The sequence below is a fragment of the Rhinopithecus roxellana genome, chromosome 15 (assembly GCF_007565055.1).
Source record: "Rhinopithecus roxellana isolate Shanxi Qingling chromosome 15, ASM756505v1, whole genome shotgun sequence".
Taxonomy (NCBI): domain Eukaryota; kingdom Metazoa; phylum Chordata; class Mammalia; order Primates; family Cercopithecidae; genus Rhinopithecus; species Rhinopithecus roxellana.
The window spans coordinates 43,660,484-43,804,662 of NC_044563.1; the positions used below are offsets into that span (position 1 = coordinate 43,660,484).

At 37.6% G+C, this 144,179-nt stretch overlaps 1 protein-coding gene across 1 annotated transcript; it reads left to right on the forward strand.

The window, feature by feature from the left end:
* The first annotated feature begins 19,261 nt into the window (after positions 1-19,261).
* RAB38 (RAB38, member RAS oncogene family) lies at positions 19,262-80,927 on the forward strand. Its single transcript, XM_010357221.2, has 3 exons — positions 19,262-19,540; positions 46,208-46,488; positions 80,049-80,927. Exons 1-3 carry the CDS (start codon positions 19,339-19,341, stop codon positions 80,199-80,201), a joined length of 636 nt encoding a protein of 211 aa, XP_010355523.1. The 5' UTR covers positions 19,262-19,338; the 3' UTR covers positions 80,202-80,927.
* Positions 80,928-144,179: the final 63,252 nt, after the last annotated feature.

Below are 144,179 nucleotides of genomic sequence, written 5' to 3' on the forward strand. Positions count from 1 at the left end.
TTCATAGCCAAATTCTACCAGAGGTACAAAGAGGAGTTGGTACCATTCCTTCTGAAACTATTCCAATCAATAAAAAAGAGGGAATCCTCCCTAATTCATTTTATGAGGCCAACATCATCCTGATACCAAAGCCTGGCAGAGACACAACAAAAAAAGAGAATTTTAGAACAATATCCCTGGTGAACATTGATACAAAAATCCTCAATAAAACACTGGTAAACTGAATCCAGCAGCACATCAAAAAGCTTATCTACCACGATCAAGTTGGCTTCATCCCTGGTATGCAAAGCTGGTTCAACATATGCAAATCAATCAACATAATCCATCATATAAACAGAATCAAAGACAAAAACCACATGATTATCTCAATAGATGTAGAAAAGACCTTTGACAAAATTCAACAGTCCTTCCTGCTAAAAACTCTCAATAAACTCGGTATTGATGGGACGTATTTCAAAATAATAAGAACTATTTATAACAAACCCACAGCCAATATCATAGTGAATGGGCAAAAATTGGAAGCATTCCCTTTGAAAACTGGCACAAGACAGGGATGCCCTCACTCACCACTCCTGTTCAACGTAGTGTTGGAAGTTCTTGCCAGGGCAATCAGGCAAGAGAAAGAAATAAAGGGTATTGAATTAGGAAAAGAGGAAGTCAAATTGTCCTGTTTTGCAGATGGTAAGAATGTATATTTAGAAAACCCCATTATCTCAGCCCAAAATCTCCTTAAGGTGATGAGCAACTTCAGTAAAGTCTCTGGATACAAAATCAATGTGCAAAAATAACAAGCATGCCTGTCCACCAATAACAGACAAATAGAGAGCCAAATCATGAGTGAACTCCCATTCACAATTGCCTCAAAAAGAATAAAATACCTAGGAATCCAACTTACAAGGGATGTGAAGGACTTCTTCAAGGAAAACTACAAACCACTGCTCAACGAAATAAAAGAGGACACAAACAACTGGAAGAACATTCCATGCTCATGGATAGGAAGATTCAATATTGTGAAAATGGCCATACTGCCCAAGGTAATTTATAGATTCAATGCCAACCCCATCAAGCTACCAATGACTTTCTTCATAGAATTAGAAAAAACTACTTTAAAGTTCATATGAAACCAAAAAAGAGCCCACGTTGCCAAGACAATCCTAAGCCAAAAGAACAAAGCTGGAGGCATCACGCTACTGACTTCAAACTATACTACAAGGCTACAGTATCCAAAACAGCTTGGTACTGGTACCAACACAGAGATATAGACCAATGGAACAGAATAGAGCTCTCAGAAATAATACCACACATCTACAGCCATCTGATCTTTGACAAACCTGAGAGAAACAAGAAATGGGGAAAGGATTCCCTATTTAATAAACGGTGCTAGGAAAACTGGCTAGTCATAAGTAGAAAGCTGAAAATGGATCCCTTCCTTATACCTTATACAAAAATTAATTCAAGATGGATTAAAGACTTAAATGTTAGACCTAAAACCATAAAAACCCTAGAAGAAAATCTAGGCAATACCATTCAGGCCATAGGCATGAGCAAGGACTTCATGACTAAAACACCAAAAGCAATGGCAACAAAAGCCAAAATTGACAAAAGGGATCTAATTAAACTAAAGAGCTTCTGCACAGCAAAAGAAACTACCATCAGAGTGAACAGGCAACCTACAGAATGGGAGAAAATTTTTACAATCTACCCATCCGACAAAGGGCTAATATACAGAATCTACAAAGAACTTAAACAAATTTACAAGACAAAATCAAAGAACCCCATCAAAAAGTGGGCAAAGGATATGAACAGACACTTCTCAAAAGAAGACATTTATGCAGCCAACAGTCACATGAAAAAATGCTCATCACTGGCCATTGGAAAAATGCAAATCAAAACCACAATGAGATACCATCTCCCATCAGTTAGAATGGCGATCATTAAAACGTCAGGAAACAACAGGTACTGGAGAGGATGTAGAGAAATGGGAACGTTTTTACACTGTTGTTGGGACTGTAAACTAGTTCAACCATTGTGGAAGACAGTGTGGCTATTCCTCAAGGAGCTAGAACTAGAAATACCATTCGACCTAGCCATCCCATTACTGGGCGTATACCCAAAAGATTATAAATCATGCTGCTATAAAGACACATGCACATGCATGTTTATTGTGGCACTATTCCCAATAGCGAAAACTTAGAACCAACCCAAATGTCCATCAATGACAGACTGGATTAAGAAAATGTGGCACATATACACCATGGAATACTATGCAGCCATAGAGAAGGATGAGTTCATGTCCTTTGCAGGGACACAGATGAAGTTGGAAACCATCATTCTGAGCAAACTATCACTAAGGACAGAAAACTAAACACTGCATGTTCTCACTTACAGGTGGGAATTGAACAACGAGAACACTTGGACACAGGTTGGGGAACATCACACACTGAGGCCTGTCGTGGGGTTGAGGGAGAGGGCAGGGATAGCATTAGAAGATATACCTAATGTAAATGACAGCACACCAACATGGCACATGTATATGTATGTAACAAACCTGTACATTGTGCACATGTACCCTAGAACTTAAAGTATAATAATAATTAAAAAAAGTTAAATAAATAAATAAATGTCAATGGAACACACACAGAGAATTGAAATAAAAATTGAGTCTATAATTATATATTATCATATGTATTAAGTTGGTGCAACAGTAATTACAGTTTTTTGCCATTACTTTCAATGGCAAAAACAGCAACTACTGTTGCACCAACCTAATAGTATCTTATAAAGAATTTGGCCAGGCACAGTGGCTCATGCCTGTAATCCCAGCACTTTGGGAAGTCGAGGCTGGAGAATTCCTTGAGCTCAGGATTTGGAGGGCAACATAGTGAGACCCTGTACCTACAAAAAGTTAAAAAAATTAGCCGAGTTTTGGCATCCCTATAGTTCCAAGCATGAGATTTTGTTCTTATTTTTTAACACATTACATATGAAATGCATGAGTAGCTGAGGTGGGAGGATTACTTGATCCCGGATCAAGGTTGAGGCTGCAATGAGCAGTGATTGCACCACTGCACTCTAGCCTGGGTAACAGAATGAGATCCTGTCTCAAAAAAAAAAAAAAAAAAAAAAAAAAAAAAGATTTGTGGGGGTAGAATTTTTTTTTTTTTTTTTTTTTTTTTTAGACAGAGTCTCACTTTCTCCCAGGTTGGAGTGCAGTGGCATGATCTTGGCTCACTGCGAGCTCTGCCTCCCTGGTTCACGCCATTCTCCTGCCTTAACCTCCCGAGTAGCTGGGACTACAGGCACCCGCCACCACGCCCAGCTAATTTTTGCATTTTTAGTAGAGACGGGGTTTCACCATGTTAGCCAGGATGGTCTCCATCTCCTGACCTCGTGATCCACCCGCCTTGGCCTCCCAAAGTGCTGGGATTACAAGCGTCAGCCATGTGCATGGCCCCTTGTGGGGGTAGAATTTTTTGTTGTTGCTGAATATCACCTCAAATTAAATGTTTAATTTAAAAAACCTAAGTTTTTATTAAGTTATGTGAATTGCTTTGACACACTCCAGATGAAAAGTGCTAAGTATAATTAGATGCAGATAATTTGCATATGCTAAAAATTATGTTCAAAGACCATGATGGTTTTTTTCTAAAATTTGCACTTTGGAGAAACTCCCAAGATATATAAAACATAATGTATACAGCTTAAGAAGATTATTTTTATTACTTTCTATTTCATTTTGGAAAACAGTGGATGTTTTAATATCATTTGAGAAAGGAAATGATATTTTCTTAAAATGCTGTTTCCTGTGATATATCACTTCATATGTAATGTGTTAAAAATAAGAACAAACTCTCATTAAGAAACTAGTGCTGTTATATTTAAAGAGCTCTATTTGGGATCAAAAACAATAATTTGCTGAATTTTATCTTAAACATACTTTTAAGGGACAATGGACCATGACTGAATTAACTGCATTTCATAATGTTTGAAGCCAAAGAAATCCTCGTTATATAAACAAGTAGAACTAAGAAATCTACCTACATATGTAATATTGTTTTAGCTGTACTTACATATCTACATTTACATTACAAGAGAAATAAATAATAGAATGAAATGCAAAAAATATTGGCTGCGATTGTGCTGGATGATGAAACTATGAGATCTTTTTTTTCTACTTTTCATATTTGCGAAACTTCTTGAAAATGCATCTGCATGAATGTATACTAAAAATAATAAAATGAAAAATATCCCCTATTTTGTCTGAGTGGTAAATGAAAACTCAGAATTTTATATATGCATTGGCAAAAGCACTTATGATTTACTAATAACTCTAAAAATAAGTTATTTTCTTTTTTGTGACTATATCTTACTTCTTCATAAAGTGGACAGTAACATACTTACAGATTGGTGAAGAGAAGTTCAGAAAATTGTTGCTGTTTAGCAATAATAATTCATGTTAAGCACTTACACTAGTAGTCTATATACAATAACTCAATACTCAGAACAACCCTATAAGGTAGTACTACTTTTATGTCCATGTTATAGGGGCAGAAGCTGAGGCACAGAGAGGTTAAGAATCATACTAATGGTCACACAACTAACAAATGGCAAAACAAGAATGAATCCAGGCACTTAGACTACAGGACCAACTGGCTTATTATGCCTGTGCTTACCAAATGTCTACTATGTGCTTTGCACTTTCGATTATGCATCATTGCTTAATGGAAAGGATGATGACCTCAGATCTAGATGGTTCTGGGTTTAAACCCCAATTCAAATAAGTTCAAGAGATCTATTGTACAATATGGTAACTATGGTGAATAACAATGTATTATATTCTTGATAATTGCTAAAAGAGCGGGTTTTTAAGTGTTCTTATCATAGAAAATGATAAACATGTGAAGTAATGCATATGTTAATTAGCTCAATTTAGCCATTCCACAGTGTAGACATATTTCAAAACAATGTGTTGTACATGATAAATATAATTTTTGTCAATTAAAAATAATACATGCACCATAAAAATCAAATTTCAACTTAAGTATTCACATGTTATATGTCTTTAGAAAAGAAACCTAGCCTCTCAACATGTTTCTTCATAAATAAACGGCAATAATGGTACTATTTGATAATAAAAAAGAATAGATTTGAATTACATATTAGGTATGTACACACACAAGAAAACTCTGAGGAACATTAAGTAACTTCCCCAAAGATCATACCGGTAGTGAGTAGCAGAGCCACAGTTCAAACTCAGGTCTGCTTAATGCAAGGCAGCATGTGCTACAGAGTTTCAGAGAGGCTGGGGAATCACTTCTAGTTGATAATGTTCACTGATACTTTCATAGAGAAGATTGAGTTATTTTAATCTTTTAATTTGATAGCATGGGTAATAGAGTTCTTTTAGTCTTACAGTGTAAATCTTATGTTTAGGCTTAGAATATTAGCGTCGAGTCTTACTGAAGAGTTTTTAAAATCTTATAGCATGGGAAAAGAGGCATTATGAGAAATTGTAACTTAACTTTTCTATAGTGATCTTTTCAATGTCCTAACAATTGCTCAGTTACTTATCTGCTGTAATTTTCACCACTATGGAGGGTGGATAATATTCATCAAATTTTACGGCTAAAGAGCCTGGAGCTCAGAGAGAACCAATGACTGGTCAAGATCACGCTCCAAATAAGTTGTAGAACTAGTACTAGACCCAATAATTTGTATTTTTCAGTAAGATTTGAAAAGCCGTGAATGCAAAGTTTGCCTCCTAGCATACAGTGTCCCAGGGATCTGCTACAAGTGTTTCCTACTTTCTGCAAATATGACCATCATTTTCTTTGCTGAGACCTATAATTATAGCTTTTTTAGTCATGCTTGTCAGCCCAGTGTTCTAAATCTTGTTTTCTCCTAGTTCTGCTAACTTTTCTGTATAATAAATGCCAGGCAGCACTAGCTAATTAACAAACAGCAGACAATGCATGTTGATAAATAACTCTTACTCTTCCAAGTCCATATTTACTTCCAGTGACTTGTGACCTCACTGTGAACCCACGTGGTAATAAAGCTACCACTGTGATTAGGGTTAGAATAAATGTAATCTGCTTAGCCTTAGTTGAAACTGTGAAAATTTCTTTCATCTTCAATTATTATTTATTTGGTCCATTTCTCTGGGGGGCAAGGGGCTGTCTAAACTCTCAGGGTGAGCCTCAGGAGTCTGTAACGACAGGAAAGAATGCCAGACCTGCATACCAAGAACTGGGAGTCTGGGCCATAAATATAAGAAGCCATGACCCCAATGTGGGTGGAAATAAGCAAGTTTCAGGAGCATGTTTATTTGACAGTTATTCTCCAAAGGAGCTGCTTTCAAAATGGATCAAGAAAAGTTCCTAGCATTGTACAATTTTTCTAAGTAGAGGAGAATAAATAAACTGTAGTACCTTTAGAAACAATACATAATGTAGAGTAAACCGAGACACTGCAGAGTGACTCAGGAGTGACCCAGCTAATTGATCTATTGCACTCCCAAGGGTTCTCATGTCAGCAAGGCAAAGATGTGCTTCTTGGAGACTCACATGAATTATTCCAGAACTGCCAAGAGTGTTGAAAATGTGTTTAAGAAGACCATATACCCAGATTAGATTACCTTGGAGGAACTCAGCTTTAAACAGTAAGCAGTAAAGTTTTGGCCAAAGTATCCTTTCCTCAAATGGCGAAAGCATCTGGGCATGGAGACTCATGCTTATAATCCCAGCTATTTGGGAGGGCAAGGCAGAATGATCAGTTGAGGCCAGGAGTTCAAGACCAGCCTGGGCAATACAGCAGGACCCTGTCTCTACAAAAAAGAAAAAAAAATTGCTGGGCAAGATGGAGCACAACTATAGTCCCACCTATTCAAGAGGCTGGGGTGGGAGGACCAGTTGAACCCAGGAGTGAGCTATGATTACACCACTGCATTCCAGTCTGGCTGATAGAGTGAAACACTGTTTTCAAAAAATAAAAGGAAAAATCAGCAGCAAACACTAGTTCCATGGGTCTTGGAGTTTGTGACGCCTACAACCCTGATATTCCTGAGGCTTCTAGTACCAAGCAAGTTGGAAGAATTGGTGCCTCTTTTTGGATTTGTCATGGGATTATCAAGCTCAAGCAGCCCAATAGCCATGTCTCAGGGTCCTCAGGTTTTTCTTGTCTCTATTCCCTCTAACATAGACCAATTTGTGCAACAATACACCTTACTTGGGAAAGATGATTGATTCTAGCAGTCTTTATAAGTATCTCTTTTCCAAGGTGAACTGGCAGAATGAGGAGGCACCAATCATCTGTATGGTTTTGCAAAGATCTGGGAAACAAACTCTGATCAACATCAAAACATTGCCAAACACCTTTAACCAGTAGACATGAGTCTAGTAGATCAGAACTAAGAGATTTTTCTTTCATAAGAACAAAAACAATCAAATAACAGCAACAACTAAACCTCACATCTTTTCTCTTTGCCCTCATTTTCTATCTTTGTTTTGAGTTCTTCCTAAAGTTCTAAATATAGGGTGGTTATTAGGTGACTTGGGGGAAAATGGTAGAAACCAGCCAGTTTTCCTTTCCTCCAAGGTTGCCCCTAGTTGAGCTTAGCTCACTGAAAGGATCTTCCAATATTAACACAATTTAAGAATTCCTGCTCCCCACAGGTTATCTATTATTTATTTCACTAAATACCTGGTTATTGTTGAGGTTAAGATATGTCAGAGCTTGGAAATCTACAGACAACATAAAATTTCAGTGCTATTTAAATACTTCTCATATGGGTGGGTGAAGGCCTGTATTCGTGTTTTTACACTACTAACACAGACAAATCTGAGACTGGGCCATTTATAAAAGAAAGAGGTTTATGGAACTCACAGTTCCACGTGGCTGGGGAGGCCTCACAATCATGGCAGAAAGTGAAAGGCACGTCACACCCTGGTGGCAGATAAGAGAAGGCCTCTGGGGCTGTGATAGAGGGGGCTGCCATGAAGACCTCTGACATGCCCTGGAGACATTTTCCCCACTGTCTTGGGGATTGACATTCATCTCCTCATTACTTATGCAAATTTCTGCAGTCAGCTTGAATTTCTCCTCAGAAAATGGGTTTTTCTTTTCTATCACGTTGTTAGGCTGCAAATTTTCCAAACTTTTATGCTCTGCTTCTCTTATAAAATCTAATGCCTTTAACAGCATCTAAGTCACCCCTTCAATGCTTTGCTGCTTAGAAATTTCTTTTGCCAGATATCCTAAATCATCTCTCTCAAGTTCAAAGTTCCACAAATCTCTAGGGAAGGGGCAAGATGCTACTAGTCTCTTTGCTAAAACATAAGAGTCACCTTTACTTCAGTTCCCAGCAAGTTCCTCATCTCCATTTGAGACCACCTGAGCCTGAACCTTATTGTCCATATCACTATCAGGCTTTTGGTTAAAGCCATTCAACTGTCTCTAGGATGCTCTAAACTTTCCCACATTTTCCTGTCTTCTTCTGAGCCCTCCAAACTGTTCCAACCTTTGCCCCTTACTCAGTTCCAAAGTCATTTCCAAATTTTCAGGTATCTTTTCAGCAGCACCCCACTCTACTAGTACCAATTTACTATGTTAGTCTGTTTTCACACTGCTAATAAAGATATACCTTAGACTGGGCCATTTACAAAAGAAAGAAGTTTACTGGAGTCACAGTTGCATATGGCGGGGGAGGTCTCACAATCACGTTGGAAGGTGAAAAGCACATCTCACATGGCAGCAGACAAGACAAGAGAGCTTGTGTAAGGAAACTTTCCTTTTAATACCATCAGATCTCGTGAGACTAATTCGCTATCACAAGAATGGTACAAGAAAGATCTGCCCCCATGATTCAATTACCTCTGACTAGCTCCCTCCAACAACATGGGGGAATTTAAGATGAGATTTGTTTGGGGACACAGCTAAATACATCAGGGCCCTGGGGGCATACATTTTCCAATAGCTTTTTTAAGAAGTTGCTATGGCATTATTATCAAAAACTGATAAAGAAGGTTTAATTGATTAAGCTGTATATTTATATTTTGGGAACCTAGCACTTTTAAAAAACTAGATAAATAGATCTAAGTATCTCTTCAAAATCAAGTTGCTAATTAAAAGTTTTCAATGAAAGACTTTGTAAACCAAGTTGAGCAAGTCTTCCAGAAAGTAGAATATAGAGACAAAAAGAATGAAACATTGTTTAAAAAGTCTTAATGGTGTTCTAGAGTTAGATTTTAAAATTTTTGAGAGATTGAGAACAAATAAAAAGAGAGATAAAATTATCAAAGAAATAATGCAAGAATGCTGTTGATAAACGAAAGCCATCTGTGTCCAGATGAAAGAGACCACTTGGTAACTTAAACCAAGATGTGTTAACTGTAAAATTTCAAAATATCAAGAATAAATAAAAATAAATAATAAATCCTTAAATATTTTCAAGATAATTACATATTAATTTCATTAATTTTAAAACCAATCCATATATATCCTAGATAACTTAGAAAAGTATAAAGAAGAAAAATGTTTGTTCTAGTTATATGTATAATCATGTACATATATTTATAAAATCTGGATAATTTATGTATGTATGCACATATTTATATGTAATTTTATATTTTCTTTTCCAAGTAATAGCTTGAATATTCATTCTATTAATATTCTTCATAAACATGATGTTTAATGGCTATAAAATATTAAATTTTATGGATACGACATTGTCTAACCAGTTTCTATTGATAAATATTTAGGTTGCTACTAAAAATAATGCTACATTAAATATCTTGTGCATAAATCTTGGAAAGACTGCCTGATTATTTATTTGGGACAGATTCTTAAAAGAGGAACAACTGTTTAAAGGGTACTTACTAGTTGTTGGATAATTATGCCTGTCTTGAAGATCCTTCATGCATATGACCTGGTTGTTTTTGAGAAGGTGCTATCAATTTACAGAAGATACTCAAAGGAGGTTAAAAGGGTGTGTGAAATGAAGGGATCAGGCTGACTCTGAAATTAGTGGCAGAGTCAGTAAGGGAATGCAGCCCGGTAACTTCCACGTTAGCAGTCTTTATGCACTCATCTTCCCATTGCTTTCTATGGATGCCAGTAGCAATGTTCATGCCTCTAAAAATAAAAGAAATAAAACAAAATGCCAGGTATCTTACTGCATTTCAGGCTCAAAATTGTTGGCAATAACATAAGACATGGTCTTGCATGATTCATACTTTTCATTGTCATTAAAAGACTTAAGGAGTGCCTGTACAAGTCAAGACATGAATACAGCCTGGCATAAACAAGTATGGACAATTTCTTGAGCATGCCAGTATCATGGAGCAGGCTGCACCTTGTGCTGGTAGGGTATATTCTTCTGATTTTATGGGGGAGAGTCAAAGAGGAGGGCAACAAAATCTACAAAAAGAATGCTGGGGAGAGGTAGTGAAATGGTGAAATGGCATACATATAAACTGCTATTATACAGGCATGATAAACAGAGACATGCCTTCTTTTAGACTCAGGGAGATTTATCATTTAAGATTTGGTTTGGCTGCATAAACAGAAAACCCAACTCATCAAAAGGTTAAACAAAACAAGGTATTCTGCTCACACATAAGTTCAGAGGTTATAGTAAGAGGAGTAAGTGTCCTATTGCAGTAGTATCTTTATTTTATTTTACTTTTTAAAGGCAGGGTCTTATTATATTGCCCAGTCTGGACTTGAACTCCTAAGCTAAAGCGAACCTCCCACTTCAGCCTCCCAGTAGTTGGGACTACAGGCAGATGCCAACATGGCCAGCTTGTAGTAATTTATTTTTGAAGATTGATCTAGGGGTGGTGAGGGATAGGACAAAGCAGAGGGAACTGAATCAGGAAGATGTCCTTAGGGAACAACTACTTGATGAGATATTAAGAGGGACTGAAATGATAGCATGAATGAAAGAGACACTGGAGAGAAGAATTTGCAAGTCGGTGTCAAAGTGGAAAAGTAGGGCACAAGCAGGAAAGAAGTGAAGATGATATCAAGGTTTGGATATTGGTGACCCTGGTGGGAATTTCAATCCAAACTGGGGAGAGACAGTCAATTCCCTTTCAGGCACATGGAGCTTGTCTGCATGAGCTAAGCCAGGGCTACCGTGGCAGAGTCACTCCAGGGCAGCATGAGTACCTTGTCTAACTGGTTTTGGAGTGTCAGCCTGATTGTGCCACCCATGAAATAGTGCGTTGGTTCCCTTAGGAGGGCACACCTCTCAGCACTGATAAGATTAGGGTGATCAGAATGAGAAAGGTTGACTAGAAAAATACTAAAACCTAAAACACTGATACCCAGCACTTGGTGGTCAGACAGGAAACTTCATTGTCTCTACACACTGAATGCTGAAACCTGAAACAGGAGTGACTGGAAATCCTCATCCAAGACCTATTAGGTACACATTTGATTTTAACTTTGTTTTCTTCTTTTGATATCAATTATGTTTCTATAAAAATGAAATACAGAAAAGCAGGAAAATATATAAAAAAGAAGCAATAATTTCACCATTCAGAGACAAACTCTAATATGTGGGTACATAAATTTCTGTACCTTTTTTTCCATCAACAATGTGTGTGTTTGTGTAAAAAGGAAATTATGTATTTAATGCTAAATTGGAGACGATAACTTTTTGTGATTTGTTGACCTCCCATTTAAAAATGTTACGAAAAATACTGTGAACATTTTTCAGACTGTAATATTTTCTTTAACATTGTTTATAAAGGTGGTATAATGTGCCTGCACATATGTATACCATTACAATATTTAACCTCATGTGTATTTAGGGAGTTCTGGTTTTTTGTTTTTATAAGCAACACTGCAATTGGAATTCTTAAAACAAAATTGTCACATACACCTTTAATGACTTCCTTACCATAAATTCCTAAAAATGGAATTGTTAACAAAGGGCACATGCATTTTAAGGTTTTTGATATATATAACCACATTTCCTTTTAACAACATTTTATTGTTAGTTCCACCACAGGATCATATGATAATATCCATTTTTTTACATTCTCATCAAAATTGGATATTTTTAGTATTAAAATATATTTGTCCATTTAAAAAGTAAAAAATGGTATTACATTATTGCTTAATTTTCATACTTTTATTACTATCCTAGTGAAAAATGTACTTTTCACATTATTGGCTTTTTGCTTGTCTTATGTGGTCAATTGCTTATTTATATCTTTATCTAATTTAGTGTCTAAAAAAGTTATTAGAACAATTTAATATAAGGTATATTTCCTTTTGCCTGTCTTAAATGTTGTAAAATTTTTCTCATTCTGCAAGTATCATTTGTCTTGCTTCTGGTGATTGTTAATATCTACACATTTAGGTTTTCTTTCTTTTATTATTTCTGCCTTTCATGTAATATTTAAAGGTCCTTTCTCCACAATAATAATGCATAGATATTCACCTTTTTGTTATAATAGTCATTTTGTGGAGTAGTGGAAATGCCATCAGGAATTCGTTTGAGATGGGTAACAAAGAGAGAGGAATCAAGAGTGACCGAGTTTTTGAGCTTGGTAGACTTTGGTGAGGGAGGAACCACTGACCAAAAACCAGGAATACAGGAAAGGGAACAAGTCTGTTAGGGTAGATAATGAGTTCAGTTTTGCACATGTTGCATTTAAACTGTCTGCCAGAAAGCCTGGTAGAAATGCCCAACAGGCAGTTGGAACAAGGGTATGGAATGCAGGAGTAAGGTTGTGTTTTAAATACATATATAGAAATCATCAGCAGACATCTGATAGTTTAACAACATGTTCTTTTCAGTGCATATCCTGGGCCAAGCACTATGCTAAGCACTTCACATAATTTTATTTGGTCTTCTCAAAAAAATATGAGGTTAAAATTATTACCCTCATTTTATACCTGAAGGGATGGGTTTGCAGAAGTTAAACTACTTTACAAAGTTCTTATGACTGGGTAGTGGTAGAACTTGAATGTGAAATCAGGTAAGTTCACCTGATTCCAGAGTTCCTAACCCCATTTGTTCTATTGTCACAGGAGTGGATGAGCTCAAGCAGGGAAAGTCAGAGTCCCAAGGATGAAGAATAGCAAACTTTAGTGGATGGGCAGAAAAGAAGGGAAGTTGTGAAGGAGTCTGAGAAGGTTAGAGTGGAAGGCAGAAGGCCATGTGTATACATGCTGCTGCTTTAACCAGAATGGAAGCATTTTGATGGTAGGGGCTTATATCTTATACACTCTTTGAGATAAACGTGAGACCTTTCTTCTAACCCTGATCCTCAAAAAAGTCTGTTACAATGCTTTGTACATAAATATTTCTTTGTTTATGCTGTGATGGTCTGTCAGTAATTTTCTAGCTTTAACTTTCTGAGCTAGACCTTACCAGTCCCTTTGTCCTCACGCATTATGGACTAGGGGTTCATTCACGGGAGAGCCTCAGTGCTATCCTATCACCTTCTCTGAAAGCAACAGGAGTAGGCTCCTTGGTATATGCTCTCTATGTGCCCTGGGTCAGGCCTCTTCCCACAAATGCACAGCATGCCACTTTTACTTGTGTTGACTTTTTGCCTGAGTTGGTGAGAGATTATGGAATATATCCTTTTATCTTTGAATCATAGATTTTTCTTTTCTTCCTTTATTGGCTGTTTCCCTGCATAGTTAGGACTTTATCAAATGGAAAAAGAATCAACCTCTTTTCTTCATAGCCTGAATATTTAGTAGCATAGCAGAAACAAAGCTATAGTAGAAGCCTGGACCTGAAATTTATCACATACTAAAGGAGTGTGGTATAGCAGAAAAAGCACAGATTTAGGAATTAGGTGTTACGATTCTCATGTTGTCACTCCATATCTGTGACTTTGGAAAAATTATTTAAATGATTTGAGCCCTATTTCCCTCATTATAAAGTGAAGATACTTGCTACCGAGTGATCGTGAAGATCAAATAAACTTACCAAGTCAAAGGGCTTAGCTCGTTGTAGGTTCCCAGGATGAGGAAGTTGAAATTCTAGCACAAACAGAATCATTTTGCTCCATGTTCTCAGATGCTTGCCTTTTGGCCATTCCATAGCTTATTTCCACTTGTCCATGTTAGGTGTGTTAGTAGAAAAATAAGCCCCAATTCAGCCATGCCTGTCTGGCACAGCTAAGGCACATAATTTTAGTTGATGATAAATACACTGCTGAAAATGGTTTAGGTCATATCTGGTTTTCTTGATTCATACTATTGGTGGGTTAGAAAATGCACTTGCAATCAGTTTCTCATGATAACCCATAAATATCCTATTGCAGTCTTTCTTTCTGGAAAAAAATCTAGACACAAATTTCTCATAGACTGGAGAGAATTTATTTTAAGCACATCCCATACAGAATCCATCTTGGCCTCTCTCCAAATAACCCAAAAGTTGCTTCCTACTTCTAGACACCTGCTGTAATCCTGGATCAATACTAGATGACTCCAACTGCAAGTTAGCACAGGTTTCAGACAAGCCTAGTGGGTAAAGAGAACTTTTTGAAGACAAGAAAGAAATAAGCTGCAACTTTAACTTGGCAGACCTATTTATTAAAATTGTGGTTTAGGAGAATTTTCCAAAGCCTATAGATCTCATTTGAAAGCCCCGACTTTTCCCTCTTCTTCAGGAATGAATATTCTTTTTTTAATTATTTATTTATTTATTTATTTATTTATTTATTTATTTATTTATTTTTTGAGACAGAGTCTCACTCTGTCGCCCAGGTTGGAGTGCAGTGGCGCGATCTCGGCTCACTGCAAGTTCCGCCTCCCGGGTTCACACCAGGGAATGAATATTCTTTAGGAAAGCCCTGGCTTGTTCCTGTTGTTTGGTGTAATTATTCATAGTGCCCCCTTTCACTCTCAAGAATCATAGTTGGAATGATAAAATATATGGTCATTTCTTCCAGGCCTTTTGCAGAGTAAAGTTCATCTGTTTTAAGACATATTTCTTGTATTAATCTAAGAAAAATTAGATTACCTTTTCTATAACAGAGCCCTTGGGACCCCATCTTGCAGTCATTTACATATTTCTTCAGGGCAATAATTAAAAGCTCACATAAGCTAATGAATAACTCCCCATGGCTCTCTTAATGGCAAAAGCAAATAATGTAACTTCACAGGGGCTCACCAAATACAGTATCTCTAGGAGGAAAACATGAGGGTTTGCCCCTTCAAGTTTACATTTGCAAAGCAATTTGCAATCATTGTAATTAGTTTTTCCATTTCATAAGAATAGGTACCCGCGTTGGACAGAAAGGGAATGGAGATTCAGAGAAATCTAATGCTGTGCCTTCTGGGATATCATTCTTGGCTTGAATTCTGAGCACTTTGTGGTCTCACACACCTTTTACAAACATGAGTCATCGGCCTTCCCAACCTTGGTGAGAAGATGTGCTATGGTTTAGCAATTTGAGGGTAGTAAGCTTGTCAAAACATCACCAGAGATGTTTTGAGAATTACTGTGGAGAACAGGTTTCCATGGTGCAGTGTGGCAGCTAGGAGGGGGGCCAATGGCACAGCTGTTCTCTCCAGAGGGAGGAAGCACTGGCTCTTTTGTGTCAGAAAAAGCTGAGATCCTCCTGATAATCCTAAACCATCTTGACAGGTATATGTTCAGGTTGGGGAAGGTAGGTTCTCGAGAAGCATTATAATTGCAGGGGACAGGTTGATTGAAAGAAGAGGTAAGAATAGTCTAGCTGCTTGATAATATCCTTTCCATCTATTCACTGTCTGGCTTGATCCAGTTTATAGTTTGTCCCTGACTACCTGACTCCCTGTCTGCAGCCTAGTTCCGAGAGTAGAAAATAAATTCAAAGCAAAGAAGGGGAGTACAGGAAGGTTTGCCCTCCACAAAAAATGTTCTTGGATTGCCTTTGTCTTGTGGGAAAATGTACTTCAGCAGAGGAAAGAATAGCACCATGAAACCAGAAGAGAACTATGGTATCATGTTTGCTTTGAGATGGCCTTTCTTCCAAACCTAAAAAGAGGAGAGAAAACATCACCTCTTGGGCAGTGGTGCTCTTGTGGGGTGACTAGAATCAGCTAGGGTGTAAGTCTTACCAGACGATGTCTAGAATATCCAGAATTCTGATATTTTAGAGTCCCAAAGACTTTCCAGAGATCTTGCAACCTAACTCCCTCATTTTACCCAGGGGACTTTCAGGTTCAGAGACCTAGGCAATTTTTACAAAGATTTTACTGAACTGCTAGGCCGGGGTGCTTACCAAGCTACTTTAATCTAAAAGTCTTAAAAATATAAACCGAGAGTAATTTCTTCCCACTGTGAAGAATGATCATGAGACCTAAATGAGTACTGCTGGAAACAAACTGCACATACTTCCTGCCTGGCAAAGGAGCTTGCTCACCATGGTTGGCTGCTGTCCCTGAGAGAGGAATCTCCTACCGCCAGAGAGGCAATAAAACTGAAGCTTCAGGATCCCTTTCAAGGCCCTAGACCTAATTATATATTTTTGATTTTGCATTCTTTTGCTTAAAAAGCTCCTTCCTCCAATGTTATCAGCTTCAGGACCCAGAAATCCTGAACTTTGCCCTGTCTGTCCTACCTCATAAATCAAAATGTCTGATGTTCCAATATGCTCTTGCTCAGAAGAGGAGAACAGACAACGGTGAGGATGACTCTGCCTGGACCAGGCTTGGGAAAACAGTCTGGGGCTGGTGAGAAAGTTGGGTTGGGTATAATTCTGAGGTCTGGCCCACAAGATGTCTCAAACTCCTACCTCGTTTCTACCCTAGGAGCTCGTTGGGCAGACAAAGTCTGTCTCTCAGATTTACAGACCCAGGATTTTAGAGCTGGCAAAGGTCTCATTTTGTCATCCTTCCTAATTTTGCAGGCATTTAGAATGGCTTCAGCATCTTGTGCTCCTGAATTCCCCTCCCTGGGAAGTGAGGTGACATGGTTGGCTAATTCTTTAAGCAGGTAGAATATCTATCTCATTTATTAGATATAATCTTCTTGGTGTGTCCCTGCGTGGGTGGAAACCAGTGAATGAGGCCTACCCAGCTAAGCACTTCAATAAAACACAGATGAGTGCAATTCTACACACTGTCACTTAGTGTCCATTCCGAGCAAAGCTTCTGAGTTACTCTTTGAGGAAATATAAAACTGCACAGGACAGTGCCTGCGGACAGTATTTAAAGCTTGTCCCTCATTTTATATTAATAGTTACCATTTATTTACCACCTACTGTGGACCCAGCATTTTCTCAACAACTTTATTTCTATTTATTTATTTATTTATTTATTTATTTATTTATGTATTTATTTTATTTATTTTGAGACCGAGTCTTGCTCAGGTCGCCCAGGCTGGAGAGCAAAGGTGCGATCTTGGCTCACTGTATCCTCTGCATCCCGGGTTCAAGTTATTCTCCTGTCTCAGTCTCCCAAGTAGCTGGGATTACAGGCACCCGCCATCATGCCCGGCTAATTTTTGTATTTTTAGTAGAGACAGGTTTCACCATGTTGGCCAGGCTGGTCTTGAACTCCTGACCTCAAATGATTCACCTGCCTCGGCCTCCCAAAGTGCTTGGATTACAGGCATGAACCACTATGCCCGGCCACAGGTATTATCATTCTCCTTTTGTTGATGTAGAAACTAAGGCTGAGAGAGGTTATGTGACTTGTCCCAGTTACACATCTAGGGCATCCCTCTGCTTGTTTGGGGCAAGTGGAGGCTAAAGTTTAGGGTGTGTCAGGCCAGAGGAGGAAGGGAGAAAGACAATGGCCTTGCCAACCCTCCTTTCTCCCTTTCACACAGGACTCTGTTTAAGTCCCAGTTCTAACACATACTAGTTATGTGTGCCCTTGAGAAAGTTGCTCTTAATCTTGGTTTCTTTATTTATAAATCGAAGAAAATAACCCACTTCATAAAGCAATTGAGAAGATGAAACGACAGAATGTGAGCAGCGCTCCATTCACAGCACATTCAGGTACAAAATAGCTCATTTTGGTATAAACTGCTCACCCCTTAGACCTGAATGCCCAATTTCTCATTTTCTTTATGTCTTTACTAAATTGTCTGCTTCTTACTGAAAACTTCCCTGGCCACCCTATCTAAAAGGCAAACCCCATATAATCTCCTCACATCCCCTTTCCTGCCTTATTTTATTACCAATTAATATATGACAAATTGTACTTATTTTGTCTTGTTTGTCTCCACCCACAAGAAGGTAAATTTTTTTGAGGCCAGTAGTCACTGTCTGCGTTAGGATTTCTGTATCATCCCAAGTACACAGAACTGTGCATGGTGAATGGTAGTACTCAATGTACATTGGTCAAATGAATGAAAACAAACAACAACAACAACAAAAACGTTAGGAACCTCAAGACCTGTGTTTGAATTTGGCTTTTTTCCTTACTATTTGACTCTGGGTCCATTACTTAAAATGTCTAGTCCTTAGCTTCCTCATTTGTAAAATAGGAAGAAAAATAGTATCTACTATTAAGACAGCTGGGAAGATTAAAAGACATGATTTATAAACCCTCTGGCATATAGCGAGTGCTCAATAAATGTTTGCCGTTACTATTATTTGTAATAATCTGACCAATTGTTAAAACTGTCTTTCTGTGCAGCTCAAACTTTTCAGAATATGAGAAGAGGCTAAAAGTCACGAGTGCCCTTGGCATTTTCGGCCCAGTTGTCCTCCTTAACTGATTACCAGTTGAATGGGTGTGAAAGTGCTCAGTGTTCACACTTTCAAGCTGCTGAAAGGTCAGCATTGCCATTCATTGCGAAAAAACAGGCTGGGGGAGCTCAAATGACTTACTTATGGTCCCTCAAAAACCAGGACACGCAGGAACCAAGTCTGGCCAGTCTCCGGCTTCCTAATACTGTACTTTCTCTCTACAGTGTGGGGTGGTTCGTAGCCCTGTGACTTCAGACCTGTGTTCAGCGGAGCCTTTCACGGGCCATCTCCCGCAGAGTACTTGTTCACAATCAGTTTTCTCGCAAGCAAAACGTGGAAAATAAGATCCACACCTCATAAGTTTGTGGCCAGGGTCACAGGCGAAAACAGATCTTCGGAAACTCTAAAGCGCCGGATAAATAAGCACTGTAACATGCAACCACACGCGAAATCCTTTCAGCTGCCAGTCCCGGGACTAACTCCTGTCTCCTCCCCTCTCCAAGACCGCGGAGTACGAAGGAGGATTAACCCCTAGGGGAGGAGTTCCGCCCCCCGGCCCCCGCCCTGCCGCCCACGCCTCTCCTTTGCACCTACACTTGCGCTCCCCAAGTCTCTCTCCTGCGCAGAGCCCTGGCTGCGCTTCCCTGGTCTGGCACTGCACGGCGGGCCGGCCGCCAGGATGCAGGCGCCGCACAAGGAGCACCTGTACAAATTGCTGGTGATTGGCGACCTGGGCGTGGGGAAGACCAGCATCATCAAGCGCTACGTGCACCAGAACTTCTCCTCGCACTACCGGGCCACAATCGGCGTGGACTTCGCGCTCAAGGTGCTCCACTGGGACCCGGAGACTGTGGTGCGCCTGCAGCTCTGGGATATCGCCGGTGAGCGCCAGGGGAGGGGCTCAGGGGGCTAGAGTGCCTCGCGGCCAGTTTCCAGTCTTGAGGCAGCGGCTTGCGGCCAAGCGTGAGATTAAAATCACTAGGTCGCGAGACAGTTTTTCCTGGTGGGCTGGAAACTTAGTTTCAAAGAAGAGAAAAACGTTTGAAACTTCAAGTGCATTCCCTGGAGCTTTTTGGGCTATTAGCTCCTTCCCGCACAGTCCCCTGGGATCTCTCTGCCCAGAGCAGGCCTCCCCAGGGAACCAGAGGAAGATTGGCTGCAATTTCATTCTGTTCTCCACTCCAGCTAGTTTTCTGGGCGTGGGTAGTTCTGCACATGACGCAGCCCAGTGTCAGGCACGTCCTTCCGTGCAGGGGCCGACCGAGGGGAAGCCCCTAGGCTGGTTCACAGCGGAAACCGGGATAGTTCCAGGCTAGCTGGAGTTTGCCCATTCCTGTCTTCAGTCGCTCACTTTATGTCAAATTTTGTCACCTTTCTCTCTGCCCTTAAGACAAAGGAGTTTGAGATTTTTTTTTTTTTTTTCTTTGAGGAAGCCAAGTACTTTTGTGTGTGTATGTCAGGGGCAAAGTATTGTTTCTCCCTCTCTTTCTATATTTCTATCTCTCTGGCTCTCAGTCTTCTATGAAAAGGAGATTGTGTATATATTTTAAGACCATTTTTATGTAAGGGCCTGTGATAGCCTTATGATTTCTTGATTTGGCCCTAAAGTTTTCATTGAGAGATCTGGAAAATGAGAGTTTTTTGTTTGTTTTTGTTTTTTACAATATTGAAAATCAGATTTTGACTCCACAGGTTTGTACCAGAAGTTAGGCCTAGTCAAAGGTAAGGGTGCAAAGTATCTACTCCAAGTATGAATCCTTGGACAAGGCTGTTTGCAACCTGGGCATGACCAACTCCTCATTACAGATTTTAGCCCTGCCACTAACTAACCTGCTCAGTGGCTTTGGACAAGTCTTTTCGGCTTAGTTGCATCATTGTTAAGTGGAAAGGAGTTGGGCAAGTGTCAGGGATCTTCCTGCTCAGAAGTTTTAAGGTCTTCTGGGATTCTCCATGGAAACAACTTCAAACAGTCTTATTTCATGGTCTGTGACACCAGGAACCTTTCTTTATAAGTGCTGGACCCAAATTAGCCACTGCTGTTTCAGAAAATGGGTTCATTTTAGCTGATGCATTTGATTGGAAACACTTTATCATGGCTTGAAGCCAGAACAAAGGCGGAAAATTTTTGAAAGGGCATTTGTGATCTGGGGACTTTCATGCCTCTTTAATCATAAACTGCCAGGACTTACGCTTTTAGCATGTGAACAGATGAACAGATTCATGCATTTGGAGTCATCTTCAGCTGCTCTAGTAGCAAGGGGGTTATCAGAGAACAGAAGATGTTATCAGCCACTGTTGGATGGGGCTTTTCATCTAAAAAAATTCTGTGTACTTTATTGCTGAGTGTCGTAATGTCTGAAAACCTTTCTGGCTTCATGAAAGTCCTCAGGATTCAGATTTAGAAATGGCTTACTGTTTAAACGGGGATGTAGCTGTAATTTGGACTTTTATGTACCATCCAGGTAACCGCATGACAGCAGACAAGTTCTATGTCTGTAGATTTCAGTCTCTTCACATAAACAGAGGAGATGGAAGGGTATAGTGATAAATAGCTCAAATTTCAAAGTGGAACTGCCTCCATCTAGATCCTTACTTTACTCTGCATGTAGTAGGCAATCTTAGGTAACTTCTCTAACCTCCTTGTTTTAGTTTCCTTACTTGTAAACAGGGAGAATGCTTTCTCCCAATAAATGACAGGTGAGCCACCAACAGTGCTAGTTGAAGGTGATCATGCCTGTTCTCTAGGAGATCTGCAAGGATTATTATCACACTAGCTAGCATGTTTTGAGCCTGTATAAATGCTAGGGAAGAAGGATATGATATACAAGTGCTTATTAATTCCTAACAAATTGTGATCCCAATATTACATATATATTTTGTCCCCAGGTTATCACCATTTTCAGCTTTGCTATTTTACAACATACTGTCAGGAGCAATGTAACTCCTAAGCTCGAAAGCACTTCGTTAGCCATGTTTGTAGACTGAAGTTGCAGTGGAGGCTATAGTCACAGAAGGCTGTATAAATAAGAAATCTGGAGTCTTGGAAATTTCTTTCTACAGATACTGTGGTGTTGTTATGTTCAACATCTCAGTAGAGGAGCTCGTTTTTCCCAGAGCTCTAATGCTCAGTGGTAATCTGTCTTCAGCAGCCTCAAGCCCAAAGGCCCTGTTAGCTGAATTAGAGATTGGACAGCAGGCACAGTGAATTGGGTGGAAGCTAGGCCAGTGTGGGAAATGGTTGGAGCATGCATGTGCTCCACGTTTCATGGATTAAGCTGTATAGGGAGCCATGTGGGTAATGAGTTCATGTGAAATCCAGCCTCAACCGCCCACCCAGACTCCAGTCAGCCAGGTGTACCTTGTAGTACTTTCAAATCACAGCCTGTCTATCCAGGATAAGAATGCATCTCTCCCTCCCTAGTGTTCAACTCTGGTGTGTGCCTGGAGAGAACAGGTAGTGGAGGTTAGTGGGCCTAGCTTTGAGAAGGTTGTGGGTGGTGAATGAGATAGAGAAGACCTGCACTGTTCTGACAGGATATCATATACACTTGTTATTAAGGGAATCTTGGCTCAGCTAGACTCTTGATATTCACTTGGTTCAATGCCAAATAGGGCCCTTTTTATCTACTAAATTCCCATGATGTATCTCTTGTAGCTGTGTAGATTGGCCAGTTTGATCTTGAAAGACTCCAAAAAGTATCTCTAGGGTCTTGTGAGTAGGCCTTGAAACAAGGGTATAAATCCCACCAAACCCCATAGGGGACAGCAGTTGGCCTGGATTCCAGTGATTCCATGCTAGAGGGTCAGCTGGGTCAGCTGTGTGTTGAGAGGCTCTTGATAGAGTCAGAGAAATGAAGTAACTTTGCCTGAGGCCACCCAGCTAGTAGAGGAAGAGCCAGATTTGACCTGGTTGCATTTGACTCGGAGTGAAGCCATGCTGTGTGCACTTGCTGGCCTGTGAGTGCCTGGCACACAGCTGGCCCACAGGGATTATGCCTCCTTCCTTTTTAAAAGTGTTGTTTCATTAGTAGGTGGGTTAACCTTACCTTCTCCTTTCTAACTGGATTTTTGATATTATTAAGTACCCCTGTGCATTCAGTGAAAAGAAATGAATTAAAATCTATTTCTAAAAGTTTTATCTTGATTAGGGTGTGAATTTATAAGGTTTTTTTTTGTTTTTTTTTTTTTTAATAGATCAGTTAGGGAAAAGGAAAACAAAAAGTTCACACTTGAGACTCCACTTTTTTATTACTCTCCAAATCCAGAGACTATAATTGCTTATACACACTTTCAGAAAGAACTATACTATTTTGTCTAGAACTCTTGATGTGCTTTGGGACTCTGATGTAGGCACTGGGACATTTATAGGGATAGTAGCTAATATTTCTTAAGCCCTTATTGTTATACATGTCCAGGCATATTTAATCTATAATTTCCCAGTATAATAGCTGGTTAGGCCACTAGAATTTAAAATTGCGTTGAATCTGTTTTCAGAAGATTTGCTCTACTTCCCTTAATTTAAAAACAGAGCACTTCAGACTAGTTTAAATATATTCTAAATTATATATACTCTGAAAATATAATTAGGCAAACTGTGAAACCTTGCTGAACCTCAATTGTCTCATCTATAAAGTGATGATTATTTAATTTTCCTGTGATACTTATTTTATCTTTTGCAGTCTCTGAAGGTAAAATGTTATATTATCACTGTACTCAGGGTATAGGTAGCACATGGTCATTTATTCCAGCTTCTTTACTTAGTAGCTTTGTGACTTGTGCAAGTTACTTAACCTTTGTGCCTTGGTTTTCTGTCTGTAAAATGGGAATAATAACAATACCTGCATCTTAGAATTTTTATAAGGATTAAATGAGTTACTTCATGCAAAGCTGTGCCTGACACATAATAAGTGCTGAATGAGTGTTAGCTATTATTCCTGTTGTCATAATTGTTATTATTACAGACTATTTTCACATACATGTTCCCACTTGATCCCCCAGCATTGCTGAGGGTATAGACAAGCACATGGTCCTAAACCCACTTTTTATTAAAAAAGATAAAAAATGAGAGAGGTAAGAGACTTGCCTGAGATCATAAGTGGCAGAGGAGAACAGGAACAGTCAGTCTGTTTAGCTTCAGCTTACTTGTATGAGTGAGATAACCAAGTCTGTTGGTAATCAGAAAACCGAACTCTAGTTTTATATTGCTATAGTAGAAAATAAATTAAGTGGGCAGACAATTTAGAGAGTGTTTCGAGTGTTTCTTTACCACGTAAAAGTTTGACTGCAGAGCTCTGCTAAATAACAAATGCCTCTAAATACTTAAAATAAGATCTACCCTATAAGAAAAATATTTCCACTCAAGGCGCATCTGTACCAACTTCCTCCACCTAAGCCATATGACATGACAGCAGAAGAATACATTAACCGTCACGTAGACAAAGTAACAGGATGAAAGCAGCCCGATCCCAGTGTCAGGAGTCCTTGGACTAACTAACTCTTCACACCAGCAACTCTGACACTTATTTGGGTCACAGTGGTATGTTGTTTTAGGGTTTGTAAAGTGCGTTCAGGTTGTGAAATTCAACTAAAGATAGGGTTCAGACTTAACTATCTCTTTAGTATCTATTTCTAAAAGACTATTTCTTCAAGCAGTTTTACAAGATGGGTCTTAAATGTCAAGGTAATAGGTCTAGGAATGTAGAAAGAGCTAAATTTGGCGATGAGTGTGTCAAATAACCCCCCCCCCCAAATTTATACTGAGGCTGAGCCATGCTCCACTGGACAGTTTATTGCCTTGTTTCTAGCCTAGCTAATTACAGATTTTCTAAATACCACGTAAAATAACATGCTCTGTGCTTATGGGTAAATAATGTGTACAGTGAGCAAAAATGGTGAACTTTCAAAGTAGGAATGAGGGATATATGGAGAAAGTGCCTCAAGGCAGGACAAGGTGTGTCATCTGGGTTTTAGAAGACTGAGTCTGATAGAAAAGCAAGTAGCAGCATGATCAAGGAAAGCTACGGCATTTGAAAGTGGGAGAGGATTGGAAAAAGTAGTTCTATATGTGTGATTGGTTTCTGCAGCAAATATATATACATATATATAAAGTGGCTGGTACGTGAAAGTGCTTAGGTGAGGGGAAAACAAAGAAGGATAATAATTGAGTAAGATTTAATTCTTCATCCCAGCTTCATCAGCATGACACAAAAACAAATCACTGTAACAATAAGTAAAAAGCATTGATAGATGTAACTTCAAAACACTCTCATGGTGCAGAGAGGTTGTCCACACCACATCCTCCTACTCTCTGAGACTAAATCTGAGGAAGTTGCACAAAACCTCGGGGCTAGTATGATGTTTCCTGTGCTCTTACCTAGCACCAATCATTCCCTGTCAGTGTGTCAGGGCTGCACAACTTGAGACAGAATTTCATTGTCTGGCCCTCTAATTTGGTCTCCTTCGCTTGAGGATCTCATGCATTCCCAGGGTTTTAACTCTATGCAGATGACTTTAAAACTATGCCTATATCCTTGACTACTCATGAGCTCAGGCTTACAATTCCATCTTCCTGCTGAACATCTCTACAGTATCTCACCTACACTGCCGGTGAACATGTGCATAACAAGGTTTGCATAAAAACAGGTTTGTTTTTTCTATTAATAAAGTGATATGTGCTCAGTGTAGCAAAACTGGAAAACAGAAAAGTAAAACGAAAGAAATCCAAACAATGTATCCACATTTGCCCCACTTAATGATAAGTAGTAAATGATGCTATTTGTAAGTCTAAACTAGTTATTTGTCCACATTCACTGGACTTTCTAGTTTGTGTTAACCAAAATACCTTACCCCCAGTCACTTAGACTTGAAACTTCTTCCATCTTTTCTCTTTTGACCCTCATATGTTACCTGTCTCCAAGTCAGATAGTAAATATGCCTCTCTTTTCCCACTTGCATAGACCAGAGACAGCACTTTTTTACATACCTGTTCTGGTATCATAGCCTCTTAGCTAGCTCTAATCTCTGCCTCCTCCAGTTCTCAGGTGTATCAAAGCCAAGTTTATCTTCCCAGAACATCTCTCTTTTGTATTGGCTATAGGTTACACACGCTGTGATGACAACAATGGAGGGGATGAGAATAAAGTATTAAGGGGGCTGATAATTAGAAAATTAGAAATATGATAGATCCAAGTCATAGAGAAATTGAGGAATGGGTTTGTGAAGTCCTTGAATGTAAGAAGTGACTGGAATGCTTGAGGTCTGGTGAAGTCAAAAGGAAACCCAGGAAGTCTCTCCTATTGTGATCTTGTGAGGAACACGGAAACTATCATTAAGGGCTCAAGTGCTACTTATTTTTTTATTTGTTTTAAAATGCAGTGTTAAAACTTGAAGATTTGAGGAATATAAGATCTTGCCTGAGAAAATTTATTAATTCACTTGATAAGCAGAGAGATTTAGGGGTGATTGAAATAGGTTGATCTTTGCTCTTACAGACTTTTAGAGTCTGGTGTGGCATAAAGATATTTATTTCAAAATAATTATTTAGTCACTGATAAGTGATCTGATGGGAAAGTGTCAGGCGCTAAAAGAAAGTCAACCAGGGGACTTATCCTAGCCATAACATGGAGATGAGATGACATCATGCAGGCTTCAGTAATCTGACCTAGCTGAAGATTACAATATGTGAGGAAGGTGGTGTTAAGAGGGATGTGGCAGACAAATTAGGAAAGTTCATATATGTCAAATTAAATGTTGAGTAGTGAAAGTGAAAATTCCTTATATTTATCAATTTATCAAAGCAATATTTGCAATTTAAATACCGCAGTAATTCTAACAAGTCCTCTTACTTCCAGTTTCATAGATGAGGAAGCTGGGCCAAGCATAAGTAGAACACGACACTTGGTACATAATTGTTGCTCAGTAAAAGTGGTTTGGTGTTAAGCAGTCACTGAAGTTCATACTAATGTCATCACTCATCTGGTAAATTTTTGAGAATAGATGTTTTGAGTTACACTTAGAATCCTTTCTCTTCCTCTTCTGATGATTCACTTTGGAGAGTCCTTGAAAGCTTTCAAACCATTGAGGGGCTTTATTTATGTTACTTTCTTAGATTCTGAGATGCATATTTCCAGAAGGATACAGTGGACATATTGCTCCTGGAGTGGGAATGAGGTTTATTCCAGCAAGGGAAGATCCTTATCTTCTAGGATGGTGAACTAGACTGATGTCCTTCAACTTGGCAAGGTCAAGTCTGAGACTTTAGCCCGGGGTTCTGAATAATTGAGTTTTACTCATTTTTTCAGCTGTTCAGGAATTTAACTAAGAAGTTATGTGATCTTAAATTACTCTTTGAAAATAATTTGGGTTTTAACTTCTACCATTCTCTCCTTCCTTTCATTGCCCACTCTTAAGTATGAAATTCTGTCTTTTCTACCTTATAAAATAAATATCTCTTCTGTTTTTTAATAGCCACATCTTCTTCACAACTCCCCGGAACTGTTGCAGCAGTTGCCTCCTGCCCATGCCCTCCTCCAGCTTCCCTGCCCATCAGTTTGTAATCGACAGTGGTGATACCCCTCATCATGGTGTTGTTCTCCAGTTGATACTCTCATTTGGGACCCATCAGTGGAGCCATAGCATTTTTAGAATTAAAGGCTAAACTTTTTAGCATGACAGTCAGGACCATCATAACTGTCAATCATTTGCCATTCATTCCAGTCTTCTCTCTCACATCTATGATTTTTACATTCCAGGTCTTACAGTGGCCTCATTATACCTACCTTCCCCTTTATGCTGTGGCTCACATGGTTGTCTCTGGCTGAAAAAAGCACATTCCTCTTGTTAACATAGATAACTCCTGTGGATCCTTTTCACTCTATCAATATCACCTCCTCCAGAATGTCTGTTGAAACCATGAGACTCAGGGAAATACTTTCTCTGCTCCCATAAAGTTCCATGATTATTCCAGATAGGAATATTTTACTTTTGCATTGGAATGTCTTTTTCCTCCAAAGTGTATCCCTGGGTCCTAACATAGTATTTGGATATGTGGTAGGGACTCAAGGAGTATTTGTTCAATAAAAAGTTTTTCAGTCAACTATTGCATCAGTGCCTTAATTCTAGACATATCATTGATCTAAACATTTCTTCAATAAAAAATAGACTTCTGTTCATGATTGAAAAACTTCATAACTTTATAAACATTAATATATAAAAGTATAATTTAGAATTGGGAAATATGGCAACCACTTTTTTTTCAGGTTCTATTTTATTTTATTTTATTGTTTTATTTTTTTTTTTTTGTTATTATACTTTAAGTTCTAGGGTACATGTGCACAGCGTGCAGTTTTGTTACATATGTATACTTGTGCCATGTTGGTGTGCTGCACCCATCAACTCGTCAGCACCCATCAACTCGTCATTTACATCAGGTATAACTCCCAATGCCATTCTTCCCCCCTGCCCCCTCCCCATAATAGGCCCCGGTGTGTGATGTTCCCCTTCCCAAGTCCAAGTGATCTCATTGTTCAATTCCCACCTATGAGTGAGAACATGCGGTGTTTGGTTTTCTCTTCTTGCGATAGTTTGCTGAAAATGATGGTTTCCAGCTGCATCCATATCCCTACAAAGGACACAAACTCATCCCTTTTTATGGCTGCATAGTATTCCATGGTGTATATGTGCCACATTTTCTTAATCCAGTCTGTCACTGATGGACATGTGGGTTGATTCCAAGTCTTTGCTATTGTGAATAGCGCCGCAATAAACATACGTGTGCATTTGTCTTTATAGCAGCATGATTTATAATCCTTTGGGTATATATCCAGTAATAGGATGGCTGAGTCATATGGTATTTCTAGTTCTAGATCCTTGAGGAATCTCCATACTGTTTTCCACAATGGTTGAACTAGTTTACAATCCCACCAACAGTGTAAAAGTGTTCCTATTTCTCCACATCCTCTCCAACACCTGTTGTTTCCTGACTTTTTAACGATTGCCATTCCAACTGGTGTGAGATGGTATCTCATTGTGGTTTTGCATTTCTCTGATGGCCAGTGATGATGAGCATTTTTTCATGTGTCTGTTGGCTGTATGAATGTCTTCTTTTGAGAAATGTCTGTTCATATCCTTTGCCCACTTTTTGATGGAGTTGTTTGTTTTTTTCTTGTAAATTTGTTTGAGTTCTTTGTAGGTTCTAGGTATTAGCCCTTTGTCAGATGAGTAGATTGCAAAAATTTTCTCCCATTCTGTAGGTTGCCTGTTCACTCTGATGGTAGTTTCTTTTGCTGTGCAGAAGCTCTTTAGTTTAATTAGATCCCATTTGTCAATTTTGGCTTTTGTTGCCGTTGCTTTTGGTGTTTTAGACATGAAGTCCTTGCCCATGCCTATGTCCTGAATGGTATTACCTAGGTTTTCTTCTAGGGTTTTTATGGTATTAGGTCTAACATTTAAGTCTCTAACCCATCTTGAATCAATTTTCGTATAGGGAGTAAGGAAGGGATCCAGTTTCAGCTTTCTACTTATGGCTAGCCAATTTTCCCAGCACAATTTATTAAATAGGGAATCTTTTCCCCATTTCTTGTTTTTCTCAGGTCTGTCAAAGATTAGATGGCTGTAGATGTGTGGTATTATTTCTGAGGACTCTGTTCTGTTCCATTGTTTTATATCTCTGTGTTGGTACCAGTACCATGCTGTTTTGGTTACTGTAACCTTGTAGTATAGTTTGAAGTCAGGTAGCATGATGCCTCCAGCTTTGTTCTTTTGACTTAGGATTGTCTTGGCAATGCGTGCTCTTTTTTGGTTCCATGCAACCACTTTTGTTAAGGAGACATTCTGTTTGTTTGTTTTTTTTTGTTTTCCAACTGTAAAAACTGGGAATTGTCCTTAAATACCATTCTTAAAAGCTGTGGTTTTTCATTTTACAGTCTCCATAAATTAAAGTGAAATGTCATTCATTTGGATGTCAAATGGCAAAACTATATCTTTTTTATGATTTTAGGGTATATTATATAAAGTAATAACTTTTTGAGAGGTAATTTTACAGAGTTAAAACCCTGAGTACTCATGAAAACCATATCAGTCATTTTATGGATGAGCAAGCTTGATCTGGAAGGGAGGCAACATTAGTTTCTCAGGCCCGCAGAGCTTGTTAATGGTAGAATTAGAACCAGAACACAAGATTACCTGGCTGATTACCAAGGAAACTTGAGTAATTAAAAATGTATTTTTTTTTAACACTAAGTGTTTGGGTGCTGTCCTCAGCATTGAGGTATAATGATAATCAAATTGGGAAGGCACCCAGCCCTGTGGAAGTTCATGCAGTGGAGGAGAGGAGATAATGGCATAGCACTGGGGACACCCAAAGTCATCCACAGTTTGTCTTTAAATAGCATTTCTAATACCATTTTCTCCCTCCCTCCATGATGAGGTCTAAATTTCAACCATTTGAACTCCTTGCCACTCCTGGTTCATTTTCATGCTTCTTGTCTCTGAGCCTTTGCTCCTGCTTGCCCTGCTGGTTCATGTGTCCTTCCCTTTGGAAGCACATCCAAATCCCACCTGATGTCTAAGACCCATCTGAAAGGGCAACTCCTCTACAGAGACTTTCCTAGTTCTCTCTGTCAGTAGTAACTTCTTCCTCCCTCGAGTCCCATGCGACTTTTATTTCCTTTGTTTGTAGCACTTCTCCAGTTAAGCTTTGTGTTACAGTTATTTTCTACCTATCCAGATTTGCTTCATGATTTTTAGTAAATCCTGCCATGAGTTATTTGCTGAATAATTTAGTGAAATTTACTGTAGAGTCAGCAAAGAAGTAGAGAAGAAGAAAGCACCAAGAATGAGGAGAACCTAGCAAGGGCAGGTGTTTGGAAGCAAGAGGTAGATAATTTAAGAAAAGGATAATTAATAGTTTCAAATGTTTTATTACTTTTTGCACTGAGTCTCTACTTTTTGTAGTTTGTGTTATTCTGATGTATTATTTAACCTTTGTTCCTTATCACTTTTATTTAAATATAAATTTCAATTAGTTTTTCAGCCTTGCATAAAACTGCTCTTTTAAGAAGAATGATGAAAACTTACTGATTTAAATTATTCTTGATTAGACTGTTTTCCCATAACATGCTATAAATAGCCACTAATTATTAAGTGTCAGGCATAGTTCTGTGCAATCATATGCATTATTTTATTTACAGCTCATAATGAGATTATCTGATGGACACTGTTGTTAACCCTACTATAGAGATGAGAGAACTATAAACAGGCCAGAAAACAGATAAACAAGCTAACAAGCACAGAAAACTTTTCAGAGGTCTTACCAACAGTAAGAGATCATGCTGGGATATGCACCGAGATTTTGTCTAACTACAAATCCTATTTTCTAGCCACGCTATTCTGCTGTTTCCTAATGCATGATAAACAGCATAATAGTTTTCACATCTCATGGTTTGTTATACATTGCATTTAGAAGGTGCTCATTATATATATTAAAATAGTAATTTATTAATTTTAAGCTGTATACTTCTGGATAGATCTAATAATTGAATGAGTTGAATTTTTTGCATGCATTATTGCTGACACCATATGGTTGGTTTGACTTATTAACAGTCATCTTCATATACTACTTTTAGGCAGGAAAACCACTGTGCCTGAGGGACACAAGTCTCTAGTTTAAAAATTAAAGCTAAGAATAGCTGCGGTGCTTGTTGGTATCAGAATAAAAAGATTTATAGGGTCGTACAAGGACCTGTATGCATGTATTTTGTGGTGTGTGTGTCTTAAAAAAAATATACACTAGACTCTGGAGGCTACAGCACAAGTTCTCAAACTTTCTCAGTTAACCGCATCCAAATCCTTAGTGTTAATTTTTTCATTGTGCCTCTAGGCCAAAAGCACTACCTAACAATCCTGTTCATTAAATAGCACCAAACAACTTAATAAGTGTTATGGTCTAACAACTTAATAGCCATAAGAAAAAAAAGAGTGCATATAATTTAAAAGAAAATTATTTTTGTTTCATTTTTAATCACTGCAGTTTACTATAGGCAAGTGTATGACTTTGGCCGTGAAACACCCTCTCAAACATTTGAGCCGGAGTGGATGCCACTACCATACCACCCTAATTTCCTGTTTCACATTGATTTTCACATGATTTTTGCTTTTCATCACAGAAACTTCCAAACCCCAGGTTCAAACAGATATAATGACATCAAAAGGAATGTATGTAGTGTTAACACTGTGAACTACCTCAAGCTAGTAGTTCCTGGGGTGTCTAATGAATCTTGAGTACTGCTGTATTTGCATTGAAATTTTAAAATATCCTGTTTCACCCGTGTGAGTTCACCATGGCACCCCCTAGAGCACCTTGGCATATATTTTGGGAGTTATAACTCTAAAGGAATCTGGAAATTCCTTAAGAATGAAACCTGTAGAGTTCAGGATCTCTTGGAGGTTATTTATAAAAATGTATTTAATGGCTACTGACTGGTATTGTCTCAAATGACAAGTAATTTGAAAATAGGTTTTTAGTGTGATACATTTGAGCTTACAGTTCAGAGGTATTTTAGGTTGTTTATTTATTTAATTATAAACATGAGATGCCAGTCCTTCTGTCTTGATTCATTCTAACCTCTCATCCATAACTTGGTTTCATTCCTTCCCCTGTTTATCCACTGTTGGACCTTACATTGGTAAATGATATTTTTATCTCCATCCACATGAGTTATTTGCTTAAGCTGGCAGCACTGGACTCCAGTCTAAAATTATTCTGACAAAAAATCTGTTGAGCTACTGTATTAGTACTCATTTTCACATACACACATATATATCACATGCACTGCCTTAAATTTAAATATACATTCAAAATGTAATGAGAATACTTTTGAAAATGTATTTTAAAAGTAGATCACTATAATCCATCTACCTTTTGTTCTGTAAGGTTATTATGAACAACAATAAAGCCAATATTTACTTCTTCTGCCATCTTATTCTCTTGTTAACTTTAGTTTACTTAATTCAATATCCTTCATCTAGCTTTTATCTTCTTGTTGAGTAGAGACAAATTTTGCCTGTAAGAGATGGTAACTAACAGTAGGGTGAAATGAGAGTCATTGATTATGGGGGAACCAAGGAAATTGCTAAAAGAGTTTGGGTGGTTCTGAATTGTGAACAGATCTTTTTCAGATGGGATCTTAAAAATGACAGAAATTCAGTAGGCATAAAAGTAAATGAGTTAGATCAAAGATCTTCTTTTATTCAGCCTACTCCTTTTCCTGCTGGGATTCCCTCGTTCAAATAAGAAATAAATATTGTTATTTCATTATGTAAAGAGTACTTGTATTACTAGTTCTATTCTATTCTGGAAGTGCATTGTGAGCATAAACTAACAGCCTCTCAGGGTACCTGTGTTATGGAGACACAGAGTATAGTAATTGAGTAATTCTACAGTGGACTCAAGGAGTCTACAGTGTTACTGGGGACAGAGGCTGCACAGGTTTGCAGCACATAAAAAGAAGTACAAGGCAGGGCCTGATGAAATGGTTGAGCGAGTGAGCTAGTTAGTCAGTACTGTGGGAATATGGAAGAGTTAAGAGAATGAGTGTGAGTCCAGGCAGTCATAAAAGTCTCCAAGAAGGTGGGGCTTGGGTACAACCTTAAAGAATGGGTAGAATCTGGTTAGGTGAATGATGAGGGAGAGAGGGTACCTTTCAGTGGTAGTGGATTTGCCATGGTATGGGATTAAGTGGAAGCAAGAAGCAGGAATTAGCAGAGGCTAGCAAGGCATAAGTTGGGACAAAACCTTGACCTCAGTCTGAAAATTAGCCTTTAACTTGTAGATCTAAGAGGGCAACTTTAAAAATGCAACAGGAGGTCAGAGGGTAGAATGGAATCATCATGAAGGCAAGGATTTTTTTTCTAGTTATTAGAACATAACTAGCTAACCAGCTGTATGTTCTAGTTATATGTTCCTAGTTATAATTCTGGAAAATTATACGGATTAAATTTTTTTGTTAAATGAATGAATGAGATTAGATGAGATGAAATTAGACAATCATAACTAAAGTGATTTCAGTGGGAGTGGAAAGAAAGTGATGAATGCAACAGACCAGACATGACAGAAAACTCTTAAATACCTAATAAACCTGCAAGTATCCACTGGGAGAGGAGTAAGGAATAAAGAATTATTCCTTCACTCAGCATGGGGACCATATTGAATGCTTACTATATAGAGTGCTGTGCTTGTCACAGGGGCTGCAGAAATTTGGTTCTGTCTATGGGGTGGCTTGTTATTTTGTAGGGGAAGATTGTACCAGGTGAGTTCTAGGATATACACCTAGGTGACTTGGAAAAATGGTGATTAATTTATGTGTTTCTGTCATTCGTTTGATGGGGCAAAGTCACGAAAACAGATGAAAGAGTTTCTGAACCACCACCAGACTGTCAAATAGGCTTTTATCAAAGACTGGAAATAACCACCATCACTAGGATGTCAGCCTGACTCTGATTTCAGTATGTGGGTTTCCCCTGAGCTTTCAAAAACACCATAAGCCATTGTGATGTCAGTGTCCTTTAGATCATTGCAGCAATTATAGTTTGATTATTTTACTTCTAGATTATTGTGCAAGGTCCATATTTCCTGTTGATTATATATTTACTTTATGTTTTCCACGCTGTTACTCCCTAGAAATATAGAGAACATCTTGGTGTCACTCTTAGGTCTACTGATTGTTCTATGACCTCAACACATGTATCATTTGGAATAGAGTAAATTGATTCCAAGGTAGTATTTCTTAAGAAAATGAGAATGATTATGAAATCATAATAATCCAGGCTGAAACTTGTTACAACAGATATGCACATAACTCTGTTGGAATAATGTTAATTTTCTCCTCCAATAACCATCTATTGATTATTTACTGGAATTTGGAGTTGAGTATAGAGTAACTTCATCAGTATGCAGCACTAATTCACAAATACACGATAAGGCATTTTAGAGGAAGGAGGAACCTTAATTTGAATTTATTTCCACCATACAATTTTGAGCTCTTATTGTATCCTAAAGGTGGAGAAATAAGCCTTGGGTTTTGCAATATCAAAACATGGTCAATCTGCTCTCCAAGATTTTCAGTGCCATGGTTAGAGATCCAAGCATGAATGCACAGCATAATAAGTGTCAGCGGTGTAGAATTTTTAAAATTCTGTGGGTTCATAAAGAAGAGATTCAGTGATTCCAGCTGTCAGGACAGGGAAGTATGCACAAATGTGGTGAGATTTAAGGGCACATTTGAAGCATGCATAGGATTTTATTGAACAGAGTGGGAGTAGAGATGATGAGGGAATTCAGGCTTTGGGCACAAAGATGTAAAAAGGCAAGAGAATCTGGAAAGAAATTTAGGATATGTTTTAAAAAGAACAAGTAGTGCAATGGGACTTGGCCATGGATCACTTTGAAGGAAATGACAAGGGTTTGAAAAAGTGGTCGGAACCAAAAATGTACTACATTAAATGACATATCAATGAAGGTGTATTTTTCTTAGGCATTAAAGAGTCACTGAATAGCTACAACAGCAGAGAGTAATGGTAAGACTTACCTTTTGATAGTGGATTCTAATGGAGATAGAGGTTTTCTTGTCTTTTTTCTAAACTTTTATTATAGATTCAGGGGGATACATATGCAGGTTTGTAACACAGACATGGGTATATTGCATGATGTTGAGCTTTGGGGTACAAATGACCCCCTTACTCAGGTAGTGAACATAGTATCCAATAGTTTTTCAACCCTTGTTCCTTCTTCACTTCTCACTCTACTAGTGCCTAGTTTCTGTTGTCATTATCTTTGTGTCCATGATTACCTGATGTATAGCTCCCACTTACAAGTGAGGACATGCAGTATTTAGTTTTCTGTTCCTGCATTAATTCACTTAGGATAATGGCCTCCAGCTACATCTATGTTGCTGCAAAGGATATGATTTTACTCTTTGTTTTTTTGGCTGCATTGTATTCCATGATGAATATGTACCATGTTGTCTTTAACAAGTCCACCATTGATGGGCACCTAGGTTGATTCCATGTCTTTGCTATTGTCAGTAGTACTGCAATGAATATGTGAGTGCACATGTCTTTTTAGTAGAATGATTTGCTTTCTTTTGGATATATAGAAAAGAATGGGATTGCTGGGTTGACTAGTAAGTAGTTCCGTTTCTGAACTAATTTTCCTTCCCACCAAAAGTGTATAATGCATTCCCTTTTCTCTGCAGCCTTGCCAATATTTGTTGTTTTTTGACTATTTAGTCAATGGTAAACCATTCTGATTGGTGTGAGATGGTATCTAATAGTAGTTTTGATTTGCATTTCTCTGGTGTTTAGTGATGTGGGATATTTTTTCACATTTTTTGGCTGCTCATATATCTTCTTTTGAGAACTGTCTGTTCATGTTTTTGCCCATTTTTTAATGGGGTTGTTTTCTGCTTGTTCAGTTATTTAAATTGCTTATACAGTCTGGAAAATAGACACTTGTTGGATGTGTATTTGGTGAATATTTTCTCCCATTCTATAGATTGTCTGTTTGCTCTGTTGATAGTTCCTTTTGCTGTGCAGAAGCTGTCTAGTTTAATTGGTTCCACTTGTCAATTTTGTTTTTGTTGCAATTGCTTTTGAGGAATTAGTCATAAATTATTTCCCAAGACTGATATCCAGAATGGTGTTTCCTAGGTTTTCTTCTAGGTTTCTTTTAGCTTCAGATCTTACATTTAAATCTTTATTCCATCTTGAGTTAATGTTTCTATATGGTGAAAGGTAGGAGTCCAGTATCATTCTTCTGCATATGGCTAGACAGCTATCCTGGCACCATTTATTGAATAGGGTGTCCTTTCCCTACTGTTCAGTTTTGTCATCTTTGTTAAAGATGAGATGGCTGTACTTGTGAAGCTTTATTTCTGGTTTCTCTATTCTGTTTCATTGGTCTATGTGTCTGTTTTTGTAATAGTACCATGCTGTTTTGGTTACGGTAGCCTTATAGTTTGAAGTTGAGTAATGTGATGCCTCTGGTTTTCTTCTTTTTGCTTAGTATTACTTTGGCTATTGGGCTTTTTCTCATTCCATATGAATTTTAGGATAGTTTTTTTCTAATTCTGTGAAAAATGATGTTGGTAGATTGATAGGAATGGCATTGAATGTGTAGATTTTTGGGGGGCACTGTGACCATTTTAACAATATTGACTCTTCCAACCTATGAGCTTGGAATGTTTTTTTCTTTGTTTGTATCACCTATGGTTGTTTTTAGTAGTGTTTCATAGTTCCCTTGTAGAGATCTTTTACCTTCTTCCTTGGTTAGATGTATTCCTAGGTATTTTATATATATATATATATATTTTTTTTTTTTTGCTGCTATTGTAAATGGGATTGTTTTCTTGATTTGGCTCTTAGCTTTAATATTATTGGTAGATAGAAATGCTATTGATTTTTATGCATTGATTTTTGTATCCCGAAATTTTACTGAAGTCATTTATCAGTTCTAGAAGCCTGAAATTTTACTGAAGTCATTTATAGTTCTCGTAGTCATTAGGGCTTTCTAGGTATAGAGTCGTATTGGCCATAAAGACAGATAGGTTGACTTTTTGTTTTCCTATTTGGATTTTTTTTCTTTCTCTTGCCGGATTGCTCTGGCTAGCACTTCCAGTATTTTGTTGAGTAGGCACAATGAGAATGGGCATCCTTGTCTTGTTCCAGTTCTCAAGGAGATTGCTTCTACTTTTTGCCTGTTCGGTATCATGTTGACTGTGGGTTTGTCATAGATCACTCTTACTATGTTGAGGCATGTTCCTTTGATACCTATTTTCTTGAGAGTTTTTATTATGAAGTGATGTTGGATTTTATCAAAAGCTTTGTCTGAATCTATTGAGGTGATCATATGGCTTTTGTTTTTAATTCTGTTTATGTAGTGAATCACATTTATTGATTTATATATGTTGAACCAACCTTGCATCCAGGAATGAAGCCTATTTGATCATAGTGAATTGACTTTTTCATGTGCTGTTGGATTTGGTTTGCTAGTGTTTTGGTGAGGAATTTTGTGTCTATGTTCATCACGGATATTGGCCTGTAGTTTTCTTTTTTCATTGTGTCATTGTCAGATTTTGGTATCAGGGTGATGCTGGCTTTCTAGAATGAGTTAGGGAGGAGACACTTCTTGATTTTTTGAAAATAGTTTTAGTAGGATTGATACCAAGTCTTTTTTATATGTCTGGTAGAATTTAGCTGTGAATCAGTCTGACCTGCGACATTTTTTGGTTGGTAGGCTTTTTATTACTCATTCAATTTTGGAAGTCATTATTGGTCTATTCAGGGTTTTAATTCCTTCCTGATTCAATGTTGGCAGATTGTGTGTTTCCAGGAATTTATTCATTTCCTCTAAATTCTCTAGTTTGTTTGCAAAGAAGAGTTAATAATAGTCTCTGATAATCTTTTGTATTTCCATGGGATCAGTTGTAATGTCACCTTTGTCATTTCTGATTGGGCTTATTTGGATCTTCTCCCTTTTTTTCTTTGTTAATTTAGCTTGTTGTCTATTGATATTGTTCATCCTTTCAAATAACCAACATTTGCTTTCATTGATACTTTGTATGTATTTTTGGATCTCAATTTCATTCTGTTATGCTCTGATTTTAGTGTTTTTTTTTTTTTCTGATGTTACATTGTCAATTTAAGATCTTTCTAACTTTTTTAAATTAGCCATTTAACACCATAAACTTTCCTGTTAACACTACCTTTGCTGCATCCCAGAGATTTTAGTATGCTGTGTCCCTTTTTATAAATTTATTTAAAAGATTTTTTTAGAAAATCTCCTTTATTTTATTGTTTATCCAAAAGTCATTCAAGAGCAAGTTGTTTTCATTTCTATGTAATTGTGTGGTTTTGAGAGATTTTGATATTGATTTCTATTTTTATTCCACTGTGGTTCAAGAGTATGATTGTATGTTTTCAATTTTTTCAAATGTACTGAGACTTGCTTCATGTCTGGGCATGTGTTCAATCTTCATATGTTCTGTGCAAGTGAGAAGCATGTTTATTCTGTGGTTGGCGGGTAGAGTATTCCATAGATGTCTGTTAGGTCCAATCAGTAAATGTCAAATTCAAGTTAAGAATTTCTTTGTTAGTTTTCTGCCTTGATCATTTGTCTGATACTGACAGTGGGTTGTCGAAGTCCCCCACTATTATTATGTGGTTGTCTCTGTCTTTTCAGAGGTCTAGAAGTACTTGTTTTATGAATCTGACTACTCCAATGTTGTATGCGTAATATATTTAGGACGTTAAGTCTTATTGTCGAATTGAGCCCATTATTATTATTATATATTGCCCTTTTTGGTCCTATTTGACTGTTGCCAGTTTAAAGTGTGATTTATCTGACATAAGAATGACAACCTGAGCTCTTTTCTGTTTTCTGTTTATGTGCTGGATCTTTCTCTAATCCTTTACTTTGAGCCTATGGGTGTCATTACATGTGAGATGGATCTCTTGAAGATAGCATATGAATGGGTTTCGTTTGTTTCTGACTTGCCATTCTGTGTCTTTTAAGTGAGGAGCTTAGACCATTTACATTCAAGGTTAATATTTATGTGTGAGGTCTTGAGCTTATCATGAAGTTATTAGCTGGTTTGCTTTGAAATATAAGTTTCTGTTGTGTGGTTGCTTTATAGGGCCTGTGGGCTATGTACTTAAGTGTAGTTTTGTGGTAGCCAGTATAGTTTTTTCATTCCCATATTTAGAACTCCCATAAAGATTTCTTGTAAGGCTGGTCTAGTGATAACAGATGCCCTTAGGACTTACTTGTTTTGAAAGGTTTTTAAAATCTCCTTCACTTACGAGCTTAGTTTGGTGGGATATAAATTTTTTTTTTCCCCTTGAGACAAAGTCTTGCTCAGTCGCCCAGGCTGGAGTGCAGTGGCACGATCTCGGCTCACTGCAACCTCCACCTCCCAGGTTCAAGTGTTTCTCCTACTTCAACCTCCCAAGTAGCTGGGACTACAGGTGTGTGTCACCACACTCAGCTAATTTTTGTATTTTTATTAGAGACGGGATTTCATTATGTTGGCCAGACTAGTCTTGAACTCTTGACCTCATGATCTGCCTGCCTCGGCCTGCCAAAGTGCTGGGGTTATAGGCATGAGCCACTGTGCCCAGGTGGGATACGACATTTTTGATTGGAATTTATTTTCTTTGAGAATGCTGAAAATAGTCCCTCAATCTCTCTGGCCTGTAAGGTTTCTGCTGAGGGGTACACTCTTAGCCAAATGGGGTTCCCTTTTTATGCAATTTGACATTTTTGTTTAGCTGGCTTTAAGATTTTTTTCTTTAGCATTGATCTTGGACAATGTGGTGACTATATGCCTTGGTGATGTTCATTTTGTATAGTATCTGGCAGGTGTTTTCTGGATTTTTTGTATCTAAATGTCTACCTCTCTAGCAAGGTTAGGGAAATTTTCTTGAATTATCCCCCCAAATACATATTCCAGGTTTTTAAATTTTTCTTCTCTCTCAGGAATGCCAATAATTTGTAGGTTTGATCTTTTTACATAATAGCACATTTCTCAAAAAGACTTTCTTCATTTAAAAAATATTCTCTTTTTTTTATGTATGTGTGTCTGGGTTAGTTCAAAAGACCAGTTCTCAAGCTCTGAAATGGTTTCTTCTGCTTGGTTTAGTCTAGTGATAACGCTTGCAATTGTATTTTGAAGTTCCTTAAGTGAGTTGTCCAATTCTAGAAGCTGTGATTAATTACGTTTTAAGATTCATCTCCTCTTTCATTTTCTGGACTGCTTTAGAAGTTTCTTTTCAATCTTGTGTTAGATCTCATTGAGCTTCCTTGCAATCCATGATTTGAATTCTTTATCTGTCACTTCTGAGTTTCTGTTTTCATTAGGGACCTTTGCTGGAAAGCTAGTGCAATCCTTTGATGGTGTCACTGCATTCATATTTTTCATAGTGTCAGGATTTTTGTGCTTGTTCCTTTTCATTTGGAAATTTTGGCACTTCTAATTTTTATAATTATTTTCATGTTTGTAGGATTTTTTTCTTTTTCTTTATCTCCCTATCATACCATTGCTATTTTTTTCTTTCTCTTTTCCTTTTCCTTTCTCCCGCTCCATTGGGTCTTTTGGTTTTGCTTCTGTAGCCTTATGTACTTCTTTCTGTAGGTTTTATATTGGGCTGTGCAGTTTGACCTATACGCCAGTAGACAGTGCTTATGCGTGATAGCAGGCTGTGGCCAATGTAACTAGGTATATACTTGATCCTTGTTTACTGGCAGAAGCTCTCTGTTGCCTCAGGCAACATTCTTGGAACGCACAGTTGTCTGAGCTCCCTGCTCAGCCCAGGGGACTGGGGGCCGCAATGGGTGGGGCCAGACGAGGTAGGTTCATCTACAGGTCCCCTAATGACAGGGGCAAGCAACTGTGCTGAGGGAGAATCTGGGGAGCAGCCACCAAGTGCCCAGTTGTGTACCTCAGCATCAAGCTGGGAAATCTCCTTAGCCCCAAGTGCACTGCATGGGAAGGGTAGCAGCCTATAAACCCCTAATCCAAGAGAATAAGTGCTTCAAATGCCTAGAGATCTGCCTGGATGTAGAGCAGAGAGGCTATCCTTGCACCACAATCTCTGCACAGGAGGGGTGGGATGGCTCAGGCTGCCAATTCCGGTGAGCTGGTGCTCCTAATGGCTGGAGATTTGCCTGGGCATGGAGCACAGAGTGCCTCATTGCCTCATGGTCTATGTTCAGAATAGGTGTGGTGGCTCAGGCTGCTGAGCCAGATGAGCAGGTGCTTTGAATGCCCAGAGATCTGCCCTGGTGTGAAACAGAGTTTGCTTCCCTGCACCAGGATCACTGCACAGGATGAGTGGTGCAGGTCAGACTATTGCTCCAGGTGAACAGGTCGTCTGAATGCCTGGAGATCTGCCTAGCTATGGAGTGGAGAGGGACTTGCTGTACCATGATCTGTGTCTGTCATGGGTGGGGCAACTCAGGCTACTGGTCTAGACAAGTGGGTGCTCTAAATGCCAGGATTTCTGCCTAGGAGTAGAGCAGAGAGGGCCCTGCTGCACCACAACCTCAGGCGAGCAGGCTGGATACCTGCAGATTGGTTCCAGATTGCCAAGCTGGCCCTACATACAAGTATTACTGCCCAGAAGAAACTGCAGCTTTATCAGCTGTCCTCCTGTCCCAAGGTTGTGACAGAGGAGAACACAATTCCAGCACTTACTACTGAGGGACTTTCCACAGTTCTGGCTGTGGAGACTCCTACGCTGCTCTAGAGTGAGTGCCGCAGTCTCTGGCTAGAGATTAAAATGAATGGCTGCCTTTCTATGCACTTGGATTAAAAATGGCATCCTGATCTTGGTCCTGGGTATGGGAAAATGTCTGCAGCTTTTCCTCACGTCTTTCCCTCACAATGTCTCCAAGAAACTCTGCAAGTTAGCTCCAGGGCTTGGGAGGTACAAAGTGCTTTACCTTATCATGCTTTGCTGGGATCCTCAGTGGAAAGGCAGGTCACAGAAGGAGGCTCTTTGCCTCTCTCATGTACCTGAGCTTCTCTCACTTTTATTAGCTGGATGCCATCAAAGGGGCTGTTTGCCCACGTTCTCCTCCCTGGGATTTGGGGTGTCCTTCAATTTGGGTTGTCCTGGTGGATTCCCATTTTCCTTCTTGAAATAAAGCTCACACAGTTGGCCTTTATGCACTATCTTGCTATTTCCACGTGGCTGAGGCATGCTAAAAGGCTCTAATCTACTATCTTGGAAGAAAGAAAAGAAATAGCAGTTTTAGGACTAGGTCATACACTAACATCACCTAGAGATAGCTTAAAAATACAGATTCCTGATCTCTACACAAAAACAACACAATAAAGAATCTCTGAGAAGTGCAACCCAACTAGGGATGGGTATTTCTTAGGCGCCAGAGTGATTTCTTATGCTGCCAGAATGGCAACTGCCTGAAGACTTGTGCTTACATTTATGTTTATATTTGGGGAGAGAGACATTGTTGACAGCCTAGATACTGAGATCCCCATTTAGGGAGCTGCCAGGGGTCCAGGTGAGGAGCAATGAGGGGCTGAGCTGGAGCAGGAGCAGTGCTGGGGGAGAGGATGGGCAGGTACACATTACAGCTGTGATGCTTGTGTGTATTTTTAGCTAAGTCTGTGACACCAAATGGACCATTTCAGGCTGTTGGGACAGAGGGCCAAAGTTTGATTGAATCTAAGGCATGAGGAAGGGGCCATTGAGATCAGCCACACCAAGTTCATTTTATAGATAAGAAAACTGAGTCTCAGTGAGAGAAATACATGTGTGTGAGCCTGTTCTGGTAACCAGTGAGTAAAATTAAGACCACATCTTCTGACTTTTCAAGTTGGTATCTTCTGCTGTGAGATTATGTAAATAGTTCCTGTAGCAATTATATTAACTTTTGTGATTTGGTTGAATGCTCTCCCATTTAACACCCTTCATAGCTGAAAGCTGAATCATGAGCCACATCTACACTGCTATGAAGTGTGTATTTAAGAGCATTGGGGACTTACGTGGTGAAGTGGATTATTTTCAGTGCAGTAATCCAGTGTGACAAAACTTAGTTTAGAAATTCCTCCTGGGCAAAAACTGTATATTTCCAGCACAAAGTATAGAGCTTTAGCCACATTAGCTATTCCATAAGTGTGTGTTGAATAAATGATCTAAAATCAAGGGAAGTTTTTGAATTATAGTCATTTTTTAAACAGTAAATTGAACTATGGTGAATTCATCAGGTCTCTACTTTGCCCAAAAGTAGGCACTCACTCTGAGTCACATGGTTCTCATTTTTTGAATAAGAAACAGCAAAGAGGACTATCAGTTGAAAAAGGAAGGAAACAGTGAGTGCTGGGAATGCTCTGATCTAAATGTGACCTCTTGCTAGAATGCCAAAAATATAAACTCTCCAAGTGGGCTGGCTCAGTGACCTCAACATATAAACATCTTTTCTTTCTAGAAACAAGCTGTCTTCTTCTTTCTGATCTAATATACATACATTCACACATACACATGCACACACACACACACATTTTCCTTTATGATTCTCTATGAAGGTATATATAGCCTATGTATTGCTTTTTGTATGGTCTTAGAATAACTCTATCATATAATTAAAATGCAAAATCTTTATTCTTGAGGACCGCCTTATTCTACTATGAAAACCTCTGGACAAGCAGATTATTGGCTAACCCCTGACTTTGCTCTTCATCTGATTAGATCCTTGAAAGAGATCATAAGACATCCTTTAAAAGCCTAAAGGCCTTGGAAGTTCTGAGTAATCACAGAAGGCTTTTTTACCCTATTTTTCTAAAATGTCATGGCCACCCTGGGCAGTATCAAAGGAGATCACTGTTTGCACCAGGAATTTAAAAAGAAAAAAAGAAGTTTAAAACTTATTTGGGAAAACTAAAAGTTCATCTGTGAGTTATGTGTCATGTGGAGAATATTTTGCCCCTTTCTTTCGTTGACTAGACAACTGTGGGATAAAAAACGCATCTCTGGTATAACTCATGTAAGAAATACTGTAAGATTGTCATGTGCTGGCTATGACAAAATACTCTTTTTTCCAGCGATACTTGCTTGTGCACACAGGCTCGCACACTGGGACCAGAGCCCTCAACCTTCATTCATTTTCACTAAGTGCTTAGGGAGCCTTCTCTTACAACTTCAGTGCTACTACCAATGTAAATATAACCATCTACAAAACAGCTTGCTAACTTGAATTAAAACTTACCATCATAAAGTTTTGAGCTCAAAATTAAGGGTAAAGTGTTCTTCTTAGAGATATGTTAACCTGTATTTTCTTAGATACATCCCAGTTTTAGCATTTTACTTTTCCAATAAAAGTTGACTTGTTAAATACACGCTAACTTTGTTTTAATTTATATAACTTTATAAGACTGTTAACATTAATAAATTCCCAAATCAGAATAAAAAGGCTTCGTCTGGTCACATACTTCTAGGGTTTTGAGTTCAGAAAATACAAGTCTTCATTAGCTCCTGTCTTCAGCAACCATTAGTACACAGAGGTAGAAGTAATAGAATTTTGTTCATCTTTGTTATTCAGCTGAAATACTTATAATTTTTTTGTCATAAACTCTGATCTGAAACTCTGATTTCAGAACTTGTGCCATATTGTCTTTCATATTTTTTAACATACTGCCAAAAGAGAAGGAAAACTCCAGTATTGACTAGTTTTAAGGTACTATGCTGGGTGCTTTGCATATATTAATTCACTTCATCCACATGGCAACACTGTGCAGTAAATATTATTATTGCCAATTTGCAGATAAGGAAAAATAAACTTAGAATGCTTAAGAAACTTGACAGTATTCAATCAGAAGATTAAGCATCAGAGCAAAATTGATTCCAACTAATTCTAAAACGAATCTTTATCCTAAAAAACAAAACAAAACAAAACAAAAACAAAACTTATTTAGTGTTTTGCTCTAGGAGGGCTTTTCTTATCCAATAGGTTGTAGAGTATTTAAGGGTAGAGACCATCTAGTTCACTGCTGCATTCTGAGTGAGTAGTCCAGAAACTGGCATCAATACAATAGATGTCCAATAAATATCTGTTCAGTCAAATTCAGTGGGATGGTCCTGTGTGTGGTCCTGGTATATAAGCCTGCAGAAGAGAGAGTACAAGCCTATACTTTAGTAGTTGAGAGTATTTAATGTTGGTAAAAGACTGTGAGCTCTAGATTCAAACAGCTCAGGTTTGAATTACGATTTCTTAAGCTTACTATCTGTATGATTTGAGAATGTTACTTAGACTAAGTCTCAATTTTCTCACTTTAAAATGGGGGTAATAATTGCACCTTAATGATCACTTATGTAAATCACATTTTTCATGGTTAGTAAACATGAATCAATGGTAGCTAATATATAACCTTTAACTGGACTAGATTGTGGATCCCTTTTAAGCATACTCCATAATTTTGTTATTTATTATGTTTATTGTTTAGAATCTGTCTTCCCATTAAAATGTAATCTCCATGGTGGCAGGAATTTTTATGTTTTAATCAGAGTATCCCAAATATTTTGAACAGTGTTGCCCAATCAAGTGTTCTATACTTATGGAAATGTTTTATTATTGGCATAGTCAATAGGCACTAGCAACATGCAGTTACTGGTCATTTGAAATGTAGCTAGCTAGGGTGACAGAGTACTTGTATTAAAAATTTTGTTTTTTTTTTTGTTCATTTAATTTAAATCACCACATGTGGCTACTGGAATACTATATTTGCATAGGTCTAGAATATTACATGGTACACAGAAATTTCTCAGTACGTATTTGTTAAATGAATGAATTCCCCTCTGAAATCAAAAATCAAGAATAAAGCTGCATGATTGCACATTTAGTTCACTCTTTAAAGATAATCAATAAAGATGAAGCATTTTACTGATTGACTTGCTCATCTTGGAGGCTTCATGAAGTTCTAATATGATTCAGTTTGCAATTGTAATACGTTTTTATTTTTATTTCTTTTTGGTGTCAGGTCAAGAAAGATTTGGAAATATGACAAGGGTCTATTACCGAGAAGCTATGGGTGCATTTATTGTCTTCGATGTCACCAGGCCAGCCACATTCGAAGCAGTGGCAAAGTGGAAAAATGATTTGGACTCCAAGTTAACTCTCCCTAATGGCAAACCGGTTTCAGTGGTTTTGTTGGCCAACAAATGTGACCAGGGTAAGGATGTGCTCATGAACAATGGCCTCAAGATGGACCAGTTCTGCAAGGAGCATGGTTTCGTAGGATGGTTTGAAACATCAGCAAAGGTAATATGACTTTAAATAATAAGCTTAATATAAGCAAGGTTCACAAAGAAAATGGCATATAATCATCACTATCTCATAATGATAATAATATGTTTGTTTAGTGATTTGTGATTTCCAGATTGCTCTAAGCTCTTTCTCATGTCAATGCAATGAGTAGGCAAAGCAGGAATTATTGTCTACAATTTATCATTGTGGCAAGAGGAGCAAAGCAACTTATACAAGGTTACAATAGTAATAGTGGATAACTGTGTTTGCTTTTTGAGGTCTTACTATGAGCCAGGCATATTTGGCATGCATTTTCCTATTTAGTCCTCATAACAACTTTATTATGTAAGTATGGTTTTATAGTAAAAGCCTTATTCATGTGTTAGTTAATTTACACAATCGATATTTAATATATTCACCTGTACATCAGGAAATGTGCTTGCTCCTAGGAAAGAAAAGATGGCAAACACTACATTGGGCATACCGGAATGGTGGGGTAACAGAGAATAGACAGCAAGCACAAATGTGAAGAACACAGCATAGCTTGGCCATGCTGATTCCCCTGGGTAGCAGAAAAGTGGCAGGAGGTGAAGCTGAGGCAGGGCTGGAAGATGAAGGATCCTGTATGGTGTGATGAGGATAATATACATCCCATTGTTCCCTAATGTTGCCATCTGATATGTCAGGTGTCTGGCTTTTGTTCTACTTTCTTTTTGTTTGTGCCTGTATTTCAAAAAATCTCAGTATCACAGGAGAAAAAAAAAAAAAAAAACTTTCATAGCAAAATTTGAAAATCAATAAAAAACCATAACTAAAATTTAGAAAGAGTAACTATTTTTGCTGTATTTTCTGACTTTTGTGTGTCTGCATATAATTACATTATTAGGATTGCATTTTACATGGTTTTATATCATGATTTTTCCACTTTTATTCAAATATTAAATGTTTGTGGAGCATAGGCACTTCGCTAGTTTTTGGGATTCATCTGTGAATAAGATAGCCATGGGCTCTGTACTTATGGAGTTCACACGTGGGCCTTATAGTGAACATTTGTGCACCTCTTTAGCAAATGGTTTGAAAATATTACTGGAATGGTCATCATTCCAAAAGGCTGAGGAGGAATCTCTAATGGGTTTCCTACTGGAGAGTAGAATGGTCCAATTTGCCTTGGAGAAACTATTGGAAGATGGATTGGAGGGCAGTGAACCAGGAGATAGAGTGGCATGGTAGTTACCATGTTCTGTGGGAACATAATGAGATCTTAAACTGGAGTAGTGGCTATAGATAGGAAAGAAAACCTGGATTTGAGAACACCACCACATTACAAAGACCAGCACAATTAAGCAAGCACTTGTACTGGAGATGATGGAGAGGAAGAAAAGGGCAGTGGTGCCACTTTTTCTGTCACAGCGGGATTTTTTTTGTTTGAACCATTCCTGGAGAGCCTTGAAGCCTGTCTCCTTGCTCTTCTGTCACTAGCTTTTATGTTTCGAAAGTTGTTATTTCTCAGTTGTAAGAGTTGTTGTCTTCCTTTTGAGGCCTGAGTGTGCCAGTGTGCTTTTCCCTTTCATTCTATTTAAAATTTTGATTTCCTCTGTTTCTTGGGATTCTTCCTTTGGTTCAGGATACATTCCCCATCATTTTATATTTCTTGACTCTCATTGAACCTTTTTAGTTTATGTGGTTGAAGGATTTCTTGCTGTAAGGGGAGACAGAGCACAACTGAAAGGTATGATTAAGTTACAGAAATTTAACAAGCATGGTTTCTTTTTGTAGTCTATTTTCTTTTTTGAATGTTAGCCTGTTTTTTTTTTTTTTTTTTTTTAATTCCAAAATGTGGGTGAATTCACTTATTTTCATTTCCTTTTAGCACCACACTCAATTTCACTCCAAAGTTCCTGCATATTCCTTCAAATTGCTTTCTTTCAAAAAATGTCACTCTCAGCTCAGAAGCCTCCAGGCACAGGGGAGAAATAGTAGGACTTTGGAGAACTCCTTTTCTCAGTTGATTACATTACATTGTAAGTGCTAACTAGATTGAATGACCCATACTTACATGGGGAGAGGAGTCTTCTGTTATTCATTCATTCATTCATTCATTCATTCAATTAATAAATATTATCAAATACCTGCTATATGCCAGACAAATGTTCTGGGCACTAAGAATGTAGAAACTTATGAAACAGATAAAACCTTGTCTTCATGGATAAAAACAACAACAAAACATAAATAAAATATACAGTGTGTGATAGTTATTAAGTGCTAATAAGAAAAAAGGGAAAAAAGAAAGGAAGAAGCCTATGAAGCTGTAGGGAGGCTTGAAATTACATGTGGGTCAGAAGACCTTCTGAAGACATTTTTCACCTCACTCTGACATTCCTTGCTCAACCACTATAATGTTAAACAGCCTGCTTAAGGACACAATGTTTAGTACCTTTAGGACTGGCTGACCCACCTTACTTAGGTACTGGATTTCTAATCCTCCAAATCCCTGTAAGTGTGAACTTTGAAGAGAAGCTTTGTACAGTGTTGGGGAGGGGGGACATGAGATTTCACAAGCTAATATAATCAAGAAAGTACAAGGCCTTATTGTAAAATATAGAAGGCATGTTCAGCGTCTCTTTTCCTTCCATGCGTAATGCTGTTGAGGTTGTCCTTCTGAATGTCTTAGCGAGAATGTCTTGCCTGTGCCAGATTAGTATTCAGAGTCAACACTTAGAAGCTCAGGAACAATCCTGCAGCATTGACAAACTGGAGTGTCAAACATTTTTTAAATTCTTTTTAAAGATCTCTGATAAAGCTCTGCTAACTTTCTGACTATAGTATTACAACATTTACAAAACTGAGGCCTGGATTTAACTGTCTGCCTGAAGCAGAGATGGTAGATTTTGGGGATAGCTATGAATTCCTTCCTTCATTTTGAGATCAGAGAACATTTCCCGTAGGTATCCTTCTCTTAGACAGTCAACCTACTAAAAGTTAAAGTCCTTTTGAGTGACGACATAATGTCTGGTGATAAATACCTGATTTCCTTTCTTCGCATCGCTGAAACTTCTGAGTCAAACTTCTGGCTTTGTCCCCATGGGCACATCCAGCAGAAATCCTTCAGGTATCATCAACTTGGACATCTCTGCAGTTGAAACTTTCAGGGTTTTAGATGAGTTAGTCATTGAAACCAGCCTCCATCTTACCACGGACCCCACTACTGAGGGAAATTTACCCTCTTGCTCTTCAGTCCTATGGAGTAAGTTTCCATGAGAGTTTTCATGACTAATGCTGTTGCTGGAGCAATCATGGTAGCCCCTGGCTGGCAAGTGAATTAAGAGAGAAAAAATAAAAATTAAATACATGTTGGTGTCTCTGGTTTTTCACATTATCTCTCCCAATATTAAAACCAAAGGAAAGAAAATAGTCTTTTCTGAGTCATATTCTTTGATTTTTAACATTTGCATTATTTTGCTTTCTTGGCTGTATTTCATTGAATTCCCCCTGTGGATTCTCTAGGTGATGTATAATTGGGGTACTTGTGTGTCCCATTTTGCCCCCCAAATTCCTGGTTTATACCTGCTGTTCCAGCATAATTATTAATAATACTTTCATTTTTAATTTGTAATTTAAATTTCCATGGTCACCCCGTAGATCATGAGCTCAACTTATTTTACCCTCTACATCATACTTTAGCTCTAATAATGGATATTTTAACATTCCTGTGCCCATATCCCATTTTTATAATCTGCTTTGGCAGATCTGTTTCTTTAGGATAAGGACCCTGCCCTTCTCTTGTTAGTACATCTTCAGGGCCTATTTCAGAGGCTGACTGGGTTCTGCTACCTGCTGACCAAATTACCTGGTACATTCTTGGTGCCCACTGCCTGAATCTCCATCAGTTGCTGTTTTTGAATTCACTCTCTAATCACACCCACTCACCTAGAGCTACTGTGAGCATTAAGACATAATAGCATAAGAGATAATGTGGCTGGGCACAGTGGCTCACACCTGTAATCCCAGCACTTTGGGAGGCCGAGGCAAGCGGATCACGAAGTCAGGAGTTCAAGACCAGCCTGGCCAACATAGTGAAACCCCATCTCTACTAAAAATACAAAAATTAGCCAGGCGTGGCGTTGGGCACCTGTTAATCCCAGCTACTCAGGAGGCTGAGGCAGGAGAATCCCTTGACCTGGGAGGCGGAGGTTGCAGTGACCCAATATCGCGCCATTGCTCTCCAGCCTGGGCGACAAGAGCAAAACTCCATCCCCCCCCCCCAAAAAAAAGAGAGAGAAATAATGTATGTGGGGCCCAGATGCATAATATCTGATCCCACCACACACAGACACACACTTTACATACTCTACACCATTCCTACTGTCTCTACCCACAGCCTATAAGCTGATCTACCTGTGATGCACACAACAGCCATACTCTGGTGGAAAAGTCTGTTTCTGTATCTTAGCCCTTTCCAGCCTGCTCCATTCTGCTCACATAACGGAGTGGATCAGGTGTGGCTATGCTCACAAATACACCACCACAAACACTAGTGTAGGTGGGAAAGAATGGAACAAGTTGTACCTATGCAATATCGGGGACAAAAGTCAAATTCACAGAAAGAACCTCCAGTGCCTCCAGTTCTTGCTTTCCCTACACCAGTCCTACTCCTAACAGATATCTTTGGTTCTTTCTATGCTATTTATAGTGAATTTTTGGACCCACCCTCTCTCCCAAAATGTTCTAAGAGCAACAGGTGCACTGGGAAGAAGCTTATGTTAAATTATACTCAATTTTTGCCTCTTATTTGAAGCTAAAAATAAAAATGTTAATGTGTATTCTTCTGCTGAGAAAAAGAATATATCTAATACTGTTCTCTATAAGATGGTATTAGTTTCTCTTAGGGAGAGGAATGGATGTTTCACAGTGTAGTGGATATTTCTCATGTTGTTTGGCTTTCTAACAACTGTTAAATACATTGGATATCTTTGGGGAATTTCCAGCTGTAGGAAGCTCACCTCGCCAAGAAGAACTCATAAAACTTTCTTCTTTTGCTTCCTTTGCAGCTAGGCACAGGCAGATGACCTAGATTTCACCAATTGTAGGTTGTAGGCATCCATCTCCAAATAATTTAGATGAAGTTATAAGATACACCTCCACTGACTTAATTTATCACAGCACATTTAACCCTGTATTTTTAGCTGAACTGATTTGAGCTGGTTATACTTAGGGACATAAAAGGAAGGGCCTGATTTGAAATCTAAAACCGGAGCAAACTTAGAATCACTTAGAATCATAATATACAGGAAATGATGGCTGTGTTTAATAGTGATTTCACATAATGTCCACCAGTCTGTAGTACAACTATTTGAGTCATCACTTCTGACAGATTATTAATGCGCTACATGAAGAATGAAAATTGTTTTCTGAAGTTGGGAATAGTTGAAGTGTATATGAGTCTCAAATTCAAGCTAGTTAGCTATTTAAGGATCAACGTCAATTAATAATAATATTTTATCTTTAGCTAATCAATCCTCTAGAGGTTCCCTACATCAATGCTTGTAATTTACTAGACAGTCTGAGGTCCAACTGTGACTGAGATACTGTATAGTAGGAGAAGAGAAATGAACAATCAGAGGCTATAACCATAGTTTGGTTTGTATAAGGCAAGGTGTTGCATATGTCATTCTATCCTACATGGTTCATATTTTCATTACTTAGAGCTCAGATCTTTCCTGTTTCATGTTTGGACAATCATAATAACTTGACTCCAGACTTTGCTCACTGTAGTGTTTTGCATGCTATTAAAAACTTAACCTGCTCAAGGGATGACTTTGATTTTGTCACTGCCTAGTTAAAGAATCTTCTGTAGGTTCTACTTCTTAATGATTTAAATTTAGACACCTTAGAACATGCATTAGCAAGCTATGGCCTGTGGGCCAAATATGGCCTGCCCTGTATTGTAAATAAAGTTTTGTTGGAACTCAGCTGTGCTCATTGGTTTACATGTTATTAATGGCTGCGTTTATGTTACAACTACAAAGTTAAACTGTTGTAACAGAGACCTTATAGCCTGCAAAGCTTCAATTATTTGCCATCTGACCCTTTATGCTTCAAAGTTTACCACCGATGCCTGAAAATAAGAATAGCTTCTCTTTAGCCAAGCACTGTGCTAGTGACTTTACATGCGTTTTAGCTTATCCTTGAAATAATCTTGTATGGTAAGTACTGTTACTTTTTCTGTTCACAGAGGAAGCAATTAAAGTTTAAATTAGAGAGTGACTAGCGAAAGATCTCATAGTGGTGTGTGGAAGAGTCAGGATTTCAAGCTAGACATGCTGACAGAACAGCTTAGCCACCCAACCTCCACACTGCACTGTACTACCTTACAACTTTTTCTAGTCTGATCTTATATAATAACTATTTATTGAGCAATTGATACATGGTAGACCAGGGACTGGGATAGATAAATGAGTAAAATGTGGTCCTAATCTCTAGGAGTTTAAAGTCTAATGACAGATATACAGATGTGTAAGTACATCTTCCAAGAAATGACACAATGGAGCAATTCACATGGAATTGTTGGGTGAGTTGGATAAGGAAGGGTGTTTTCTCACATGTACTTTTATTCTAGTTGTTGTCAGAAACCTATCTTTTTCTCATCTTTCTGCTTTTGTTCATGATGGTCACACTGTATGGGATTATAATGCAGTGGACATTCTTTTTCTGTATTTCATTTTGCCCAACAAAGTCCAGCTCTGGATGTGAGAGAAGAAACATAGAAAAATACCCTGACTTTAGTAGTAAGGAGTCTTCAGAACTCCAACTAGAATCCCTGATTCTGATACCCTGCCCCAACAAATAATTCTTGCTCTGGCTAACTATTAACTCTTTCTTCAGGAATTGCCTGACTCCAACATATTTTTTCTACAGATACCTATGGAAAGGGACTTAAGCAATTCATGACACCATGGGCTGACTGTAAAAGAGGATCCATGCTTCAGTGCACAGGATGCTCCAAGAATCTCTTGAAATTATGTATGCAACTTTTTCGTGCCCATGTATTATTTGTAGAGAGGGCAATCATTTATTGCATACTAAGAACCTTCCAGGCATTTCACAGCTATTATCACTAATTCTTACAATAATGAGGCATTATCCCTATTTTCCATGGAGAGAAGGAGTCGTGGCATGATTAAGGGACTTGCTCAAAGCCATGCATGCAGCCTTGTGTCGTGATTCTGACCCCTAGCTATCTGGTCAAAGCCCACATTTTCCATGATCTGCGAAAGTGCTTCAATGCTTCTCAGCAGTCTTTCTCAGATTCAGAATTCCTTGTGATCCTAGAGCTGAGTCTAGTTGAGGAAAGGCCTGTTTATCTGAGGTCAGAAGGATGCAGCCACTCCAAGAGCTATCTCCACTGTGGTTTCATCTCTCTAGGCAAGGACATACATCAGAAGAGAGGGCTGAACTGCACTATATGAGCTGGCCTAGCATATATCTATCTCCTAGGTAGTACCAGCCATATCGGTTGGAGAGAGGACACCTCTTGAGGAAACCTGTAGAGGCCATATGATGTATGAGGGTAGGAAGGTAGGAAGGGAACACAGACTTGTAAAATCTTCAGAATTTTCAAAGGCAGAGATGGAAGGAGAAAGGTATTCTAGGCAGAGGAAACAGCATGTGAAAGGCATGGAGTTGAGAAATAACAGAAAGTGCTGACAATGCTGAAGTTCAATGAGGCTGAAGTATAACGTGGAGGGGAAACAGAGAGCAAAGCTTCGCAGTGTGTCAGACCATGTCCATTAACATAAACACTTCTGGCTGAGAATTCTAATGGACTGTAGAAGTCTGAACTCAAAGATTCAACAGTTTCTTAGTAATGTCCAAAAATCAAAGGACGACCATACTTGGTTTTTATTAAAAGACAAATGCCAACTAAATAACAATTCTTACTCAATTAGTGCCTTTTCCTTAGAAAATTTGTCAAATCCTAATATAAGGTATAGTGCTTTTCAGCCTCAGCACTATTGCATTTTGGGCCAAATAATTCATAGCTGGGACTGGGAGGGAAGTGTGTGTGTGCTGTGCAAGGTAGGATATTTAGAAACATTCCTTGTCTCTACCCACTTAAGATCAGTAGCACCCAACACCCCAATCAGTTGTGATCATCAAATATATCTCCAGACATTGCCAAATGTCCTCTGGTTGGAGGGGCAAAATCACTCCCCACTGAAATCACAATTAAACAGTCATCAAAAAATATGTCTTGTGCCCAGTTGGTTCTGCTGTTTTCTAGGGGGTGGGGACAGAGTCAGGTCTGCCTTGATTCTGTCTGAAAAAAAAGAATCCTTGTAGGCCTGTTCCCATGAGTCTGTGGGAGGAAGAAAACATCTAGAAAGTAAGGTGTGTTACCTTTGAGCTTGGATCTTTCCTCCTGGATCTCTATCTCTAGCCATGGACTTGTTTCTAAAACTTCAGATTTCCATATTCTTCTGGATCTCTACTTGGATATCTCTCAGAGAACTCCTCAAACCCAACATATCTGAAACGGAATTCATCAGCTTTTCTGCAAACATAATTATCCAGTTTGGAGACCCCACATCCACACAGGCACTCAAGCTGGACACGATATAACCAGGTCCCACATTCTTTAGAAACCCCTCATTCTTGAGCATAGAAGACCCCAATAGTGAGATTTTTTTCCTGCTTCTCCAAGCCTATCTCTACTCTTTCCATTTATTCCATGGTTATGCTAAACTGCATCAAGTCCCCCATCACGGCTTGGTATTTCCCCAGGCTTCCTAGCTGTATGCACCTGTCTCTCACTCTTCCTTCAGCACTTGGCTCTAGTGTCAGCTGTTACAGTGTCTCCTATACCTTAACATGCTATGTTAAGATGATTTCCTTATGGGGCTGGCCCCTGCATTGCGTTGTGAATCCTCCTGGTCATTACCCAGCACAATGGCATGCACGCAGAGTGATCACTTGGTCAGCATTTATTGGATGGAAAAGAATATTTTGATGCACTGCCTTTTAAGGAATCTTTCAAAAAGATTGTTTTACTCTATTATTCTTGGCCCTGCCCATGTGGGGTACTTATGTCCTTAGATAACTGTGTAGAAACAGAAAAATTAATTTACTGCTGTAATTCCCAGGAGGACTCCTTATGTAACTCCTTTCATCCAGAAAGCTCTTCAGAAACTGCACAGCAAGGATATTGTAGTGCCCTGCAGTGTGGATGGGGACATAAACAAAAAAAATGAAGGTGAGGGAAGCTGTACCCTCCCCGGCTCCGCCCCTCCTCCCCCAATGCCTTGCCTTGGGCCCTCAACTGAGATCTGCAAATTCTTTGCTTGGCAATGCCACATAACATTCCATAAGAATCTAACATGAGCTTGTGCACCGAATTATACAGGTCATTCCTACTTCACACTCCAGGACCAGAATATAGCAATTTTCTTCACTGAAATTCTTACAATCCTGTTTTACATGTATCTCTCATTTGTGTTTTAGCTACTGTCAGTTGAGCCGCCTGCAATGGCTGTCAAATTTGTCTTTTTTAAAGAAAGAAACACAATTATGGGGAGGATTTTCAATGATTTTCATTGATGAGACCAGGTCTAGACTTCAGATCCAGTCAAGCACTCTATCTATTCCATGACAGTGATTCTTGTAAAAGTGGTGCATCAGGGTCACGTAAGGAGCTTGCTAAGATTGCAGATGCCTTGGACCTATTCTCAGAGAAGTCTGGAGGGGCTTAGAATGTATGTTTTGGAAAACACTGCTTTGGTGATTTCGACTTGCACCCTGGTTAAGATGCATTGTGTTGGAATTTAACTCATTTATTCATTCATTTATTCATTCTCGAAGTATTCTTTGAATACCTACTATACACTCAAGTAGGTACTTTGCTAAGCACTGGGACACTGATAATAAAGGGCACAGTTTCTTATTAGGTTCAACTCCTGGAAGACACCCAAATAAAAAAAATAATTACAATATAGTATGAAGTTCCAGATAATTTGATGGCTTTTACAAGAGCAGTAAGAGCAGCTGAAGAAAAAACTGTTACTTGCACCTGTGAGTGATGCCGCTTCTTTGATGTTTAATCTAGGTTGCCAAGAGTAAGAGAGGCCTCAAAGGAAGACTGAAGAGAAGCACTGAGAACTCCTTTTTAATGGATACTGTGTAGTGTGGCATTAGGAACCCACCTTTAGGAACTCCTGGATATTTCATTTTTAGAAAGCAAAAATAAGCTTCTCATCATTTTTCTAAGATATCTAATCAAGAACGTGTTGCTCATTTGTAGAAAGCAAAAATAAGCTTCTCATCATTTTTCTAAGATATCTAATCAAGAACGTGTTGTTATTGCAGAGTTAACCTATCATTATCAGTCATCAGAAAATTGTCAAAACAAGACCACAAAGAATCTTATTAAGAATAATAATAAAAATTGTATTTATAAAATACATGTTTAACAGGTCTTGTGATAAGTGCTTTATTTCATTTAGTTCTCACAAACCTTTATGAAATAGGTGATATTACTATGCCCGTATTATATATTAAGGAACTGAGACTTTAAAAAGTTAAGCAATTTACCCAATATCCCATGGTTAGCAGGTGGCAGAGTCAAAATTAGAACCCAACTGTCTCTATTCAAATCCTTCCTTCCCTATTTTTTTTTTTTTTTACTTCTCTGTGTCTAAGTGATAGTCTTATATTGCTATTTCTTGATTTACTAGATTTCTACGTACTCATTAATAATTTGCTTTTCCAGATGACAATTTAATTTTCTTAACTACTTCCCCCACTCTCCCATCTTTTCAGGAAAATTCTATCACTGCTTTTGGTTGAATCATGACAAAAATCGTGGTTTATATCATTAAAAATGAAAATATTATTCACTCACATAATTGGCTGTCTGTGCTTATTTTCAATGAATCTTAATTCCTTAATGTTTAAAAAAATGTCCATTATATTATTTATTCTGTTGAGACTGGTTTTGTTTTGGAGATCTCCATCTCAGAATCCTCTCCTTTCCTCATGCAATTTATTTTGAATGCCCTATAGAGCCAGCACACGGCTGTAATCCTGAGACTTTGCTTTGACATTCTTGTGTGTGGGAGTGCCTGCTCCCTGGATTCCAATTATTTGTCCTGTTTTGCTGGAACATAGCCTCCTGCTACTGCTTAGGAAAAGCTGCATGACATTTCTGGGTAGTTGATGTCTTCAAATATGTGTTTTCTAACCCTCACACAATTTTAACTCTCTAGATGGGTGTAGATTCCTCGGTTTAAAATGATTTCCCCTTAAACTTGAAGGCACTGCTTCATTGTAATATAACATTTAGCATAACTCTTCAGAAGTCTCATACCATTCTCATTCTTAAAGCTTTGTGCATAAGCTATTTTCTTTTGTCTGATAGTTATTAGAATCGTGTCTTTACCCCTGGTAATCTGAAAGTCCACAATCCTGTGCTCTATATAAACCTTTGTTCATTTATTGTTCTGGGCCCTTTGTAAGCTGTTTCAACTTACAAACTCATGTTCTGAAAACTGTTATTTCTTTGATAATATTTTTCCCTTTTTTTTCTGTGTTCTTTACTTATGAAACCCCTAGTTTGGTGTAACCTGAACTAATACGTCTATGAGCCTATGATTTTTTCACATATTTTCAGCACTTTAGCTATTTTTGTTTTATTCTGTTTACTAGTTTGCTGCAATTTTCCAGTCTTTTATTATACTTTTTAATTTCAGCAATCATAATTTTAATTTTGAATAACTCAATCTTATCCTGATTATTCTTTTTCAAAAATTCTATCTTAAGAATGTAATAGTTTATTATATTTGTGAAGATACTGATTTTTCTGAAGTTTTTTTCTGATTTTTGCATTATCTATTTCATTAGAATTATTTTTTCAGTTCCACTTTTGTTTTTCTATTTTACGTTGATGGTCCCCTTTAAAAATTTTGAGAGCAAGACCATCAGAAGCAGATACTGAGCTCTGTGTGTCTAGGAGGCTTGTTGAATAGTGGCTATGGTGATTGTTGATTTGTGGGTTTTGCTTTAGGTTGGTTTTCACTGGGGACTGCATGTCAGTTGTTGAAGGTCTTTTCTCTACAGAAAAACTCTTCTTTCGCACTAAGGGTGAAGATGTCAGAGTTCTTAATAGAGGGAAGAAGTAGCCCAGCTGCCATATTTGCATACTTTTAGTTGATTATTTTTTCCATCTCCATACCACCTACAGGGGCATGCTAGTTGGTATCTCTTGAGTCTCAAGTCTCCTTTCTTTAGTTTATTCAGAAGATAAACAAGAATTTGACTTGCGGTGTAAATGTCTGACTGCTGGTATCCTATATGGAAAAATGGAGAAGGGACAGGGTGGATGTCCCCATTTGGACTTTCAACCAGTCTCCCTGATTTCAACTACAATTACTATGTAAGTGTTGAGGTTCTTGGATTTTGAGGTAATTAATTAGTCCTACTATTTTCAATATCTGCCTCTACACACCCTTTAGACCATGCTATCTACACCCTGTTAAACCTATTATTACTTCTCTATTACTTTTAGATTTCTAAAAATGTGCAAATCTTTTGAATGCTGATGCTCATGTTCTCATTCTTTCCAGCTTTCTACTTCTAAAAGAAAACCAGTAGACAAAGGCATTGTCTCTTCTGTCAGAACCAATATTAACTTTCTTGATCTTCAACCCTGGGCAGAGTGGCTTCCTTGTTTTAGAAAGGGTTATGTTACTAAGACATGTTTGCCCTCTCCTTCTCTGTTACTTTACTTTTTAGTATTGATTTTGTCTGACCTTTGTTTTGTGGTCCTTTGCCGCCTTTGTTGTGTCTTGTTTGCCACATTTGAAGCACCTTTAGATTTGTGGATGACAGTCCTACCCTCCCAAGGCCTTCTGTTTCATCTCCATCTACTTCACTGCTACCGAGGTATTGATTTCTTGAGAAAGCCTGGTGAGATTGGGGGAAAATCAATATCCCATTAAACAAAAGTGAGGAGCAGCAGCAACTCCTCTGTAGCCTGTCTGTGGACCTAACATGCTAGGGGAGTGCCCAAAGGCTGGGTTAGCCTGTGGTGTCCAGAGATATCCTACAGTGATGGAATAGCCCTAGGGATAATGTAGAAAAGCCAATGACAAATGCTTAAGATTTGTAAATCCATTTCCTTGAACTAAATGAAGTGGTGTCGCTTTTTGAGAATAATTTTGCTTGTCAAAGCTTGCTCCAGAGGAAAGAAGTTCTCTCTTGAGAACTTTCATAATTCCCGGTCACTTTGAATTTTCTAGTGTAAGAAAAATTGTTGATTAGCTATAAGGCAAATTATTTAACTTTCATTTCTCCTGGGGTTTTCAAAATGAAAGAGGAATGACAGCATTGAGATGCCAGGATACTATATGTTTCTGAAATATTATGTTGTAAATTCCATTTTTAAATACCACCCCAAAAGGCTCGTTCTGGTTGTTCTTCCTGCATGAGTCTCTTTAAAAAGGAAGAGTTTCTTTGGAAGACTGTTATCACCTTCTATGTCATCTGGTTATAAGTTTAGTTTCTGTGTTTCAGATTTTTGTAAAGAAGCACAGTTATGAGCAGTAAATGCAAACTATCAGAGTCAAAAGAGATCTAGCATTACCACAGTAGTTGAAACCCATATTTAACCCCCAAAGTAGCATTATATATCTTCTTCTACCATTTGCATGGAAACACAAGAATATTAGATTTGGCGAACACTTTAAATTAACCTGTGGTCTAAGTACTTATTTTATGGTTTTATTTATTCATTTATTTTTCAAATAATCATTGAGCACCTCTATGTTACAGGTACTATTTTAGGCATTAGGGCTATACCAGTGGACAAAATAGATAAAATCTCTCTCACCTTGGAACTTGCACTATAGTGAGTAAAGACAGGTTATAAAATGGAAATAAGCATTAAATATAGTTTGTCAAGTGGAGATAAGTGCTAAGCAGAACATGAATGCAGGGGAGCTTGTGTGGCATATGTAAAATGTAGGATATAGGGAGGAGTACAAAGAGAAGAAAGCAGTTTTAGACAGGCGACCAGGGAAAGATGAAACCTTCCCTGGTCACAAGAGGGAAAAATAAAAACACACAAGAGGGTGTTGTTGTTGTTGTTGTTGCTGTTGTTTTTTAAGTTAAATATTTGAAAGATGAGCACTATTGAGCCATATAAATTCACGGAAAGAAAATGATCGAGGAAGTGGATATAGCATGAGCAGAAGCACTCTGGCAGGAACTGACAGCTGTATTTTTGGAACAGCTAGGCAGCCAGTGAAGATGGAGCAGAGTGAGCAATAGCAGAGTGATAGAGATGAGGTCAGAGAGGTGATGTCGTTCTGTTGAGTTTTTAGATAATTGTAAGAACTTTGGATTTTTCTGTGAGAGAGAATTTTCTGTGCAAGAAGCCATTGGGTTTGATCGGAGATGTGATATGATTTGATCTAAAGGATCATTGCAGTGGTTTTGTTGAACCTGAATTATAGTGAGAAAGGCTGGAAGCAGGAGATCAGCTGGGATGCTATTGCAATATCTAAGAAAGAATAGTGAGAAATACTCAAATTCTACGTTGTATTTATGAATGTTTATCAGACACAGGATTTCCTTGCAATTTAAGTAAAGGTAATGACAGAAAGGGAGGATTTAAGGATATCTAAACAGTTTTTGGCCTAAGCAACTGTAAAAATAGAATTGGCGGCCAGGTGAGGTGGCTCACACTTGTAATCCCAGCACTTTGGGAAGCCGAGGTGAGGGGATCACTTAAGGTCAGGAGTTTGCAACCAGCCTGGCCAACATGGAGAAACCCCATATCTACTAAAAGTAGAAAAAATTAACCAGGCATGGTGGCAGACACCTGTAATCCCTGCTACTCAGGAGGCTGAGTCACAAGAATCGCTTGAACCCAGGAGGGGGAGGTTGCGGTGAGCCTAGATTGTGCCACTGTACTTCAGCCTAGGTGACAGAGCAAGACTCTATCTCAAAAATAAATAATAATAATAGAGTTGGCAGTTTTTGAATGGGGTCATGAGATACAGAGGGATCAATGGGGAAGAGATATCAAGATTCATTTTTTTGTATGTTAAAGTCTAAGAGATTACTATACATGTAAGAGCAGATGTAAAGTAAGTAGTTATGTATGATTCTGCAGTTCAGGATAAAAGTCCAGGCTGCAGATATGTTTGGTTGTTATGAATATATAGGTAATATATAAAGATCCCTTGGGAATGAGATTACCTTGGGAATGAGTATAGATAGAAAAGAGAAAAGGACTAAGGACTAATATCTTGGCATTCCTACATTTAGATGAAGAAATAAGGCCCCAGAGAGGGGAAGTAATAGAGGTAGCATAGGCGTTTTTCAGAATAGCCAAGACTAGAACTCAGTGGACTCTCCTCAGTAGACAGCCCTAATACGATTACTTTTGAGTAGCCGGACTTTTCACTTTTTTTCTCTATGCTATTCTTCTGGGTAGTAAACTGGGAAGATTTTGGACAAGAAAAAAGTCAGATTATACATCATTGGTTCTCTCTTTAAATAATCAAAACTTACATTCACTTACAGTGTTTCTGCTATAGTTGGTGGGTCTAAAAATTAAAGTAGGAAAATAAAGTTATTAAATGATTATCCCCCTCTATTCTGTCAACAAGTGTATTTTCTTTTAAGTCACTGGGAGGTCTAGCATGGGTCAGAGGTGTCTAGGGTGTAATAGGAGCAAACTTTGACCAGATTTTATAGTAGTTAGAGATTTTTAAATCTGACTTAAAGAGCATAGTAGCAAGCCTAAATTTTAGATCTACAAAAGGGCCAAAATATTCAGAAACTTTGTAAATGAGTTCATCATCTAGATTGAAAGTCAGCTTTTGTTACTTGCCAAGAATGTTCAAAATGTTAATATATAACATTCATATAAAACTTTCAAATTTTCAAAGTTTCCAACATTTATTTTCTTATTTGGCTTTCACAAATTCCCGGCACAGAATGACTTTTCACTCTTTGGTAAGACTTGTTTATTAAGAAGTCCTGCTGTTGTTCAAGTGGATTGGCTTTGGGAACCCTTACCATTCTGGTTGTCTTACTTGGACACTGTGATCTGTCCGTATGCCAGTTTAAGTGGAGTGGCCAGATCTGTTGACTATATACTAGATATAGACTGAACAGAGCACGGGATAATGGGACTCTAACCTACCTTTCCTGGGCCACAATATTTCTATTGTATGCTGTAGTTCACTACATTAATTTATTTTCAACAGCTGTATCAAACTGTTAGAGACATGTTGTACGTATGGTCAACTAAAAATCCCTTATTTTTCTAAATAATATGCTGTCAATGAAATCTTGTGCATTTAAACTATTAACTTGAACTCACATGTAGAATTTAATTATTAATATCTATTAAATATTATTCTGTGGTTTCAATCTACAATTCCAATTTCATTTTTAATCTATTATTTTTACCCTTAAAAGTAAAACATCTAGCCTGGGTGTGGTGGTGCATGGCTGCAATCCCAGCACTTTGGGAGGCAAGGCAGGCGGATCACCTGAGGTTGGGAGTTCAAGACCAGTCTGACCAATATGGAGAAACCCTATCTCTACTAAAAATACAAAAAATTAGCCAGGCATGGTGGTGCATGCCTGTAATCCCAGCTACTTGTAAGGCTGAGGCAGGAGAATCGCTTGAACCTGGGATGCAGAGGTTGTGGTGAGCCGAGATCGTGCCATTGCACTCTAGCCTGACCAACGAGAGTGAAACTCTGTCTCAAAAAAAAAAAAAAAAAAAAGTATAACATCTATTTCAGTTAGAGTTGTGTTCATCTACATTTGAAAGAGACCCTAAAAAGAGTGACTTAACCAAAGAAGAGCTCATTTACAACATGAAACAAGTCTTGAGGTATGTACCCAGGGCTGCAGCTGCAGTTCAAGGACATCATAAAGGGCTCAACTTCCTGGATCACCAGCCTCAGCACATGACTTTCTCCCTCATGGTTATAAGATGAGGGTATTTGTTCCTGTTTTCTTTTCCTGTTTAATACATTTCCATAAACTTGGCAGCTTAAAATAACACACATTTATGATTTCACAGTTTCCATGGGTCAGTAGTCCTAGCACAGGTTGGTTGGGTCCTCTACTCAGATTCTCATCATGCTAAAATCAAGATGCTGGCCATAGCTGTGTTCTCATCTAAACCTTGGGATCCTCTTCCATGCTCATTCAGGTTGGTGGCAGAACTCAGTTCCTTGTGGTTGTAGGACTGAGGTTTCTGTTTTCTTGCTGGCTGTTGCCTGGGGGTTGCTCTCAGCTCCTAGAGGCTGATCTGAGTTCTTAACCATGTGGCCTTTTTACAGCATGGCAGCTTACCTCTTCAAGGTTAGAAAGAGAATCTGTCTCTAGTTTGCTACAATGAAATCTTATGGAAGGTAGCCTAATCAAGGGACTGACTATGCCGTCCTATTCATAGGTTCCACCTGCACTCAATGGGCATGACCCTAGGAGGTGGGCATCTTGGGAACATTAGAATTAGAATTCTGCCTGTCGTATTAGTTTCTAGGCAGGATTAAGTAACCTGGAAAGGTTGAGAGTAAAAGGCATGTAACAACTAACTCTGCTTGCCCCTCTTTTTAAGTTTAGAAATCAGATGAGATCAAGCACATTCAAAGTGGCATGGCCATAGATTAAAGTTCAGAAATTGATAGTTTTATCAGAAACCCCACTTAGTAGACTTTGTTTACATTTCATTAGTCATAACTGCAATTAGCACAAGGAAGCCAGGGAAATAAAATTTTAGCTACCTATGCAAAAATCAGCATTCTGTTAAAAAGGAAAAGGAGATATTGCATGTTGATAGCCAGGGTAAAAATTGAAATGCCAAAGTAGAGAAAATAAATTTGTTTTGTTTAGGAAAAATGGAAATTAATAATGGAAAAAAAATCACACAGAAATTCCTACACAGGATTAATCACTGCTAACATTGTCATACTTGACAATGAATATCATATTGCACACAACATGATATAATTAAGTACATTAAAAATGTACTATAAGGATTTCTATGGAACTATTTGTAAATATGATTTTTAATAACTGAACAATACCATATTATAAGGATATTCATAATATCCCCTATCATTAACCCTCCTTTTCTTATAATACATTTTTAGTTTTTACTATTTTAAATAATGTAATGATCGGTATTTTTGTATGCAAATTTTTTTATGTATTTAAGATTATTTTATTAAGGCTTATTCTTAGATTTACTAGATCAAAGGGAATGGACATTTTTATGTTCCTGTCACATATTTTCATAGATTTTCAAAAATGATGAACTAATTTATACTTACCAACAATGAAGTGAAGTAGTCATCACTCTGAGAACATTCTAAAATTCTAATTTCATCCCTCATGTCAGTTTTACTTCTTGCCTTTGGGTCTAACAAAAATTTGATAAGTATGCCTTTTATGACTTCATCCAATCTTCTGATAAAAATGAGGATACTTCTGGACAGGGGTTTGAGCCCTATACTACCACCTGAGAAGCTATTCTTGTTTAATGTAATTAATAGTCTTCAGGCACAGTTTGAGCCCATACATATCTAGCCATTTTACTTTGGAACCAACCCATAGTCACCTTGTCAGCAAGGACATTAAGAGGGGCGTTATACTAAAGATCAGATGTGCAAAGCAGTTTCCTGATTGCTCAGTCTGAAATCCTTACTATGGAAGAAAATGAAGTTAGTTTATTGTGTTTAGGTCTCCATTCTCTGTGTCGTCTTCCAGACTTGTAGTGCTAGTCCATCTCTTCAGTGATAATACTTTTGCTCTGAATAAACTCCAAAACGGTCTTTTTCTGCGTTTAGTATTTTCTTCAAGTTTGTCCTTAAACTTCATTTTAGCTTCCTGAGCCCATGTGGATAGTTCAGGCACTGCTCGAATCTGTTCTGCATTCACTTCCCTTCTCCTTCTGTCTTTTGTACATGTTATTTTTAAACTTGATTTTACCTGAGATGTTCCTGTAGTCAAACTAGCTTCTTTTAGATGTATTTCCTTTTTCTTCTTCCTTGGATTACTCATGATTGTATAGTTAGAATTTCCGTTTCTGAGCTTCCTGTCCTTATTTATTTTCCACACTCAATTTTATGGACTGTTTCCCATCTGTGAGAATAACCTACATAGTTTTCCATTCATTGTTAGATATTTCTATTTCCAGTTTTTGGAATATTTCCAAATGTGCTGCTCCTTTCCTATTTCCTGGGCTTCAAAGGCAAAATAAAGATATTAGAACTTCCTATGCTATCCTTGGTTCAAAATTTATTGCTGTTATTTTTTTGTTCCACACCTTTGAATATGAATATTAGAATTGCATATGCACTTTATAGAGAACTTAGAAAAAGATCACAATTATAAAATATAAGATTAAAATTATTTGTAATCAAACCACTAATTCATTTAGCTGTTAACATTTTTGTTCTGTTTCATTCTATAAGAAATATGTATGTATGTGTTTATGAAAAATAACTCCATCTTATTCATTTTAAGCCATATTTGTCCTTAAAATGTCAGCCTATAGAATTGGCTCATTAGTTATAGACCTATAATTACATATACATAATAACAACTAGAGGCAAAAGAGAAAAAAATAAAAGGTACCCAGGATGTGTAAGAAGAGCTATATTGTCTTCTGAATAATGTTTTATAATGCAAGAAAGCATGTAATATATCATAAGTGGTTCTCAGCAACAAAATTAACATTTTTAAAGTTCACAGTTGAAGCAAAAACATCTTTACTCTGGCAAAGGTATTGTCCTTTTGAATCTATTTGCATCAGTGGATTCTATAAAAACAACTACAAAATCAGAACTGGGGTTAGTTCTTTTTTGTTTTTGTTTTTGTTTTTTTGAGATTGAGTCTCACTCTGTCACCCAGACTGGAGTTTAGTGGTGTGATCTCGGCTCACTGCAATTCCTCCACCTCCTGGGTTCAAGTAATTCTCATGCCTCGGCCTCCTGAATAGCTGGGATTGCACGTGCATGCCACCATGCCCAGCTAATTTTTGTATTTTTAGTAGAGACAGAGTTTCACCATGTTGGCCAGGCTGATCTCAAACTCCTGACCTCAAGTGGTCCATCCACCTCAGTCTCCCAAAGTGTTGGGATTATAGGTGTGAGCCACCACGCCCAGCCAGTTCTTAAACTATAAGAAATTTCCTTTATTTCTTTTTCCTTTTCTTTTCTCTCAAATTTATTGAGCAACTACTTTATACCTTTCTGATGAGAGGTGCCTTTCTTCAGGTCATTTATGTTTCAACTCTACTTTCCTTATCTTGCTTTTTTGCATGTCCAATATAATAGCCTCAATTGTCTACTTATTCTGTATATGTTAAGGCACTCAGGTGCCACTAGATTTGATCTGTTTGATAATGTGTAAGTTTATGGAAAAATATTTTCTATTCCTTTTTAAAATTATGCATTGCTTATGTTTATCTAAAATATAAATGCATACATCTACATTGGTATAGATATACAACTGTCCATATAGTGATATAGTAAATACAACTGAGGGTTTCCAGATTCAAAATCATTGAGCCATGCCAGGTTTGAGCTCCTCCTCCCAACCATTCCTCTTCTCTCCTGCTACAAGTTGTCCCAGTAGAAGTTGCCACTTCTGCATACTGTGTCTCTCAAGTCACTGTAACTGACCAATAGTGTCCACATGATCCAAGTGAGTCCACTTGTGGTACCACTGTCTCTGGGACTTGGAATTGTTCTAGTCTTGAGTATGAACATGTGCCTGAAGCTAAAGTCATCAGAATCCTTCCTCAAGATTTCTCTAACTGATGTTGAGGGTAGGAAGACTTTTCTCTTTAGTGGCAAAACTATGAGCATGTGAACCCAGAAGCTCTGAACTTCTTTATTTGTAAAAACCTGAGGGCGGATAGGAAGAATTAAGGTAATCTGATGGTATTTGAGAGATTAATTTTATTTTCTAAAGTTACTGGAGTAGCCAGAGTCTTTCAGCAATTCTGTTATTCCTGGGAACTACCCTCCAGATGGCCTAGGTGATTCAATCGGTTTCTGATTTTTGCGACCAATAACTTATGGCTAATCAAGTTGATAGAGTGCACTTGCTCTAGATAATGATTGCTTAACAAATACCTTATATTTAAACTCTCAATTTGAGAAATCTTTCCCATTAAGGGAGCATTATTCTCAGCTCTCCCACAAGTTTAACCACATTAGTCAAGAGCTTGAGATAGTCTCAGGAGTCACCTTCAATTCTGTTTGGAAAAAGGGAGAATATAAATTATCTCCCTTCACAGCTGGTGAAACGGATGCCAGAGAGAGGACTTGACCTGCCCATAGTGACCAAGATAGTTTGTAGCAACATCAGGCCTAAGACTCACGTCTCCTAATTCCCTGTCCTAAGCTGTCCTGAGTATAAAGAGATTCAATGTAATGGATATCAGCATAGAGAAATCGCAGTTTCTTTTGTGCTTTTTAAATTTGAATCAGCTCATTTTTCTTTCCCTTTTACAGAACAATTCATTCATAAATTACATTGTCAGCACTACATGCCAACAGGCTCTATGATAGCTGCTGTCAAGAGAGACACTCCAAGTGTGTGTCACTTCTGCTCTCAAGAAGTTTATTATCTAGAGAGAAGGTAAATTTTAAAAAGTAATTGTACATGTATGTGACCATAGATACTATAGGGGACTATTAGGAGCCACCTAGGAAATGCAACTAACACTACCTTGCTGGGGTTCTGGATTGGGGAGCATTGGTCTGTCAGAGAGGATAATACCTTATCATAAGCAATCAGATCCATTGTTTCCAACTGTGCGTTATATCATCTACTCTGTTAAAATCATATTTTAAAAAACACATGTATTTCATTTTGGGCTAGTCTCAGGAAAAATAGAGAAAGGTAAAAATGGGGGTAGCACTACTTAGGTGAGGGTATAAAAAATACACAGGGTAATACAAAATCGGTTAATGAATGTCTCTATCCACAAACCCCTCTACCCTCAACCACTCCCACATATACCAGCACTATTTCCAGATCAGTAGTTGTCAAACTGTGTGAAGAGGAAGGCTAGCCCTCTGAGATATACTATTAGATAAGAGTTCTGTAGTAAGGTAACTTTATAACTACTGCACAATCGTTCCCTTCTTTGAGATGGGAGAGAGAAACAGAAAGTCTATTCTCCCATCCCAACTTGAATCTGCCTTATTTCCATTCACACATAATTCATACACACCTTTCCCCTCTGCTCCCAGTTCATTATGGTGCTTTAGTTCCCCTCATGCCTTCCAACTCAGAATGAGAAACTGCTTTTCTTTTTAATATAAAATAATTGAACACATGGTACATTCCATGATCTTCTAAAAGACTGAGAAATCCTATGATTAAGAAACACTTTTGTATTATTTTTAACTTAACATCTGAAATCATTTAACCATAAGATGACTTTTTCCCTAAAGCATCCTATGAAACATCAGAACCCACTCTGAAATACTTTACTCTAATGAAGAAGTTTGTTTGCCCCTCCAGTCTCATATATGACTTAACAATAATACTTGGGCAGTGTTGTATTGTTTTCCAGGTGTTTCATTTTCAGTGCCTGTTGCATGCCAGCACTATTGCTAAGATCTTTCATATATCTCCTGTCACTTTATACACATCCTCAATAACCTCATGAAGTTGGCATAATTTTCATCATAGATTATAGATAAAGAAACAGGCTGAGAGAGAGGTTATGGTGACATCCTGGAGGTTACAGGAGTGGCAATTGGCAGAGCTGAGATAGTTCTGAGTCTTTCTATGGCACCTTTTTCCTTCACATTAAATAAATAGAGACAAATAATAAAAATTCAAGATACCAGACAATTCTGAAGCTAGAGGATGTAATGAACTTCATCCAGAAATTCAAAGCAGAATGTCAGTTAGATGTTGGCAGCTAAATACTTCCAAAAAAGTTATGTTTGTTCTGGAGGGGCAGGAGATCTACAGATAGAGATGGGAATAAGACTAACTCAAGCAAAGAACATATTGAGGGAAGGGTTTATGGTCTAGTTCAGTTGCAATCTAGTGGAGATGAAACAGGGGAGTTCAGTTGTAGCCATGTTGGTTGGGCATCAGTTTTGTGGTCTGAACTTATTCTGAGTAGGTAATGTGAGCCCACAAGGTATTTTTTGGATGAAGTATGAATGTAATTACACTTACACTTTAATAGGAGTAGTTAAGAGACAATCTGGAAGGAATATGGAGGATGATTGCAATGAGAGAGAAGAAACTAAAGGCATGTGATCAGAGAGAAGACTACACAGGACATGAACTGGGGTAAAATGTTACAGTGACTGTGTGAAGAGAGCATGTCATGTCCATCATCATCTCTAAGCAGAAGTTGAAGAGCCCTGGACTAACAAGACAATCACATAACTGACTGCATAGCAAATTAAAGCATGGAGTGTAAAGCCTTTGATGAATAGTGCCTGGTCCATGAAAAATGCTCAATGATCATTCGCTGAATAATAAATTATTTCATCTAGTTACATGATATTTCAACTATTACATAAGAGCTTCAAATTGATGTATCTCCTCTTTTTAATTTTCAATTGCAAGTTTGTGGAATGAAGAAAAATAACGTTTTATTCCATATCTGAAAGTAGAAAATTATATAACATATTCTAAGTGCTGCCTCAGGGAGGTTACCCAGGCTAAGAGTGAGTTGTTATCTGACTATGGAATTTAGGAGTTAGACGTCAGGAATTTGTGAGGGTTGGGTCAACAGGTTCTATGGTTGAGGCCAGCATTTCGGTAGTTAGCTGGTATCATTGACACTCCAAATACAAAAAGTGATTAAAATATTAATTTCTTTAGCTTTACCAACACATCCATTTTTACACATAGTTATTCTTCCTGTTTGTTTTCACCCAAGGTAACATTATTCTAACAGTGCTGGCAGAAATAGTTTCATTTATGCTATCTGGAGAAGCAAGAGCTTCAAACTCTCTACTAAAGAGTTAAGGACTAGGGCATAAGAATCATATATAAGAAAAAAATTAACTCTCTAGTTTGAGAGAGAAATGAATTTTTTAAGCTAGAATTGGCTCTTATCCATAAAAGTTCTTAAGAGAGGAAGATGATGTTAAAATAATTATATGTACTATGTAGTCACAAAAATACATAATATTACTCAACTTCTACCTTTGCCCCTAGTAAAATATTCCTAATTCTCATAATTCTTCCATATGGGTATTATCCCCACCTTATAGGTAAGGCCAAAGAAAATTAAATATTTTGCCTAAGTACATTTAGTTATTAAATAGCACTGAAATCACTTGTGGAGCAACAGAATATAAAGAACATTTTTCAAAGAACAAAATTAAGACTCCAACCTATGTCTGCTTTCCTGCAAAGCCTATAGTAGTTCAGCTCAACTTTTATAAACTGGTTTATTCAGTCTTCCTTCCATTTCACCTAAAAGAATGGTATCAAATAATAAGTAGAAAGCAAAATAAGGACAGGCAGCTGGACCTGTAAAGTAAATTTTCCTGTGAACATGTTTTCTTTTTTACTTTCTGCAGAAATCACCCACATCTAAAATTATTTTCAGTGAAAGTTGAACTTGTCACTCTTCCAAAGTCCTTGTTCATTCATTTATTCATCAGTCATTCGCTTAGTCTGTATGTCTTCTGAGTGCCTACTGTTTGCAGGCACTGTGCTAGACACCAGGATGGGGCAATGAAACTCCTGGAAGCTCCCAGTCCAGTAGAGGATACACAAACAAAGCATTACATACTGACCAGTGATAAGTGCCAGAATGGAGAGATTCCTGCTCAGCCTGGGGGAGTCAGGGGAGATTTCCCATGGGAAGTGATCACTGAAGAATGACCTGAAGGAAGAAGAGGAGACAGGAAAATGTATTCATTGGAGGACCAACTATGTAATGTTTAGGTATTTCATCTGTGTATATCATATAACTCTAACAAGAATCTCATGAAATATAGTGATGATTGGCCTCATTTTTAAATTAAAGAGTAGAGGCTCAGGCTTTTCACTTGTCCTTTGTTTAACAGTAAGTGGTAAAACCAAGTTTTAAAGCTTGACTCCAACATGCTTTCTCTTTCCATTTTATTCTACTGTTTCTTAGGACAACGATGTTTCAGTCTCATTCCTCAGTCTTGGCACACAGAGGTACCAGAATAAAAGCATTTAATTGTCATAAAAGTAAATTGTGAAACACATAATTTCTGTCATTTCTACCATAGATAGTACTCAATAAATAACACTTTGAATTGAATAAGTCTAGGAAGTACCGTGGCTAAGTAGTTTATCCTATATGTGTCTCAGTCTCCTCATCTGTAAAACAGAGTTAATAGTTTATCCACCTCTCAGGGTGTAGTAAGGGTTAAATGAGATTATGTATGTAACATACATGGCATGGTGCCTAAGTGTTCAATAATAAAGTGTTTGATAATTTTTAGCAATTATTACAATTAATATTTTGTATCTGGTTGACCATTTATCGTTTCAAGCTGATTAATGAGAAAGTATTTGAACTGAAGGCTGCTGTTTTTCATGAATAGGATTTGTTAAGTCTGGCTAAACAATAATCTTCATACTTATCTTTATTCTTTCTTTTCAAGACTGATTATTGGGTACCCCAGCACTGTTTCAGTAAAAGACTCACAGTGAGAACAATTAAAAACTCACTGAATTAAAAACAAAATGTTAATAGAGGCAATATCTATGAATATCCTGGTTCTTAATGGCAATTAGTGGTAAGTCGTACATTATATATTGGATTTGGAAAATGTATCTCAGGAATAATAAACTGTCAAAAAGACCCAAGAACTGTATCTGCCTAGTATTAAGGTTTTGGGGTCTAGTGCAGAAAAGGCAAGGATGTTGAACTCAGATTATTTTCAGGGGCCGGGAACTTAAGAGAAATGCACATTTACAGACATTTATGCATAAAAATAAATAAATAAATGGATCAATTAATAACTGTGGGCCACATGCAACACATTGTGGATGGTTTGTTCATAACTTTTGCGATTTAGAAAGAAGCAGTAGTCAAAAACTTAGAAAACTTGGGTCCTCATTCCTTCAACAAACATTTGTAGGGAACAGTGGGTTAAGAGCAGGGGCTCTGTTCTTGAGTCTGGCTTTGTTATTTGACAGTTGTGGAACTTTCAGGGTTTGAATTATGAGTGTCTGAACATGGGCTGCAAAACCCAGTGCCAAAAGTTTGACTTTCTGGCTGTGTGACCCTGGGAAAGTTATTTAATTTCTCCATACCTCTGTTTCCTCACCTGGTTTTGTGGTACAAAACTTAGTAATAAGTTATCCATAGGCATCAGTTATTTTTGGTAATATTATTGTTTAGATACCTCACATGCATTAGGCACTGTGCTTGGATCTAGGAATACAAATATAATAAAATATAATCCTTGTTTTCAAGGACACAGGCAACAGGCAGTTAGGATATAGTGGTGTCAATGGAGGTGGGTACGAAATACCAGGGAATACTAAAGATAACGTTTCGCAGTGCTAAGAAAAGGCTATTCAGTAGAGATATTTCCAGAAACAAGGAGGTATGCAGGCAGCCAGAGCTAAGAGGTGAGGTGCATTCTATAATAGCATGTTCCCTGTGAGGTTCAGCAGCCTGTGTGATGCTAGGCAGATCACTTTCCCTCTCTTTGCCTTAATTTCCTGATGTGTCAGAGAAAGCAGGACGAATTAGTGATACCTAAGTTCCTCTCCTCTTTAACATTTGGTGATTCTCTGTGAGCTTGGGGATGTTTCACGGCTGAAACAGAGCAACAGAGGTGGCTAGGATGATGGGAAGGAGGTCTCTTGGTATGTAAGCGGGGAAACCTAGAAGGTATAAGGCCCTAGAGCTACAGAAAGAAGGCATGAAAAATTTGAAATACACTTTGGTACCTAAAGAATAAAGGACAGAGGCTGAAGTAAGGCCATGGTGGGGATGAGGGACACATTGTCAGAGGGACACAATCTTTGGAGCTGCCTTTGTAAACTTTTCTCTATACCCCATTTCTCCATGCTGACAATATGACTCTGTCCTGTGTTAAAATAAGTGATAATATGGCTCAGTCTGTCCTTCCCAATGCCTGTTAGACCAAGCTCTGGTAACTTTCGTACAACAGGGCATCATTGAGACCTGGCTTCTCTGTGTCACACTGACCATGTATGCCTTCTCTTCATGGAGATACCATGGCAAAGTGCAAAACTGTGGGTTTTGGATTCAAATAAACATTGGCTTGGGCACTAAGAAAATGTAGGCCATAGACTCTAAGAAGATAGCAAGGAGAAGATAAAGAGAAAATACAGGCAGAAGCACGGTTCTGACCTTTCCTATCCCTGAGACCTTGCACACATCATTTAGCTTCTCTGGACTTCACTTTTGTCATCTGTTAAAGGAGAGCGGAGCTCCCACCTCAGAGTTATTGTGGTGATTAAGTGAAATGCTGTATTCTGAAAATAGTGTCTGAAACATAAGGTCAGTTTAGGGGAGCCCCAGTAGAAGCTCATGATTGCAGTGGGGGAAAGCAGGTACCTAAAGGAAATGGGAGGTTGATATGAGGGACGAGGGAGGACAGAAGTGCTTAACAGACAAAAATACAGGTGTCCACTATACTAGCACCCATGTTAGGTATTAATGATGATTAATAGAAAGCTAGCAAAATCTTTGCCACTTATGTGCTCAATAAACAAGTGCTATATCTTCTCAGAGAAAGGATTTTTAAACCCCTGTTTTGTGTAATACTTTTTACAGTGGTGTTATTATCCAGCAGGCCATCTGCTCTAATTAAAATTTCACAGGGCTGAGGAATTTAGTGCGCTAACCTTGGAGTCTTGGGTGCAGTTGGTGTTTTGTTTGAGGTTGATGTATTTGGAAAGATTATGGGAGGATGAATTCTTTGCCAGCTTCTAAATAGGCAGATGTGAAAATTTTCTGCTAGGGTTTTCTTTTTGTTTTTGGCTCTCTGGTGTTGGGGGCAAAATATTAAATACTTTGCCACAAGACAGATGTTCTGAAGAGCTAATTAAAAAACTGACAAGTACCCAGGACCTCTGATGGTTAGTTTATGTGCCTTCCTCCACTGAAAGATCAAAATCACTGTGGCTTAGAGTGATTATATTAAATTATATTTCCAGAAAGTTTACAATTGGAATACAAAGGACAGTGTCTTTAAAGATATTCTTAATTATATGATTGTGTCTCAAAATTGGCTGCACATTTTTAAGTGGAGAATCTTTTTAAAAAATTATGAACAACTGTATTTTTTAAATTAAATGTGTTTAAATTTCAACTTTTAGATACAGGGTTACATGTGCAGATTTGTTATATGAGAATATTGTGTGAGGCAGAGGTTAGGAGTATGGATCCCATCACAGTGCCTAACTGGGAATTTTTTTTTTTTTTTTTTTTTTTTAATGCTCATGCTGGGGCTCCATGTCAGACTAATTAGATCAATGTCTGGAACGAGGGCCCTAGTAACGTATTTGTTTTAACTCTACAAGGGATATGAATATACAGCCAAGATTGAGAAGTTATAATTTATACATAATATTCTAGGATCTATTTCATTCCTAGGCTACACTGTAATGTATGTATAGAGAGTAGGATGGGAACTGGAATTGGGATAGTCTTGATTGAAATGACAGATTGGCTAAGATAATGTTCTGCTCTGGGTAAGTTACTTAAGCTTTTTTCTAGATCCCTTACCTTTAAAATATGACCATTAACTCTCCAATAGATGTTTGTGAATATTGGATGTGAGCATTATTTAATAAACAAGGCACCTGCTTAATTAACTCCATTTGTTTTTAGTAAAATTCTTTGTTAGGAATTTTAGCCTGTTTCTGAGACTTGCTTATCAGTATAAATGAAAGATTCTGAGCAGTGGCACAAAGAAGAACACGCATTACCTTAAAACAGCACAGCAGACCATCTTGTCATACTGCAGATATAGAAATAAATCACAGTGAGATCCATTCCAATTTTACATGTCCTGGAAGTCAGAGTATATACATTTCCTTTCTAGCAAAAGATGCCCCTGGAAATGTTGTGACTATTCCCTATAATAAATGCAAATAAAAAATTCCATGTAGTGTTTTTCACTAATGCCGGCAACTCTGTTTCCATACAATTACCCAGAAAATGTGGACTTGACTGTGTCTGTTTGGATGCCAAGTAGCTCAATCAATTATATTGCAATCTAATTGCCCAAAGGGTCTGAACCTGCAATTCTATCAGGCAGGGCCTGATTATCCATGCTGACCTTGGGTTAAAGAGGAGAGGGAGGTTTGTTCTATATTGTTATTTCTTCTCCTAGCCTAGGCCCTTTGGCTGTGACCTCACTGGTATATAGAAAGTCAGAAAGACCAGAAATGGTTCGAAGTGTGCCAGTAATACAAATCAATCTTGCCTGATTCCTGGTTGCATGCTCCTACCTTGCATGCCGGAACCAGGTGCCCTGCCCATTCTGTTCCTTTATTTTGGGAAATATTTGGGGGGAGCTGAGATAAGGATTTGGCTTCAAGCTAGTGCTTTAAACAGTATACATCTTGCCTTTTGTAGTAAACATGTGGTAAATATTAGTATTTATTCTTCTCCCTGAGCTCACAGCTGGCCATCCCAATTACTAGTGTGTGACTTGGGGCCAATCACTTTCCCTTTCTGAAGCTCAGTATCCTCACCTGCAAAATGAAGGAATGGAAAACACACACACATTGTGTTCTTCTGTTGGTTAACTTGTATGAGGAGAATATATAGATAACATTTATGGAATGTGTACTGTATGCCTTTCACTGTTCTAAGTATTTCATGTTTCAAGTATTAATATATATTAACTTGCAAACATTTGTGAGGTAAATTTTTAATTCCCTCTTTTACAGATGAGGAAACTGAGGCATCAAGTGGTTAAAGTAACTTTCCTGAGGTCGTGCAACCAGGAAGTAGGGGAACTAAGATAAGAGTTTGTCCCCAGGCCTGTACTCTAAACACTATACCCCCTGCCTTTTTGTAGTGTGCCTGTGGTAAATAAAGTTGAAAGCGTTTGTGGTTCTTCCTGGCTTTCTCTTAAAATTTCTAATCTGAAATAGGTATGCCATGACAGCCAGCACCTAGGTACATGTGTATTAGGTATTCACTAAATAGTTACTGATAGGTTAGCTGTTAAAGTGCTAAGGATCGGTACAGGCTTGTCTAGTAATGGTCTTTTATAGTATTGTGGTTACTGACGTTTCACCTGCAAAAAACCTCAGTGGCTCTACTTTGCAAATTTAGTATTCAAGGCTCTCCAGTGATCTGGCACCCTGATGCCCTTTCCAGCCTTTTTATACTTTTGCTATTTACACAAACCCTGCTAGTGGGTAAGCTCCATCCGGAATGAGATGTATAATCTGTATATTTATATGCCTAGTACTTAGTGGAAATCTAAATACTATTAATTGGATGAATGAACTTGACTCAGTCACCATGAACTGCTGCTCTTTGTACATGCAGTCTATAAGCAGACACAACTTGGCTCTGCCTGTTTCCTTTCTCTAGAGCCCATCCTTCATGGTCCACTCTCCTGGGCCTAATACCATCTAGACTTTACTCAGTGTATTAAAACTCACACACAATTTAAACAGCGTTATCTTATATTTTCACTAAAATGACCCTGCTAAGTTGCCACTAATTTGAGCTTAGATTTTAGTTCTTTTTCTCATAATGATAATGGATTTTCATTGATTTTCCCACACTAGCATTGACTTATCCTCATTAGATTTTGTCAATTTGCACATTAATGAAAGAAAACCTATTTAACTGGCATGTTAATATATGAGTGGAGGTTTAAAAAATACTACTGGCAAATCTAACTTTCATCATATATGAAGAAGGGCCCTTTCTGATGTTTAAAATTGTTTTCCTATCATATAAACATGTTTTTATTATAACATATGGAAGAGAAGCATTATTTAACACTTACTGGGTGTAACACTAAAGAACTAACTTTTATTTGTGATTGTTCCTGGTTTCCTGAACAATCTGGAAAAGGAATGCAGCTTAGCAAAAGCTGGGCTTTGATGTCAGAAAGACCCAGTGTAAGCTCTGGCCTCCCAGCCCACTTGCTGTGTGATCCTGGGGAAGCCTCTTAACCCCTTACAGATAAGCTTTCTTGTTTGTAAATGTTTACATGAGATATGGTAATATCTCATGTTTGGTATTTGGGGTATAACTTTGTTGCCTCATTCTCCAACACACAAGCAATAGCCAAATGGGAATCAAAGTATTGGCTTATGAGTGGCCAGGCAAGTATGTTAAAGCCATCCAAATAGGGCTTCTTTAATGAGATGTGGTGGCCCTTAAACCCAAGGCCTGGAAGACTGGGTGAGGAGACCTTTTTACCTTCCTGAATGGGAGACAGAAAGGACCATTGGACAGGCTTCCACTCAGTCACATAGCAAGTGGCAGGGCTCCAGAGCAAAGTGTTGAGCTGGATCCATTCCAAAGAGCAAGGCCCTGCCTAGGTCAGTTGGTTGCCTGGGAACAGGGAGTTCAGGTGTGACCCTTGGACATGACACTAGGAAGAGGAAGAGTGGCAGAAGACATGCTAAGCACAGGCTATGACTTTAAGGCACAGGAAGTTGTCCAACAGGGGATGGGGCAGAAGCATTGCCATTCTCTAAGGACTGGATTTCATAGAGTGAGGAAGATACTTGAGCTGAAGGAAGAAATGCCATCCCCACCACTACCCCAACAATAGTAACAAAATCCATGCGGACAAAAAACCTAATCTTTATTGATCTTTATCGTAAAGGATTTTAAATGGGATTAAATAAGATTACTTATTTACTATTGGAGTCCCTAGCAAGTTCACATTGTGAAAGCAATAATGTCTGCTACACTCTGTCAAGGGAAGCAAATTTTTATTAGGTAAGTGATATCATCAAGACCATTTTATAGTTGGGAAAAGGGAGGCTTAGAGAAAGGAAGACTGTCTGGTAAAAAGCAACAACAATAATATAATAAGCAAAAAAGCAACCATGCCTTTACCTTGTGTTTTGGATTTAGAAACCCTGGGAAACATTTTTTTTAAGGCTCTCTAGAGGTGAGATAAATAATCAGGCTATTTGTCTGGAACTCCAAAGTTACCTTAAGCTTTCATAGCTGGTGAACTCAGTTTTGGGCTTGAAGGATGGGGAACCTGCTAATGAACATTTACAGCTAAGGTCATTAGTCGTGGATGTCATATGAAAAGCCAACACATCTTCTTATATTTTCCAAGTAATGTGACTTCATTCAATGATCTCAAAATATATCAACAACTTTGACATACATGCAAAAATCAGGGATAAGTACTTCCACTTCAGACTGGACAACAAGGTTCTGTAGTAAAACATTTTAACAATGAGAAAGCCTTGTCTCTTTACATTAAATATGAAGAAATACATCAGAGAAGTTCTACAAATTATGATTAAAAACAATCAAATTTAACTTTACTGGAGATCTTTAACTACTTTATACCTAAGCAGAGATATTTATTTTAGTACACTGGTAGTATATATTCTGTATTTCTCAGGTTTCTGACCAGGAGGGAAAAAAAGCAGTTTAACTTATACTACTGACATATTTTAGATTCAAATGTTTGCTCCATATTTTTTCCAAATTCAGGTTTATTCCATTTTTGAACCTAAACTTGTATTTCCAATTTTACTTTTTTCTTTGAAGAGTTATATCCATCTGGAATGTCTAGATAATGCCATGGTTTATTTGGGGTAATAACCCCAAATCTCAGTAGGTTAAAATAGCAAGATCATCATTCTCATGCATACTACACAGCATGGACTGATTGGGATACTTGCCTCTACTTGATCTCACTCACAGACCTTATCCAAAAGAGTTTCCATTGCTGTGCTTCCACAGGAAGAAAGAGAGAGAAAAACATAGGAAATTGAGGACTGGCTCTTATTGCTCCTATATGAAAGTGACACACGTTACTTCTCACATTTTGATGCCCAACAAGTCACATGTCCATGGCTAAGTTCAAAGAGGTCAGAACAGTGTACTTTCCCCATTTAACTAGAGGACAGAGACCCAGAAATATCTGTCGAACCATTAATGAATACTATAAAATATGTCTTATCATTCTTATTTTATATCAAGGTCACAAAAATAGTATGTGGCAGAGGGCAATTGTAAATCTAATTCAGATTAAAGGTTTATGTTTCTTCCACAATATTATTATAGTTTGAGTGTGTGAAAATGTGAAAATATGAAAATTGCCCTCTAACTGAAATTTAACCTAAGTAAATTCACCAAACACCATTCCTCCTATATGACACAGCAAAATAAATACTTCTTTTGTGAGGAACTGAACAGTAAAGTTCTTTGAAGGAACGAATAAGAGTGAGGGGAACAGGAGGGGGATGCATATGTAGCATATAGGAAAGAATATTTAAATGAATTGTCACATATAAGTCTCTGTTCTAGCATTATTTCAGAGTATTGAATAAGAAAAGCTGTTTTATTTTTTCCCTCATAGGAAAATATAAACATTGATGAAGCCTCCAGATGCCTGGTGAAACACATACTTGCAAATGAGTGTGACCTAATGGAGTCTATTGAGCCGGACGTCGTGAAGCCCCATCTCACATCAACCAAGGTTGCCAGCTGCTCTGGCTGTGCTAAATCCTAGTAGGCACCTTTGCTGGTGTCTGATAGGAATGACCTCATCATTCCACGAATCGTGCCTCTATTTTTACCATTTTGGGTAAATGTCAGGATAGAGATACCACATGTGGCAAGCCAAAGATCTATGCCTCTATTTTTTCAATGAGAGAGAAATAGCAAATGTTCTATGCTTTCCTCACCATCATCACAGTGTTTATAAGCTTTTGAAAATATTTAGTCTGTTACAAACTTCTGTTGTGTAGCTGACCAAAATTCTGCAGGGCCACGGTCAGCCCTGTTATTTGCTTCTTTTAATCAGCAAAAGCCTCAGGTCTTAAAATAAAAGGGGAGAAGAATAAACTAGCTGTCAAGTTAAGCATTGGCTTAACTTGCCCTGGTGTCTCTGTCCAGATTTCAATATATTCTCTGATGGTCTGACAGGCCTATTAAGTAGATGTGATATTTTCTCCCAAGATGACTTCCATTCTCGGCAGACCTGAGAGTTGCCTCTGAATTAGCTCTTTGGAGTCATGAACACAGGCGTGCTATATTTTCCTTGTCCTAATTGTCTCTTGCTATGGCCTGAATGTTGGCTTAACTGAATATTGTATGAAAAGACTTGCTTTCATATGTGCCTTTCTGTTAGCTTTCTCTGACTCAAGCTGTGGGGCTCCTCTATACATGTAATATATATTATATATATTTTCACAGGTGAACAACAAAATGTTAAAAGATGCTGTTTCCCTATTTATGAAAGTGCTTTAAGTTTCTTAGTATTGTGAAGGGATTTTTTTGACAAAGTAAACAGGGTTCTCAAGATCCATTTCTAAAATTTTATTTCAAGAAGGAGATGAGAAATGTATGCTTAAAGAAACTGCTGGGCACTATTAAAACTGGGATGAGTCTATGCCATCTATGCCATCTGCATTTACTGTTCATATTGACATTTAGGCCAGAGAGTATACAGTGCATATACATATTTTTAGTTAATCAGAGGAATATGTCCTCATAGATTCTGATTAAGAAAGGTACCAGATCAATAAACATAAAAAGAAACAATAAAACATGGATTATGACACCTTGCTTTACACAGTGGCTGTGGTGCTGATATGTGCAGGTAGCTATTATTTTTTAATGTCTTATTTTATATCAATATTTGTAATACACTCACAGGAATCATTTCTTTTTGTTTTTGAGATGGAGTCTTGCTGTGTCACCAGGTTGGAGTGCAGTGGCGCGATCTCAGCTCACTGCAACTTCCACCTCCTGGGTTCAAGCGCTTCTCCTGCCTTAGCCTCCTGAGTAGCTGGGACTACAGGCGTGTGCCACCACACCCAGCTAATTTTTGTAGTTTTAGTAAAGACGAGGTTTCTCAGGATCCTGCTATTTTCCTATAAGGGTCTTGACTTTAGTGGAGGAAATGTGGTAGCCCTGTCAGCTTGGCCTCTTTTACAACTCTGCAGGATTCTGAGATAGAGGATGAGATATGTGGGTACATATCCTTAAGAGTCTTGAACCCCAAATTCTTTGGAAACTCTGGCCTAGAAAAAGAGGCCTTTTACTCTTTCCAGTGGGAGAAGAATTAATTGCTACATAAAAGCCCTGCCTCAGTAGGAAGTTTTAAGGTGAGGCTTGCCCATATTAAATTCTGCCCCCATTTCCCCTCACTACTTCTAGACAGATAACTAGGGCCAAGTCTCAACATGATCTGAGTGGAAAAGGATGATCTGTGTTGCAGGATGAAATGGATTATTCATCAAATGAACTACAGAATCTGGCTAGTAAATATTAGTAGTAATCTAGAGAACATTCCAAAGAACTGGTCTTGAGATACTGAAATATTGGATCATAGAGATAAATTCAGATAATAGATACTCTACTTACACGAGGGCACACTTTCATGAGTTAATTTTTAACATTCTGGCAAGTCTACCTGGTGGTGATTCTAATACGCTATTGGAATGGCTTGGCTCCTTGAAGCTTATAAATGATGCTGGCCTGAAATGAATTTTGTGGACATGCCAGAACTACATTGGCAAAATACTGGAGAAGAGATCCAGGGTCTTATAGAAGTGGGAATGTTAGAATGTACTTATTTTGAAAGGCCGGAGAACCTGCCAGCTCATTTTGTTCTCCAGGAGAGCCTAGAAGATAATCACTTTACTAAAGCAAGAAGTGTTCCCAAAAGAGGGATGCCAGCATCAATGAGAAACTCAGTAGTGACTGTTCTCTATTGACCAGGCTTGAGATTATAGAGATGTTGCTGTGTTTTTATGGGAATGGCTTCCTTCATATTTAAGGGTCATTATGTGGTAGACTGTTAAATGGTGCTAGTATATCTGGTTCTGTGTCTTAGACAGCTAGGACCAAAATATCAAAATAACAGTATAGTCTCTCACTGTTACTTTTAATAATCTACTTAAGAAAATGAATTTCTCCTTGCCACAACTTCAGGTTGTTCATAATTGGAGGTCTTAATACTTCCACCAGAAGACACAGTAAGGGTTCCAGTAAATCTTCAGCTTCAGGTGCTGTCTGATTATTTTTGGCTCCTCAGGCCTATAGACCGACAGTTAGAGAAGGTAGTTACTATACAGACAAGGGTCCCTCACCATAATGATCAAAAGGAAATGGGGTTGCTACTAGATACTGGAGCAGAAAGTAGTGTGTCTGGAACTCATGGGATTCACTGGGGTGCCTCTTGATGCCTCCATCACTGGTGATATCTGAAAGGGTAGTTGCAGCAGCAACATCTTGATAAGGACATGAAGTCAGGGACTCATACTCTAAGGGATAAATGTCTGAGTTATTGCACTATGCAATGAACCTTGATTAGAAGCAGTTAGAAGCAGTTTGGTCAAGGGAATGAAAATGTTAGGGGAGGGAAATGATGAATATTAATTACGGCATCACTTATGGTCTCAGGATTAACTATAACACTGGAGAACACTTATCTCACCAACCTTCCTGTTAATATTCTTACTCTCTCTGTCTTTCGGTCTCAGTGGAATTATGGCCAGTGACTTCCTTGGAAAACCAGTGAAAGGACAGAGTGGACTCAACATGTGGCAGGGATGAACCTGAGTGGGCAAAGTGTGGACAGTAGCAGAGAAAATGTCCATATCCCCTCAGCATATGGCCTCCTATTACAATCCTCTGCAACTTTGCCTAGAAGTTTTCTCTGAATATGTGCAGCACATTTGTCTTCCATACTGGACAGGCTAGAGTGCTACAGAGTTACCACCTCTTGGAGCAGCCTCCTCCAGGCTGGCATAAATTGGTAGATGAATACTCCAGGGTCCTCACCCATCAGGTGGGATAAACCTGAGGCTTACTTACTCTGTACTCTCCCTAAGAGGTCACCAATGTGACTGAGGCAAAGTTTCATACAGTGGTAACCTCATAATCACAATCTTTTTGGTCTCCCTCTCTTCTCTATCTCACATTTATTCCCCTACCAGTGCGCCCAAGGATGACCTCCCACTTAAGGTATTTTTGTTTTTTATTGAGCTTCAACTACTCAATAAAAAAGAAAATACCTTAAGTGGGAGGTCATCCTTGGGCGCACTGGTAGGTGACTCTTAACATATCACAGTACCCAGGCAGTAACTTTTATTACCATGGAATCTCTAATCTACTGCTTTTATCTCTAAAAATCCACTGAAATGAGGTATGTGAGAAATATATAGTGAGATCAGAAATGAGTATCTTCTAACCCTTTTCCACCATAGAAAAGTATTGCATATATAGTCTTCAAAATGAATATATATTGATTCATTAGTCCCCTCACCCTCACAACAAAAATTTATTGAACAATTACTATATTCCCAATACTTGGGATGGGCAGTGTTGTGGAGATACAAATGACTAAGTCACGGTCCCAGATTTTAAGTTGTTATGATAAGGTAGGAGACTCAAACATGTAAACAGTTCACCATGTTTTAAGAGAGAAGTCAGATGTCCAAACCATGCTATCTCTTCTGAACATGTAATTTACTTTTAAATGGAGGGACTTCAGCTTCAATCATGCTTAAGGAAATAGAATATATGTTCCTACCATTCTCTTCCTTGAACACTGGGAAAAAGACACACTAGACTATTTTGTTCAGCTAACTCTTTCTGCAATTTGGAATATTCTTTTTCTTTATTGCCTGGAAATTTTACCCATCATAAAGGATCAACACAATGTCACAGCCTTATAGCTTTGCCCAGCTCTGTAGGCAATTTCCATTTTTTCCAGGTTCACATAGCTCTTGATTGATTCGATCATCAAGCTCTCACATGCTTCATTAAAGTAGTGCATCAACTTCAATTTATCAAACACATCCTATGGGACAGGCACTGATACATAACTTTACCTTTATTATGTATTTAACACCTACAACATATATATAAATTCACTAATCTCCTATTTTATATATTAAAAAAAGGTAGAGGGACATTAAGCAAATTGCCAAACCTCACACAGCTACTAACTGGCAAAGCAAGGATTCAAACCAAGGCAGCCTAATTCCAATGCCCAAGTTCCTAACCATTATTATAAGCTATCTCCTCTTAGATTTCTGGAGGTGACGATATTCTGAATGCAGAGCACAACACTCAGCCCAGGAAATATTAGAGCTTACTCTATGCTAGACACTGCTCAACACTTTCTTTTTTTTGGAGAGTCTCACTCTGTTGCCCAGGCTGGAGTACAGTGGCGTTATCTTGGCTCACTGCAATCTCCACCTCGCAGATTCAAATGATTCATGTGCCTCAGACTCCCCAGTAGCTGGGATTACAGATGTGTGCCACCAGGCCAGGATTTTTTTTTTTTTTTTTTTTTTTCATTTTTAGTAGAGACAGAGTTTTACACATTAACCATCCTGGTCTCAAACGTCTAGCCTCAAGTGATCCACCTGCCTTGGACTCCCAAAGTGCTGGGTTTACAGGCATGAGCAACCGTACCCGGCCTAAACATTTTTCTTTTCTTTCTTTTCTTTCTTTCTTTCTTTCTTTCTTTCTTTCTTTCTTTCTTTCTTTCTTTCTTTCTTTCTTTCTTTCTTTCTTTCTTTCTTTCTTTCTTCTCTTCTCTTCTTCTCTCTCTCTCTTCTTCTCTCTTCTCTCTCTCTTCTTTCTTTCTTTCTTTCTTTCTTTCTTTCTTTCTTTTTTTGAGATAGAGTCTTACTCTGTTGCTCAGGCTGGAGTGCAGTGGCGCAATCTCAGCTCACTGCAACCTCCACCTCCCAGGTTCAAGTGATTCTTCTGTCTCAGCCTCCCAGGTAGCTGGGACTACAGGCATGTGCCATCACACCTGGCTAATTTTTGTATTTTTAGTAGAGATGGGGTTTCACCAAATTGGCCAGGCTGGTCTCGAACTCCTGACCTCATAATCTGCCCACCTTGGCCTCCCAGCATGCTGAGATTACAGACGTGAGCCACCATGCCTGGTCTTTTATTATTATTATTATTATTATTATTATTATTATTAGGTTCTGGGACACATGTGCAGAATGTGCAGGTTTGTTATATAGGTATACACATGCCATGGTGGTTTGCTGCACCCATCAACCCATCATCTACATTAGGTATTTCTCCTAATGCTATCCCTTCCCTAACCCCCCACCCCGCAACAGGCCCTGGTGTGTGATGTTCCCCTCCCTGTGTCCATGTGTTCTCATTGTTCAACTCCCACTTATGAGTGAGAACATGCAGTGTTTGGTTTTCTGTTCCTGTGTTAGTTTGCTGAGAATGATGGTTTCCAGCTTCATCCATATCCCTGCAAAGGACATGAACTCATTCTTTTTTTATGGCTTCATAGTATTCCATGGTGTGTATGTGCCACATTTTCTTTAGTCTATTATTGATGGGTGTTTGGGTTGGTTCCAAGTTTTTGCTATTGTGCTGCAATAAACATACGTGTGGATATGTCTTTATAGTAGATTGATTTATAATCCTTTGGGTATATACCCAGTAATGGGATTGCTGGGTCAAATGGTATTTCCGGTTCTAGATCTCTGAGGAATCACCACACTGTTGTCCACAATGGTTGAACTAATTTACATTCCCATCAGCAGTGTAAAAGTGTTCCTATTTCTCCACATCCTCTCTAGCATCTGTTGTTTCCTGAATTTTTAATGATCACCATTCTAACTGGCATGAGATGGTATCTCATTGTGGTTTTGATTTGCATTTTTCTAATGACCAGTGATGATGAGCTTTTTTTCATATGTTTGTTGGTCTCATAAATGTCTTATTTTGAGAAGTGTCTGTTCATATCCTTGGCACACTTTTTGATGGCGTTGTTTTTTTTTCTTGTAAATTTGTTCACGTTGTTTGTAGATTCTGAATATTAACCCTTTGTCAGATGGTTAAATTGCAAACATTTTCTTCCATTCTGTAGGTTGCCTGTTCACTCTGATGGTAGTTTCTTTTGCTGTGCAGAATCTCTTTAGTTTAATTACATCCCATTTGTCAATTTTGGCTTTTGCTGCCATTGCTTTTGGTGATTTGGCTTTTGTTGCCAGTTGCTTTTGGTGTTTTAGACATGAAGTCTTTGCCCATGCCTATGTCCTGAATGGTATTGCCTAGGTTTTCTTCTAAGGTTTTTATGGTTTTAGGTCTTACATTTAAGTCATTAATCCATGTTGGGTTAATTTTTGTATAAGATGTAAGGAAGGGGTCCAATTTCAGTTTTCTGCATATGGCTAGCCTGTTTTCCCAACACCATTTATTAAATAGGGAATCCTTTCTGCATGACTTATTTTTGTCAGGTTTGTTAAAGAGCTGATGGTTGTAGATGTGTGATGTTTTTCCTAAGGCCTCTGTTCTATATATCTGTTTTGGTACCAGTACCATGCTGTTTTGGTTACTGTAGCCTTGTAGTATCATTTGAAGAGCAACCCTAGGACACATAATAATCAGATTGACCAAGGTTGAAATTAATGAAAAAATGTTAAGAGCAGCCAGAGAGAAAGTTCTGGTTACCCACAAAGGGAAGCCCATCAGACTAACAGTGCATCTCCCTGCAGAAACCCTACAAGCTAGAAGAGAGTGGGGGCCAATACTCAACATTCTTAAAGAAACAAATTTTCAACACAGAATTTCGTTTCCAGCCAACTTAAACTTCATAAGCAAAGGAGAAATAAAACCCTTTACAGACAAGCAAATGCTAAGAGATTTTTGTCACCACCAGGCCTTCCTTACAAGAGCTGCTGAAGAAAGCACTAAATATGGAAAGGAAAAACCGGTACCAGCAAAAACATACCAAATTGTAAGGAACATCAACACTATGAAGAAACTGCATCAACTAACAGGCAAAATAACCAGCTAGCATCATAATGACAGGATCAAATTCACACATAACAATATTTACCTTAAATGTAAATGGACTAAATGCCCCAATTAAAAATCACAGACTGACAAATTGGATAAAGAGTCAAGACCCATCAGTGTGCTGTATTCAGGAGACCCATCTCATGTGCAAAGACACACACAGGCTTAAAATAAAGGGATGGAGGAGGAATATTTACCAAGCAAATGGAAAGCAAAAACAAAACAAAAAAGCAAACACAAAAACAAAAAAACAGGGGTTGCAATCCTAGTATCTGATAAAAAAGATTTTAAACCAACAAATATCAAAAAAGACAAAGAAGGGTATTACATAATGGTAAAGGGATCAATGCAACAAGAAGAGCTAACTATCCTAAATATATATGTACCCAATACAGGAGCACCCAGATTTATAAAGTAAGTTCTTAGAGACCTACAAAGAGACTTAGGGTCCCACATAATAATAGGAGACTTTAACACCCACTGTCAATATTAGATCAATGAGACAGAAAATTAACAAGGATATTCAGGACTTGAACTCAGCTTTGGACCAAGTGCACCTAATAGACATCTACAGAACTCTCCATCCCAAATCAGTAGAATATACATTCCTAGCACCACATCACACTTATTCTAAAACTGATCACATAATTGGAAGGAAAACACCACTCAGCAAATTCAAAAGACTGGGAATCGTAACAAACAAGTCTCTCAGACCACAGTGCAATCAAATTAGAACTCAGGATTAAGAAACTCACTCAAAATCACACAACTACATGAAAACTGAACAACCTGTTCCTGAATGACTACTGGGTAAAAAACGAAATTAAGGTAGAAATAAATAAGTTATTTGAAACTAATGAGAACAAAGACACAATGGACCAGAATCTCTGGGACATGGCTAAAGCAGTCTTTAGAGGGGAATTTATAGTACTAAATGCCCACAGGAGAAGGTGGGAAAGATCTAAAATTGACACCCAGACATCACAATTAAAATAACTAGAGAAGCAAGAGCAAACAAATTCAAAAGCTAGCAAAAGACAAAAAATAACTAAGATCAGAGCAGAACTGAAGGAGATGGAGACACAAAACCCCTTCACAAAAATTAATGAATCCAGAAGGTTTTTTATTTTTTTTTTGGAAAAGATTAACATTTTTCTTAACAACAGTAAGAGGTAGTGTTGTCATGAAAGAATACATGTAAATCACTTAGTATCGTGCCTAAAACATAGCAAGTAATCAATGCATGTGGCTATTATGATACTACTCTGCTTATTTTTAAAATTGAAGAAGTAGTATAAGCAAAGCTATTAGGTAAAAATGATAGATATTTTAGGATGTGTCAAATATGGGACCCTAGTGTAAATCAATAGAAACACAAAGTTGATTGGTGGTCACCTAGGCTTCAGAAGTTTTCATGGATGACAGATAAAACGTATGGGTTTTATTTGGGGGATGAGGAAAATATTCTCAAATTCATTGTGGTGATAGTTACACAACATATGCTAAAATCCACTGAATTCTATACTTTAAATGGGTAAAATCTATGGTATGCAAATAAAAAATAAAGCTGTGATAAGAAAAAAAGTGGAACCACAGGAAAAAGCAGTATAAAACTATTGTTTCCCCTGATGCATCACTTTAACTTAACCTTGGTGTGTAGTCCTGGTGTTTGTTATTCCAAGGGAGGGAATTTTAGAGTGTGCCTCTTTATCACTGCTTTTCTCTGCCTAGTACTTCATCACTTCTGAATTCATGACTTGCTCTCAGATGTTCAAACTAACATTTTGTATGAATTTAAATTTGGCTGCATCTGAGCTGTTTCTGTCTTAAAACATCATTGGCTTCCTGGAATTCCCAAGCACCAGAAAATTTCCCAATATTGGAAAAGAAAAGATCATGAAAAATCCTAATAAAAACGGTCAGAAATGCTGATAAACTAAACAAAGTAAGTCTTGAAGACAAGGATAAAATGCCTCTGGGAATGTGTCCAAAACTGTTTCACTGCATTGATGACTCTGAAATTTTCCATATCATCAAGCTAACTTATTTTCTTCAATTTGATTGACTTTTAGAGTATCAGCCTCCAGGCACAGGCAGTATATACCTAAATGCAATGTACTCACTGAAATTGTAATGGTAGACATAAGACTCTGGAATTTAAAATTCCAGATGACCCAGGTCATGCTTTCTGTTAGAACAAAATTGTCTTTCAAAGAGCTCAAAGAAACTTTATGAAAGTGGTTTTTTTGTAAATATCAAATATGAGAAAGTTGCTATTACTTGTAATAAAATACAACATTTTCTGTTTTGTCTTGAACTGAACTTTGAAGAAGTTACCTTATGCCAGACGTGTAACATCAATGTGTATTCATTGGACTCCTTAATCAAATAGCTATCAGTTGTCTGCTCTGAGCAAGTTGCTGTGTTTGGTGCATTAAATAAGTCACTTGTCAAGATCTCTAACAAAATGCATACTGCTTAATATATGTTAGTTTCTTTTTTTCTCTCTGTGATAGCTGTTGTCATGGAAACCAGAAATAAAAAAGTCATGATTCTCTGCTCTTTAAGTCTACAGTTTCATTGGGGGAAGGGAGAGTGGGTTAATAGGAGGTAAAAGATACAGTTGAGGATCAAGAAAAGAAGACTGTTTCTGTTTCCACTACATGATATTCTGCTTTTTTTTATCATTATAATAAATGTTAGAAGCTATAATTCATTGTTCAGATCAGATATTGTATCTTTTCCAAACATAATATCATTTAATCATCATTACTACCTCCATTGGGAGGTGTGATTACACATTTTATAGATAAGAAAACAGATTGTTAGAAAAAAGAAAAAGATCTACATGTATCATGTGATTCTGGCAGGATTTCTCGTCAGTGCATCTGCTCTTCTGGCCACAATGGGCTAATCAGAGTACTTCATTCTTCCTGGTTCAAGTGACAGGTCTAGAGGTGTGCTTGTGACCCAAGCTGAACTATGCAGGGTCTTCGACTGTGCCTTTTCTCCAGTTCTTTAGAAAAGGGGCCTGTAGGAAATGGCCATGATTTTCTCGCCCCATGTGACAGCTGGGTGAACACATAACCAACACACAGAACATGAAGAATCAAGCAGTTAAGAAAAAGAAAGGCAGGGAGAAATGAAGATCCCATCTGAGTCTCTTAGTTTAACTTGTATGAGTCCTGATTTAACCTTTAACTTCCCAGTTACAAGAGGCAATAAACTCCTCTTTGGTTTTGTTGTTGTTCATTTGTTCAGAACAGATTGCATTGATTTTTCTATAACTCAAACATTCCTGACTAATATAGCCATAGATTTGTACAGGTATTAGCAGCTTTACTTCAAATATTCTGGTAGTAGAAAGTATATAAAGACATGGCCGATGGAGGAAAAGATGCTAATCCAAGTGAAACAGTCAGCAGCCCAGAAATAAAAAGTTAAATAGTGACAAGTGGCTTATAGAATAAAACTAAAGCACATGAATACTTTTTTGGAATAAATAATGTTGTTAAATTACTACAGAGGAAGGTGTAATAGATACAACATTGCATGTATATAAATTAATATTTAAAATTAATATGAAAATGCTTTAATCAGAATGTGTTTGCATACAAGAATCAGGAGGTAGATATTATTAAAAATCTATAAAGTAAGGTCTGGAAATTTCTAGAGAAGAGAGAATATTGAGAGTAATCAAAGAAGGATGGAAAATAAAAATTTTGTGAACGTGCAAGAAGCAGCATGAGAAGGGATTTGATAAATGCCTTAAATACTGATTAATTTTGAGAAGAGTGATATTCAGCTATTCTCTTTGGCAAAGGAAACAAAAATTGAGAGGACAAAGGATAAGCAAGGTTCACAAATGCTTTGTTTGGCCCTAACCACAAAAAGAATTAGAGTGAGTTTATAGAGAGACATAATCATTTGAATATGACAAGTAAATGAAATAGTGCTCAATCACAGGCACTGAAAAATCATCATAGTGAATTGGTATTTAAATACTGTTTATTTAGTGCCCACTTTGTGCCAACTACTGTACACATGCTGCTTAGTTTTCACAGCAACACCACAAGATAATCATTAACCTGATTTGAGAGATGAAGAAATTATAAAGCTCAGAGCTCTTTAGCAACTATTTCAAGGTTCACATACCTAGAAAGTGACTGAGCCAGTACTCAAACCCAAGACTGGCTGGCTCAAAAGATTTTGTTTTACCATGACTTAAACGACACATTTTCAATCTGCTTCTATATGACTATACTTTCATATGACCATAATTTAGATGGCACCACTTTTCAAGATTACTTACTTATTTTGTGTAAGCATCAGTTAAGTTTCAGTAAGGTACAGACATTATACAGTAAATTGAATAGGGGACATTTAACATAAGAAAATAACTAGTAAAGGAGATCAATTGAGAAGGATTGGTTAAAGAGAACTCTAAAGAATCCAGGAATAGCAAATGCCGGGAAAAGCTGCCACTTCTATGGCTGAGGGAGCGCATCCAAAGAGGGAAAAAACTTGGCAGATCCTGCCCCACTTCCCACCCCTTGCTTCGAGTTGAGATTCAGACTTTGTCGGAGAAAGTGTTGCCAAAGCCCACCAGATAGGGGAAAAGTTCAGTTAGATTCCTCATGCCAGGGCAGATGATCAGGAAACCACTCTCTGGGAAGTCACTGAAACTCACTGGGGGTTGTGGATCGCTAGGTCTCCCACCCTCACTGCCAACGCCTTCCGGCAAACAAGCTGGCTGCTGGTAAGGAAGGTGTATTCTGGCAGCACACCATAGAAGCCAGGAAAGGAGCGCTGAATCTGGGAAGACAATCACCTCCTTCCTGCAGGATCTCACTAGCACCCTCTACTGACAAGTCCTTACATTGTGCCTGCTGGCAAAGGAGAAATGTTTGCAGGGTTCCCCTTTGGAATTTAAAACTAGGGAAAGAGGGTGTATTTGGAGCAGAGAAGCAATGACTTGAAAACTGGCACAGTGTATTAATTAGAGTAAGCCATGATAACTGCAAGAACACCTCCAAAGTTTCAATGGCTTCACATAATAAAGGATTCCTTCTCGCTTAAAACGTGATCTGGTTCTAGTCAGGTGACGCTATAAAGCTGCTGTTGTATGAATAGAAACTCAACTATTTAGACGCTTTGTCTTGTGTGGCTCCACTGCCTTAGAGCGCTTTGTTTCTGCATACAAACGAGAGAGAGAGAGAGAATATATAATATTAGAGGAATGGTTTAAAGCCAATCCTATAAGGTGTATATATATTTTGCCCACATTGTGCTAACCAGAACATAGTCAGAAGACTCTACTTTTATGAGAAGCTGGGACATGTACTAGAGAAAAATGAAATAGACAGTAACATGTAGCCTTATCTCTGGCACACTAGGTGTCAAATGCTCGTCTGTTAGTAAGTTTAAGTTATATGTGTCTCAGATTCTTAATTCATCTATAATATAAAAACAAGATGTCTACTTCAAAATAACACTGTGGTATTTAGAACAATATTATGTAAAGAATTAAACCACAGGGTCATTACATACTTAGACATTCAGTAAATATTAAATTTCCTAAATCAGTAATTATCAAGGGTGAAAAAAGAAATGGGCTATATATCAAAATCTCAAAGAAATGGTGATAATAGGGAGAATATTCAGTCTTACTTTTAGTTTTATATTTGGAAAACCAGGATATCTAATATTTTGGTAACAGACATCTTAGAAGATTTAAAAATCTTCTGTATTGAGGTATTTAGAGGTTAAATTTACAGCATGCATTTAAAAAGGGAAAGACATGGCAGATGGGATTATATATAGGAGGAAGTGGAAAGGGCATATGTCTCTGTGGAATGACATATCAGAATCTAGTGTTTGTGAAACCAATGAGGGAAGGGAGGAGACGGGAGTAACAATGTAATATTTATTAGAAGAGAGTGGGTTAAGAAAGGTTGAGAAACTGCTGTAAATGTTTGTTAGGTACTTGCTTGAAATGTGTGCAAGCCTGTATAATCATGCCTATTTGACTTAACTCATATGCTGGAGAGGAAGTTTCAGAGCAAGGGAGTTTGTCTGAAATGATACTGTCTACATTCAAATCCTAGGATTATTACTTAATATTCATGTGTTCTTGAGCAATCTACTTAACATCTCTGTGGCAGAGACTGCTGGTTGCCACCTAATATCTTTTTCTCCTTCTTACATGAATATATACTTTTTAGCTGGGTATTTGAACTCTTAGCTAAATAGTACACTTCAGTCTCCCTTGCAGATGAGTATAGCCATGTGATTAAATTGTGATCAATGTGAAATCAACAGAAATTGTGTGCAATTCCTGAGCTTTTTCCTTCAATGAAAAGGAAGTATTGCCCACATTCCTTTGGAATGTGGACATGAAGTTGAGAGCTAGAGCAGTCATCCGTAACTACAAAGTGGAAGCCTCACTGAGAATGAAAGAGTAAAAAAGACAGAAGGGTTCAGGTCCCAGATAATGGTGAGTGGCCCTGCCAACAGTGGACTACCTGCTTGAATATTTTAGGATAGAGGAAAAAACATTATAACCTATTGAAGCTATGGTATTGGAGGTGTCTGATATAGCCTAGCACGTATCCTGGGTAAAACACACTAATGCTCTAGTTTTATAATCTGCAAAATTGGTATGTTAATAATAGTGTCATATGTCCTGGTTCTTGTGAAGATTGACAACAAGGATAACAATAGCAATATCAGATGCTTATGTAGCCCTCACTCTGTGCCTGGCACAGTTCTAAGAGCTTTACTTGTACGTACTATACAGATGTTTTCTATCGTCGTTTTTCTACTTTCTCCATGATCCCCAAGGTGAACATTCCAATTCATCTTTCACTCTTTCTTCACTAAATGCCATTAAAATTACAATTAATATTCAGAGTGTCTGTTTCTATACGGAAAGCAGTATACATTTGTTAATAGTATGTAAATATAATAATGTAATTATAAATAGAGATTATATCATTTGAATAACATAATTATGCATATTATTACTTTTATGTGTTGGTTACTTAAAAAACAGCTGTTGATAATATTATCAACCTTGTGGTCATGAAAATCAAAGACATTTTTTATAGTGTGAAACAGAAACCATGTCTTTATAACATATTTCCTCTTACAACAAATATAAAATATGCATATTAAATAAAATACGTAAAATGAATACAAAATTCATGAGTGATACACTATTCAAATTAACCTGCCTTTTTGTCTGCCTAAATGAAATTGTATTTAACATGATGTTTTGGGACCTAATTTTTTTCTCTTTATAATGAACATCTTTCTAATTCTTCAAATATTTTTATATGTGTAAATTATGAAGGTGAATATAAATAATATTATATTAATATGTACTGTGGTTTATTTAACCAAACTATTAATGCTGCATATCATTATTGTTAAAAATAAATAATTTGCCTTTAAGTGATGTTTCACAGATAAATGTTTGTTTACTCAATTAATTCCTTGTAACAGATTCTTAGAAGTTAAATTGCTGAATCAAAGATTATGAAAAAATGTTAAACCATCTGAAAATTATTTTCAGAAAGCTTGTATCAATTTCCACTTCCATCAGTGATGTTTAAAAATACCCAAAGAGCACATCAATTTATGACCATCTCTCCTACACATGCTTGTAACCATTGCAGATACCCAGCAGAAGGCCTTTCCATGTGTGTATTGGGGAGGGAGTGATAAATACATGAGGAGAATGAAAACATTTGCAGACACCAAAAACCTGATGTCAGATTACAGCAATGTCACTTTCAATAGGAGAACAGATTAAATTTATATTTTAGTCTCCTCTTTCCTCCTTTTGTCCAGTACCCTTGAGAAAGATCATCTTATTCTCTAGCAGCTGGGGAGAAGTACTATGACAGTAAAGATAAAAGGTAAAGTAAAAAGTAAGTAAATGATAGGGCTTCCTAAGAACTGTTTTGTCTACTTGAAATTATAACCTACAGGCTCCTACAAAACCTGCTTGCCCATAATATTTCTAAAATTAATGTCAAGTCTTTGTGTCTTACGCTTTTAAAAAGACATTTATTCTACCAAAGTATTATTACAAGTTTCAACAACTCATAGGATCACCTTAGTTTGTTTTAAATCCATGGCAGTAAAGTGTACTTTCCAAAATGCTATTGAGGTTTACACCTTAACTTTGCATAAACTATAATTCTAATAAGAGAATAAATATAACCTTGAAAATTTCCCCCAGAAATGTTTATTAATCTGTTTTAATCACAGCAGGGAGCCAGATTACTTGATATATTGGATTAGTGGAATATAAAATATGAAATATCAAGGACAATTGGACTATGAATTATAATTTTAACATGCCATCATAAAGACTTTCTTACATGATTTTCTTCCAGTTTTACAGCTCCACACAATCTCACCACTGCCTTGTCTTTTCTGGCACTCTTCAGGAATGCTAGCTAGGCTCCCATAAAAGGGCCATTCCACAGATGGTTTTGATTTATGTTGGCTGACCTTGAATCAGAATTTAGAGCATTTGTCAGTATTGTACGATTCTTTTTCGTTGGATTTGAGTTAACAGGCAGGGTGACTTTTTACCTTTACATGTTTTTAAAAATGTTTGTTTATTGTTTGTTTTTGTGTGTGTGTTTCATTGCTATCATGGAAAATAATCAAAAATCACTCATTTTTAAACACTTTTTTAAAGATGAGTCAAGTGCAGTAGTGAGAAGGGAGGAGAGTAAAAGAAGAGGTTTGATCTGTAACTGACTGTGAACAATCAGTTAAGATAACTAATTACCTTCAGACCAGCCTAAACACTTTCTGATAAAACTGGAAGAATGAAGTTCCTAATCATGGAATTGCTAAATGGGTTAAATGAGACAACCTATTGGAAGTATTTAGAAGAATCCTTGACATCTTGAACCTTTTGAACTATTAATACAATAAATTATTTTATTATTAAAATATTATTTTAATATAAATTGAAATTTATCACCAAGCAAAAGGCATGCCTTGACCCTATGTACTAAGAGTGTGCCCTGTGACAATCATATATTTAGATTTAGAAAGATTTGACCCAATACTCTTGTCCTAGGAGTATATCAAACATTACTGGTGTTGGAGGTGGCTTAGCTGGGACACCTTAACACATTCTCCTACACGCTAGACTCCCATGAGCAGGGCTTTGTGTTTGGGTGAGGAAGTGTGCACGTGACCACAAGTGCCCCCGTGTTGTGCTTTAATTCAACTATGCTTATATTTTGGATTGATTTACTCCCCTTAGGAGATTCTAATTGATAACAATGGAATGTTAATGTGACTTAAAAATAATTTCCACTTGTATCTATTTGAAGTTCTCTTTCTCTCCTCTCCGTTTGATTTTTGGAGTATCACACCAAGAAAACCTGTGAGACTTAAGAGGAAGTGATGAATTCTGTGAAAATCAAAAAAACAAAATAACATAACAAGGAAAGAGATTTCCTTGAGCTCTAGGGCATAAAAGTCATTAAATATTTAATAATAAGCCAGGCTTGATTTAAATCCCAAGAGTTCATTTTCACCATTTTATTGCATTTTTTACATATTATACATAATCAGTAAGATGAAACTGCATAAATAAATTCTCATTATATTTCAATTATGTTTGATTTTGAAGGATCAAATATAGTTCTATTGGTTTTTAATAATTTTTAAAACAAACAAATGATTAAAGAGCTTTGTTTGAAACAAAGCAAACATGTAAGAACACATTTTTATTTCCTTTGGTCCACTCTATGTCCAATTAAAAATATACAAGATTTAGGATTTAATTAGCTTTCATAAAAAGAATCTACTTTTCTTACCAAAAAACAATAGCAACAAAAAGAAAACAAAAAAAAATTATTTTTCAGTGTCATGCCTGGTATGAAGACCCAAAAAGAAGATGGACTATTTTTAAACAATGTAGGGTTTGTTTGGTTTTTCTGTACCTGGAGATGTCACAAGCATAAGCAACATATAGGATGCCCTTAGCCATTATCTAATAAATCAAGATTCTAATAAGAATAGCAAGTTGAAGTAAGCTGTAAAGCACACTTACAGTGTGGCCTTGGGTTTATTTCACTTGCTGAGTCTCAGAGGTGCTTCTGTAAGGCTTTAGTAAAATAGAAAATCCAACCTATTTTACACATTCTTTCAAAAGTTAAGTTGCATTAAAAACAGAGAATGGAAAGATCTTCAGGTATTATCCCAGCCACTCATTATACGAATGAAACTGAAGTCCAAGAATTTTCAGTGGTGTTTATGAGGTCATGCAACTAGCTAAGATACAGAATATTGGCTAAAAGCCGTATCTCCACTATTCCACTAATATGTCCTGCTACAGAGAGAATGTTGGATACTGGGCATTCTACTTACATTGCTTTATTTAGTTGGCATAGCAAACCTGCAATGTAGACTTAAGTTTTTACTTAACAAATAAACAGAGACTTAGAGAGGTTGAGTTACTTTTACAAGGTCACACAGAGTAAGGATGAATTCAAATCCTGTTCGGACCTTAGCATTTGTCTTTCTGGTACCCTGCCCCACCTCATTCATAGCAGGCTGTCTATTTCATTGTCCTCTCTAGTGTTGAAATATGTGTCCCTCTCCTGTTTGCTGTGTACCAAATTCCTGACAAGAACCAAGAAGCCAACACCAAATAAGACTCTATTTATTTATTTATGTATTACTGCATCTCTACCCCAGCTGTGCTACAGTGGCTCAGAAGAGGTTCTGAAGCAATTCCGATGTTTAACCATTCCCCCGATAAGTCAAATCACAAGGACAGGTAATGGCTTCCTAGAGGGGCTGACTTTGGAAAGAAAAGAAGCATGAACAGTGAAGTACTGATAAAGTGATACTCTTGTAAATTGGTAAGTATGTATTTGTATTCAATTCTGAAATCCATCCATTTTACTGATAAGAAAACTGTGCTTCTGCAATAGTAATGAATTAAGACCACTGTTTTCCAGAGATACAATCAGAAGATATTGTCCTTTTTCAGAAGCCCTATCCTGTCCTTTTCTAGATTTTTAGGACTTCTACTTGTGTAGGAATTTCATTATACGTAGAGAAAGTACAGGTTGAGTATGAAAATGTAAAGCTAACAGAGGAAATTAAGGGATGAAGGAACTCAAATTCTTTCTGCAGTAGTGAATGGATTTGGTCCTGGTGTCCTCAACATGTCTCTACTATAGCTTCTTTGTGAGGGCACCACATGGTACACAAAGCTGAGGGCACCACATGGTACACAATACTGTAAGGAGATCAAAGCATTTTTGAAGCATCCTGGCTGTGTTTTGGGAGGGTTCCACTCTTTCTTCTTGGTTACTCTTTCCTCTGTGTTTCTGCGGAAGTAGGTACAGGTATTACTCACAATCAAAGATTGTTTCAGGCTCCAAATGCAGACTCAGGAATTTCTTCCCGACAGTTTATAAACTCTTTGGTGCACAGATGGAGTGCTTTGTTTCCTCTGTACTTAGCTCACAATCAGGTAGATGCTAAATGCTTGTTGGTTATCTGATTTAATTTGCCCAAGCTGTGTATCTGGAGTTGGATTTGAAACATTCCATTCTCTATAAAGTAATAGGCATTTCATGGGGTACTTTGGAATATCCTAGAAAGCCCTGGTAAATAGGAATGGAAAGGAAAGTCTCTTGTCTATGTATAAAACAAGGCCTGTTTTAATTTAGACAGTCCAGTATTTGAGCTTTCTGTGTAGAAAACAAAAACATATGGGGATATAGATCCTTTTTTTTCTTGTATAATTTCTCTTACAATATTTTTTCTATTTAAAAATGTTCACAGGTAGAAGTCTCCATCAACAGATGAATGGATAAAGAAATGTGTTTTTTTATTTTACAAAATAAAACAGATATGAAAAAAAGAGTCCCCCCTCGCCCCTGCCATGACCACACCACTGAAATATTTACTCTGTTGACATTTTGACATGTTTCTAGAATATTTTCTGTTTTTTCTTTTATTTTTAAAATTTAAAAATATGGTGTGAAATTATATATGCATTCTTACCCCAAATAGAATATTTTCTACATACAGAACATTTTAATTAAAACACACACCAGCCCCTTTCTTGCTTGCTTTATTTCCTTCCATCATTCTTGCTTCCTTTCTTTTTTTCCTTTATTTTTGTTGTTAAAGAATTATTTCTTCATATACAACTCATTTATCAACAACTTCTTAGCACTGTTGAGATTGCTGCAGATAAAGCAGTGTATAAACAAAGGCCCTGCTGTCATGTAGGTTTCACTGGAGATACACACACACACACACACACACACACACACACACACACACACACATATATATATATAAAATGTTAGGTGTTAGTTTTCCAGAGAAAGATAAAGTCACGTAAGAGGGAGAGACAGTGATTGTTGGGGTGCTATTTTATGCAGATAGCCAAAGGAGTCTTCTATGTGGAGATGACAATTGAGCAGAGAACAGGGGGAATTGAGTAACCAAGCCATGAAAATATCTGAGAGAAAAAAATTTATAGACAGAACAGGAAATGTTAAGATCCTGAGGGAAGAACCTGCTTGAAGTTTCCAAGGAACTGTAAAGAGGCCAATGTGACCTGAAGACACTGAGCCAGGGAGAATAAAGTAAATGAAATAAGAAAGGTATTGGGGAGGGTAAAGACGATGTAGAACTTCTTATTTTGATCTTTAATTGGAATAAAATGGAGAAGCATTAGAAGATACTGAGAAGAGGAATGGAATCATATAACTGAAATTTTAAGAGGGCCACTGTGGATGTTGTGTGAAGAAGAGTTTACAGGGGTCAGAGGTAGAAGCAGAAATGCCATATAGGAGACTATTGCAATAATCCAAGCAAACGATGATGCTGCCTTGAACCAGGGTGGCAGTGGATGAGGTGCTGAAAGTCAATGAGTGTTGACTTGAAAGTAGAACCAAAGGGATTTCCTGGTAGATTGGATGTGAGGTGTGAGAGGAATTAAGGGCGATCCAAAGTTTTTGTCTTGAGTAACTGCAAAAGCTGTGAATAGAGTAGGAGGTGTAGTTGTGATGGTAGGGAGATCAGGAGTCAAATTTGGGGCTTGTTAAATTTGAGATACCAGTTGGAGATAGGTAGTTGGACATAGGATATGCAATACTAGAGTTGAGAAGAGACATCAGGTTTAGTTAAAACTTTGGAACTCATCAGCTTATAGATAGTATTTAAAGTTATGGATAATGCAGAAAGTAAATATAAAGAGAAGAAAGAATTCAAGGATTGACTTCTGGGGTACTCAACCTTTAAAGTTTGAAAAATAAGAAGGAATAGCATAGAAGAGTGAAAGGAGCAGCCAGTCAGTAGGAGGAAAACAGAATGACTTCCTAGAAGTCAAATGAGAATGTTTCAAGAATACAGGAGCAACTACATCAAAGGCTGCTGATAGGCTGGGAGAATGAGGACTGAGAAGATATCAGTGGGTCTATCAGTAGGTAATTACTGTAATGATGACAGAGGAGTTTCAGTAGAGAATAAGAGAGTGAAGAGAGGAGGTACAAATGTGTAAATATAAACAATTCCCTTGGTTTGAAATGAAGCAGAGAAATGGTATTACATCAGGAATGGTACTGAGATGAATACAGAGCTTTAATTTTGTTTTGTATTTTTGCTTATATCTTGTGTGTTTTAGGATGGGAAATGTGTAGCATGTTTGCACAGCGAAAGAAATAGTCCAGTAGACTGGGGAGGTGAGGTGAAAATTAATGGTGCAAGGAAAAGAAAGGTGATTATTGGAGTGATGTCTTTGAGTGAGAAGAGATAGGATCTAGGGCATGAGTGGAAGAATTGGCCATAGGTGAAATAATGTTTCTCCATAGTAACTGATGGGAAGGCAGTGTGTTGCTTTTGCTTTCTCAGTGAAATAAGATGAGAGTGAGAGGAGAAAAGCAGATATTGAAAGTTCTAGAATAAATTCAGTCAGTATAGGCTGTCCAAAAGTCTTTGAAGTTGCCTAGTGTGAAAACTCTGGCCATATGAATGCATGAGGACTCACCAATCTGTATGCTTTCTCAATAAGCCAACCAGATTTTCTCTGAAGGAGTTTAATAATCTTGAGAAATATAGAGAGAAAGATGGTTAATTAGTTGTGCTTGGAACAAGGCAAACAAAATTATGTGGTCAACCATCATGACAATGAAGCCCTAGAGCAGGCATCACCAGATGCCTTATACCTTGTATGATCATCTTGTTACAGAATTTTTCCACTCTTTATGAGAGGAGGAGTTTCAGTAGAGAATAAGAGAGTGAAGAGAGGAGGTACAAATGTGTAAATATAAACAATTCCCTTGGTTTGAAATGAAGCAGAGAAATGGTATTACATCAGGAATGGTACTGAGATGAATACAGAGCTTTAATTTTGTTTTGTATTTTTGCTTATATCTTGTGTGTTTTAGGATGGGAAATGTGTAGCATGTTTGCACAGCGAAAGAAATAGTCCAGTAGACTGGGGAGGTGAGGTGAAAATTAATGGTGCAAGGAAAAGAAAGGTGATTATTGGAGTGATGACCTCATAAAGAGTGGAAAATTACTTTCTGGCTGTAAGAAAGAAAGCCTTGTCTTCTTGTGTGATCTTATGTATCTTAGAATGAGCTCTCATGACTCTAGGCATCTTTTCCCAAACTTTAATCCTTTTTATACTACCTCTGAAGTAGGCTTCTGAATAGAGTATTTGAAATGTTAACTATTTTCTTTTGAAGGGTGTATCATGATTAGGGTACTTATACTAATTTACCATATCTAAGGTGAATATATATATATAAAAAACAGAAAATATATGTAATATAATATATATAAACATATACATATATATATACTAGTTAAATCCATATACATAACATACTCTTTGACATGGTTTAGATGTTTTGTACCCTTTAAATCTCATATTGAAATGTGACCTCAAATGCTGGAGATGGGTCTAGTGGAAGATGTTTGGGTCATTGAAATGGATCTTTCATGAATGACTTGGTGCTTTCATGATGTTTGGGTCATTGAAATGGATCTTTCATGAATGTCATCGCCTCATGTGGGACTCATAGTGGGAATGAGTGAGTTCTTACTCTGTGAATTCATATGAGATCCAGTTGTTTAAAAGAGCCTGACATCTATATCCTCTTTCTCTCTCTCAGCCTCCCTCTTGCCATGTGATACACTGGCTCCCCCTTCCCCTTCATCCATGATTGTAAGCTCCCTGAGGCCTACCACAAGTTGAGCAGATTCTGGTGCTGAGGTAAGAGACTAGCAGGACTTATTTTTTAGTCACAACTCCGCTACCTAAAACAGGATATAGTCCAGACAAAATAAAGAAACTCAGTAGGAACCAGAAGATGGCAACAAAAGTAATCTCTACCTCCCCTCATTGCTCACTGGCATATGATGTTCCCAATAGCACCATGACAGCTTACAAATGTCATTACAATGACTTGGAATCTACCACTGCTTTCCATGGCAATGACCCAAAAAATATTGCCTTTTTCTTGAAAATTCTAAATAACTTACCCCTCAATTTGCATTGACCTGCCTCTTAATTTGCATGTAATTGAAAGTGAGTTTACCAACAGCCTATACAGTTGCCAAGAGCTCATAAATTGGCTCTGGGCACACTACCTGTGAGTTAGCTGACCATAAAGAGCAGTGCTGTTCAAAAAAGATTCCCGTCTAACACTACCAGTTCTCACTTGAAATTGTTCCCAGCTAAAACCAAGAACCCTCCCAGGCTAGCCCCAGTGCTGGGGCTTGCCTGTCCTGCAACATTTGGTGGCCACAAAGGAATGAAGATAGCAAATGAAAGGCCGTAACTGATGTGGTGGTGAGACAGCAAAATGGCGGTGATCCGCAAAGAGGCAAGACAATGAGAGACAGTGAGAAACAGTCAGATGGCAATCAGAGAGGAGGCAAGAGGTGGCAATCAGCAGTCTGTGGGATGGCAAGACAGCAAGAGGTGATGATTGGCGAGCTGGAGAGGTGGCAAGAGGTGGCAATTGGTGAGAGATGGCGAGAAGGTGATTAGTGCTACCAAGCTGTAACATTAACCAAAGTCTCTTTCAAGAGCCATCATCTATTCTGGCAGAGCTGAGGGAATGGGCATGTGGCCATAGTGTCATCGCCTCATGTGGGACCTGTCAATCCAGCCAGTTGGCTATCAGGTCACTGGTCCCTGCATTGCAGTGAAGCCCACCTGGGCTGAGGGAAACTAGAGAGACCTTCAACCAGGTCCCACATGGAAGATGGATTGGCACCATTTTGACTCCTGTGGATGGGTGAATATGCCTCCATACCTTGCTCCCAATATTGGGTGAACTAGGGAATAAAGCTTCTGGCTAGGTGGTCAGTTTAAATTCTTACATCATTTGGATAACCCGAATCCTGTCCTTGTCACCCCTTCCCCTGGTCCCTTTCCTTGGACTTCATTTTATTGCTCTAGCAGCCATTTTATTTTCAGTTCTAAAATGTATGTTTTGTTCGCAGTTTTGTTTCTCCTATTTGACTTTCTGTTAACTGTACTTGGGCAACTGTTTAAGGCAGGGCACGTGTTTGTGAAAGGCCCTTGTTATGTTGACTCTGAGATGCCAGAGTCATGTTGTTATATGGAGCTAACAAGGCCTTTGGAGTTCACTGTTGGCTGCCCCTCAGATGCTCCAGCATTTTGGCATTTGGTGTGGGGATCCTCCTTGGCTTATAGCTGAGCACTGTGGGTGTTTTGGCATTTGGTATTTTTGGCTGCCACCTGGGTGCTACCAGGTTTTTGGCACTGACATTTCCTCCAGAACTCGGTTCTGGAGAACTGTGGGCCCACCCTAGGGTAATCTTAGTCTTGCCCTTTTCTTGTTTTCTGCCCTAAAGTTATTTTCCGTAACATATTTTTTTCTTGTTGTTACTTTATTTGCACTTTTCCTTCTATGTTTTGTTTAATTTTTTATTCAAATTATACAAATTTTGTCATATTTCATTCACTGGCAAACACTTATGATCCACTTTTTTAATGACTTGCTGCCTATACTTACACCTTCTCTGTAGGAAATAAGAATCTAAAAGGGAAAAATAGCAAAGGCCCATTTGCTGTCCCTCTTGCTATACTTAGAAAAACTTTTGTGTCCAGTAAAAATCCTTGTCAGACATAGGGACAATGACTGGCGTCCCACAGGACTCACCACTAGGATATCTATCAGGCTACTGGAGCACATTTGAATTTGACTAAAGAAAAAGAAACTTGGGGGCGGAGCAAGATGGCCGAATAGGAACAGCTCCAGTCTCCAACTCCCAGCGCGAGAGACACAGAAGACGGGTGATTTCTGCATTTTCAACTGAGGTACTGGGGTCATCTCACTAGGGAGTGCCGGACAATTGGTGCTGGTCAGCTGCTGCAGCCTGACCAGCGAGAGCTGAAGCAGGGTGAGGCATCACCTCACCTGCAAAGCGCAAGGGAGAAGGGAATCCATTTTCCTAGCCAGGGAAACTGAGACACACAACACCTGGAAAATCCGGTGACTCCCACCCCAATACTGTGCTTTGAGCAAACGGGCACACCAGGAGATTATATCCCTCACCTGGCTGGGAGGGTCCCACGGCCACGGAGCCTCCCTCATTGCTAGCACAGCAGTCTGCGATCTAACCGCCAGGCAGCAGCAAGGCTGGGGGAGGGGCGCCCGCCATTGCTGAGGCTTAAGTAGGTAAACAAAGCCACTGGGAAACTCGAACTGGGTGGAGCTCACAGCAGCTCAAGGAAACCTGCCTGTCTCTGTGGACTCCACCTCTGGGGACAGGGCACAGCTAAACAACAACAACAACAACAAAAGCAACAGAAACCTTTGCAGACGCAAACGACTCTGTCTGACAGCTTTGAAGAGAGCAGTGGATCTCCCAACACGGAGGTTGAGATCTGAGAATGGACAGACTCTGTCTGCTCAAGTGGGTCACTGACCCCTGAGTAGCCTAACTGGGAGACATCCCCCACTAGGGGCAGTCTGACACCCCACACCTCACAGGGTGGAGTACACCCCTGAGAGGAAGCTTCCAAAGTAAGAATCAGACAGGTACACTTGCTGTTCAGCAATATTCTATCTTCTGCAACCTCTGCTGCTGATACCCAGGCAAACAGGGTCTGGAGTGGACCTCAAGCAATCTCCAACAGACGTACAGCTGAGGGTCCTGACTGTCAGAAGGAAAACTATCAAACAGGAAGGACACCTATACCAAAACCCCATCAGTACATCACCATCATCAAAGACCACAGGCAGATAAAACCACAAAGATGGGGAAAAAGCAGGGCAGAAAAGCTGGAAATTCAAAAAATAAGAGCGCATCTCCCCCTGCAAAGGAGCGCAGCTCAATGCCAGCACGGATCGAAGTTGGTCAGAGAATGACTTTGACGAGATGAGAGAAGAAGGCTTCAGTCCATCAAACTTCTCAGAGCTAAAGGAGGAATTATGTACACAGCGCAAAGAAACTAAAAATCTTGAAAAAAGAGTGGAAGAATTGACAGCTAGAATAATTAATGCAGAGAAGGTCATAAACGAAATGACAGAGATGAAAACCATGACATGAGAAATATTTGACAAATGCACAAGCTTCAGTAACCGACTCGATCAACTGGAAGAAAGAGTATCAGCAATTGAGGGTCAAACGAATGAAATGAAGCGAGAAGAGAAACCAAAAGAAAAAAGAAGAAAAAGAAATGAACAAAGCCTACAAGAAGTATGGGATTATGTAAAAAGACCAAATCTACGTCTGATTGGGGTGCCTGAAAGTGAGGGGGAAAATGGAACCGAGTTGGAAAACACTCTTCAGGATATCATCCAGGAGAACTTCCCCAACCTAGTAGGGCAGGTCAACATTCAAATTCAGGAAATACAGAGAATGCCACAAAGATACTCCTCGAGAAGAGCAACCCCAAGACACATAATTGCCAGATTCACCAAAGTTGAAATGAAGGAAAAAATCTTAAGGGCAGCCAGAGAGATAGGTCGGGTTATCCACAAAGGGAAGCCCATCAGACTAACAGCAGATCTCTCCGTAGAAACTCTACAAGCCAGAAGAGAGTGGGGGCCAATATTCAACATTCTTAAAGAAAAGAATTTTCAACCCAGAATTTCATATCCAGCCAAACTAAGTTTCATAAGTGAAGGAGAAATAAAATCCTTTACAGATAAGCAAATGCTTAGAGATTTTGTCACCACCAGGCCTGCCTTACAAGAGACCCTGAAGGAAGCCCTAAACATGGAAAGGAACAACCGGTACCAGCCATTGCAAAAAATGCCAAAATGTAAAGACCATCGGGGCTAGGAAGAAACTGCATCAACTAACGAGCAAAATAACCAGTTAATATCATAATGGCAGGATCAAGTTCACACATAACAATATTAACCTTAAATGTTAATGGACTAAATGCTCCAATTAAAAGACACAGACTGGCAAACTGGATAAAGAGGCAAGACCCATCAGTCTGCTGTATTCAGGAGACCCATCTCACATGCAGAGATATACATAGGCTCAAAATAAAGGGATGGAGGAAGATCTACCAAGCAAACGGAGAACAAAAAAAAGCAGGGGTTGCAATCCTAGTCTCTGATAAAACAGACTTTAAACCATCAAAGATCAAAAGAGACAAAGAAGGCCATTACATAATGGTAAAGGGATCAATTCAACAGGAAGAGCTAACTCTCCTAAATCTATATGCACCCAATACAGGAGCACCCAGATTCATAAAGCAAGTCCTTAGAGACTTACAAAGAGACTTAGACTCCCATACAATAATAATGGGAGACTTCAACACTCCACTGTCAACATTAGACAGATCAACGAGACAGAAAGTTAACAAGGATATCCAGGAATTGAACTCATCTCTGCACCAAGCGGACCTAATAGACATCTATAGAATTCTCCACCCCAAATCAACAGAATATACATTCTTCTCAGCACCACATCGCACTTATTCCAAAATTGACCACATAATTGGAAGTAAAGCACTCCTCAGCAAATGTAAAAGAACAGAAATTATAACAAACTGTCTCTCAGACCACAGTGCAATCAAACTAGAACTCAGGACTAAGAAACTCAATCAAAACCACTCAACTACATGGAAACTGAACAACCTGCTCCTGAATGACTACTGGGTACATAACGAAATGAAGGCAGAAATAAAGATGTTCTTTGAAACCAATGAGAACAAAGATACAACATACCAGAATCTCTGGGACACATTTAAAGCAGTGTGTAGAGGGAAATTTATAGCACTAAATGCCCACAAGAGAAAGCAGGAAAGATCTAAAATTGACACTCTAACATCACAATTAAAAGAACTAGAGAGGCAAAAGCAAACACATTCAAAAGCTAGCAGAAGGCAAGAAATAACTAAGATCAGAGCAGAACTAAAGGAGATAGAGACACAAAAAACCCTCCAAAAATTCAATGAATCCAGGAGTTGGTTTTTTGAAAAGGTCAACAAAATTGACAGACCACTAGCAAGACTAATAAAGAAGAGAGAAGAATCAAATAGACGCAATAAAAAATGATAAAGGGGATATCACCACCGACCCCACAGAAATACAAACTACCATCAGAGAATACTATAAACACCTCTACGCAAATCAACTAGAAAATCTAGAAAAAATGGATTATTTCCTGGACACTTACACTCTTCCAAGACTAAACCAGGAAGAAGTTGAATCCCTGAATAGACCAATAGCAGGCTCTGAAATTGAGGCAATAATTAATAGCCTACCAACCAAAAAAAGTCCAGGACCAGATGGATTCACAGCTGAATTCTACCAGAGGTACAAGGAGGAGCTGGTACCATTCCTTCTGAAACTATTCCAATCAATAGAAAAAGAGGGAATCCTCCCTAACTCATTTTATGAGGCCAACATCATCCTGATACCAAAGCCTGGAGAGACACAACAAAAAAAGAGAATTTTAGACCAATATCCCTGATGAACATCGATGCAACAATTCTCAATAAAATACTGGCAAACCGGATTCAGCAGCACATCAAAAAGCTTATCCACCATGATCAAGTGGGCTTCATCCCTGGGATGCAAGGCTGGTTCAACATTCGCAAATCAATAAACGTAATCCAGCATATAAACAGAACCAAAGACAAGAACCACATGATTATCTCAATAGATGCAGAAAAGGCTTTTGACAAAATTCAACAGCCCTTCATGCTAAAAACGCTCAATAAATTCGGTATTGATGGAACGTACCTCAAAATAATAAGAGCTATTTATGACAAACCCACAGCCAATATCACACTGAATGGGCAAAAACTGGAAAATTTCCCTTTGAAAACTGGCACAAGACAGGGATGTCCTCTCTCACCACTCCTATTCAACATAATCTTGGAAGTTCTGGCTAGGGCAATCAGGCAAGAGAAAGAAATCAAGGGTATCCAGTTAGGAAAAGAAGAAGTCAAATTGTCCCTGTTTGCAGATGACATGATTGTATATTTAGAAAACCCCATTGTCTCAGCCCAAAATCTCCTGAAGCTGATAAGCAACTTCAGCAAAGTCTCAGGATACAAAATTAATGTGTAAAAATCACAAGCATTCTTATACACCAGTAACAGACAAACAGACAGCCAAATCATGAATGAACTTCCATTCACAATTGATTCTAAGAGAATAAAATACCTAGGAATCCAACTTAAAAGGGATGTAAAGGACCTCTTCAAGGAGAACTACAAACCACTGCTCAGTGAAATAAAAGAGGACACAAACAAATGGAAGAACATACCATGCTCATGGATAGGAAGAATTAATATCGTGAAAATGGCCATACTGCCCAAGGTTATTTATAGATTCAATGCCATCCCCATCAAGCTACCAATGAGTTTCTTCACAGAATTGGAAAAAACTGCTTTAAAGTTCATATGGAACCAAAAAAGAGCCTGCATTGCCAAGACAATCCTAAGTCAAAAGAACAAAGCTGGAGGCATCACGCTTCCTGACTTCAAACTGTACTACAATGCTACTGTAACCAAAACAGCATGGTACTGGTACCAAAACAGAGATCTAGACCAATGGAACAGAACAGAGTCCTCAGAAATAATACCACACATCTACAGTCATCTGATCTTTGACAAACCTGAGAGAAACAAGAAATGGGGAAAGGATTCCCTATTTAATAAATGGTGCTGGGAAAATTGGCTAGCCATAAGTAGAAAGCTGAAACTGGATCCTTTCCTTACTCCTTATACGAAAATTAATTCAAGATGGATTAGAGACTTAAATGTTAGACCTAATACCATAAAAACCCTAGAAGAAAACCTAGGTAGTACCGTTCAGGAGATAGGCATGGGCAAGGACTTCATGTCTAAAACACCAAAAGCAATGGCAACAAAAGCCAAAATTGACAAATGGGATGTAATTAAACTAAAGAGATTCTGCACAGCAAAGGAAACTGCCATCAGAGTGATCAGGCAACCTACAGAATGGAAGAAAAGCTTTGCAATCTACTCATCTGACAAAGGGCTGATATCCAGAACCTACAAAGGACACAAACAAATTTACAAGAAAAAAACAAACAACCCCATCAAAAAGTGGGCAAAGGATATGAACAGACATTTCTCAAAAGAAGACATTCATACAGCCAACAGACACATGAAAAAATGCTCATCATCACTGGCCATCAGAGAAATGCAAATCAAAACCATAATGAGATACCATCTCACACCAGTTAGAATGGCAATCATTAAAAAGTCAGGAAACAACAGGTGCTGGAGAGGATGTGGAGAAATAGGAACACTATTACACTGTTGGTAGGATTGTAAACTAGTTCAACCATTATGGAAAAGAGTATGGCAATTCCTCAAGGATCTAGAACTAGTTGTACCATATGACCCAGCCATCCCACTACTGGGTATATACCCGAAGGATTATAAATCATGCTGCTATAAAGACACATGCACAAGTATGTTTATTGCAGCACTATTCACAATAGCAAAGACTTGGAATCAACCCAAATGTCCATCAGTGACAGACTGGATTAAGAAAATGTGGCACATATACACCATGGAATACTATGCAGCCATAAAAAAGGATGAGTTTGCATCCTTTGTAGGGACATGGATGCAGCTGGAAACCATCATTCTTAGCAAACTATCACAAGGACAGAAAACCAAACACCGCATGTTCTCACTCATAGGTGGGAACTGAACAATGAGATCACCTGGACTCGCGAAGGGGAACATCACACACCGGGGCCTATCATGGGGAGGGGGGAACAGGGAGGGATTGCATTGGGAGTTATACCTGATATAAATGACGAATTGATGGGTGCTGACTAGTTGATGGGTGCAGCACACTAACATGGAACAAGTATACATATGTAACAAACCTGCACATTATGCACATGTACCCTAGAACTTAAAGTATACTAATAAAAATAATAAAAAAAAAAGAAAAAGAAACTTATTTTCTATTGCAACCCTGTTTGGATTCAGTACAAATTAGAAAACCAAGAGATTTGGCCTAAATATGCTTCTATTAATTATAATGCTATTTTACAATTATACTTATTCTGTAAAAAGGAAGGGAAACGAGAAGAGGACTCTTATGTTCAGGCTTTTATGACCATTTACTGACTCATGGTACTTCCAGGAAACCATTCCTAAGGAATCTTCTCCTAGCTGCTCCCTCTAGAAGGCTAATACCCTCTCCAGAGTCTCTTAAGTCCCCCAGTTCTGAGGTGGGTCCCACCCATATTCTAATGAAGGATTCCACCCCAAGATCATCAGGCACCCATCCCACTTATCCAGCAAGCCACAGCCTATACGTTCTACTGACCAAGAAAGTAAGCCAAACCAGTACCAGGAAGAATGGGGTTCCATATCAACCCTTAAAATCACATCTGTGTCCATTGCAGGAGGTAGCTGATGAAAATGAGGTAAATCTTAGAGTTCATATGCCATTTTTTATGTGTGATTTGACTTTGTACAGGGAAAAATATGACTACTTTTCAGAGAAACCAGAAAAGAGCATAGAGAGGTTTTTTAAGTTTATCATGTTCTTACTTTTCATGACTTGCAAGTATTGTCAACTGCTTGCTGTGCCATGGCATAAAAAAAAAAAAAAAAAGGAAAAAGTGTGTGGTGAAGCCAGTCAATTGTAACAAGGTTAGAGAAATACCTCAGGAAGAAGACAAGAATCCCACTTGGTTTCAGGGTCATTTGGTTGAGGAACTCAGGAAATACATTAATGCAGACCCGACTCCCTAGAAGGGCACTCTCTTCTGGGAATATGTTTTATTACTCAGTCTGCCCCTGACTTGAGGAGGAAGCTACAAAAAGCAGCATTGAAACCTCAAACTCCTATGAGCCAACTCTTAAATGTAGCCTATAAAGTTTACACTAGGGACACTGCAAAAGAGGTGAAAAAAACGTCAAAAGAAATAACCAAAAAGTACAATTACTAATGGCTGCTTTAAGCCCCCTGCCACCTCAGGGTTGCCCAACAAGAGAGTGTCACAAGATCAGCATCTGGGATGTCAAAGTGAAAGCCCCGACATGCCAGCCTCTGCCCCTTATTCAATCTATCCCTGACATGAGGAGGAAGGTATTTATTTGTTAAATTATCAGAAATGTTTCTTGTAATGTTATAAATAGTTTCTTTTAAAACTTGTTGGATTTGTATCTCAGAGATTTAACTGTTGTTGCATCTTGCTGCTTTCATCTCTTTTTCTCTATAAGAAGGATTATGATGATGTGTCTATCCTTTAGTTTTTTTTTTTTTTTTTTTTTTTGTCAGCTCCTGTGAGTTTTTTTCCTCCAGCTCTGACTGTTATTGTGACCTGATGCTAAAATATTTTGTCTTAGAGGACTATGAGAGACATATTTTCCCCATAATATCTTGAGTCTATGCTTTTGGTTTTTCTTGATGTGTAACCTTATTTTTGGGTTTTAGATTTTGACTCTCACATTGCTTAAAATAATTTTAAGGACTAGAGATACCTTTCCACCTTCATTCTCATCTGGCCTAGAATGTTTAATTGCCCAAAAGTAATGCCAAAGAAACCTAAAAAAAAAAAAAAAAAAAAAAAAAACACTAACTCAAGTCATGACAGGAAACCAGGGGTCAGACACACCTCACCATGCTCCCCCTTGAAATTTAAGCCAGATTTAAATGCCTTTCAATAATTCTGAAATCAAAGTATTGCCCTTTCCCACAAATGAAAATATAGCTCCCCTCTTCAACTAGAAGACTTAGTCTTCTTAAAATCTTTTAAAAAAGATCACCTGATGATTAATTACAACCAAAATAAAAGGGTCCTTATCAGGTATTGTTACGTACCCCTACTGCTGTTAAACTTCAGGACATCACTAATTGGGTACAACTGTCCAGAGTTAAACTGTTTCTTATGAACCCCTACAGAGATAAAGGAAGGACACCACAACCTGCATTTGAAAACTCTAGAAAACTTAAGTTTGTTGTTTTACAAATACGTAGTTAAATAATTGATGCTGTGGGTGGACATAATAGCATTAATTCTTCTCTTCTGCCTAATTGCAATTTACTTGTTTAACCTCCTAATAAATTTTGTATCTTCTAGATTCCACATAAAGATGATGCTAGCACAAAGCTTCCAATCCATCCTGTCTGCTGACCTGGAAAATGAAAACATCCTACTGTTGGTCCCTAGATCAGATATCTAGAGATTCACACACCTCCAATGCTAGGCAGGGCCTACACGCATAAAATTGACATGAAGCTGTTATGGAAGATAGACCACCACCCTTCTTCAGCTCCTGTAATATTAAGGAGAAATATCTTATCTCCAAGTGGGAAATGAGGTAGGAGACCATAAGGACTTTTTTCTAGTCACAAACCTGCTGACCAAAACAGGATCTGGTCCAGACAGGATGAAGTGAAGAAACCATCAGGAACCAGCAAATGGTGATGAAAGCAATCCCTAGGTACCCTCATTGTTCACTGACATAAGATGCTCCCATTAGCACCATGACAGTTTGCAATTGCTATGGTAAGACCCAGAACTTACTGCCCCTTTTCTAGAAAAAAATTTCTAAATGACCCACCTCTCAATTTGCATTGACATACCCCTTAATGTGCATGCAATTTAAATTGGGTTTACTGAGAGCCAATACAGTTACCGAGAGCCAATACAGTTGCCAAGAGCCCATATGTTCCTGACTCTGGGCATATTGCCTATGAATTAGCCCTGCTTTTCAAGGAGAAGTGCCATTCAATAAAAGATTGTTGTCTGACACTACTGACTTGCCCTTGTATCCTTTCCTGGGCAAAACCAAGAACCCTCTTTGGCTAAGCCGCAATGTTGGGGCTCACCTGTTCTGCATCAGTGTTGTGCCTGTACATCCTGCAGAACAGTGAGTCAAACGAATCTGTCTTATTTATAAATTACCGAGTCTCAGGTATTCCTTTACAGCAATGCAAATGGACTAACACACTCTCTATGATAAAGTATTTCAAATAAATGAAACAATGGCTAAGTGTGGTCTCTTCCCTGAGTAGCCCTTTTTCTGGGCCTAAGTAGCAGGTGAGGTCTCTGTTCAGGACTCACTGCTTGGACAGATGATCTCAGATACAAAGATTAAGCATTAGGTGTTCTATTCAAGGCACATTCTGCTCAGCAAGTTATATAATGCCTTGCAGTGGCAAAACAGAACCTACAAATATCCTTCCTCTCTTTCTCCATCTCCTTTACCTGCTAATTCTTAGTTGCATTGAAAGTTGCACTACAAGACTCCTCCTTATAGGACATTTTTGCCTCCCTCCAATTGTCCCCATTACGTTGTCCAGTCTGCTTTTTAATATCTTTAGTTTTCTCTGTAAAGATAATTGATACAGTATATTGAATGTTTATTATTTTCTAGATACTGGCACTGTGATAAGCACTTTACATCTGCTCCAGAATACTCCACTAGAAATAAGAAAGTACTCTGTCTCCATAATTCAAAGAGCATAGGACTTAACACCAGAGACACTCCTAGAGGAGATAATCGAAGGGACAAATGAAATCCTCTATCTATCTATCTATCTATCTATCTATCTATCTATCTATCTATCTATCTATCTATCCATCCATCCATTTATATTTTTCTGCTCACCTATTACCTGACACCAAATTCACATGCTATTCATTATACTGGTGTGTTGAGGGAGTTCAAATATAGAATTAGTCATTTGACTGATTGATCTAAACTCTGTGACTTGCCCAAGCTTACCTCCTACCCTAATATCCAGCTCTTTGAAAAGACTTAATGACCAGTAATTGGAATAGCATATGCCAGGTCTCATCAATCCATCACCAGCATAATTAGGAAACAATTGTCAAACTTTAACACATAAGCTCTTAGGCAGGAGACCAATTACCTTGTCTAAGGACAGAGGAGAAAGTGGTTATATCAATTCCCTTGTCCAACGAGAATATGTGGTTACAACATATTCTTCCACAAGAATGGGGTTTATTTCTTACCAACTCATCTAGTAATCCTTGGCATAAAAAAAAACATTGTAATTTAATATGTTTATGCAATTTTACTGGCATATAAATCAAAACTTTCTTTCTTAAAACAATAATGTGTAATACTTTATGATTCCTAATCATTATTATTTCTTCATCTCACAAAGCAACAGTCACAATAATAAGATTTGGGATTTCTGGAATGCCTACATTGTCACTTAATCTTCACAATAGCCTTATAAGATATTATTATTAAACTATATTTTCTAATTGAAGAAATTAAAGCTTAGAGAGATTAAATAACTTACTCAAAGTCATACAGTTAGTAAACTGTGGAGGTAAAGTTCAAACCAGTCTACCAACTCTGATGGTCATAATGCTACACTAAGTTGTCTTTCTCTTCTGTGGATTTTATCCCTGAATTTACCAAGAATGCTAAGTTCAGTTGTAAGAACAGCCTCAACTCTTCTCCTTCTGTAAAGCAGGGGCAGTAATTTTTTGTTTGTTTGTAAAGAGTTACATAGAAAATACTTCAGGCTTTGTAAGCTTCATGATGTCTGTCTTAATTAACTCAACTTTGCAGTTATAGTGCAAAGGCAACCATGGACAACACATCAACAAATGTGTGTCTGTGTTCAATAAAACTTGGTTTACAAAGACAAGTGACCAGTGAATTTAGCCGGTGGGCTTCATTTTTTAAGCAAGTAATCCCCATTTATTTCATAGAATCATTTGAATTGATGTAATTATTTAAAAAAATAGATATAACTCATAGTTAGTTAAATTTTCTCAGGCCATATCATAATATTTAGTGTCTATATAGCATTTAGACAAGGTAGTTACATATTGTAATGAAAAATATAATTAGGTTTGGAGCCAAAAGATCTGAATTTGATTTCTGATTTTGTCAGTTATGACCCAAAGTGACTTTGTAAAAGTCACTTGGCTTCCCTTGTGAGCGTTTTCCCTTTTTCTCTTCAGTGACACCTCTGCTTTTTACCCAATTTTGCCTTGGGAAACCTACCTCTATGAACTGCTTGAGCTTCCTTGCCTTCTGGCTGACTGTTGGGTTTGACCAGAGGGGTTAATCCACAAGAGATGTATAGTGAAATAAGTGAATGAGGTTGGTTCTCACCCTGCAGGATTACCAAGTGCTGGCTAACTCCCTTACCAGAGGGTCATTTCTCCTGTAAAGACAGTCTTCTTTTTATCAGAGTTTTATTCTCTAGGTTCTGGTAACCATTAATCCCCAGGGGTGTGCTCTAATCTTTGTGGTTCCTCTACACCTGTCCATTCCTTTTAAGCAGTCCTGTTACTAAACTGTCATCAAATTACCCATTTTGAGTATCATCTGTTTCTATCTAATTTCTTCACACCTTAATTGTGCCTTTATAAAATGGGATCAAAATATGCAATCTGCCTACCATGAAGAGTTGCTTATTTGTCTAATACTTTATTCAGCAAACATTCATTCAGTGCTATTATATTCCAGGCAGTGTACTAAGCAATAGTGCTACAAAGATGGCCAAGATGTGGTCCCATCCCCAAGAAATTTCCAAAGAACTGGAAAGACAAACCCCAAATAACTGACTATTATGTATTATGATAATGCTACTATCAAAGAAGAAAAGAAGCAACACAACAAGAGAGAGAGCTGTTATGTGAGGAGAGAAGTAAAAGAGTCAGAGAAAGATCCAAAAAAGGCATAATTATGAAGTCTGGCTTTGAAGGTTAAACAGTCACTTATTAATCAAAACAGAATTAGTAATGCAGAGATCTTTTTGACAAAGTGAGATTTTTCCTTATCTCACTTCATCCTACTCCTTCTTTTCTGATCAATCTCTGAATCCTCCACTAGGTCATTTTCCTTTTTTTTCTTGTAGTAACAGTGGCTGTTCAGGATGATTTTATCTCCCTCCTTTTTTTCTTTTGTTACACACCTCTTTGAGCTCCATTCACTTCTATATTTCATCTCCTTTCAAAGCAGATGACATCAATCCTCATAGCTTTACTTTTTTTTTTTTTTAATTCTAGCCCCAGATTTCCAATGCAACACTATCCACACAAAATTCTTTTATCATTGTTCAATCACAGGGAAGTTTTTTCTCCCAATTTCCCTATTACTGGTAACTCTTTGACCCTATATTCCAATGTCTAGGCTTCAGGACTTGCATTAAGCCCTATTGTCACACATACTATTACTCCCCCAATCCAATTCATTGCCGCATACTTCCTCTGTACCTTCCTCTTCAATAGTCACTATTCGTTCATTTATTCATTTAATATTTCTATTCAATATCTATTGGATGAACATTTATTGAACACTTACTATTATCCAGACACAATTCTAGGATATGGGGATATAGCAGTAAATGAGACAGACAAAGATCTTTTTGTCTAGTTCGTTTGTGATGCCATAACAGAATATCAAAACTGGGTAATTTATAAATAATAAAAATTAATTTCTCACAGTTTTGGAGGCAGAGAAGTTCAAAATCTAAGCGTCGGGGGTTTCAGTGTTGGCAAGGACCTTGCTCTCTGCTTCCAAGATAGTGCCGTCTCTGCTCAGTCTGTGACCTTTTCCTTGTATGTCAGAAGGCAGAAGGGCAAAAAAGCCTGAGCTAGTTCCCTCTGGCCCTTTTAGAAGGCATTAGTCCACTCATGAAGGCAGAGCCCTCATGACTTAATCACTTCTCAAAAGAACCCATCTCTTAATGCTACCAAAATGAGGATTAGGTTTCAACATGAATTTTGAAAGGGACATTCAAACCATGGCACCAAGCTTAGAATTTATATTATCATAAGGAGAAATAATAAATATTTTGCCATATTTAATTGAATATTTAATTAAATCTAAGATGCCAGTGATTTTTAAATACATAATTATTTCAAGTATCACCATAAAGCATGCTACCAGTTAAAATAAGACTCCATCCATTGGGAGTAATTTTCATTTCAGAGATGTTAAAATGTCCTATAAATGTAAATTTCCACATCTTTGAATCAATGAAATTCAAAAATAATGCACATATTATTATGTATATAATATATGTTATCTCAGATAGGGGAAATATTAAGAAAAAATAGGTTGGGAAAAAGAATAAGGAGCGCTTAGAATGAGGGGTGCAATTGTAAATAGGGTATTCAAGAAAGGCTTTATTGTAAAGATAATATTTTAATAAACACTAAAGGAAGTGAAGGATTGAGCCTTGCATCTATCTAGAAGAACAGCTAAAGCAACCCAGAGAACAGTAAAAACAAAAACCTTGAAGTAGGAGCATAGCTATTCATGCTTAAGGAACAGTGAAGTGACCAGTATTACTAAAGGAGATTAAACTAGAAGAAAAGTAGTAAGAGACAAGGTCAGGAGAACTAGAAGATCAAATTATCTACGGTCCTTTTAGGCTGTTGTAGGACCCTAGATTTGAGGAGAAAGAAAGCCATTGGAGGCTTCTGAACAGAAAAGTTAAATAATCTGATTTATGTCTTAAAAGAATGACTGTGTTTATAAATGGAGGAAAAACTGGGAAGGATAAGGACAGGAGCAGAAGTTCAGTTAGAGAGCAATTGCAAAAATTAGGAGAGTGATGCTGGAATCTTAGACCTGGATGCCTTCAATGAAGTTATTGAGAAGTGAGACTGAATAAATGTTAAAGATGGGGCTTGCAGGATTTTCTGATGAATGGAGATGTGGGATTGAGAGATAAAAGTCAAAGATGACTCCTGTGTTTTGGATCAGAGCAACTGGAATAGTTGTGTTGCTCTTTCTTGAGATGGGATAGATTGTGGGAGATGCATATTTGAGACAGAAGATTAGGTATTTGTTTTAGCTATGTTAAATTTGAGATTCCTATTAGATATCTGGGTGGCTGTGTGTCCTGACAGTGTTTACTTCCCAATGCCTCTGCCACAAGTGGCATTTTCTTCTCAGACTCCTAGAATTGATCTCCTTGCTTTTTGGCTTTGCATGTCCTAAATCATCCTACAAATAATTTTTTTTTTGTTTCTGATATATTAAGATGATTAATATTTTTGCTCAAAATTTAGTATCTTCTCATTGCTTATTTAATTTAGTAGACTCTCCTTAGCTTGAGAATTGATTGGTCTAAACTATTATGAACATTGGCAAACATATAGATATGTAACTACCAAAACAATTAAATTATTGATCATTTTCATCACCCCAGAAAGTTTGCTCTTGTGTCAATTTCCATCTCTCATCCCAATCCCTGGCAACTACTGATCGATTTTTATCTTAAAAAATCAATTTTAAGCTTTTTTCAGAAGCAACATAAATGAAATCATAGCATATGCAGGTTTTTGTGTCTGGAATTTCTCACTTAGCATAAGGCCTTTCTGATATATCCTTTTTGTTACATGTATTAGTAGTTCATTCTGCTTTATTGCCAAGTAGTAAGGTGTTCTGCAACTTTTTTAAATTGCTTCACCAGTTGAAGGATATTGGGCTTTTCCAGATTTTGGTTTTTATGAACAAAGCCTCTATAAAGGGTTGAATGTGGCATTCCAAAAGATATGTCCACCTGGAACTTCAGGATGTGATCTTATTTCAAATAAGGGTCTTTGCAGATATAATTAAGGTAAGAATCTTGAAACAAGATCATCTTAAATTAGGGTGGGTCGTGAATCAATGATGGATGTCCTTCTATGAAATAAGAAGGAGCAAACACACAGTGACACAGAGGGGAGAAGGCTATGTAAAGTTGTATGCAGAGATTCAATAATATGTCACAAGCCAAGGAGTGCTAAGTGAGGATTACCGATAACCACCAGAAGCTAGCAGAGAGAAATGGAATGGATTCTTCCTTAGAGATTCCAGGAGGAGCCAACCCTGTCAGCACCTTAACATCCATAACTTCTGGCATCCATAACTGTGTGACAAAAAATTTCTACTGTATTAAGTTGTCAAGTTTGGAGTATGTGTTATGTCAGCTGTAGAAAGCTAACACAGCTTCTATAAACATTAATACACTATACAAGTCTTTGTGTGGACATACATTTTTATTTCTCTTGTGTAAATACTTAGAGTGGGATTGCTGGGTAGTATAACAAAGCTATGTTTCAATTTCTAAGAAACTTCCAAACTCTTTTTCCATAGTGATTATACTACTTTTCATTTCAACCAACAATATATAACAATTGCAATTGTTTTGCACATTGGTCATCATTTGGTATTGTAAATTTTGTGTGTCTTTTATTTTGTTTTAGCCATTGTAATTAATATGTACTGCTGTTATTTTCTGTTTTTCTAATGATTAATTATGAGAATCTTTAAATGAGTATTTTTTATATAGTGTCTTAAAATATTTTGTCCAACTTGTATTTGTTTGGTTGGTTCCTATAGAATTGTAAGTATGTTGGCAGGTAGGGTTTAAAGGTGACTTTGTTATCTTTCTTTCATTCTTTATTTTATTTTCTTCTTTGGCTCTTTTCCCTCCCTCCCTCCCTCCCTCCCCCCCCTCCCTCCCTCCCTCCTTCCCTCCTCCTTCCTTCCTTCCTTCCTTCCTTCCTTCCTTCCTTCCTTCCTTCCTTCCTTCCTTCCTTCCATGCTAAATTGCTCATCAAACCACCAAATGCTGCCTTGATGGAAAAATGATTCTCCATTAAGTTATTTTATTAATTAATCACACACGGGTATCGGGGGAGTGAGGCGCTAAATTTTTGGAATTCCTCTTGTGTTCACCTGATATAAAAATCTATCTGTACACAAACATAGTACTGTGATGTTTTTTGTAACTTCAAATTGAGTCTTAAAATCAGTTTATGTAGGTTTTCCAACTTTTTAAAAATCATTTGGAGTATTCTGGACCCTTCTTTTTTCTATTTAAATGTCAGAATCCATTTGTCACTTTCTCAAAGAATGTGCTACAATTTTCTTTCAGCTTGCATCAAATCCATAGACAGTTGGAGAAGAACCGATATCCTAACAACGCTGACTAATCCAATTAATAAATATAGTATCTATCTCCTTTTATTTGGATCTTTTGAACACTTTTTTCATCCATATTTTTCTTCATGTAGTAGTTTAGAGTCTTACGAATGTTGCATATTTATTATTGGATTTATCATTACTTTTTACATCATTGTAATATTTTAAAAGTTAAATTTCTAATTGTGTGTAGCTAGTGAATGAATAATTTTTTTGTTTTGTTTTGTTTTTATATATTGACCTTGTATCCTGAAACACTGAGCAGCTCACTCCTTACTTGTAGAAGCTTTTGATAGATTCCTTGGGACTTTTTCTATGTATGGAAATGCCATCAGCTGATAAAGACAGTTTTATTTTCTCCATTTCCTATCTATATATATTTATTTTTGTTTTTTGTTTTTTGTTTTTTGATTTATTGAACTGTCTAGTACCTCATGTAAAATGTTAAATAGAAATAATGATAGCATATATTCCTATCTTGTTCTCAGTCTTAGGGAAAAAGTATTTGCTTTGTTTCCGTTAAATATAATATTAGGTAAAGGTTTTTGTTAGATGGCTGCCATCAGATTTAGGAATAACCCATTATTCCTAGTGTATTAAGAGTTTTTATCTTAAATGGGAATGCAATTCTCTCAAATGATTTTTGTGCTTCTACTGAGATTACTATTTTTTTTTTTCGTATTTATGATGTTTATGTGGTGAATTACTTAGATTGATTCACACATGTTGAACTAGCTTTGCATTCCTGGGATAAACTCCATTTGCTAAGGATGTATTACATTTTTTGTATTACTAGATTTGGTTTGTACATCTTTTCTTAAGATTATTGCATCTATTTCCATGAGCAATATCAGTAGGTAGTTTTATTTTCTTGTAATAGTGTTGATATCAGGGAAATGACGGTCTCATAATATCAGGGGACCAGTATTCCATCCTCTTCAAATTCTTAGAAGAGTTTGTGTACAACTGATATTAAAATTTTGGTGTAATTTGCTAGTGAGTTTATTTGGGCTACAAAAGTTCCTTATAGGTAGATTTTTACTTAAAATTTGAGTTTTTAAATAATATAGAACTATTGAGAATATCATTTTCCTTACACAGACTATCATATTTTGTGTGATTCAAGCAATCTGTCCATTTTATCCAGCTATCATCTTTTTGACGTTTTCAAATAATAATTACTTATTATTCTGATAATGTCTGTAGGGCTTATAATGATGTTTCCTCCTTTGGTTCAGATATTACTGTTTTGTTTCTTCTCCCAATTTAATCAGAGATTTATCTATTTTATTGATATTTTCAAAGAAGTTTTGGTCTCATTTGTTTTCTCTATTGTTTTTTAGTTGACTATTTCATTTAATTTTTATCTTGATTAATTCTTCCCATTGGCCCACTTTAGGTTTCGTTTGCTCTATTTTTTCCTATTTTCTTGTAAAAGATTTTTTATTGATACATAATAGATGTATATATTTTCAGAGTACATGTGATAATTTAACATGCTCATATAAAATGGAAAGATAAAATCAATGTAACTGTGAAAGTCATTGCCTTAAATATTTGTCTTTTCTTTATGCTAGAAATATTTTTATTTATTTCCTTCTGGCTATTTTAAAATATACAATAGATCCTTGTAAACTGTAGTTGCTCTACTGCTTTATCAAACATGAAGTCTTATTTCTTCTATCAAATTTATATTTGTACTGATTGCAATCTCTCTTCATAACTCCCTTCACCCTACTTTTCTCCACCTCTGTGACCACCAATCTACTCTCTATCTTAATGGGATCCACTTTTTCAGCTCCCAAATATGAATGAGAACATACAGCATCTGTCTTCCTGTGCTTGGCTTTATTTCACTTAACATTATGACCTCCAGTTCCATCCAAGTTGTTGCAAATGACAAGATTTTGTTCTATTTTATGGCTGAATAACATTCCATTGTACACACACACACACGTATATACACACACATATACATATACATATACATATACATGATATTTTCTGTATTCATTTATCCCTTGATGGGCAATTAGGTTGATTTCTTATTTTGGCTATTCTGAATACTGTGATTCATATTGCAAAATAAGATATAGTGATAAATATGGGAGTACAGATATCTCTTCAGTAGATTGACTTTCTTTCTTTTGAACATATAACCAGTAGTGGAATTGATGAATCATATGGTAATTTTATTTTTAGTTTTTTAAGGAACCTCCACACAATTTTCCATTAGTTGCTGTACTAATTTACATCCCCACCAACAATGTATGAGGGTTCCTCTTTCTCTACATCCTTGCAAGCATGTGTTATCCCATCTTTTTGATAAAAGCCATTTTAACTAGAGTGAAATATCTCATTGTGGTTTTGATTTACATTTTTCTGATTCGTGATAGTGAGGATTTTTTAATATACCTGTTGGCTATTTGTATGTCTTCTTTTGAGTAATGTATATTCATATCTTTTGCCTATTTTAAAAATTGGATGATGGCCGGGCATGGTGGCTCACGCCTGTAATCCCAGCACTTTGGGAGGCCGAGGCGGGTGGATCACAAGGTCAGGAGATCGAGACCACGGTGAAACCCCGTCTCTACTAAAAATACAAAAAATTAGCCGGGCGCAGTGGTGGGCGCCTGTAGTCCCAGCTACTCAGGAGGCTGAGTCAGGAGAATGGCGTGAACCCGGGAGGCGGAGCTTGCAGTGAGCCAAGATCCGGCCACTGCACTCCAGCCTGGGTGATAGAGCGAGACTCCGTCTCAAAATAAATAAATAAATAAATAAATAAATAAATAAATAAAATAAAATAAAAAATAAAAATTGGACGATGATGATGATGATGATGATGATGATGATGAATTTGCTATTGAGTTGTTTGAGCTCCTTATATATTCTGGTTATTAACTCCTTGGCAGATGGATAGTTGCAAATATTTTCCCCCATTCAGTAGGTTGTAGCCTCTCTTTGTTGATAGTTTCCTGTCAACAATGGATACAAAGCTATGCAGAAGCTTTTCAGCTTGATGTAATCCCATTTTTCTATTTTTGCCTTGGTTGCCTATGCTTTTGAGATCTTACACAAAATATATTTGCCAAGATTTATGTCCTGAAATATATTCCCAATATTTTCTTCTAGTAGTTTCATAATTTTTGGACTTATTTTAAAGTCTTTAATCTATTTTTATTTGACTTTTGTATATGGTGAACAATACAAGTCTAGTTTCATTCTTCTGCATATCCAGTTTTCCTAGCACTGTTTATTGAAGATACTGTCTTTTCCCTATTGCATGTTCTTGACTCCCTTGTTGAAATGAGTTAGGTGTAAATGCATTGACTCATATCTGGGTTCTGTATTCTGTTCTATTTGTCTAGGTGTCTGTATTTATGGCATTAACATGCTGATTTGGTTACTGTAGCTTTGTAGTATATTCTGAAGTCAGGAAGTGTGATGCCTCCAGCTTTGTTGTTTTTTTATCAGGATTGCTTTGGCTATTTGGGCTCTTTAGTAATTCCATATAAATTTTAGGATTTTTTGTATGTTTGTTCCCGTGAAGGATGTCATTGGTAATTTGAAAGGACCAAAATTGAATCTTTAAAGTGCATTTGGTCATATTGTCATTTTAATTATTAAATATTTCTTCCTCTAATGCATGAATATGTAATATCTTTCAATTTTTGTGTCCTCTTCAATTTCTCACATTGTGTTTTATAGTTTTCTTTGTATAGATCTTTTGCTTCTTAGGTTAAATTGATTCCTAGATATTTTATATTCTTTTTCTTTTCTTTTCTTTTCTTTTTTTTTTTTTTTTGATGGAGTCTCTCTCTGTTGCCCAGGCTGGAGTGCAGTGGCACAATCCTGGTTCAATGCAACCCTCGCCTCCCCGGTTCAAGTGATTTTCCTGCCTCAGCCTCCTGAGTAGCTGGGATTATAGGCTTGCACAACCAAACTCGGCTAATTTATTTTTGTAATTTAAGTAGAGATGGGGTTTCACCAGGTTGGCCAGGCTGATCTTGAACTCCTGATCTCAGGTGATCCACCCACCTCGGCCTCCCAAAGTGCTGGGATTATAGGCATGAGCCACCGTGCCCAGCCTATATTCTTTATAGCTATTATAAACAGGATTTATTTCTTGCTTTTAAAAAAAATGTTTGCTGTTGGCATGCATGTATGTTGATTTTTATATCCTGCAGTTTTACAGAATTAATTTGTCAGTTCTATCAGTTTTCTGATGGAGTCTTTTAAGTTTTTCTAAGTTTAAGAGCATGTCATCTGTGAACATAGCTAATTTAACTTCTTTTCCAATTTGGATGCCCTTTATTTATTTCTCTTGACCAGTTGCTCTGGCCAGGACTTCTAGTACTACACTGAATAACAATGGTGAAAGTAGGTATCTTTGTCTTGCTTCAGGTCTTAGAGGAAATGCTATTAATTTTTTTCCATTCAGTACAATCTTAGCTGTAAGTTTGTTATATATGGTCTTTTTTATTTGAGATGTGTTTTTTTTATATACCTGTTTGTTGTATGAATTCAGGAATTTATTCATTTCTTATAGGTTTTCTAATTTATTGATAGATAGTTGTTCATAATAGTCTTTAATGATACTTTCTATTTTTGTGGTCAGATTCTATCTCTTTTCTCATTTCTGATTTTATATATTTGTATCTTTTCTCTCTTTTTTAGTTAGCCTGGAACAAAACTTTTTGGGTTTTTTTAATCTTCTTTTTTATTTTATTATTTTCAATTTTAATGTTTTTTCTCTGATATTTACTATTTTATTCCTTCTACTGTTTTTGAGTTTGGTTTATTCCTTTCTAGTTCCTTGAGGTGCATCATTAGGTTGTTTGAGGTTTTTCTTTTCTTTTTTTTTTTCTTTTCTTTTTTTTTTTCTTTGAGACAAAGTCTCACTCCATCACTCAGGCTGGAGTACAGCGGTGCAATTTTGGCTCACTGCAACCTCTGACTCCTGCATTCAAGTCTTCCTCCAACCTCAGCCTCCTGAGTACCTGGGACTACAGCCACGCACCACCATGCCCAGCTAATTTTTGTATTATTTGTAGAGATGGGGTTTAACCATGTTGCCCAGGCTAGCCTTGAACCCCTCAGCTCAAGCGATCTGCCCAGCTTGGCTTTCCAAAGTGTTAGGATAACAGGTGTGAGCCACCGTGCCTGGCTGGAAGTTTTTCTATCTTTTTGATATAGGTGTTTATTGCTATAAATGTCCCTCTTAGTACTACATTTGCTGTATCCCAAAGACCCTGGTATGTTGTATTTCCATTTTCATTTGTTTCAGAAACTTTTCTTCTTAATTTCTTCATTGATCATTCAGGAGCATGTTGTTTAATTTCCATGTTTTTGTATATCTTCTGAGGCTCCTCTTTTTTATTGATTTCTGATTTTATTCCATTGTGTTCAGAAAAGATACTTGATATGATTTCTACTTTTTAAAATTTGTTGAGACTTGTTTTGTGGCCTAAGATACTGTATTCTGTAGAACGTTCCATGTGCTTATGAAAAGAATGTATATTCTGTAGGAGTGGAGTGAAATGTTCTATAAATGGCAGTTAGGTCTCTTTGTTTTCTTTTTTCCCTGCTAGATCACTGTCTTCTTTTTGGTATTAGATGGCAACCTAAGCCAAGGTTTGCCTCAGTTCTAGTAAACAATCATAGTGCCTCCAGTCCCAAAAGAGGGAGGACTCAAAGGGGATATCCCAGTAGTGTGGGAAGACTGGCTAGGAGTTTGTGCCCTGGGGAACTGTGGAACAAACTTCTTATAGCATGGTTCTGTTGAACAGCCACTTTGATGTCTCCTTTGGCTGAGTTACAGAGCAGTTTCCAGGGCTGCAGATGGACATCCCTACTTTGTCTCTGGCCATATTCAGGGATATATCTCTCTCCAGGCACTTTCAACACTTCTTATGGTGTGTTGAGGAGTATCTTGCCAAGAAAATCAAGATGGTGGGGAAGTTGATTGTCCACCCTGACATCACTTTTTGTGGTGTATAAACCAGGAGTCAAGGGGAGATTTTCTGTGTTTGGTGCCAAGCAGATTGGAGGGAGTGGTATCACAGATATACAAGCCCAATTCTCTTATTGTTCGCTCTGAGTTTTCTCAGTTCTTTATGGCTCCAGGAACTGTCTTTTCCTCAGACTTGAGTTCTGGGATGTTCCTGGCTATAACCTTAGTGCTGTATATTGAAGGCTGGGGAGGTAGTGAAGCCAGCCAGATTCTGCACCAGCAGTTTGGAACCAGAAGTCTTCTTTTTTCCACTTTCTGAAAATAGAAGAATACATTACCGATTTAAATATATTTTTTTCTTTTCTAATGTAAGTGCATACTGCTATAATTTTTCATTTTAAGCCCTGCTTTAGCTCAGTCATAAATATTCAGTTTAAAATGTTTGTAGTTTTCCTTGTGATTTATTTTTTATCCATAGTTTATTCAGTGGATTCTTATTATTTAAATGCATGCAATCTGCTTGGGGCTCTCAGAGATTCTTGAAACTTTGGGTTGTCTTCCATTAATTTTGGAAATTCTCAGCCATTAAATTTTAAATATTTATTTTTTCTCCCTCTTCTCCTGGCATTTCAATTAGATGTGCATAAAACCATTGATACTATCTCACAGTTCTGTAATGCTTTATTCTCTTTTTGTTTGTTTAGGGGTTTTTTGTTCCATTATTGTAGATCATTTTTATCTTTGTTGTTTCAGATTAGAAAACTATCAACCTATCCTTAGGTGTGCTGATTGTTTCCTCATCTGTGTCCAGTATTCCGATGAACACAGTGAGGGCCTGTTTCTCTTCTGGTGTTGTGTTTATTATTTCTAACAAATTCCATTTGACTCTTTCTACAAGCTTCCTCTTTCTTCTAAAATTCCCCCATAGATCTTTTAACATATTATTTTGAAGTCACTGTCTGGTATTTCCAGCATATGAATCATTGTTGATTTCTGATTCTGGTAAGGTAGACTGTTTATCTCATGACAATGAGATTTGTTTCTTGCATTTTGGTGAGTTCTGCAATTTTTTACTGAATGTTGGACACTGTGTATGTATGAAAGGTAGACTTGTAGGTAAACTGTACTTATGCCTTAAAATGGGCATGCCTCTTCTGTCAGGCTGTAATGTCAGAGGTTGAGTGAATCTAGCCAGGAATTGAGCTGTCTTGGGTTTTGTTGGTACCATTAGTCTCAATGCACCAAACCTTTTAAATCCTCCAGTGTGTGTTTAGTATGGGGCCTGGAGTATCAGAGGCTTGCTTCTGGTGTTCCTGAATTCATCCTCAACTTTCATCAGTCACTGCATTTGTGTATCATAAAGGGATTTTTTTTCTCCATGTCCTTGCCCCTATTACCAGTAGATTGCTATTGATTATTACTTGGCACTTGGCTTGTGGTGGAATTGATTGGTCATTATCAAATCTCCTTATCTAGTGTCAGATTTAGGTAATTCTTGAGCCTTTGGGTGTGGGTGGGTCTTTCTCTGAATTTATGTCCTCTATATATGGCAGTAAAACATTGCCTTTAATTTGTGGTGTGTCTTAGGTGGCAGGTTTCCTGATGTTCCTCTAGTGAGAGCAAAGCTCTGCTTTGTATTGGTGAAGCATTTTAAGCCCCAGAGAATTTCCTCCTTGTATTCCAGAATTAGATAGTTATTGCTTCTGTCACTCTCCAAGAAACAGCAGATCTTGGTGGGCCTTCTGCATATGAGAGTTTTCCATTCCTCCACCATACACCATAGGCAGGTGGATTTTGTTTCTGTTCATCCCCAGTAGTATACCTCTGCTTGCACCTGTGTGTGTGTGTGTGTGTGTGTGTGTGTGTGTGTCCTCCCACAATAGATTAAAAGCTTTTATTTTCTATGAGAGAAGTGTCCTGGAAAGCAAGTAAGGTTTCCTGCTCATTCCCCAGTGGCACTGTTCAGAACCTGCCTGCTTGCACCACCTAGTAGCACTGTTTCCACTCTTTCCCTGACTTTAATCTTTCTTTTGAGCATCTAGTTGAAGCTCATGATGAAGGGTTTTTGAGCATATATTTGTGAACTCCTTCTAAGTCTTAGGCTCCCAGTCATTTTAAACTTTCATATTAGCCCATGCTTGGCTTTTAAAAAATTTAACGTTTTAGCTGATGTTCTCTTATCAAATATTATGGCAGCCATTTCCTTCTCTCATATTCTATAAACAGTTCATGTGTCCCCTTTCTCCTTGAAGGAACTTATCGCTCTTTGTAACTCAGTGTAGTTCTTGCTGTCTTGCAACCTCAGTTATCTGATGGTATCAAAATAAGTTACATTTTGTGGATTGCTTGTTGTTGTCTTCTTGTTTGGGTGGGAACAACATTGTCTTTCAGCATTCTTCATCCTTTGTGTAAGTGGAATTTTTTTTCACTATGCTTATCTTAATATTCTGATGTCCAGCAACCAGAGATGATTAAAATATCATTCTTGACCTAAGTTCTCTGAGCATTTTCTCTTTTTCACATGTCCTTGAAATTAAAACTTAGGAAACATTTCATGCCATGTTGAAAGCATTTATGTTTTTAATTCTTGAGGAAATTCTGAAAATAGTTTAGATTCATTCTGCTTCCTGTTGCCATACCCAGGAGAGCTTGATGTGAACCTAGCAAATTGCCTTAAAATATTTATTTTCATCAAATGAGGATGCATTGGTGCCGGAATCAAATATATTTTGGTGTTAACTGGTTGAAAAAGCTTATTTGATTTCACAATTCTCTTGCACAAACAGCAATAGTTTATTTAGAACAGCTTGATTGAGAAAGTTGACTTCTCATGTTAGAACTCTTAATAATATAAAATGCTTATTTGTGTCATTTAATTTTTATAATAGCTTTGTGAAGTATTGACTTTTATTATAAAAAGTACCATGGTATTTGGTTTTAATCAAATATTAGTTCAATGAAAAGAAATTTATAGTATAAATGTAATGACTTCTCATAGGGCTCAGAAATCCCAAATTTTCTTAGTTTCAATTCTCAGCTTGCACAATTGCCAGGAAATTTACTGTGTTTTAATGAGTTAATTTTTAAAGATGGCATAAGTTTATATTTATTGGTTTATTTCTATTACCTAAGATTAGGCTATGTCTTCTTATATGAAAGAAATAAAGGAATTTTGAAAGTGGTTAACAAAAAACTCAGATTATAGCTAATGTATTAGCTAAAGTAAATATAACTCAATTACCAATGAGATATTTTACACAAATCCACACGCTATTTAAAATGTGTATGCAATGAGTAAGGGTCCACCGGTCTAGTCCTGATTCACACCATGCATGTTTTTCAACTTTAGTCCTTGGTCACATCTTTTAACCACAAGTCTAAATACTGAGATTTCAGTAGGTCTTTTTGTGGAGTGTTTTGTAGAATTTGAGTTTTTGTAAACTGAATGATGGGTTAAGCTAAATGTTATTTTCGTTATATATATATATACGTATATATATATATGTGTGTATATATATGTGTGTATATATACACTATATATAATTTTACTTTAAGCTCTGGGATACATCTGCAGAACATGCAGGTTTGTTACATAGGTATACATGTGCCATGGTGGTTTGCTGCACCTATCAACCCATCATCTAGATTTTAAGCTCCATATGCATTAGGTATTTGTCCTAATGCTTTCCCTCCCCTTGCCACCCACACCCTGTGTTGTTCCCCCCACTGTGTCCATGTGTTCTCATTGTCTTGGATAGACAGTGCAAAGTATTGCCATTTGAAGCTAGACTAACATCTTAACTCTGATGCTGATCTTCTCTATATTGCATATTCCACAAGAGTAAAATGGGGGAAAAAAATAACATTATTGACCATTGAATGAAATAATGTGCAAAAAGCACCAAGTTTAATGTTTTTCCATTTTAAGACCCAATCAATGTTATTTTTCTTTCCTTTCTGTGCCTTTTAATATAGAGCTCATGATGGTCTATTAGAATGGATGGAGCTTCAGAGTTGGAAAGATACTTGAATCCCAGCTTTATTACTTAACGGTGCTATGGGATATTAGAAAGTTACCTAACTTCTATGGTCCTTTTTTTTGTTTTTTTTTTTTGTGTGTGTGCGTGTTTTTTTTTTTTTTTTTTTTTTTTTTTTTTTTTTTTTTTTCATTTGCTAAATGGGTGGAGAGGATATAATACCTATCTTAGAGGATTCTAATAATGCTAACATCTAGAAGGCTTTCAATTAGCTTTTAAAAATATCTTGCTTTTACTTAAATATTCTAATCTTCTTTACCTTCTTAATGTTTTATATGCAACTCATTTCCTGTCAGTTTGAACTTTCCCTCATATTCCTCTTTAGTGGCTGCAGTGTATCTGTCATCCGAGCTGTAACTCTGTGCAGAAATACTAATAATGACCAAAGTCATTTTTAGTACTTATTAAATACCAAAAAATATTCTAAACACTTTAGGTACATTATTTCATTTAAAAATTAGGTCTTTTTTTAAAAAAGAAAACTAATTTATAATGAAAGAAATCACTAGAGTGGGACCAGCAGGGATTAACTGGAAGAGAGCCCCAAGGAACTTTCTGAGGTAATGAAAATGTGCTAAATCATGATAAGGGTTTGTAAGCATTTGAAAAACTTATCAAACTGTACACATAAAATATGGGTATTTCACTGTTGGTAAATTATACCTCAATGAGAAATTGAGAGGAAAAACTGAATGTTAAAAATATCCATGGAGTGGAATGTTTTATGTCTAGTTTTTAGAGAAGACAATTAAGGACCAGAATCTTTGGATGATTTATTCAAGCCCACACTTGCTGGTGGTCATGCCAGTCGAATCCAGATATATTTCAGTGCATGGCCCCTGCACCTAACCACTAGGCTCCACTGCCTCTAGTGAGATCTGTGCATCCTGACCCATGTTTTCATATTTATACTTCGTTATTTTATCCTTAGTAACCATATCACATAGATTGAGGGAGAGCAGCATATTTACATTTATATTATTTTTCATATTATCCTTATATTATTGAAATATTCTTATTTTATTGGAGATAGAGTTGTGTATTTTGGACAAAACTCTACGCAGAAAACGTATCTATCCCAAAATGTGTAGCTAGGGTGATAAGACCCAGGATATATTCCATCCTTGGAATCACTATGCATTTCCAAGAATTCTGGAAGTATTTGGAGGTCATGTTTCAGCTGTGATAACCTCAGGCAGCATATACAAACAGTACCTCAATAAGTCCTCTGGTAGCAAAATTGCTACTAATGTCTGCCATGCAATGAACCACCAAGGAGTCAGAAGTATCTTTAAGACAAGGTTTTGACAACCAAGTAAACTTGTTATCTAACCTTCTGTTACAATGCCTACATTTAAATTTCAAATCAAATATGTCAGTAAAGATCCCTTGAAACTTTGGTGATTATAAAACAAAGCAGTCTGCAGTGCCTTTGCAGAGTTGGGTTCACTTTAAGGTTATTTCTGCCTTAAATGAGGCAGGAGTTTCTAAATTTATCAAAGCCTTGCCTGATACGTCCTCTCCCAACTTCCCATCGAAAAGCCCATACAAATTCAGAAAACTGAATCTGAAATCTAAATTTGAAAAGGACAATTGTCCAAATCGAAGGGACATTTTCCTTTATGCCATAATGAATATAAACTGAGAAATGCCTTCTTGTGCTATAAACTATGAGTTCACCTTCTGAAACTCAATATTAATGTAAACCATTTCACATACTCATTTAATCCTTACAGCAACCCTATGAGGACTTCAATATTAATATGCGCATTTGTAGAATAATAAAACATGTTAGCTGGGTTAATTGATTTGTCTGAGGACATACATCCCATAATTTTGAGTGGGAGGGTCAATATTCAGGCCTCTTTAGCTACCTCTATTCCCTACTATGAAAAGCTCTAACTCTTCCCGAAAGAAAATATTAAAACATGTTGATCTGCTTTACTGCCTATATCTAGGGATGCACTAACCGAGGGCAACTAATTTTGGATTACAGCTAGACGTTTTCTCTGTTGGTTTCAGCACATCCTCACCTTTAAAAACCTTTTCAAAGCTCAGCATCTTGGGGCACTGCAAATGGAAGCGACTGTATTAAAACTGGAGTTTAAGGGAGGAAGGACGTTAGGAACATTAGATACCAGGATGTATGGTTTCTCTTGTACTGAATGATCAAAGAATTATAAATAAAATATTAGTTTCTATTGAAATTTACAAAGCTCATTATTGTGGCATTGGTTAGAAGAGAGTGAATATTTGTAAAGCAAACTGTACCTGAGCATCACACGTGGAGCTAGAAGATGAATACAAAGTTTTCCCTTCATATTTCGATCTATGAGGGAAATGCTGCAAGCCTGTTAAATGCTGGCCCTGACAGAGGTCTGCCGATATAAAGATCACTAAAGAGATAATAAAATGAAAAGTTAAGAATCATGGGGCTCAGGAAAAGACATAGCATACAGCCAAAGATCTTTTTCCAGATACAGATATTTGAAAATGATTATTTACAAGAACCAGAAGATTTTTTCACAAGATCATAAACATCATGTGAACAGAAACACTGTTTATTTCCTAAGGAATTCCTAGCAAGAATAATAATATTTGACAAATAGCAGGCATTCAAAAAATGTGTGTTAAATATATAATGAATAAAAAGTGGAGAAAAAAGGCAAAGAAATATAATCAATGAATTCCCCAAACTGTTAATACAAAGACAATTTCATGTACGTAATAGCTCATAGTATACGACATTGTTGTGTTATCACTTGGAAAGCTGTTTGGAGATGTATACTTTTATCCAAAACATAAATCTAAGGTAATTAATTCTAGTTGCTTCAACAAACAACCTTTAAATCTCAGTGGCTTAACAGAATAAGGCCTATTTATCACGTTATACTCTGACGTGGGGAGAATGTTCATTCGTGCAGCTATCTCCCTTGAGGCAACTCAAGAATCCAGGTTCCTTTCATCTCAGAGTATCATACTTCATTTGCGATTGCGTGGGTGAGACAGACAGACTCTATACAAGATCACATGGATAACAGCAGGCCAGTCTTGGGAATGGCATTCATCACTTCCATCCACAAGTCATTAACCAGAAGCCAGAAATATGGCTTCAACTTAACTAGAAGAGGAGTGGGAAATGTTATTTTTCTGTTTGTCCAGTATGAGGAAGTGGAACTTGTGAACATTTAGCTACTCTCTACTCCATTCTATCTTTTTGAGCATCAAATTTTTATTATATTCGTTCTCTCATACCTTGAACACATTCACCATCTCCCTAAGATGATAACCCAAGCTCCCATTTAGTGACTCATTGTACTCCACCCATATCAAAATTTGAAATCTCCATTGATGACAGTATCCTCTCCGAGTCCGCGTTGTGGACCCTTCTAGTTATCTGGTTACCAATATAGCCATTAACAGTGGTCGAACGTGCCCAGAATAACTGGAATAGAAAATCTCATTTCAAGCAGGACACTGGTTCACAGTAAATGTGAAATCCCACTAAGCACATGCTTGGGAAGACCCTGGTAGTAGTCTGTTCTCATGTTGCTAATAAAGACATACCTGAGACTGGGTAATTTATAAAGGAAAGAGGTTCAACTGACTCTTCGACATGACTGGGGAGACCTCACAATCATGGCAGAAGGCAAAGGAGAAGCAAAGGCACATCTTACATGGTGGTAGGCAAGAGAGCATGTGCTGGGGAACTCCCCTTTTTAAAACCAATAAATCTCATGGGACTTATTCACTACCATGAAAACAGTATGGGTGAAACCGCCCCCCATGATTCAATTATCTCCACCTGGCCCTGCCCTTGACTCTTGGGGATTACTACAATCCAAGATGAGATTTGGGTGGGGACAGAGCAAAACCATATCAACACCCTATCTTAGGTGTAGGGGAAAGTCCTTGGTTAAGCCCTGGCTTTACTGCCTGACAGGGGTTCTTTTGCTCCTTTGCCCACTATTCTCCATGTCCCTACTGAAAAAGAAGTTTCTCTTCATGCATTTTTCTCCTTGGCCATTCTAAAGTGAGTGTGGGAATGGTACCTTCCTTGAAAGCTGTAGAAACTTCAAAAACAACTTTCTTTTTGTGGAAAATTGGAAACCTAAAGGGTAGTTTCAAAGCTTAAACAATGTTTTGTGTGTGGGAATGTGCATAGGGGAAGCAAAAGAGATAGTTTTTGTGGCAATACAATTACCTCAAAAACGTAGTGATTCTGATATATTAGGTTCCAAATTATTCCATTTTCTTTTAATCATAAAGTTATATTATAGATATAGTTGTAAATTCTGTTTTATTGTTTTGTTTTCTTGCTACCCCCGCCCTGTCTCTCTCTTGATATAAGTGGAGTCATCTTTAGGCAGGGCATGAATAGATCTATCCCTTGAGACAGTTTATTCGACTGAGACATTTTACAGAATATTTTTCACTGGAAGTCTTAAAAATTATTTTGGAGAATTTCCAACATATAAAAAGGTAGAGTGCATAATAAACCACCCTAATCCCATCATCCAGGTTCAACAATTTTCAATGCATGAAGTTAAATAAATTTAAATAAAGTTTAACAGCTGGGGTTTGACAAATCCCTGTGACTATTTAGTACTTACATTACTGTAGACTTAGGAGAAATAGATTATGCATGGGGTTGTAAAATTGAGGCAAATCCTACCCAGAGAAACTCAGTGACTTGCTGAAGATTACAAAATTAGTTAGTGGGAAACCTGGGACTAGAAACTAAGTCTCTTGACTCTTAATTTAATTCATCTTCCATGTTGCTCTTTTGTTCAGATTAATTAAAGGCAGTCAGAATACTTTAAGCAGCTACTGTGCTTATCACTTTTTAGGAAAAAAACAAGTGCTACCTTTCATGAGGAGCTTAGAGATACTTCTTAAGTGACAAAAGTTACAAAACAGAAAGAAAGTAGAAAACTAGAGCATTGTTAAGACAGTATTTATATTTGTTCATTCTCACACTACTATAAAGAAATATCCAAGACTGGGTAATTTATAAAGAAAAGAGGTTTAGCTGACTAACATTTCTGCATGACTGAGGAGGCCTCAGGAAACTTGCAATCATGGTGGAAGGGGAAGCAGGCACGTCTTACATGGTGCCAGGTGAGAGAGAGGAGTGTATGTGAAGGAGGAACTCTCAAACACATAAAAACCGTCGGATCTCGGTGAGAACTCACTATCATGAGAACAGCATGGGGGAAACCACCCCCATTATGGAATCACTTCCCACTAGGTCCCTCCCTTAATATGTGGGGATTACAGGGATTACAATTTGAGATGAGATTTCGGTGGGGACACAGAGCCAAACCATATCAGTATTTAACTGCCAAATCTATTTCTTCAAATATTCATACTTTCATTTTCATTTTCTTCATTTATTAAACTGTTTTCATTTCTCTACTATAGCTATTAAAACAAAGTTGATATATGTATCTGCAAAATCCAAGGAAGTTGCAATTTGAAATAAAATATTCTTGAACAGCAAAATTGAAGACAGAGTTAAAAAGAACCGAAGACCCTATTTCAGGGTGAACTGAATCAAGTCTTCTTGCACTCACTAAAGAAAAGACTTGCAGCCATATGAAGACAACAGCAAAGTGACCCTAATCATTTTCTTGTAGTGACACCTCTGCGTAGGGACAGATGGGCTCCCAGAGGAGTGGATTGGCAAGTCTTGCCAGCACACTGTGAGTTGATCACAAGAGGAAAATAGGCCTCACACCTGTGCTCAACTGAGTTCCAGGCGCTTCTCTAGGGCCTATGGAAAAAAAAAATGTCATTTGAATTTCTCTTCCTATAGGCAATAAAGGTTATTAAAAAACATTTCTTTCCATTGCCTCAATATTTCTTATTTCCTGTTATAATCTATCACCAATTAGAATCAGCTGTCTATTTTTGAGGCAAACACATATTGCAGTTTGATTCTTAAATGATCATTGAACAAAGTGACGTCTTCATCTATGTTACATAAACAGTCTAATGCCTCTAGACATCTGGGACATCCTTTCCAAACTTGTTTGATTAATATTCCCATTTTACTCAGCACTGAAACTCATGACTAATTTGCTATTTTTCCCTTTACTTCTGAGGCTTCTGCCAATTGCTTGCACTTGGGTCTTTTGCAGCATCTGTGACTGTTCACCATTTGTGATCCCCTTGAACACTGTTGGAACTGGACAGAAATGATGGTCATCCTGGCCTTTCCTCTTCACAGCTGTATGACCCAAAGCAGCATACATTATTTCTCTCAGTCTCAATTTCCTCACTGGCAAAATCAGTAAGAGTCTGTCAATATCGTATGATTATTGTTATATCTGTGATGATTACTGTTCACATTTTCATCATATCATTGTAGGGTACTGATCATGTTGCTCAGATTAGTAAATGGACAGCAGTTCATTAATAATTTCCTCACCTAAAAAAAATAAATTATTGTCCTCACAGGCAATCTAGACATCTTTCCAAAGTTTTTTTATTAACCTCCTTAAAGGTAGAATGTTTTATATACGTTTGCATCCCCACAGTTCCTAACATATCGCCTTACATAATTTGACATTTTTGGAATTTTTTGGAACAGATAGCTTAGGTAACCTGCTACAGTTTTCCTTAGCCTAGCATTAGTCAGTAGTTTTTAATGGAACGATATTTGGAGAAAATTTTGGCTGTTACAACCAGGGGTGGTGCTACTGGCAGCTAGTTGGTATAAGTCAGGGATGCTGCTAAATATCCTTAAATATATAGGGTATACAAACAACAAAAAATTATCTGGCCCCAAATGTGCCAAGATGGAGAAAGCCTAGTATAGTGGAAAATGTGGCTATGGAGTTAGACCTAGGTTCCAGTCCCAACTCAGTTGTTCACTTGCTTTATTATCTTGGGCGAGTTGCTTGACTTCTCTACATCTCCTGGAGCTCCCTGATACCTATCTACCAGCGCTTCCTCCTACATAAAATAAACCTCTCTATATAAAATAAAGCTATCACTTCCTTTTACTTTGGGAATTAAGTAAACTAATAATTGTATTCAGTGCTTGATACACAGAAGTTACTCAAACACATAGATGTTTTCCTTGCACTCCTAAAAGTCTGTCTGACATAAAATGTTACAAGAATCTAGTCACAGAGAGGTAGATGCAAGCAGGAATTCCTATCTTAATAAGACCCAGGGATCTCAAGATTTTAATAAGGGATGTGAGTAAGACACAGGCTGTTCTCTGGAGTCACAAAGAGGGGCAGTTCTGATTAAAAGTGTGCTTACAGGAAGAGAACGAAAATAAATCTCATGTCTTCTGTTGGTGGCCACTCTGGGTTACTTTTGTCTTTGCTTCTCAAACACAGAACACTTTAAGAGGAGCTGAACATGCCTAGGCCCTAACAGACGTGTGGATTCCACTTGCTTCCTGAGCTCAGTCCATGTTCATAAAATTGAATGTTTGCTTAATTGATTTCATAGAATCACAAAGACTTACTTTTATCAAGATTGTTTTAAAGAGTCTAGAGCCTCCAAAGGAGACTATGAGCATCCAGAGATTTGCACACCAGCACAGCAGGCAGGAAAATACATCTGCACCTGCTGCAAACAGCTGGCCTTCCTCCTGGCCTGGGCCCAAGGCTGACAGTGAGCCAGACCAAGGTCTTAGAATGCTCCAGTGCTCACCATCTTTGTGTTGAAGAGCTGGTAGATAGGTGTCAGGGAGCTCCAGGAGAGCCTGTCCTGAGGCCATGCAAGCAGGGATCTCATCTTGTTCAATGTAACAGGCTCAGGACCAAACACCATGCCTGAAACACAGTAGGTGTTTAATAATGATTATTGAATAGTCTCACAGAAATACTGAAACAATAACATTTGACTCCGAAATCTGGGGGACACACTCTGGGTAGAAGCCAAAGTAGTTTCTCTTACAAGGAGCATGTGGCCTGTGTGGAGGTATTTGAGCTGCATGATTCATGATCATTTAGAAACATTCCTGAAGAATAATACCTGCTCTAGAGAGTGAGGCATAAGACCTTACATAAAAGGCATAACTGCAGAATCCAGTGGATTCCATCCCTCACATTAGCAAGAGGTATTGAATCGTACCCCTATTAAGAATGAATAGAGATTATAAGCCAGAGGGAAGCATAATAAAATTCAATTGAAAGAAATAACTACTTAGGAGAGTTAATGAGTTTGCCATTCAAAACATGTGTTAATAATTAGCATTTTATTAAATGCTTGCTGCTTCCCATCCACTGAACTAAGCACTACTCACACATATTCTTATTTTATGCACACAACACCTTATGATATAGATTCGGTTGTTATCCACACTCTACAGACAAGAATGCTGAGGCTTAGAGAGGTTAAGTGATTTTCCCAAGGTCACAGAATTAATGGTAGTTAAAGTCAGTTTGAGTCCAGAGCCTGAGTTCTTAAACACTAAGCAATACTCTTAGGGAATCCCTTGGAGCATCCTCACAAATGGAAAAAATTGCTTGGAAAACCTCTGCCTCAGCCAAAGGTGCTTACCTGCGTGCCAGTTCCTACAAATCTGCAGGTGAGTGGCCACGTGTTTTTGGAAGCCAAAACAAAGAAGGAAATGTGAATATTTAAAGTTTTGATGTGCAAAAGAAAAAGGCAAACCAGACGCATTAGAGAAGCACAATTATTTCTTGGTATTAAAACCAAAGAATCATGTCTCTGGGGCCTAACAGAGGATAATGTTTAATATAATCAACAATGCCTACAAGAGCATCTTTGCTGTAAATATCATTCACCCAAAAAGAGGCCAGAACCATGAAATTACTGAAATTATTTGAACACCTTGAAATTATTTCAATATCTCTTGCTAATGTGAGGGATGGGATCCACTTGATTCTGTAGTTATGCCTTTTATGTGATGTCTTAAATCTCACTTCTTAGAGAAGATATTATTCTTCAGGAATGTTTCTAAATAGGAATTATGCAGATCAAAAACCTCCACACAGGCCACATGTTTGTTGTAGGAAGAAACTACCACTAAGCTCTACTCTTCAGGGAGTAGATTCTCAAAGTCGCACATGCTCCCTCTATACATGTTGAACCGGCTCTGAGAAAATAATGTTTATGGAGGACTGTCTGAAGATTATGCTGTTCATTTGTTCCTCTAGGTATTATAAAATATATCTCTACATTGCAAATGACCAGCAGGAATGTCCCTAGATTTCATGGTTATGGTCTTTTTGTTGTGTGTCATATTTATAGTAAAGATGCTCTTGGAGGCATTGTTAATTAAATTAAACAGCATCCTCTGTGTGAGGCCCCAGAGAAATGATTCTCTGGTTTTAATATCAGAGATAACTGTCCTTCACTAATGCCTCTGGTTTGTCTTTTCCTTCTGCACATCAGATTATGTAAATATTCACATTTCCTTCTTGTTTTGGCTGCTAAAAATATATGGCCACTCATCTGCAGATTTATAGGAACTTGCACTGCAGGTAAGTACCTCTAGCTGAGGCAGAGATTTTCCAAGCAATTTTTTTTTTCATTTGTGAGGATGCACCAAGGAATTCCCTAACCCCCTGTTTTTTTTACCTCCTGTTAATGGGGAAAGTCAGGGTTATTTTTCAGGGGGTAGAGGTGAAGAAGAACAGATAAAAGGTTCTAAGCAATGAACTAGGACTGGGGCTACACAGGTACAGATAACAAATTCCCCACCCTCAAAGAGTTTGTAGCTTAATGGAGGAAATGCACAGGCTAAAAAATTTTGTACACACAGTTTTTAACAATTGCATTCGTGTGAAGATGAGAACACTAGTCAAGACCTCCGAGCTCCCTACTCTGCCAAGGGAAATTAAGAATGCTTTCATACAGGAGTTGACAGATGGACAGGACCTTGCAGCATAAGAAAACAACATTTATTGAACACTGCATGCTGTGTGCTTCTTCATTTAGATTAGCTAATTGAATCATGGCAACTCCATAAGATAGCTGCATTTTCCTATTTTCCATCATTTTTTTTGATAGACAATGAAAGCAAGGCCCAGGAAAATCAAGCATTTACTCAGGGTGGCACAGGTATGGAGCTTCAGGGCTGGGATTTCAACCTAGATCTGCTTGTCTTCAACCATGTTCTTTCCTTCATGTATTAGGACTATTCAGGTCTAATGAGGCCTTCAAATGAGGATGCATAGTTCTGAGAATTGGGAAGGCAAGTTCCACCCACAAATATCTGGTTGAATGCTTGTGTCCTTTGTGCAGGCAGAGGAAAGGGCAAAATGATTTCTCAGAATGTTTTTACCTCACTTTCTGTGCATGCTTGTCTCAGGGAAGAAAACATCTCCACTTCTAAGTTTGGATCAGTGTTCCTCTTAGTTTAAGTGTTTCTCCAGTGGTACAGTGAAGTTTTTAGATCAGCTACATTTAAACTGGATGAAGGAAGGGATCAGGTCAGTCTTGTTCAGGACTCATACCTAGTACCTGGCCATAGAAGCCATTGATACTCATTATATATTCACTGAGTGAACACAGGAATCACTGAAGAAACTTAGAGATAAGTGTTACTATATTAGGTTTGGTGATTTGGTAGTTTCTATATCCCCTAAGTCCTCATGATGATTTTAGGTGCTCAATAAGTATTTTGAATGAAAAAATGCCCCACCATTTAGAACTGCCTTTAGTTCCTGAAGACTTCCCTGACAATCCTCATTTTGACCTATTCCCACTCCAAACCACGCAAGAAATTCCACCACATGATTTCTATAACACTCTACATCTCCTGCCAGAGCAGCTATTAACATTCCTGGAACTGTCTTCTCAGTTAGACATCTTCTTCCATTCCCATGTAGGCATCTTGAAGACAAACAATGTGGCTACCTTAGTCACCTCTGTATCTGTAATATCCAGCCTGGCATAAAGTAGGCTTGATTGGTTCATAGAATGAAAGAACTAATCAATCAATGAATACAATATTTAGCTGTTCTTGATTACCATACTCATCAGATGATGAACAAGCTTTTACAGGGAGTCATAATCCAGAGGAGAGCTAAAAATAATTACACAAAAGCAAAATTATTATGTATAAACTGCTCCCCCCCCCCCCACACACACACATGAAAGAAAAAAATACATGCATTCTAAAATGGCACCTAAGTAGCAGTATGAGGGCCCTCAAAAGCAAAGCAAAACAAAGCTAAACTAAACTAAACTAAACAAGTTGTATTCATCATTAGATACCAGGGCCTCCTTTCAATTGTCTCATTGCAGTAGTTCTTTCTTTCAAAGTTTCCAGTGCCTCCTACTGCAGTTGCTGCAGTTTAAGTGTTAAATTTCTCATGCTGAAGATGTGCTACCTTGTTCATCTTTTGTTTTCTTTCATTCTTCCTGGGAAGCTGCATGGTTTTTACTTCTTATTCCATACAGTCCTTTGGCCAAGTTTTCCCAGCTTGAAAACTGCTTTACATATTCATGTTTTTTTTAAGTGGTCCATGTATTCAAGCACCGTACTCTTTGTTGACTTGTTTTAGTTTTTCTATCACAGTACCTCTTTCATGATAAAGCTTTTCCTCTACACTTTGCAGATAGAAAGTAATAATATGTGATTGATTTTCTCTTCCTAGTCACTAAACATTTTGAAAGTGATTCAAAACTCTCCAGATCTTTTCATACCTATCTCAACTCCCAAGAACATTTTAGTGGCAGCCATACATTACATATTCATATTATTCATGGCACTGTGTATCTGTTGCTTTATGAATATTGTATTTAAGATTAATATAATGTTGATGACTTACAAAATATCAAAAGAAATATCCATAATAATAACTGACATCTGTATTGATGTACAGTTTAAGTACTATTTATTTAATTATCTTTTTAAAGAGATGGGCATCTCACTATGTTGCTTGTGCTGGAGTGCATTGGCTATTCACAGGCATGATGATAGTGCACTAGAGCCTTGAACTCCTCGGCTCAAGCCAGCCTCTTACTTTAGCCTCTTGAGTAGCTGGTACTGCAGGCACATGCCACCCTATCATGCTAAAGGATATCTTAATATCAGTAAATTCTCAATAGCCAGTGTTAAGCGGTTACTTACAGATGAGGAAACTAATGTTCTGGGTGGTTTGCCCAAGATCAAATAGTCTACTTAGATGTTTTTGTCTACATATTATTCTCTACATTATATCCACTTGTGTGAAATTTAGAACCAGACTACTCTGACTCTAGGAAAATGAATTCTCATGCCCAAGGCTTTGTCTTAGGACCATGGTAGACTTAAGAAGATCTCCTGATAACGCTGTGCAATTACTGGGTTCTGTATCTTTGTACAAGCTGTTCTTTCTTGAGAAACCAGTTCCCACCTCAAATGTGAAAAACCGTATATATCTTTGTGCTCAGATGTCACTTCCCCTGCGAAGCACATCTATCACCCTGAACAAAGTTAGTGGCTTCTTTTATGTTCCTTGTATATCTTTCCATGATTGGATTTATCACACTGGAATATCTAGTGAGATTTCTGACTCCTTGGATTTGGTTTAGGCAGTTGGAAGAAAGACATTATGTCACATCCAGTAGAAGCTTACTAAATCCCAGTTGAGCTGAATTAGCTATGCAGTTCTCAGCATTAAAACCATGTTGGGCACATTCCCAGATAATGTTTGCTTCCCTTTGGGTTTTTTGCTAAAATTCAAACTAATACTCCAAGTTACTTAATTGCTTCACTGAGGCATGTCAAAGTAGATTGAAGTATGACATGTTCTATTTTTCCATCTTACACATAAAACTTGAGGCTTAGAATGCAGAAAACTACCCAGAAATGTTGTCAACTCAAGGAGACCTGGTTCATCCTAGTCTGGTTCTTCAAGCCTCAAAAAAGCAAGATAAAGATTAAGGGTCAATTAGAGGGGCTGTTACTCTACATGCAAGAAAAATGTTATGTCATTCAGACTTGAGTTTCTACCTCTTATTCTTCATAATAGCTAAGTTCTTAGAGATGTGGCTGGGTATGTGCTTTATATGCATTAATCCTTACAATAGTCAGGTGATGCAGGCATAACATCTTCATTCTTCATAGTTCGTGAACGTGAGATCAAGGCAGGTTTAATGACTCAGCAAGTTCACATACAAGTTAAAGGGAAAATGTGAGATGTGCAAAACATTCTATCTGGTTTCAAAATGTGTACTCTTTATACTACATACTGCATGATCTTTCTTGCTGTATTAGCAGCAATGACATAAATAAGAATGCCTTTCTCATCTTAGTCATTTATTCAAACATTTTCTTTT

Coding starts and splice junctions, on each gene's coding strand:
- RAB38 (XM_010357221.2), top strand. CDS start 19,339: ATGCAGGCGCCGCACAAGGAGCACCTGTACAAATTGCTGGTGATTGGC. Junction 19,541..46,207: donor GCAGCTCTGGGATATCGCCG/GTGAGCGCCAGG, acceptor TTTTGGTGTCAG/GTCAAGAAAGATTTGGAAAT. Junction 46,489..80,048: donor GGTTTGAAACATCAGCAAAG/GTAATATGACTT, acceptor TTTCCCTCATAG/GAAAATATAAACATTGATGA.